This window comes from Scatophagus argus, chromosome 17 (assembly GCF_020382885.2).
Source record: "Scatophagus argus isolate fScaArg1 chromosome 17, fScaArg1.pri, whole genome shotgun sequence".
In the NCBI taxonomy this organism is placed as follows: Eukaryota; Metazoa; Chordata; class Actinopteri; family Scatophagidae; genus Scatophagus; species Scatophagus argus.
Genome location: NC_058509.1, coordinates 17,692,242 through 17,832,078, shown reverse-complemented (window position 1 = coordinate 17,832,078; position 139,837 = coordinate 17,692,242). Strand labels below are relative to the sequence as shown.

The following is a 139,837-nucleotide window of genomic DNA, read 5'->3' as shown; positions in this document are numbered from 1 at the left end:
ACAGTTCAATTAAATCCCTTTCTCCTTTCTCTCAGTATTAAGTGGTAAGTCATGTCCATTCATATATATCTGCAACCTTGATATGTAAATGATGTCAGGAGTGGAGCGTTGAAGGGTGTGTGTGTGTGTGTGTGTGGGGTGGGAATTAGTGTGTGTGCCGAAGAAAGACGAGCGATTTGACATCTGCATTGCTCTTTGGCTCTCACGCCTGTAGCACTGCAGGGAGGCAGCCTGGCAGTGAAACGCACAGGAATCCTGCATGTTTACTGATCCACTGCGACTCTCCAACTCAATTAATGCTGTATCTGCCACGGCACACGGCCGGGTAAGTATGAAAGACACCAAACATGAAGTCTGCAATGTGACTGCGGCTTATGTAAGTGGGTGCATAATCTAATGTGTGTCAGAATATGCACCTTTGTTTCAGGTAATCCCAAACCAAAATGACAAAACTCAGTTTATTTATTTAATGTTTGAAAAAAAAGAAGAAAGATTTCAACACAAAGCTTTTTCTCGTGCTTTCGGCCACATCTCATGGTCTTCACCGACGGTTGTCCGAAGAAGGAATCATACAAAGTGTAAACTTTCATATAAGAAAGGAGTTCATGTCATATTTATGAGTCAGTAAAGTCACTGAATTCTTTATTTATTGATTTATATTACTTGCTGTGAAGCAATCTGTCATAGACACCTTGTTAGTGTTGCTGGTATTGATGTGTGGATGATGTATGATGCTTTGCTACACAACACCACAACACGTCAGACATTCAGGCAGGCCTGTGAGAAAATATATAGGTCTAGGTATTTTGTGTTGTTTTTCAAAGTCTACATTTTCCATGATTTTCCCCCCGAGCGCCCAGGGAGGGAAGAACCGTCCAGCATGTGAGCCCAGAACCTTGCTGTGCCCCCACTGTGAGGCCGTGAAGTATTTCTCTTTTATTATCAGTATTACGACCAGATCATTAAAACTGGTTTAACATAAGAGGCCAGAACACGCCCTGTGATAAGCTCTCAGAGTAAAAACGTGACAGCTGAGATGTTGCCACACACCAAAACAACAAAGCCAAAGGAAAACCAATCGGAGCAAAGCGAGCTTAATACACACTGCACCAACAAGCAGCTTACTATCTCACCTGTACTTGTACAAACAGAAAACCTCATTAAAAAGCAAAAGCAGCACAACCATCTCAGGACCTGAGTGCCCCCTCAGCGACTGTGTCGTGTTGTAGTAACAGTCTCTCCACACTGCCAGTTTGGCAGCCAACCTTTTCTGTTTCTAATTGGCAAAATATCTTGACATTGTTGTTTTGGGTTGTAGCGATTTCCTGCTTTATTTTGAAGGTTTCTTTCATGTGTTATGTTATGTAATGTTTTCCACTTGTTGTCAACAGGCTTGCTCGAGATGAACTGAGCCTCGTCCGTAGACAAAGTCACAGAAACACACATCCTGTCAGATCCAATTGGGATTTATTAAAATGTTCTGTCAGTTCCATAAATCAGTTTGTGCACAATCTCTAATTGTTTTAATTATCAGAGGATAGCCTGCTCTAACACTTTACAGACTATGTGTAAATCCTGTTCACTGGACTTTTAAAATGACAGGAGCTAAAACAGCTGGTGAGCAGTGCAAAGTTACCCTTTCAGAATAAAAGTGTGGAGCTGGAAATAAGCACAAGAGGTCCCTTTTTTAATTGAGCCAACTGAGAATATGATGATGCTGAGTATAAACAAGGATGACGTCATGTTGTTGAATCATCTTCTAGCAGCAAGCGTTTTCCTCCAGTGATTGTGGCCACCTGGCTCTGAAGCTGCGGTCGCCTTGATATCGCGAGATTATCTTCACCAGCGTTTTCATGAGCAAGTCGGGATCAAGGAGGACACGGATCTAAGAGGTATGCATTGTACATCGACCATTGTGGTTTTTATCCGCCTTTGTGATTTCCCTGATTAGTTTCACTTGTTCCTGATGAACCTCCCTTCTTTAGTCCTCTGTTTCCTCACCTGATAGTTTTAATGTTCTGGATTTGTTTTGTTTTTATTGTTAAAGCTCACTTTTTGTGTTTCCAACCTGTCTGTCTGAAGTAAAATCATAACACTTGAAGGAAACTGTCATCCGCAAAGGAAATCCAGGCAACATTTCCCAGTTCTGTGTTGTGTTTCAGCTGCTTGGTGCAAACAGAATGCAGTCTCTGATACTGTAGTGTGAGCTGTTGTTGGTGCGCTGATGGTTGTCAAATGGACTGTCGTTTGGCGTTCATTAATGCTAGTTTGTCAAATCTTCAGTCTGTGCTTTCTTTGAATATCTTTGCTTTGACATGTTGCTTGCGTAACTTAGTTTTTTATTTCACCACAAAGTCAGAATATCTCTTGACTCGGACAGACTCAGTTTGACCTGACCTTACGCTGGAAGGTGCCAAAAAGATGAGTCATGCTTTGTGTCTTCTCATCTGGATTATTGTAGCACAGTTTATTCATAATTAAGAATGAATTAAGAACTAAAATATATAAATAGGCTGCAGCAGCCAGGGTCTTCACAAGAACCAGGAGAAGTGAGCAGCAGTGAACATATTACTCCAGTGTTCATATGATTACACTGGCCGTCTGTGTTGCTGAGCGTTGTCAGGACTCACTTTAATATTCTTTCACTTGTTTATGAGGCTTTTAATGGTTCAGCACCTTCGCACGTTCTGATTGCTAGCTGAATCTGTTCCCCACTGTCCCCTTAGGCCTTGTAGCACTGACTTGCTGATTGTTCCAAAAATGAACTACAAAAGTTGTTATGCACCAAAGGTTTGGAATGCAGTCCCAACACACATTCAGATGAGTCACCTCTGTTGACAAACAGAAAGCACTTATTTTTGTGATCTTGCTATTCATTTTGCTTTTAATTTTAAATTTTTCTCTTTTGATACTATAATACACTCATTTCATATGTTTATCTTAAGATTATTTGTGCGAATCATTAAAATACGCATAAAATAAATTAACTGACTTGTAGTATGCTGTATATACATGTATAGGAATATATGGACAATTTCCTTGTACTTTTGAAACATAAATACAATAATATTAATACTTTAACACTTTTACTCAAATACTATTTGTATGACTGACTTTCACTTTTAAATTTTAGCACAATATCTTTACTTTTGAGTTTTGTTCACAGCACAGACTTTATGTATGAAATGCGCTGTATTAATAAAGTCTATTCATATGTTACAACCCCAATACTACAGTGACAACCCCAGAAAACAAACCATATTCACAACTGTACTCTCATAGAAAAAAATGTTTGATTGGCTGCCTGCAATATACAGTACAAATCTGCAAAAAGCCAAAGATGTACCTCCACACTGTAGTTTGCCAGTTAATCCAGCTGTGCTCTGAAACTCCAGCTTCTCCCACTCAGCACTCGTAGTTGTTCATGTCTGATGTTCCTGCTGTCAGTTCAGATCACGTGTAGAGAAACTTCGCCATCACCCAGCCTTCAGGAGGATTTTTCTGTGTCTGTGCAGGCCTGTGTGGTGAGCAGAGCCGTCATACTGTAAGTTTGGTGTAATTACCATGGAAACAGTTGCCATTATTAAACTTTTCTCTCTGAGCTTCTCCAGAAATGCATTAGGAGTTCTGTAGGTGGGCTGAGCAGGGACTCGAGATGTGAGAAAGGGGAGCTAAATATAGAGTGGCTGCATATCCAGACGCTGTTGATTAGTGGAGCTATTTAGACTCCTAAATGGCTGCATTTATGAAACGCTGTGGTTGATGTGCGGCTACTGCACGCGCCCAGCTTCTTACTGAGGCGTGCCTCTTCCTGTTTGTCTTCATATCTGTGCACACACAAGTGTGTTGTCACGGAAAAGATGGACTATTTGCCGTGTTTCATTTCAAACCTGAAATGAGTCAGGCAGCAAAACGGAATCCCTCAAGCGTTTTGTGGAAAACCTTTAGAAGTGGAAATCGAACAAAACAAAACACACACACAATGAAACATTCGTAATTCGGAAGTTAATAAAATGCTTTTGCATTTTCTTTTCTAATCATTTACTTCGCTCCACATGAAGATGTTGTTTCTTTCCATAAAGTTCTTATGTAAAAAGGCGTTTAAGATAGAATGTGATTATGAAAGAGCAAATTACTCCCAAACAGGAAGACCCAACTCCTAAATAGCCCAATTAAATGAACTTTTATTCAAGTTAATTTTGTCTTCTATCACCAACTCTGTCGCAGTTCCTTAATATCAGACTTGAGGTCTGGAATTTTTAAACATTTCTAAAATAAAAGAAACACGGCTGAGGTTTTGTCCCAGCCTCTATAGCTACCAGTCTGAGCACAGTCGGGAGGTCAGGATATGATTTTATTTATTTATTCTCTAATTAACTCCTGGTAAAAGTGAGACAAGGTAAGAGAACATGATGACTAATCACTGGCATTAAATATGCACAGTATGGGTTTGTTTTAGGTTGATGTTAATGCAAATTTTCGTTGAAACTACTTATCCTTTGAGTATATTTAGATACCTGTATGTAGCTATGTGTGTGTGTGTGTGTGTGTTCGGAGTATACAGAGTGTTTTTTTTCCTTTCTGTCTTTTTTGTTCAAGTTTTGACTGATCGACACAGACTGCAAATCAAATGAATTCGGTGATCAAAACAAACAACATTTTACCAGACGATCCATTCAGTTTTATAGCTTTCAGTCACTTGATCTTCATCACTGTGCTTTACAACTTCACATGATTTGAACAGACACAGAGACATTCTGACGAGGACGAGCAAATACACAGTGCAGAATCAATCTTGATGAAACAAAATTGGATTTATTAAAAAAAAAATAAATAAATAACACAACTAAGCCTGTAACCTTTAAGTTTAGGAGAAAGGAGCACGCCTTTTCAAATCTCTAGAATTCCTGTCATAATCCTGTCCTCTGTTGATGCCAGGAGGTAAAAATTCAGCTGTCAAGATCATGTGTCAGTTACATAACCACAGTCCTGCAGCTGCGGGGACTGAGTGCCTTGCTCAAGAGCACTTAGAGGTTTACAACCGATTGAGGAACATCCTCTTCAGATTTGGTGCAAAGTCCTGTTGTCCACAAAAAAAATAATAATACTACTTCCCCCAACACACACACACACACACACACACACACACACACACACACACACACACACGCACACGCTGCAGGGTGTGACACTGCAGGACCGGCTTCATCTCCTCTGGGGCCCTGAGGCAAAAATGAACTGTGGGCCCCGCTGAACCTGAGTCAGCCTACCATATGAAATCACACTGAGGGGCAGGTCACACATCACTCGGACATTTAATCTCAATAAGTGATTGTGCAACAAAAGCAGGACTGTGGAAAAGCACTGTGTAGATCACAGTAGCACCAATGGAGAAACACAAGCAAAACAAGACTTGTCTATCAGTCTGCTGGCCCAGTGCATGCTGGGAGCTTCAAGGCTATGTTGTGATGCTACAATATAAGCACATACAAACTGTAAGTTCCAGCTTGGCTCCAATATTGATGTTTAATATTTTTCCTCCCCTGTCAATATAATATAGTTCAGTACAAATAGACAACCCCAACAAGGGTAACTAATTGACACATTATTTCTGACTTGAAGCTGCCTTTTTCATTGCAAACTGAAAAAGTAAAGGCCTTAAAATGAAGTTTTCGGGCCCCTACAAGATGAGGCCTCACAATCAGGTCTTGATCATTAGTTTCTCTAAGTCTCATATCACTTCTGTTTGTGATTTGCTACAGTATTATCAAAAGCATTTAACAATTAATCAAATTACCACTGGGCTGCTTGCTCCACTGTGAACCTGGAGCTTTGGGCCTGTTAAGGATCTGTGCTTGCAGTTACCTGATGTGATCTGGCGGTATTTCAGCCTTATTTTTATTCAGGTTGGATTGTCCATAAGGCTCTCTTGGTGTTTACTCCTCCCTGTTGCATGAGATGTGTCCCTATGCGTGTGCAACATCTCGGGTTGCACCCAGCGCGCTCAGCACCGTGGACAGCGCAGCAGCCTGCGCAGCTGAACCCGGATTGGAGCGCTTTTTTCCCCCCACCCGGAATGTAAGGAGCACTGCTGGGTCCATGGCAGTAAACTGTCTCTGTCAATACAATGAGTAGGAGTGGTCACTGTGGGAGGGGTCGCGCAGTGTGGAGACCGGGTTATGCAGTCACTTGCGCCCCAGCAGATTTTGTTTTCTTTACCCAAGAGAAAAGCTTCCAAGAATAAGCGGATATATAATACTCAGGCCACAATTTGTATGATTCGTGACACTTGGAAACAGAGGGGAAAAAAACACGGAGGACAGGAGGAGCAACGCCCACCGATCAGAGTCTGGAGTGTGTGGACACATAAAACGTGGAGTCTTCAAAATACGAGCAGTTCGTGACACGCATCAAACTCAGAAGCCCCCGCACTACGGGACAACGCATGTATCCCCCCACCACCACCTTTTTTCCAAAAGCAGCTTAAACTGCTCAGCAGACAGTACGGCAGAGGGGGGTTGGATGTGCGCAACAGAGCACTGTGGGTGCCACTGCGGGCAGGGAGCGCGCTGTAGCCTTGCGTGAATTTATTCCTGCTCTAAAGTGTCTTCTTTCCCGTGCGCTCCGTCCTCCACACCTGCGAGAACTGATGTAAATTTGAGGAAAGTCCTTCTTGTGATGGTACTTGTTGTCTACGGTGATTTGTGGCGCGCGTGGGATATTTTTGTTGTTGTCGTTGTTGTTGTTGCTCCTGTAAGGAGTTGTGAGTTGATCCTGGAGCAAAGCAGCTGAAACGGGGAATAAGGCTGTGAAACTGTTGGACTGATGGAAATGTCTGGACTGTGCACACTGTGAAAGTAACAGTTCTTAACTTGATGTTCCTCTGCGATGCTCTGTGAGCCTCCCGTCTAATCGACGACTCAGCACATTTCTGATGAGGATGTCCTCTGTTTGTGAGGAACAGTTCACAGAAATGGGATTTTCTTTATGTGAGGAAGTGCTGTTAAAAATAGCCTGACGAGGTTACAATGAGCGGGTTTGTGTTAGCTGAAACTTAGAGACATGCGGACAGATGCTCGTTTACTGGACTTTTTAAATCACGTCACAGACAAAGTGAGAGTGGAGCATCAAAGAAAAGAAAGAAAGAAGGATCGTTTATTTGGCTGGGAGAATTTATTCAGATCAGCATAGTTCACTCGAGAACAGAGAACAACAGGCGGTCTTGGGAGCAGCTTGTTGATGGCACTGCGCACCGGGAGGACTTGGTTTGGGCAGGTCTTGCGCAGGGTCTTTCGGCTGCAGGGCTCCTGGTCCAGGCGATCGAGCAGTCTCTTGTGTCTCTCTGCAAACCAGGAGCAGGATCTTGGCTTCTGTCATCGGGATCACCACAAGGCGGGGGATTTCCACCGCTGCTCAGACTCCGGCGTCCACCGCGGACACAATCACCGGAGCGCACCTTTCTGCGCCTCCGCCTCCAGGCGCTGTCCACGCGGCTTTCCACACGCTTGCTGCGCCTTCCCAGGGAATCCGAGGGGACATGAGCCCCTCGGTCGCCGGTTCCTGTTGGCCATGAAGCGGCAAAACGTGCGGACCCTGTCCCTGATCATTTGCACGTTTACATACCTGCTCGTCGGGGCCGCCGTCTTTGACGCCCTGGAGTCCGACTTCGAGATGCGAGAAAAAGAGCAGCTGGAAGCGGAGGAGAAGCGACTCCAGGGGAAATATAACATCAGCGAGGATGATTACCGAAAACTGGAGACCATCATCATGGAGGCAGAGCCCCACAGAGCAGGGGTGCAGTGGAAATTCGCAGGCTCGTTTTACTTTGCCATCACCGTTATAACCACCATTGGTAAGTCTCAGCCTCTTTTGGTGAGTCCAGTTCTAACTGAGCCTCCTTAATCATAACAGGTGCGTCTCACTGTCCGTGGATTATCACTGCTGCGCAACAGGACATGATATATTATGAGGACAATTACATTTTCAGGGCAATAAAGCGACCTGCACGCAGTAGGCGGAAGCACATGTTCACATTCACAGCAGTCACAAACAATCCGGTCTGATTACAAACATTTAAAATGTACCGCAAGTCTTAAGATAAAAGTTTTTCTAAGCAACATGTTGCAGTACTCACTCTCTGCTCCAAAGGGAGTTGGACTGAGTGGGTACAGCTTTGAGTCGCCACGGTCAAACAACGTGGGGATATTTGGATCACTTTGGAAAAAAAAAACCCAAAACAAACAAATATAGGAGGGATAAGAGTGAAGGATGACGCAGCGCCCGCAGAAGACCTTTCATTACACGTTTCCTCTGCTGCAGCTTGTAGTATGCGATTCAACTTTGGCTGTGCGTCACAGAGATGCAGCTCAAAGCGTGACAGAGTATAAGGCGCTTCGGGGTGTTGGACGTGGACGATTTAGAAAGAAGACATAGAGTTTGTGCAGGGAGGATAACGAGGCTCCGGGAGCGGGACTGATCAGGAGTGTGTGTTGTGTCGTGGTGCTGAATGGACAGCTCCACTGAGTTCAGCTGGCAGACACGACGACAGTTCAGACACTCAAATCTGACGCCACTTCTGCTGATCCTGGTTCACGTTTTACATGAGTGCGGTGTTTTGCTTTGTGTTTTGTTTTTAGTGCTTAGCATTTGCAGTATTTGTTTATATCTTAGATTTACGTGAGGTTTAAGCATCGTCTGAGGGGCTGTGACACAAACAAGCGGTGTGTGTTCAAAGTGCTACGTAACACCGCTTTACTACAAGTGACTACAAATGAGCAAAAGATGAGTGTGTAGTGGTGATCAAGGACAAATGAGTTCAGCTTTCAGAAATGCATTCATTTGATAATGACCCCCCCAACACACACACACACACACACACACACACACAGGAAACATACCGTAGACTACATCAGTTTTACGCTGCTTATCATTGTGCGTTTGCGTCATAAAGATTTATTTCAAGCTGTGAAGGAAGGCTGCACCGACTTTCTCTTTGTTTACGTTTCACAGTCAAACCACATCCCTTCTGCATTTTAATCACCGCCACACTGAGCAAAGCTTAAGTGAATCGAGTTGGGATTAAGTGAAATAATTCAAATGTGCTCGGCACTACGACCAAAAAAACAAGTTCAAAGTCAACCTTTCAGTCAAGAGTTCAGATGATGAGCTCGGCGCAACATTTGGAATGAAACTTCACTTTACGCACAGAGATCACAGAGACGCGCTCCCTCCATTATGGAAGTCAGACGCTGTTGTTCGAGATGAGGACTTTTAGCTGGGGGACACTAATGCACCGGGCCTGTCCTCCAGTTTGCCAGGCAACGCTTAAAAGGGACGAGCGCACAGAGCAGCGAAGGTGGATCCACTGTTGTTTCTAGGCTACAGCAACGAGAGCCATTGTAATATTCATGTTCTGTGAAGTGGTTACATTTGCTGCAGCGGACTGTGTCTTCTCTGTCAGGAAACGGGCCGCATTTCATGCATTATCGTCCTCTAAACAGAAGCAACAGCAACAGTTCAGGGCACAGTCAGACTTTTTCTGCAAAACGTGCAGGATTGGCCCTTGTTCCACTGCCTGTTTTCATACATGCTAACGGAATTAGACATTTGACAGTTGGACAGGCTGGGGATTATTTCATGTGAGCGACTGCATTTATTTGGTTGTTGCAATAAAGAAAAGGTAGCTAAAGCAACTCTGGCAGAACAAGTCAGTTCAGTCAGTTCTCTGCCTGCAGGTCCAAATTATACACCCATTACAAACAGAAACACACTTCAGAGGTGCTGAAGACACAAGGGAAATGAATGTGAGGTCATTTTATTGTTTGTAAGCTTTCATCTGGAGTGTGCCCAGTTAAAACTGCACGATTTTACCATTACAGTGAATAAAGTCAGGCAAATTATGATTAAAAACTCCGGAAGGGTTGTTTTACACATTTGCAGAGTTGTCAATCATGTGAAACAACAGTAGCACACAGTTTATTCCACTGAACATCAGACTATTTAATATGGCATTTTGCATACATTCGACAAACTTTCATCTAATGATGATTGAGAAACCATATCTCATCTTAAAAGATAAGTCTGATGTTACTCTATATTTCTCTTATTGTCAACAAACTCTATGAAAAGACCACAATCCAACAGTTAACTAATCCTGAATTTCTGTATCCAATATGTCTTACTCCTCTGAGCCACAGAGCTGCATTGTTGCCCAAAAAAAAAAAAAAAAAATCCAAAACACATCCCTGATCCATCTTGTTGGAGTGTAACATTCCAGTAATACATTGGACATACATTCTTCTGCTGCTGTAAATAGTAACTGCAAAGTGCCAAATGTGTATCAGTCCACGGCTGAAAATAGTCCCCACCAAATGCACAATTTCCTCCTGTGTAAATAACGCTTGCTAAAAACTACAATGCCCAGCTGCTCTTCTAGTCTAAATTAAACTTGAAGTCTGCCGTGTATTTTATAGACATGCTTACATATTACTGTTTTTTGACTTTTCACTATAGTTGTTGACAGCTAGAAAAATACAAAATCTTACCTGACTTATCCTGGGTGTCTGAATCGAAAAACAAAGTGTAACTTTCTATAAACTCGAGGGCATTTTTTTCCACAAAAAGAGGAGCTACAAATGGACAAAATGGCCATCAGATCATACTTTTGCTGAAACAAGATGTTCAGTACTGAGTCATATCACTTTAGGTTTGGTACAGATGGAATTTTCTGGATTCCCCAGACCATGAACTTAAGACAATCACAGAAAAGTGTCTTAATGTCAGTTTGATATCTTCTCTATGATTTGTTTGACTGTCCAGACTTCGTAAGGTAGACCAGTTTTATCTGGCACTCCAAGAAGGTTAAATTCAAAGCTAAGAATTATTTGCAGTTAGTGTTAGTATGACCCAGCCATCCATATCTTTAGCCAGTGGAGCTTTGATTTGATGAGTTCACTCAATGATTGGAAAAGTGTGCTCAAATATACTGTTCAGCAGACAGTATGAGATTTATCACCTCATCCTTTCACCTGCTGATGCTTTAGAAGGAAATTTTCCTCTCAGAAATAATGAAACTGGATTTATTCTTCTGCAGTGTATCAATAGATTTTTCAAATAATCATTTCCACCGCAAGAAGTGAAAGAAAGTAGCTTTGTGCGAAAATGAAAGTCTGCTGCAAAGATAAGGAAACAATTTGGACTGTGTCAACTATGGGCTGTTTGTGAAAACTAATTAAATGTTGTGGGACACTCAAAATGGTGCAAAGATGTCTATTATGATATGTGCTGCTACACGCTCTCTGCTAGATGTGCGCGTTTACAGCAGGATAAATTGCAAGAAATACCAAATACCCCTGAAGAAATGTATGAATAGAGCAGCCACAGTCCTGTAAGGGCCACCTCAGTGTGTGCTCTGAGCATAGGAACACACACACTGATCATCTGTTTGCTAAATATATGAAGAGCTCTACTTTATTGTCAAGACTCTTTTTGCAGCTGTTGAATTTTCCAGTGTTTTAATTAACTGGACAACCAGTTGTATTAGCAGGATACGATATATGCAGTATTAGACAGGTGACAAAGAAAAGGAAAAGCTCAGTAAACCAGTAGCGAAACAAAACAAACGGAGAGCCTATCAGCACAAACAGTGTTATATACATGACTTCACAGCAGTCTGCCCTTGTGTGAACCACCTTGTGTCGCTGTAGTTATTATTTTAGGTTAAAATAAATAGCAGATCTTATTTTCACAGGACAAAAATGTCTTAGACATCAACACAACAGAATAGCATGTGATGAGAAATGTGAAGCAAAGTAAATAGCTCAGTGTGAAAGAATAAGAAGTAAAAATGTACACAGAAAGTCGAAAGTGATTTAAGGCTTCAAGGATGCTGTTGTTGTTAAGTCAACTAAGTAAAGTTTTTAAGAGCTACAATCGGAATAATGGCAATATTAGTGGCAACAGCAGTAGTACATACAGTTCTTGTATATAGAGGTGGTAGAAATGACAAGTATGGCTGCAGTATTTGTACCCATAATAGTAACAGTAGAAAAAGCAGGAGAAGGTGTAGCTGTTTTAGTAATAGTGGTATTTGCAGTAATAACAGTAGAAACAGCAGAGGTAATAACAATACAAGACATATAAGACATATATACACCCAATTTAAAGCAGTACAAAGTCAACAGATTTAATGCTTTACTTCATCAACATTTTGTAAATACTTGCTTGTTGTAAATGTGGCTGGCACAGGGAAAACACCTATTTGGACTTTCCACAGGTAAACAGGTTCGTTGGTAACAGGTGATAATATCATGGTTGGGTGTGAATGGGACATCCTCAAAAGGCTCAGTTGGACTGAGGTTCACCACTTTGTCAAACACGTGATGCTATAAAGGTTATGACGAACACTTTGTAGAAGCTGCTGTAGGCAAACACAGTTCAAATGAAAAAATCACCTATCACCAACCATGTACTGCATCTTTACAATACTGGAGAAAAATTTAGTTCAAAAGAATAATAATAATCTAATGGTATGTGATCGTATCTGATATTTCATGGTTTTAATGAGCCTTTTTATAGGAAATTGAAACACACTTCTTTTTATTCTTTATTTTTTTAATGTTTATCTTGTATTTGTTCTTGAATCTACCTCAATAGCCGGAAGAACAATTCCAGAGGGAACCCTGTGAAATTAAGGATATTTAACTTATAGAAAGTGAAATATAATAGTTTGGTTTAAATGTGATGTAATTATTGTATTTGTCATTCTGATTTTGACAAGAAAGTTTCAGAATGTTTGAATTTAAAGTAGAATAAAAGCTTACTTATAATACAATTAATATTACAACACAAATGAATTTTTGTAGCTATTAAGCTTATCATCCTCCTTACAGAATGAGGCTCTGGAGTACGGTAGCAACCAAGAACCAAAATTCTTATCTTTGAATGTTAGTCAGGTAGATATTGTGTAATTCCTGTGTGATAAGAAAAATAATATAATAGTAGATGTGATAGCAGCAGTAGTGGTAATGGCAGCTGCAGTGTCAGCAGTAGAAGTTGTGGTAATAACAGTCATTGTTACAGTTAGAAAAAGGCAGAATGTCAGGTGTAGATTTAAACTGAGAATCTGAGGCTTCATACTTACTCATGGTGGATTAAAAAAAAAAGTCTGTAATCTTCAGCTGGAGGCCTCACCTGACTTTGCTTTATTGATAATAGGCTGAACAGAGTAAAATCTCCAGTTTTAGGAAACTTCTGGTGGTAATCCATGCTCAGATGCTCATAATCATTATCATCAAGCCTGCATAAACCCCCAGACCTCCGGCAAAAGACAAAAGGTCTGAAACTGGAGCCCAGCTGTGATACTGTTAGCACATGTCAGACCAGCTGTCTTGAGAGGCCCGTGTCGGTTGTCCAGCTCAGGCTGTAAGCACCCCCCCCCCCCCCCCCCCCCCATCAGCAGCCCTCCATCCAGGTTGACTCTGCAGGTTGACTGTATTTATTCTTGTGACTAATTGCACCGAATGTGACACTTAGTGATGACAGCATGTGGTGAGTGCAAGGTGTTCTCAACTCTGCTCGGAGGGAAAAAAGCAGCCGCAGCATGCAGCAGTGCGTATATATACCTACCTCTCTCACAGCGCTGAGTCGCTCATGTTGCCGGGAGACTAAAGACAGCTTAAAAGGTGAAAGTCATCTCTGCTAAATATCTGGAAACATCAACATGTGTATATACAGTAGATTGGCAGTTTAGCGTACGAGCGATATTGGATGTTTGAAGACTGAGACCAGTGATATTAAATTGTGCCAAACTTTAACTGCAATTTGGCATATTTTTCCTTTTTGGCGTGCACAAGAAAGAAAGCCCCCGAAACAGCAGTAAGACTGTGGCCAAAACATTTGTCAAAACTCCTCCCGAAACTCGGTATTTAATCAAGGTGAGCAGCCCTTCAAGGCCACATTAAATAACAGACAAAACCACAGTTGCTTCTTAATGATGAATATATTTGCTACAAACAATAATTAAATGAAACATCTTTTTAGATTATTAAAATTAAGCCTTTTCACTTGTTTTCTATTTGATTAACAAATTCATATAATGATAACAGATATGGAACAGAATGAGAAGCAAGTAACAGTACGTTATGGTTTAAAAAGTTTAAAGGAATAGAAAATAATGATATAATGAACATATGTTCATATTGTGCTTACATAAAAATGTAATCTAAACATGTACTTGCATGCCTCATTATACTTCAGCAGAACAGGCTGAAAAAAAACACAGACATTTTATAGGCTAATAAAGTATTTTGCAAACATTTGCCTAGTTAGACATCATTTATTTGGATTCATGTTTCAGCCCACCTGACCAGTTCAACATTCATTGTCATCTTTGCTCTGTTTTGGTCTCCACCAATTCAGTATCGTATTATTTTTGCTAAAAAATGGCTGCCTGTTGCTACTGTTGGAAAAGAGGTGGATGAGAGCTTGTTGAAGTTTGTGGGCTGGAGAATCGAAACAATGGGCTAAAACGCATAACACACTGGAGTTGAGGGAACTGCAGAGTGGAATGATAATCATTATGACTGACTCCTTTACACATAATGATCTGATCCAGTTGCTAAAATAAAAAATATTGATGGGACAGCTTTAAGAGTTACTCCTGTCTAGGTCATAAAACACTGTTTTTTTGCTAAATGAATGCCTCTATTGTCAATGAGAACTTACTTTAGGAAATCAAAGATACATTTCCCAAATGTCAAGTGTAACGTCACATGACTGTGTGATTATGCACATAATGGTAGAGTCAAATGCTGCTGTTTTATAGTAGTATATAAGAGTGTACCATCCTCACAGATAAATGAATCACCTGTCCTCTCTAATGAAACCGCTTTGTGAAGATGAGTCAGATGTCTTTGTTGGACCTATCGTGCCAGTCAGAGTTTCCATTCCACTGTGCAGCAACTGCCATTTACAGTACAGCACGTCTTTCTGCAGGGATTCTTGACTCGCGCTCACACATTACATCCAGTTTATGTGCCATCAGGATGATCCACTAAAAGAGAGTGCATTATGAATCAACCCATTCAAAGCAGCCATTATAAAATATAAGGCTTTTTACAAATGGCATAGTGGTAGAAAAAAGAATGTAAACTGTAGCTTCCTGTTGGTAATTACAATTATAGATCATACAATAAATCATAACTTAAAAAAAGCATCATGTTTTTTTGTGTCCTCCCTAAACTCTCTGCATTTATTTATTATATTGTATATAACCTTTTGTTTGTTGTTGTGTTTAAAACAAACACATGTCTGTTTAAAACCACCGATTTAAATGCACCATAAGAAACATATTTGACTCAAGCAAGGAAATAATATGGTGCATACAAGGGTTATCGAAAAGTTTTCAAAGGGTCAATTTGCATAAAATAGACACGCTCTGTGGTGTATCTGATACTCCACACAGGCCAAAGGCTGCTAAAAGCTCCACTTTGCTTCCCGCTCAGCAGTTGTCCTCTGCTCAGTAATACACACTATAATCTTGACAGGGATTGTTTGCTGCAGTCATAAAGATGTGACTGTGATGTAGACTGTGATTGTCGTGTGTATAAGCGTGTGCGCACATGAGGGTGGAGGGTGGACATACAGTTGGGGAAAACACACCTGGTCCATCTATGCTGCATTTTGACACGAACCGATTGGAGAGCTGGATGTACCAGTGTCACTATAGATGAGGTCAGCGTTGCCCTTTGCTCTTCCTGGCAGGCAACAGAGTGAAACTCATTACCAAAGAGAATTCAGTGATGGTTCAACAGCTTGGTGTTTTTTTGTCAATGTTTTCATTCGAACATCAAAAACCAGAGCCATGAGGAGGGTCAATAAGCCTGCTTACCTATTTGAATTTTCTTGATGACATATGACCTGTAATACCTCGGGTTTCCCATTACTTACTATGGATTATGTAAATCTCCAATACATCAAGGACATATGATTTCATGGCTTATTTTCTCAAGCAGCAGTCAATACAGTGATTGAGCATATTTTAAACGCGATTTGTTCATTCATAATGCATGAATTTCGTAACAGGTGTATGATTAATGGCTTATTTCATGGTTTTAACCGTGTTCATGTTGTAATGGTAGGAAGAGATGTTCAGAACAAAGTGACAATTTGTAAATGAAGGTCTTTTTCACCGATTGTATGTTGTTTTTGGTGGTGTTTTGCAGTCATTCAGCAAAACAAATTGAGCATATTTTATAGAAATTGCATTTCTCAATTTCACTGTACCTCACTTAAATCACACAGCAACCGGTTCTGCTGCAGTGCACCATTAAATCTTCAGCCTAGTTTCTGAGTCACGATTAGTCTCTAGGCATTTGTGCCAGAACATATGGTAATTCTGCAGGGATCAGTTGACCAAAATTATAATTCCACAAAAAAATTCTTTTTTTTTTTTTAGTGGTACAAAGCAACACAGGTTTTGTAATATCTCTCTCTGAAATTCAAGCCTCCTTCCAAATAGAGTGGCCCTGAATGGAAATTATTATGTGGTCCTCCTCACAGACGTCTGTCCCCTTCACTCTGGAAAATCCACAGAAGTTGTTATCACCTGTTTTTATTAACAAAAAAAAAACAGTGTGAAGTAAATGCTTAGAGTGAGGTCAGCAGGACGTTGTTTTTTGACGTTGTTCTCAGCAGTTTGAGGCGATGATCACAATTCTGTTCACCTCTATTTTAACAGAGTGGACGCTTCCAGAGGCTGGTGTCTCTAAAGGCCATCACATTAAGCTGATATCATTATGTTTTGTGGCTTGAGTCTGTCTTACAAGACAACAACCACCTCATAGCTTTGTAGCAGCACTAACAGAATGGCTCTTGGGATGGCAGTGCCAGTTTGTTAGTCAGTTCACTGAAACTGGAAAAATCTCAACAAGTATTGTAGACTGAGCAGACATTTTGTACAGATATTCATGGACTCCGGACAATGAATCCAGCTGACTTTAGTGAGGCCCTGACTTTTCTCTAGCAAACACCCCGGGGTTGATTTTTCTTTTCTTTTTTTGGATTTAGTGAAATACTTTGACAGCTATTGGATAGAGTCTGTGGAGTTTGGACTGGAGACAGTTACTGAGTATATATTACATGGAGATTTTTTTTTATTACATAATCCCAGTTTCATGTAATCCATTGCTGCCCAACCCTGACCATATGTCATAGTCCATGTGTAAATGAGCACTAGTCATCCTGCTAGTTCTGGAAAATGAGACATTAAAAACTCTATCGGTCATTTCATTAAGTTTACCTGTGAGATTACATGTCGCTACATATTAAACGGTTTAGTTTTCATAAAGCAGCTGTGCACCAAACTCATTTGATGGACAACCTAAGTACGAATGTTATCTTCTTTTCTTCACTTCATATTCATTTAAGATGCTATTATGTTCCATTTTGATAAATATGAGATGTTTTTGTTCACTTGAGATTTTATTTCCATGTCTGCACCTGGTGAGATCAAGTCTGTGCTGTAAATTAGCATCCTGGCAGCCTGCAGTGATTCCTCATGCTCGATGAACTTGAGCTTTCTTTACTTCTCCAAACAAGAAAGTTGTTAATATCATCTGACTGCTGCTTATTGAAAAATGATTCCAAGCGTTCACCCTAGTTGCACTTTGTTGCCAGTAGATTATTTTCACTTTGCCGGAGTGTCCTAGCGGGAGCTTGATGGAGGTCTCAACACAGATCGATGGGAATGGGTTCCTGTGGTGCTGATGCTCTCTGTGGGAGTCACTGGCTCTGGAGCCGGCTGGTCTATTTTCTCTTCTCAGAGGGTAAACTGTGCTTACGAGGTCCCTTGTTACAGCACAGTTTGCTCCTGTGGCTTCATCTTAAAAAAAAAAAAAACAACAAACAAAAAGAAACAACAACAAAAAACTTCTTATCTTAAAGAAGATCCCTTTTGATTTTACACATCAAGGTCAGTTTACTTATAAGAAATATGACTAAGTTTAATGTTTAATGTCATGTCTAGCCCTGACTGGAGCTTTTTGAAGTCTCAGAAAATGACCCTGGTGATGTCATCAGAGGTTATTTTCTGATTACATCATCAGGAGCAATCCTTAGTTACATACAGTGCCTATGAAAAAGTATTTGCTCCCTTGGCTGTTTTATAAATGAAATCATAGTGAATATAATTAACCTTTTTTTGACAAAAATTTACAGAAAAACCAGATTTCTACAAAGTAAGGACAGTTAATTAAAGATATGTAATATAAAATTAGATTGCATTAATATCCACCCCTTCAAGTTAGTATTTAGTAGGTGAACCTTAGGCTGCAACCACTGAGGCTGTGTGGGCAGGTCTCAGTCAGGCTTGCACATCTGGACTGCTCGAGCTCTGTCAGCTTGCACAGGGATCGGGTGCGAACAGCCTTTTTCAAGTTCAGCCACAAATTCTCTCTTGTTTTTAAACCATTCCCGTGTAGCCTTCGCTATATGCTTCAGTAGTAGTGAAAGCTTTAGAACATGTTGTTTATTTGCACTTCTGTCTTACTTGCGTGTCATTAAAGCAGTCATACACACAGCACTGTCCAGCTTTCATCTGTGGACATGTTACAAATCACGGTCATCCACCTTGGTTTTTCCACTTGTTTTACTGGAATGCTGTCATTCCTAACTCTGACTTCTTTTCATGGTAAATAGAAGGCAGCATCAAGATGCTGTTGCAGTGCATTATGAGAAAGGTAGAATCCAGTGTTTTTGGAACTTGACCTTCACTAGAAACTGAAAGTCAGGATATCTTGGCCTCTGCTGCTTTGACTTTGACCAGTATTTATAGAGAGTTTGGTAGCATTTCCTTTAGTGCCAAACTATCCATTTTAAACGTTCATCGTGGTTTTTACAGATTAACTCCCTGATTCAGCTTTGACCCACCATATTCACCATTGTTACATGCAGTTTTTCTAATGAGTAATAATGTGTATATCATTCATCCACAGCAGCCGAGATAAGCTAAACACCTCACCTGGTGACAGGACCCTTAAAGCTACTGGATTTAAATCACCTTTAGGCTAAACCATGCATTTGTAAATCTTGCCATACTCAAGGTTGGTCTGATTCCTGGCTCTCATTACTTCAGTCATCTCAAAGAGCTATCAGCCTCGACACTAGCCTGAGGTAAGCATCAATCATGGAAATGCAGCCAGAGATGAAGCTACAACTAGAAAACGTAGGTAATCTGAAATAAACAGGCTGAATAAATGCAAATTTGTAGCAATCTAAAGCACATTTAGCTTCACTGCACTGTTCTGTTCTTACTGCTTTCCTCCAGTGTTATTGGTACTACTTCTTTGTCCTGTGCCTGATCCATCACAACAATGTCAGTGGCTCGTGGCCAGCATTTGCTGAGTGACTTCTCATCTGTGTGAAGAGAGAAGCCTCCATCATAGAGAGATAAACATGTTCGAATGCCCACAGGCCAGCGAAAGGCTTTCTCTCACCCTTGGAGTTTCTTAGAACATTCGATTGGTGCTGAACGTTTGTTCCAGGCCAGCTCAGATGAAACAGAGTAGAGCAGAGATCACAGTGGGCTCATCCAGGCTCAAGTGGGCCAGTGTGAATGAGGAGTGGGGTCCGCGAGCTGTTGCTTGATGAACTGTAATGTTTCTTAGTAACTGGGGGCTAGGGGCCAGGTGGCGTCCCAGCCTTGTTGGCTGAACAGCTAGACTGTCACAGGAGAGAAGAGAACAGAAAAGGTAATCCTTAATAAATAAAAGGTTTTTGGGAGCCTGGTTTTACTGTCCTGTTACATATCTAGAAGGGTTCACACAGCTCTAATTGTCTGGCTTTCAAAATCAAAGTCCTTGATGTTGAATATAACATACTTTATTCAGTGTGCCTTCTTCCCCAGCTCTACGCAATATAAATGTCCATTCGTCCATTTTCTAAACTGCTTATCCGTCAGGGTCGCGGGTGGGCTGGAGCCTATCCCAGCTGACTACAGTCAAAAGGCAGGGTACACCTTGGACTGGTCGCCAGTCAGTTGCAGGGCTGACCAATAAAAATGTCATATTTGATAATGGTCTTCATAGAGAAAGGTTTTTAACTGACAAACTACAGTACAGTAATTACTTATCACTAAACTCAACAAATATCACTAAAACTCAAGACTTGATTTGCCAATTTTATCCTGCATCCAACACAAGTCTGAGAACATTTCATGGAAATAAAAATAGCATGAAGGTCATGCACTGCAAAGGGGTGTTCTTATCAATTATACAAAACATATTAATGCAGTTAATTCTTTAAAATATTGATATGAAGTCTTATAACATGCATGCTAAATTCAAATGTTGTTTAATATATGAGGAAAGAAGCTTAGTGGATCATTCTTGTTTATCAGAGCTTGAGATGTAAGAGACGCTAAGTTTTTAGGCCATCATCATTATAAATTATAATGACGCTGTATTTACCAAGTAAATGGCTGGGATCGGTCATAGACATCAAATGGGACATGAAACATGAGCAGCAGGACAAGAGACAAACAAATCCACAGGATGATTTGTAGCCGTCTTTGCAGCACTAAAAGTGAAATTTTTCAGCCTTGTTTGTGGCAACAAAACCAGCTATTTTAAGGCAAAACTAACCCTAACCAAATGTTTTTAGTGACTAGACATAATCCAGGGTTTTTCAGTTTTTGCACAGATGAAACAAACAAGATACAATATGTTAATCACGAGTGTACTTGATAAGACTGAAGTGAGGCTATTTCTCCTGCCTCCAGTCTTTAGGTTAAGATAATCTCTTAATAGACAGATATGACAGTGAGCTTGTTATCCAACTCTTGACAGAAACAGTGAAAAATGTAAACTATTCCTTCACTTAGTATCAACAGATGGGCTTGGCTGAGAAGTATGAAGGCACTGAGAGACAGACTGTGGTGTTGTTGTTTCTGCTCTTTTCTTTGGATTTGCTGACAAAAAGAAAATATATGATGACACCATTTTGTGGTGTGTTCTTTCAGTGTTGGACCAGAAGACCTTTGAACTGTGTCACCTGAATCTAACAGCAGTCAGGGAATCAAGTGGGCACTGCAATGCAAGTTCTGACATTTACCTCACGTCATCCTTTGGCTGCTAGGTGCATTTTGATCCACTCTGGCCGCCCCAGGCTATGAGTCAGCACGAAACAGCACCCAGCTGCCAAACTGCTGGGTGTTCCTCTTTGCAGCTCAGGCAAAACATGGATTAGCATTTCATGTTATTGTTGTGCTCTTACACTGTTCTCCTGGAGTCACACACACTCTGCTCGTTTTCCTCTTTGGCATATTATTCCCCTAAGGAAGCTGTACATTAAACTCTGGAGTGTTTTATGTAATTTGTCAGTGGGTATAGTAAGAGTGCAGATGACCAGTCCTACTCCATCACTACCACCTGCTGTTAATTCTCTGCGGCTGGACCCTGACAATCATCTTCCATCTGCAGCTCTGTGCTGTAATGCACTCCCACACGGTCTTATCACAACCACTTTATTCCATCTGTAGAAAGAGTGGGAGTGTGTGGTCTCCTGTATGAGTTATTGCCACGGAACAGCAGCATGAAATCAGCGTCGGCGGCTTGTGCACAGTGTGTGGTCCGCTAGCGTTTTTGATACATGAGTAGTATCTCTGATACTAAATGTGGTACCCCCAGAGGGAGGAAAACAAATACAGTGTGAAAGCACAGTGACAGTGGAATTACACAGGTTGGAAAAAAAAACAGATACACCAGCAGTATGAGGGCTTTAATTCTAATACAACACCTTCAGTTTCATTCTTGGGAGCATGTTGGTGCGTTTTGTTTCTGATTGTATCATCATTAATTCATGATTGATGAAAGAAATGTGACGTACAGCTGAATTATCATCGTGAAACACGATATGCAACATGTGCTTTTTGAGACTGCTCAGTTGAGTGATTGCTGCAACATTATGCATGCAGGTGTTCAGTTTGTAATCTGGATATACATGGCGATTTCTGCAAATACAAAGCTTAATTAGTTTCAAGTCATTGCATGTGTATACAAATGCTGATTTTCTACAGAATTAATTGCCATTATAACAAGCAATGTGGAGACTATTGACCAAAAATAAAGGGGCAAAAAGGAAAGACAGTTTGCAGTTTGTTCTGTTTGGATGTCCTCAGCCTTCAGAGGGCATGTGACAAACAAACTGTAGCATGCAGCCAAAAGGCGACTAGATGACCATTAGTTAAAGCTGCGCGACTGCTGCGGGTCAACACAATCACAGGTGGGACTAACACTGCATGTCTCCTTCTCACAAAAAAACACCCAAGACATCAGTTTGAGATGACCCTCTGACTACAGCAATACATATCTCTGTTACAAGTCTGTTGGCGACTGGAGAAGCAGCAGGGCACACCAGGCCAAGTGGTGTCAGTTTCTCTGGGGAGGTGATTTTAGTGAGAACAGCGTGAGTGCCTGTTGCTTAGCAGCACTCAATGGCTGTATTTCCCAACACTGGGCAATGAGCTTCATTAGGTGCAGCCTAACAGGGGATATAGAGTGACATGTGGGACAGTTCAGAGTTCTGCCAGGGGCAGGCTGCAGGATGTGAGCGCGACTTGACTTTAAATATGTGAAGACATTGTCAAGATACTTTGGGAGGACAGTGATGACCAGCTGCTGTAAAATGCATCCAGTGTAATGTTCTCTAAAGAGGTTTAATTGGGTTTTTATAGGAAGCACAAAGAGATTATGCTTTGAAGTTAATGACAGTTATCAACAATGAGCAGAGCTGAATGCTGTCACTGTGCTCCAGGTTTCCTGTGATTCTTCATTTGGTAGAACATAAGCATACAATTAATGATGTCTGAAGCAAATTTAGTCAGTTTGTATCTCTATTAACAGAGAGGAGAGGAATACGTTTGATTTTTTTTAAACTTTCATTCTTAGTCATATGATCATTTCTTTGCACTTGTGTAAGCCATATATAAGCATTTAAAGAATGTAAACAAATGTGACACCGGAAGTCAGGAAGGCAGCATAAAGGATAGAGAAGAAGAAGTAGACAAAGTGCTTCTAAACTAAGCAATGTAAACACTGGTCACATACATATAAAAGGAGGAAATACAGCGCCCAGTGTAATAAGAAAAATAATTAACAAAGCAATGGCAAGTTGTTTTTTGTAAAGGTTACAAGTTCTTGGAGTATCTGTGCCACACCTTATCTAGGGGATCTTTTCTAGTTGGCAGAGACAAAACAGAGCTAAAAGAAGGCTGACTGGACTTCATGTATCAGCAGGCCCTAACTCTAAATGACTGTCAATGGTAATCCGTAGCTGCTGGATGTTTTTACTAATTTTGTTACGTCTATGTTACTATCTTTGCAAATATCTGAGAATAACTGTGACTTTAGTGACAGAGAAATATCCTCCAATTGAGTTTCAAGCTGTTAAAGGTACAAACTGTGGTGTAACATGGTACCTTGCTCTTCAGTGATGGAGCAGAAATCCATATGGCTCTCGCTCATAATTGTCAGCTAAGAACAAGTAAGCCTCACCTGTACAGAACTAATTACCGGCCTTTACAATATTGACAGTCCATTGACATTTTCTGCAATCTTGGAAACCAATGGCCCAATGGATCGTCCAACTATTTAGCCTCTGGGGACCATCGTTTCAGGGCTTCTGGTGTAGCCAGCAGTTGAATTGAGCAGTTGTCATTGTTTATAGAGATGCAGTAATGGAGTTGAAGTTGAGAGACCACTAGTCTCTTTAAAGAGATACCTGAATATGAATGTAGATACATTTATAAAAGCTTGACGTAAAAGCAACAAAAAACAGCAAAATCATTGTCAGACAATAGCCAGTGGGTTCCAAGACTGCATTTCGACCAGTGCGTTTGGCCTCCTTTGCTGTCCACATTGAGCGTCTGCATGCAACCACAACCTGCTCAAAAGTGATTTGTCAATACTATTCAGACTACAAACAGAAACCACAACGCTTTTGTTTTCAAAAATCTTGCCCCTTTCTTACTCTTACAGATATCTGTTTATAGAGCTTATGTTTTTCATTACTTGTAATGTAACTTTAAAGGTGTAAGAGCAGCTGTTTCTGTAATAGCTTTTTCTTTGTGCTGCTTCTGAGTAACCTGGCTGCTCTCTCTGCTAAATGTCATTTAAGAATTGACTGAAGACATGTTGACTACATGAAGCCCAGAAACAGTTCAGTCACTGAAGCATATTATCAGCTCTGGTGAAGTGAAATACACTTTAACAGATAATTGGTCTGTGATTATTTCTATACCCAAAAACATTTTTAATGCAGGTGAATTTCAGGGGTGGTGTTTGTGTGTGTGTGTGTGTGTGTGAAGCAGCAGAGAAATGACCCAAAAATAGACTGTATAGGTAAAATTAATGAGTAAATGATCAAAAAAAGAGAAAAAAACAGCTCACAGACAGTTCAAACAGAAGGTGTATTAAGTCCATGGATTTACAAGCATGAGACAGCAACAGGTGCAGATATGGCAGGGGTTCAGGTAACAGGATAAACACTTACAGGTTTGTGGTTGTATGTCTCCAGACACCAGTGCAATTGTAGTTGCAATGCAATGTTTTATTATTATTTTTATTAAAACATTGCGATGTCACAGTGTCACCTTTGAGGTTTGGGAAAATGTCATTTTAACATTTTTTTTCATGAATTGCATGGATTCTAGAGCTAAAAAGACATATTTCTCTTTTTTTCCCCCCCTTTGACCATCAAAATCTAATCAGTCCATCCATTTGTGTCAAATTTCAAAGCGTTCTTGAGATATCGACTTCATGAGAATGAGACAAACGGATGGAATGGAAAACCTGAGAAAATCATCATGCCTTTTGGCCACGGCTGTCGCAGACACGGAGGCATAGAAACAAAAGCTATGACGGCAACAAAGGATCTGGGATCTCATATATATATAAAACAGTGCTTTGGATCCATGCTAAAAGTGCACACAGAAACTGAAAGTGGCATGTGCCAAAAGAGAAGCATATGTGAGCATGTGGATCAACCTTATTTAATGTCCCCTACACGCCCACATTTAACCGTAAATGTTCAATGCACCTCATTAATGTTGATGGACAGGGCTAGAGGTGCTGGCAACAGGTCATAGTGATTTTAAGAGATCAAGACAAAGACACGAGAAGTGAAGTGTTTGTGAATTAGGTAGAGGTGAGAAAGCACATGTGGTTTATTCTCCCATTGACATAGTCCTCTAGCAGTGTGAGGACAGTGTAAACACTGTGCAGCATTACACACACTACAGTGTCAGAATGACTGCTTCACACTTTGCCAAGATGACTACGACACTCAGTAATATAACAAGGTTATTTATTTGTTTAAGTTTTGTTATGGTGGACTTGACCCGCATTACGATAAAGACTCATAATGAGGATAATAGAGTGCACTGACTGTGTGAGAGTTCATTTCCAGATTTTATACAATCCTTTAGTGTAGGTAGTGACGATGTGACTGGAGAAGGTGGAGTGTGTGTGGTAGTCTCCAGTACACGCTGTCCTCCTGACAGCACAGTTGTGCTCACTGCGACAATTTGCACGCAAAAACCTCTTAAATCGTACCTGGTGGCACGCACAGTAAAAGATATCTGCTCTGCCACTCTTTAATGCTGTTTGATGTCATCATGGATTTCTTCAGCTGCTCATGATAAATTCATCAGTTACTTAATGTGGTTGAGGTGAAAAGGACTCACTATGTTAATGTTAATGTATGTTAATATCAGGAAAAGGGAGTTTCCTGAGTCTTTGTGCCTGTCACATCCTGGCATCATCCTAGCATTTCAGCAGCTGCAGGAACTCCGCAGGTACAAGTACAAGTGTCAGCACCATGGCTCAATAGCACAAACAACACAAAAACACTGCTGGTTTCAACGCTGATGCTAAAGTGGATTCATAAATAACATGTGATGTGAACATTTAATATGTGAGAGGCATCATTACATGTATGATTTAATTTCAATATCACCCATCACCACATGCATCACCAGTTTCCCCTGTCTTCAACTTCTTCCTTCCATGTGGGAGTTTATGTACAAGTGCCTGCCATCTCCTGTCAAGTTTGTCTGTAAAGATCACAACTTTTATGTAGGAAGTGGTGCACTCCTCCTTTGGGTATATGAAGCAAGTGGCTGATGAGGGAATGAGGAGCAGATGGGAGTGGTAGAATCTGGGGAGCAAGGAGAAAGGTCTGAGGGCATCTGGTGGACTGGTGAAGAATAGCAAGTATGGGAACTGGGGGGGGGGGGGGGGGGGGGGTGGTAATGCAGCTGGAGAAAGAAACAATGAGCCAGACTGTTACAGCAAACGTTTTTGATGAAATGTGACTTACTGTGCCTTTAATTATTAGGACGACTAATGTGGCACACAAAAGAGCTGTGGCAAAACCAAATGTCAATCTAAAACAGCCCATACTGTGTTCCTTATAGGCGTTCAGCTCCCTGAAGGTTAATAAGAGGTTTTACTCATTAATTCCCACATCAAAACAAACCATACATTTTTGACCCGGGTAATCTCCCAAACCCATTCTTGCGTTTGGTCGCCTGCTGTGAAAGTCACACAATCACTGCAGCGTGCCGCTGACAGCTCAGCATCTCGTAGTAAACTCCTCTAGTCATGTTCATCATTCGAGCTGTGGCTCACTCATGGTCTGAGATCAGTGGCTGACGAACGGCACAAACAGTCTTCAGAGGGAAGACTTCAAAGACAGCTCACAGCATGCATTTAGAAAGGAAAAAATTAGTGAAACATCCTTTCAAATGAAATATGGAATTATGATTTGCCTTGAAGGTTGCACAAGCATGAGTCACCTTTGTTAATACTCATCTCCCCTGTGGTGTTTTATCACTGAAATTGCTCCCAGGCAGTGTTGTGCTAGGAGTTGTGAAAGTGAAAAACAGAAGACTGAAGAGCGACGCTAGAAAGACTATCTGATAAGGTGCTGGGTGACTCATTGTTGATTGGTAGTTTTCAGGCGATAGGTAGGCCTCTAAGTCCCCTTTGTAGTGTGTGTGTGTGTGTGTGTGTGTATGTGACTGAATGCATGTGAGTGTTAGAAAGATAAACAGAGAAAGTAGGAGTGAATCTGAGCAGGCAGAAACCACTATGATTTTTCAATCATTCTGGTTTATCTCAGTTACTCTGTTACTATCACATCTTATCCCGATAGTTAGAATGGTTTAAAATGAAATGAAATGGTAGATGTATCACAACAGAAGTCAAAATGAATTATGTACTTGATGGAGGATGAAAGATTATACATTTTGTCTGGTGATCCTGAATTAATCTCTGGAAGTACTGGTACACCACATACATACTTGTGTGAGACACTTTTCAGCCTCTGTGGCAGACTCATTACGAGCAGTGAGAACGGTGAAACACAACTAAAGAATAAACGCTAAATAATTCAGCCAAAGCTGCACATGATGACTGAAATGCTTTCTGGGCAAAAAATGGATTATATTTTTGCTGTTTCTGCTCTGTGGATACATACTTGATCAGAACCAAAGCTACTCAAAACATGTACTACTGTATTAGCAGTAGCTCAGGCTGCAGTACGAATGCAGCCTGATTCTGTGTTGTTCTGCTGGTCATCAATCTGAGCAGCCACAAGATCACAGGCAAACTGGTTAATCAGACAAGTTCTGGGTGGCCTGGACGAGATGCTGTTGGCTAAAAGAGTTATCGACTGTAATGAGGAAAATGTCATTGACTGCTTGGATACTGAGCACACAAATATGTCATATAGCGAAGCTGTGTGTTCACACAGCGTTGTCAGCAAACCTAATGTGACAACAGCAAAGCAGTGTGTTCTGCATGTTTGCATCATGCTCTTTCTCTTATCCCTGCATGTCGCAGAAGTTCTTCAGTCATCTTGGCTGTGTGTATTTGGAGTCTGCAAGGGCCAGCCACATGTGTTAGATGTGATCAGATCCTGTATTTTTAGAAACATAGGAATCAGTGTAGAAGTACTCCACTACAGGTAAAAATCCTGCTCCACATCATTTTACTCAAAGAAATCCCAAAAAGGTAGCATATTGAGGCTATTGTAGCTGCTTAATATATTGGCTGGCAGTTCAGTATACAGGAAAAGTTTATATTTCATGTGTGTGCCATATTTTTCATGTGTAAAATCTTTATCTGCAAAGGCAGCTGCCATATATACACTGTGTTGAAAAAGTACAATATGTTTACCTCTGAAAGGTGTGCAGAAGCAATAAGTGAAGTAGAAATATCTCAAGTAAATATCATTAAATGTAGGTCTGAATTCAGACCCTTATTTTGTGTCTCCTGTATTTTATTTTTTTTTACTATATACTTTATAACACTACATTACAGTCAGTCTTTTGTTCTACTTGTTTTTGAGAAGTAACAAGGCATAAGAGTCTACAGCCACTGAAAAGGCCTTTCATTCATATTTTTAATGTCAGTGTTATAAGTAATGTAATTAGTCTTGAAATTACTGATGTTTGGATTAATAAGTGCCATAGCCTGGTCAAAATAATCAAACCAAAATGAAATGAAATCCTAAAATGATCTCATTTCAGTATCTCAAATCTGACCAAGACCAACAGCCATGTACTCCTTACCTGCACAACACTGATATGCCAGCAACACTTAATGTGCCCATAAACCTTATTAGCAAAAGTAGACTGGTTCACTAGCCTCTGCTTCGTGACAATGTATTAGCTCCGGCAAGCCAGTGATGGCAGTTGAATGTTACCTGATCAACATCAGCTGAAACACTGATTCAGTCACGCTGCTCACCAGTACATCTTTACGTTGAAATGCAGTCACTGAGGTAGTGTTAAAACTATATTATACTGTATGTTATGTGCCAACCAAGTTTTACGTCATCCACTGACCAGCAGTTGGTCTACTTTCTGCTTGTTACTTCTGCCCACTACACACCTCTGTCTCTGGCTGTATCCACTGATTCTCCCTCTGTGCAGCTCCACAGCTCCTTCCTTTCTACTCCCTCATTACCATACTTGGCGATGGCATCTCTTGCCTTGTGCATTCTGTGTGTCCCATATCTCAGTGATGTGTGTCTGTTGGCTTCTGTTCTTTGTAGCCTTAGGGGGTTGTTTGTTGCACCTCCTGTGGAATCCTGCACTGCTGTTTGAATTCGTCAGGGATCATACAAGAGCCCATTTCACAAAATAAGAATATAACAATTCATGGAATAAATAGATCTACGTCCTCTGATTCAAGTTTCATTGAGAGAATTACAGTGAGGCTAGACATAACAGGACTTACTCGTGAGGTGGATTACATTCCTAGCATACATTGGCTGCACATAAAGATGTAAGGAATCTGGAAACAGCATCCAGCTTCCACAGGCAATACCGAGGATTATCGACTTCTCTGTTCAGGCAGCTCAGCTTCTAGCTCTGACTCCCTTTTGTAAACTGTCTACCTTGTCTCTCCAAGAAAAATGGAGCTCTCCAGAGCAAACAGACAAGTGAGGGAGCACAAATTTAAAACTGGACTGTCCTTATCGTGCGTTGACTCTGCAAGAGTCCAGTCGCATTTCTTAATCCAGCTGATATCGCTTTTTCTGCTTGGCACACGAAAGCTAAGTGACCCTGCACATACAGAATTTATTCTTGTTTATTTAGCCTTAATTGCTGGTGCAGGCAGTCCAGCACTTGCTTATACAGTGACCCTGAGAACTTCTAGCTTCATTCTTTGACAGGAAATGGAAAAATAAGGATGCAGTCAATGTGATTTTTTACTGTCCTGGAAAACAACAGCAGTTCGGCTTGTCAAATCCTGTCCTTGCATACTGTCGTAATATGAATCAGGCCTGTATTTGTCTTTGACTGGTTTGTCAGGTCACCCACCAGCAGATGAAGATGTTTTGAACCTTTGAAGGTGTACAAAATATTGTTACATTTATTTGTAACTAAGGTCAGCGTATCCAAAATTTAAAGTGGATAGCATAGATGAAATTTGAGCTAAAGTCAGCAAATGGAAACATTTACTTCACATTTGTCCTCTTAAGGTACATTAATTGTCCTTCATGAAGATCAAAAATGGAAGCAACATGACAGAGATATCATTGCAGAAATTGTCAGGATGAAGGTTGAAGTGGTTGTGGTGGTTGGGTCAGCAGAGCACTTGACTTTGACCTGGAGACCAGTAGAAATGTTTTTTTATGAGCATGAGCATCATCCACATAAAATGTGTCAATATCCATAGTTGCGATGGAGAAAAGTCCTCATTGTGTGAGTTTATTCATTCAAGTTTATAAAATCAAAAGCACTAATCTGAAGCTTAATTCTGAGGCTGTTCTATCAATTATTTTCTATTAGATAATATACAGCAACTTCTGCTCAACCCATATCAGTTTGAATCTTGAACTAACAACTTCCTGTTAGCCCCAGCAGGTTCTGGTTTAAGCACCATGAGCTTCCTGTTTAAACCGTACCCATTCAGAGCACAGGTACAGAAACAAATAATTTAGTTGGTTGAACAGCTACAGATACAGATATGGGTGTATGCACCAGTTTCATACCAACAGCCAATATTAGGGTCTTCTAACCGTGGCTGTGATGTTTTTCTAACCCCAAAGTTTGAGAGTTGGTGGAGACCAAAGCAGTGTTCAAACTCCAAATTAACTGTAATTTTTGTACATTATTTGGTTATTTAGATATGAATTGGAAATTTGCAGCCCATGATTGTATGTGTGGAAGCACAAACAATAAAGGTGAAAGCTCACTGTTCAGCCCTGCTTTAACCAGCACCAAAACACAGAGACTTCTTAAAACCAGTTTTAAAAAGTTAAGAAATAGTTTTGATGTGAAGAGGGAAATTCTGTGTTTTCAGTCAGTGTTTTCCTGGAGCCAGCAGTCAGTAGCCATTAGGACAGCTTCTTCTGCTGCACAACACTTTTGCTGTTGCTGTGTCCAAAGCTTTAGATTGTGAGAACATCAAAGTGGTGATGAGAACCCTTTTCTTCCAACTTTTTTTCCCTTTGAATTGATTAAGTCTGACTTCCTGTACTTTGTATACTGTACACAACACTTTTTGGTGTACTCAGCCAGCCACAATTCACATTATCTTGCTTTTTTCTCCTGTTTGTTTCAAATAAACTGACCGCACTTAAAAAAAAAAACACTTCTTGAGGTCAGAAGATTGTTCTCTGGATCGTCCTCTTGCTTACTATAGAAAATTTTTGTTCTGATTTTTGAGTTAAATGACTATTGAGAGTAGAAAAGCAAACACTCAGCTGTGAAGCTATGTCTCATGATGACTTTAGGGTGAATCGGGTCTTTGTCTATGTGATCCTGCACTCATTGTACATCTCTGGATAAGAGCAATAGACAAACACTTAAAATGTAAATGTGATCTTTCTAAGCTGCTGGCAGGCATCTCAGACTATCAGTAAAATTGCCTCTTTGTCAGTGTAAAATTTTATGTTTGACATTTAACAATAGAGTTAAGATGACTAGCAGCTGAAAGACTATAACCATTATGGTACCATAACAAAGTGGAATTATGTGCAGACCTACTGTTTCAAAAAGCACTGACTCCCTGTCTGTAGTATGTAACCATGGTGCTCCCGCTTCCCAGACACATTAAGCTCTTGTCGGTGACGTGGTGGAGACTCAGGCAGAAAGCTGAACAAGGTGTTCTCACCTCTGTGCTCCCTGCTCTTCTTGACCTTCATTAAAATGCCATGGCCTATAGCAATTAATGCCACCAGGGCACCTGAAATAATACGAGACAGATTAACCTGCAGATCAAACAAGCAAAAGGTGTTGGTTTAAGCAACTGCTTGACACTTGTAGAGTAGCCATACCGACTGTCTGTGGGTGCTAATGAGGGACTGCCTTGATAGTGTTTTGAATAATAATTGATACACATTATAAAAGCAGTAACGTGGAAAGAAAGACTGAAAACCACACTGGGATATCCGCTACTGTACTGTGCTCTTCGACAAAATGATGTGCTCAAATGTGAACGGGATATAAACTGTTTGCTTTTTAATTTAGTGTGAATATTTTATCATTTTTTTAAAAAATGAATAATTTATGCTCTCAGTCCATTTATTTAAAAAAACAAGATACTCTTACTTCATGTATGATGGAGCAATTTTTGTTTCAAAATGTTTTATTAAAAAATCTGTAGTTTAGCTGTATGATCAAAGTGACATTTCCAGTTTACTTATAATGAATACAAATCACATAAAACTAAGGCTTAAGCTGTGAACCGTTTTAACTCAGCACTGGCCCTTTCTAATGAGAAAATAAACTGCACATAATCAAAATCTATAAAAAAAATTAAGCAAATATGTAACTCGGAAGGCGTCACTCATACCAACAGAGAACAATCGCAAACTTTGTAGCTCATGTCAGCTCTACTGAGCTTCTTAGTGTTTTTCAGCTACTCTGGTTGCATCTGCAGCTTTACTGTCTGAGGTCATCAGCCTTGTTTCCACCCACAGCAGGCAGCTCTGAGAAACCCACTGTATGCTGCCTGCCCAAAATGGATGACAGGCAATGCCAGTGGTGCTTTGTGTCTGCCAGATACATAAATAAGTAACTGTATGTTTGTGAACACATGTGCCATATGAATTTCACAATGAATTTTTTGTTTCAGCTTTCCTGCCACCACAAAATGACTAAAAAGGTTACTATTAATGCACCAAAATATATATAAAAAACAAACAAACAAACAAAAATCAGTCATCTATGAAAATAAAAGCAATATTTCTCACTTTTCTCTTTATTATTAATAATGGGGTACCACACATTATTGACTCCCATGAAACAGAGAGATTTCTGTATTTGTGCTTTCGGTTCACTGTTTTTTATTCTCTCTCTGGTTCGAGTGGGGATGAAGACCCACTGGATGATGTCATGCATTGGGCACCTATTAGGGTTTAGCAACAATCAGTCTTTAAAACAATGACAGTTTTGAGGTTGTTTGCTTTGTGTTAAACTGTGTTGAAATCTTTAGATATAATACTCAAGCATGTTTTCTCAACTGTACATTTGAATTTCTCATTTGAATACTGAATGTTGCAGAAAAACACTTGCTTTAAGGATTAATGTTGAGTCACTAGTTAACTGATAAGACAATCCTGGATCTTAGTGTCTGAACTCTTACTCTCTTAAGGTATAATCTTAGATGAATGTGAAATGTTCTTTTTCCCAATACAGAAAAAAACTGATATAATAACAAAATGATAAAATAATTATATTTAGGAAGCCAGCTGTGTCAATTTAGGGTTGCGGTAACAATGACTCACATTCACTGACACGGAGCTCACATTGTGGGTGTGGGCAGACATTCAAAATAAGTCATAGTAAAGTGGGCTGAAGCCAAACACAGGTTGAGTCATGCAGTTTATGATGAGACCTGTTTTGTTATATTAATAAATATGGAGGTGAGGTATGCTTTATTACTTTATTTTTAGCCTTGCTAGCACGATGGATCTCAACTATTACAACCATTGTACAAGCATTCACAAGCACTCCAGTGATTCCCTTACTTTTCCTCAAGATTTTTATTACGTGGTCCAGATATTTCTAGTTCTCAAAGAATTAATCATTTATTCATTTGACTGGTGGTTTTGTTCAAAGCAACAAACAAATTAGGTACAATCAGTAGTAACAGTAGTCGTATCACAGTGAATTAAAGAAAAGTCTTGGAGAATAAGTGCCTCAACCTTTCACCTGAGACAAGTGCTGAGAAAAACTTTGAGAAGGATTAAGAGAGAGAGAGAGAATAAGAAAGACTTATTAAGTAAAGATATTAGGAAGAGAGGGACTCTTGGAAAAGATAGGTCTGTGAGTGATTTTTGAAGACATTCACAGGGATTCTGCTGCCTGAATTGAGTTTGGTGACTCCAAGGAGGATCGATATTTTCCTGCTTTGCATTGTAGGACTAGTGGTTGTTCATTTGCAGATCATAGCAAATAAGAAGGCCCATAAACCCAAATGAGGAAATTTAGTGGCTGGGGTAGTGAAAAGTGGAGTGACTGGAGCTGTGCTTGGCTGGTTGAAGACCAGATGTGCAGCTGCATTTTAGACCATTTGTAGAGGTTTTACTGTGCATGTGGTGAGCTCTGCCAGAAGGGAGTTATCACCAATACTCATAAGTTTAGTGATCCCCTGAGTTTTTATCTTGTGCCACCACCAGGTTAAAGTTTGTCACTTATCCAGCCTGGTGTCATTCCCGGGTTGTCATATCTGGCCATGTTGTCACATCCCACAACCCAACATGTGGTACTCTGAAAGTAATATTCAAACCAAACGTCATCTTTTCATCTAATCAAGTAGTGTTGTTTCTAAAAAGTGTCGTTTCATGTAAACCACATGTGACAAAGGCTTTGTGGTGGGAAGGCTGTCCCGCACACAGGCACTAAAGACTGCCTTGTGTGTCAAAACATTGTTGGCATCTGACAACAGGGGGATTAAACTGTGTCAGCAATTTCATGATGGCCTAGCATAAAATTTTGCACAAATATTGCAGGTTTCCAGACATGTTTCCCAATAACATTCATGATCCCCTCGCAACTACTGTATTAACTGCCATAATGTTTGGTGTTCATATTTTTGTTCTCCTTTGGCAGTCCCCTGACCTTCCATCGTCAGAGTTTCACTCTGTCCATGCTTGGGTTTATAGTGAAATACCTACAAACTAATGACATTCACATCAGCCTCAGTCTTTGCATTTAGTACAAATTAGCAAATATTTGCAGGCTAACACATTAAACTAAGATAACAAACATGGCCGCTGTATTTGCTAAACATCAGCACTGTCAGGGTGTTAGCATGCTGACACATTAGCATTTAGCTCAAAGCACCACTGTATCTAAGTTCAGCGCCACAGAGCTGCTAGCATGGCTGTAGACGCCTATTTAAAAAAAAAAAAAAGCTCTGACATGGAAGTGCCTTGAGCTGAAGTTTTTAATCTGCCTTTCTACTCCAAATGACACTAAAAATATTTTCATGTTTCACCTTCGTATTATCACACTTCCCACTCTGGTTTATTCAACATTTAAAGAGTGACTCAACAGATTCACTGAGAGAAGCTACTCTGCTATAATGACCTAAATGCTCACATTAAGCTCACATTAATTTAACTCAAGAAACTAAAATCCACTGTATATGTTCTTCTTTACAATACTTTTACTGTATCTGCTGTTTATTTTAGCAAATGGCCAGCAGATTTAGTTCTTTCCCACTCATGAAATCTGAGTTTATGGATCAAATCTCTAAACATTACATAGGAGTTGTTACTGTATGTCATTAAGGCAATCATTTGCAACATTGTTTATTGTGATTAAACCTCCTTAAATATTAAGATGCACAATTTCAGACAATTTCGCAGCAATTTCTTGTGAGTGTCTCTACATCAGATTCTCATTTGGGCAAATTCACAGCATCTCAGCGGACTGTGGAGCTCTTCTCTGTCGCAGACACACTTTTTGCTTCTGGCAATTAAGACTGCAGATTTTGTCTGCTGGAGCTTGCAGGGGAATACAGATTGATAATGTGTCACCCGTTCTTCCTCTTCCCTCCATTTTCAAAATATGCCTTATTTTGTAATATTTGAGCGACTGCACCTTTCTGGTGCTTTTATCATTCATTAAAGAGTGTGATTCTCTTTCCGCTGCACTACACACTGCGCGGGAACACATGCGTTCACCTGTGCACACATAAGCACAAAACACCTGTGCATGGCAGGGCTCCGTGTGGCAGAGCAAATACGTCTGTTCCCAAGACAACAGCAGATAATAGAGTCATTATAACAGGACAAACAGATTACACAGTGCAGCGCTGCCACAGAAAACCACACATCACATCAGCGACATCAAAGAAATATTTTAAGAGACCGGCTCGGAAAAAAAAGAATAACTTAAGTTATAATCTTAATAATCATCTTTAGGGCTAAGAATTTGTCTTTTCTTCATTAAAAAACACCATAGCCGTAAAAGGCATCAGAAATTGAAAAAATAATAAGAGTTTAACAAACCTATCTAATCTTATTATCTTGTTACACTCAGTGATAGACATTAGTGGACATTATTTGATATGAAAGTAGAAAATGTCACAAACGATTACTTTAACTAGTAATCATACAGGCATGCTGTTCAGGTCTGTAGGTCATCTCACTGAGTCCCTGCAGATCCCTGTTAATCATACTGTACTTATTGCCTTGGAAATGTGAGGACAGTAATGAGAGTTGAAACATAAGAGCTTGAACTGATGAGACATCACTGTGGGTATGATTTCATCATCTTTTATCCTTTTAATATACTGATTTTGTGATGTCCAGTGTTAGATTTTACAGATCCAGACATTTCAGTGCCATCAACTATCACTACACTGACACTTAGGTGCTCGTCTGTCCGGTTTTAAGCTTAAAAAGATTATGGCAAATCTCATAGGAAATACAAACAAGTGCGGTGACCCTACCGTTGGCGGCCATTGGATCAATACCTAATACACTCCAGTATGATTGCAGCAGGGAGAGGCTGTTGAAAGCTGCACACAAACCTCAAATGAGTCGTCCGAACAGAAATCAGTTTTTTTCCTTGATATAACATGTTTGAGTGTAAAACATGAAGTTGAATGATCATCCTCAGAGGAAAACAGTGACAGTCTGTCAGTACAGTTGAACTGTAGAGCAAATCAAATGAAAACTGTCATTTCTTCACAGCTGCCACTGTAATTCATTATGTCCTAATTACTCCGCGAGAACAAATTTAAGCAATAAGAATCACTATCAATTAATTTGCTAATTTTGAGGGAATGAGGGAAGAAGACAGATGTCTGGCTGGAATACAAATCTGTCCTGAGATGTAATTAGAACTGACAAACACTTTTGGGATGTATTACTGCATCTTACACATGATGTTTGCTTTGTCCCAGACTGATTTTTTTACAAGCTGTATGTGAAGGTTCTCAAATCTTTTCTCTCCTGCATGAATAAGATTATTGTAGATAATTCTCTGAGACCACCGAAGATTCATTTTCTATAAATTGCTTGTGTCTACTATCATTATGTGCCAGTAGTCACAGACATTAACTTTAAGGACCAACCAGCGTTTGTGTATGTTTTTATACAAACACCTTTACTTGACATTTGTGCTGACCATCATTCATGCCACAGTGGTTTGACAACCCACTACATCCCACTCATTTTACCTCAACATGAAACTTGTATTTTTATTTATTTATTTTTTTTGACACTAAACTTTTTATGGAGCTTATCACATTTTCATTTTTGATTACAGTTGGTCGTTTATGGGAGGGAGATTATTGAGTGAATTTATTCTTTAAAGGTGTAACAGCTCGACATGAATGGCTTCCTCCTACTCCTAAGAAATATCCCAACTTTTTAGATGACTAAATTCACTCAGGTTCAGAGCAAATAGGTTGACCAAGATTCCCAAATTATATCATAACAAGTATTTACTCATTGAGATAATGGTTGGACTCTTTTGAATCGGACAACAACTTTAAAGCGATAATTAGGTTTCTTGAAGTGGTGTTATTCAGGCTGCTTATCCAGAGTCAGCTTTACATTGCTGTTCGACAGTCCTTTTCCGATAGGGGAACTAAAACGGCTGTAGTGCTCCCTTTAAAGCCACCAGAACACAGGCTTTGCTGCCTTGTCAGTTAATTTGTTTGTAATATTGTGTGACGTCAATATTTTCAAAGGTTAGTTCAGAGTCACAGAATTCACTCAATAAAATGAGTGATTTTTGTTCAGGCTGTTTTCTTACTCTGCATTCACCTAAAAGAAAGCTTGGAACTGAATAACTGAGCTGAATAATAACAATTACCTGATGGACACAGAAACACATTCATTAAGAGTCATTATTCTGGCCGTTTTCCAAATGTAACTCCAACATTTACTCTTTTTTTGTTTTGTTTTGCTCCACTATTTTCACCAGTTCTTGTCAAGGCTTAACAGACCTCATTTGGTGAGAATACTGATAGATTAGATGAGAGAACCAAAACCAAAACAATGAGCTAAAAGAAGCTGAAAAAGTCTTTCAATCAGCTTGGAACTAAGGATTGTGTACTGTTATTGTGTCCTGATGAAACATCAGGCCAACAACGCACATTGTATATGAAAGTATACGTTTTCTGGATTGTAGTGCAGATAAGATTTCTGGTGTTCTTTTTTTTAAGTGCATGATAAACACATGCTGGAGTGGGTAGAAAGCCAAATGGGAAAACATAGATTCAGTATTTGAGAAGGCAAAACACAGAACTTGTTCAGGACGTATCTAAAATAAATAAATAAAAAATGCTGTACAGCACACCAAAAATACTGTATCTCAGTTGTTCAAGTGATAGATGTGCCAGCTGATGGTGGGTGTTTCTTGGCAAAGATGTTGGTGTTTAATACACACATTATGAGCTGTGATAGAGGACAGATAATCAATACGTCACTGTGTTTTCAGCCCTGCATATTCAAGAACAGACGGTTTGGTTCATACTGTAACTTCTGGACTAACTGCAAATATCTCGGAAAGCATATAAAATTATTTATGTTGCATTTGAAAATGAAACATACTGTACGGACCCTATTGTTAGAGTTTCAAAAGTCTGTTTGTGCGTGAGTCAGCAGCTTGTGGTCTAAAGATAAAGTTTAATTAAGCTAAAAGCTTCACTGGCTCCCCCATGACTCCTTTCCAATGCCGCCTCCAAACTCTTCTCTTCACCGGAAACTTCTGACTAATTGGACAATCCACTCGCCATAATCTTTGAGCCCAAATAAGATTAATGAGCAGACACATTTTTGTGGCATGCACCTATTCAATACCCCTTTTGGCAGCGCTTAGAGACTCTTAGGCAAATTTCTTGCTTGGTCATGTTTGTAAACAAAAGGTGACCTTTGTGCTGTGGGTAGCGCTCAGGATGCCATTGCCGCTTCTCAAATGCCTGCACTTCGGTGAAATCTTTTTGCATCACTAATTTATACTGTCTGTCTGCTCTCTTTTCAGGCTATGGGCATGCAGCGCCGGGGACCGACGCAGGAAAGGCCTTTTGCATGTTTTATGCTGTCCTGGGAATCCCATTGACTCTTGTTATGTTTCAAAGTCTGGGAGAGAGGATGAACACTTTTGTCAAGTACCTCCTGAAACGTATCAAGAAGTGTTGCGGCATGAGCATCACAGATGTGTCCATGGAGAACATGGTGACCGTAGGATTCTTCTCCTGCGTGGGCACGCTCTGCATCGGAGCCGCTGCCTTCTCCCATTACGAGGACTGGAGTTTCTTCCAGTCATATTATTATTGCTTCATCACATTAACAACTATAGGCTTTGGGGACTTTGTGGCCCTTCAAAAGAACCGGGCCCTTCAGAAGAAACCACTGTATGTGGCCTTTAGCTTCATGTACATCCTGGTGGGCCTGACGGTCATTGGGGCCTTCCTCAACCTGGTGGTGCTCCGCTTCCTGACTATGAACAGCGAGGACGAACGGCGGGATGCCGAAGAACGAGCCTCGCTAGCTGGCAACCGGAATAGCATGATCATCCACATCCAGGACGAATCACTACCGAGGGGCCGGCGGAGACGGGAGCCATACCGGGCAGAAGTGACTGATTTGCAGTCAGTTTGCTCCTGTATGCACTACCAATCGCATGACTTCGGCAGCTCTGGGGGAGGGATGGGAGGCCTGGGCTGTGCCTTCTCCCATCAGAACTCATTCAGCTCTCAGCTGAATCCCAATCAGTACTTTCATTCAGTTTCCTACAGGATTGAGGAGATCTCGCCCAGCACCTTGAAAAACAGCTTCTTCCCTTCACCAATTAGCTCAGTGTCTCCGGGCCTTCACAGCTTCACAGACAATCACCAGCTCATGAGGAGAAGGAAATCCATTTAAACCACAACACAGACAGGACAAATAAGTTTCCATATTTTATACACAAGGTCAAACATTTCCAATGCTGCTCCTTACCAAATCTTATTTCAGCACTCCCCCCCTCCCCCATTTTTAGTTGTGTGTAATATAAAAAGTATTCTTAGGAACAGATGAAGAACACTACGCAGAACAGCAAGTGTGGACACAATGGAATGCAAAGCATGAAGCATGGATGTCTATTTTTTCAAGAGATTCCTCCATTTACACAAACTACAAGAACTTCCTTGTTTCAGATTTACAGTACAAAATTGATATATTAACTTTGGTTACATACCAAATGATGCACACTTGGAGAAAATGCTATTTTTCAAAAGGGAGTACGCTTGTTTCACCTTAACTTGAAGAAACTTTTACCGTTATGTACTATTCCATTGCCTCACTGCAGACAGAGATTTTAAAATGACTTAAAGCATCAGGTATTGTTTTCTATAAGCAATCATATATTTCAATGGTTTCACCACACATCAATCCCAGATATTGTTGCCAATGTTAGCATGTGCATTAGATGTCATTTAATGAGTGTGCCATGGTTTTGTGACATTCTTTGGTCTGTTTATAGAACAGCTGTACGAAGATCATCTGTTTGTCTAGGATTCAAAGGATCGTACTGTTGTTATTGATCTTTCACCATCTAGAATCAGGTCTGGAAGCAAAAGCTTTAATCTCGCCCACAATCCACCCCTCCCATGACACTAGTAAACACATTAGCCAGATTTGGATTGAGTATTTTTCTCCCATTGACACTCACATTGAAGATCCTCATTGCACTCCTTTCTAAATTAACAGTTTTTCTCAAATATTCAGTAATTATACAGGGAAAGAGGCAGAAGACCAGTTTGCATTGATAGACCAGAATGCAGTGCATTCAACAAAGGGGTCCTTTAATGATTTATATTCTGTAACATTGTTTTGAGGAGACATATATTTTAAAAAAAAAATGATCAAGATTGATGCAGCACAAGGTGAAGCTCCAAACAACACTGGATTGGACAAATCCCATGAAGCAGCTCAATGGCATCATTCATTACATCCTTACTTCCTCTCAAATGCCAACGTTTTTGTAACACAGACTGTCAACAAGCCTAAACTGAATAACCCTGTCACTGTAACATTATCAGGGATAATTTTCATACTTTGAAATATTATAGTTTGTAATGAAGACATTGTGGCTGTGATAGCTCCACACACTCACCTTTGACTGAGCACCACAAGTTCTCAAGATCTACTTGAAACATTGCTTGAGTTGGCCAGTACTGAGTGAATTTACAGATTGGATACTTGGAAAAATTATCAAATAACTGAATGAATGAAATGAGCATTATATTGTAATGATTATATCATTACGATATGATGCTCACTTCATTCATTTTTCTTTGGAAGGTAGATTTTTTCTTTTAGTTGTTTTTAAAAGAGACTACGATGATCATACCCCAAGGTCCTGCACAGTATTTGATGCAGGCCTGTGACCCTGAGTATGCTGATGAACCCAGATCTCAGATCTAACCATGCAGCACTGAGAGCAGAACTATTTACCGTGACAGAAAAGCCTGCAGATCTAAACTGACAACTCTTGAGGTTTGGCTGCACTTTGGAGCCATTGGGCAACCTGCTAAATGCATCAGCATGTAAACGAGCAGAAATAGTGAGTATGAGTTAATGTGAGTGGACAGTTTAAGATCACACATGAGAAAAACTTAATAACATCAGTATGATCCTTCTAGTTTCTGTAAAATATCAGAGGAAGAAAAAGAACAGGGATAATTTTTGTGTTTGAAAGATCTGAAAAGTGCATGAACTTTGTATCAAGAGTGGGGAAATAATTTCAAAATAACTTTAAAAGTATCTATTTGGCAAATAGTCTTAAGAATGATTCATAACATGACGTTTCTTTTGCTAAAGTCTTTCTCATTCAAACTGTACACTAATGTTTGTTCTCAGGTTTGAATGAGTCACTTATTTTTGTTTGCTCCTAAACCAAACACAATCCCAGAAGTACAAGTGCATCGGCCAAACGATACGATGCACATATCAAATCTTCATTTGCAAATAGTAGGAATTTTCTGAAAAAAGCAACTGACATGCATCATCTCGCTGAGGCCTGTGCTGCGTCAGATGCAGATGTGTACACCAGGACTCAGTCAGCATTATAGGCATCATCTGTGAGAGCCACTGGGCTGTAAAATATCTGAGCAATTCTGGATGTTAATGTTGATTACAGGCCTGTGACAACATTTTCACTGTCACTGAGTTCCTAAACTAAGCAGGATGAAAGCTATAAACACCATTTCTAAATGCTTTTCAAGCTTTAACTATATTTTGTTTGTAAAGACAAAGAGGAGCTTTTTTAAGTTACACAGGGCTGGGAGCTCTTTCATTTCCTTAGCAAGTTTTCTCCTTCAAAATCAATCAATATTTCTAGATACCAACAATTCTTATACCAAATTTCTGGACCTTGGTTTTCAGGAAACATTACCTTCAGTATTCTTTGCAGCCTAGTGTTTAAAAGGCTTCTGTTAATTTCCTGGCTTGCTGAGCATGCCTAACAAGGTGAATGACACTCTGTTTGGGCAAATGGTGAAATGCCATGGATCCTATTCAGTCGTGACAAACATAACCAGACGTGGAGTCCGAGATAAGCCCTAAAAGCATTGTTTCATTATTGGAACTATACCGGCTTGTCTAAATATCCTGTACAATATGTTTATAACAACCTTTGGAATAAAAAGGCCTTTTCATGGCTGAGATGCATATGTATTTTTACACATTAGCATATGTGCCTTGAAGAAACAGCGGTCAGTGTTTCTGTTGAAGTGGGCACATTTAAATACGGTGGTTGCGGATCTGTTTGTGCTTTAGCAAACTTACAGAAGATTGTGGAAGTCTGGCTTTGGGGCTAATAAGAGAGCAGATGTGGTTACTGTATAGGCAGATCTAAGTCCTTACAAACAAGTTTGCATGAGGAGTTGAAAATCAACATCTGACCTTATACCCACCTTCTATAACCACTTACACGCCCAGCACCAAAGCAGACTGAATCACTCCATGACTTTTAAAAGACATACTCATCATACAGTACATATAAAGATAGTTCTTGTGTAAAGCAACTTGGGTCTGTTTTTTCTCTTCTACTTTCAGCCATTGCTCTTCTCAGCAATGGTAACATTATGTTCATATACGTAGCTGCTGAGATTTGGGAATGATACAACATTGATAAAAAGAAGTTCACAGATCACATGAGGAACAAAGTCATGGAGGCCTGATGAATGTAAACCCAATATTCACTGTCTTTTAGCACTGTTTTGGTCCCTACCAATTCCCCAAAGAAATATCATGTTCCCTAGCTTTCTGAATGCTTTGCTATGCTCATCAGCTATTTGCTGACTTTGTCTGCCTTGTGAGAGTGGGCTAATAGAACAAAACTTTTATCCAAGTGGACTTAAACTGGACTTTAGCAGAGTTGAAGGGAACCACTATGATAATCGTCTGTGGGTCCATCTTGTCACTTTGCATGTCATTGAATCATTAGTTGTCGTAAATTGTTGATAAATGCAGCTTTAAAGATTTACATCTTTACGTCTTTCTGTGCTTTGGACTTAGTGCCACAAACTAGGATATTAGAAAGTATTACGGACCAGAGAATTAAAAATTTACCAACTTTTTGGTTCAGCTTTTATCCACCAGAGTTTGATGTGTACATGGTTTTCCTGTGCAATGGGGGACTACCACTGACTATTTTTGTTGATAGCATTAACTCACAAAAAATGGTTTAGGAAATCTGGCTAAAATATTGACTTACAACTCTTTAATTTAGGCGTGGTTGTTCATTTCCTGCTTCATTAAACTTAGTTGCAGTAATGTTGCCTTGTTCCCAGGTCTCAACTGTTTGTTGCTCAATACAATATCATAATAACCATTATGAATGGTGACCAGAGGTGAAAAAAATGGAGATCCAAGTTGTAACAAACCAGATCATCCTTAATACATTTCTAATATAGATAGGGTTAAGTGGGTATCTACACATAATTTGTGTCACTGGTGGTGACAGTGTCATCTGCCCTTTATTCACTTCACAGTCAAACTTTTCCAAGCAACATTTTGTGGAATGTATCAGCCATAATGGATCTGTTTTTGAAAGGAAGCAGCACACAAATGAACTCATTTGCTTTTCATGAGCTCCAAGTCAGATCATTTTTCATAGCCCTCCCACAAGTACACATATTACTCAGATTTGTCTGCCACCATGCCACATATCACACTGATGGTTCCTGACTGAATGTTACTGCATAACACAGATGGTGCAGAGAAACAGCACACACACACAATCACCCTCAACAGACAAACAGTGCGACATTTTGTTTTCTCTGGTGGTTCCCTGCCACGTGGCATCAAACAGCACGAAGGTGAAGTGATCCCTGATGGTTATTGGCTGTCGTTTGTTTTGCGGTATTTCGTATGTAGCTGTGCTTGGCTTCCAGGCGTCATTTACTGCATGTGGCAGTATGTGCAGGCCATTTCTCTGTCAATAGTGCCATGTTTCCTATGACAGGGACTAAGAGACACAAATTGCACTACTATCTGTGTAATACAATATAATAGAAAGGTTGTGCTCCATAACTTCTATTTGTGAAATATCCTTTGCAATAGGTTCTTCTGTAGGTCTGATGAACAAATAATATCATGTACCATATTCCTCACAGGAGATTATTTCCCATCTTGTTGGCATCCATGTGGTTTGACGGTCATGTTGAGCTGACTGACATCTTCTGTCACAATTTCGAAACTGATGTCGGTACAGCACTCACCAGTATGGGTCCCCTCTCTTTTCAACATACAGAGAAGAGATTGTTGAGAATTGTTCAGAGTTAAATGAACATTTTACATTTGTATGTTTTCTTTCTTTTTCTCTTTTTTTTTCTTTTGGTTCGTGTGTGTGCATGATTTGGTGTGGATGACTCACTGGGTTTACGCAGCCTGGGTGAAGCCATAACACACTTGAATAAAAATGATGAGCCTCCTTCCGAAACCCTCTGTCTTCTTCTTACTGAGTAAAATCTCCAGCTGCTCAAATGAGAAGTTAATTTAATTCACAAATTTACTTCTTCATTGTTAAAAATAGTAACATTCATGCCTTGAGTTTTAGTATTGTTTATTCATTAAAACAATGATTTCTAAATGCACCGCAGGCCTAATTTCCTCAAACTTAACTGATTAAAGATCAAATTTGAATCTCCTCATATTTTAATAATTTATCAAAAGTAACTCTTGGGCATGGGCTGTTTCATTTGAAATGCAAAAACTAATATTTTTCTCGGGATATGTTAGTCAAGGTTTAGAAAAGTGCGGCCTTCTTACATTTCAAGCTCTGGGAGTATCAGCTAATAAATACAAGAAGACTGTGAATTAAATGGAATAATCTCAGTCTTAAAACACCTCCAGGAAAGGGTCAGATCAGGTGGAAAAAATGTTGGCAAGAGCAAAAAGAGATAATATATATTTGTATATTTTATTTATACAAACCGAATCATTACTCTGTTTTCTTCTTTGCTTTTTTTTCATTATTTTCAATGTTAAGGATTAATTTGACATTTTGGAGTTAGATGACCAGATTGATACCACTTTCAGGTCAGTTAGCTTGGTTTAGCATAAAGACTGGGAGCAGGGAAAGATAGCCAGGCTCAGTTCAAAGGAAACAACATTTGCTTAACAGCATCTTCAACAAAAAACAAATGAAATCTAATTTGTTCGACTTGTACACATAAAGTATAAATATAATGTAGGAAATAAAAGGTGTCATTTCGTGAGTTTTAGAGGTTTGCTTTGGATAGAACCAGGCTAGTTGTTTCCCACCATTTCCAGTCTTTTAAACTAATCTAATCTAACCAGCTGCTGGTTGTGACATAGCCTATTGTACAGCATATGAGAGTGCTGTCTTCCTATCAATCTAAACATTTAAAATAAAGATAACAAGTGTTCCCAAAATGTGAACCTGTTCCGTTTAGGAACATGCCATCACAGTTAGATCAACCAGTGAGTAAAAATGTAAAATAAAATCACATGTGGAAAATTCATTTTATTGCAATTTTGGCCTGAAAACAGTTCAGTACCTAAGACATTGCTGGATATGGGCGTATCATTTAAGTATTGGCGAATTAGTCTTCAAAAACCCATTTCAGGGCGGCCTTGTGGCATAAAATGCTACGTATCTAGATTTCTGAGAGAATTTGGCTAATAAAGGATTTCTGCTGTCCAGTCGCCGCCTTCTTCTCTCCAAGTGGCCCGTGTAGTGCAGCTGGATGTTCAGTAGGTGGGAGAATGAGCAGGCAACATCCCTTTTTATCCCTTCCCACACCGCAGTAATTATACTGTCAGCTGTGAACGTCAGGCAACGCAGAGGGCGACACAATAAGAACAGTGGCAAAGAGGCGTTAAGGCCATCTCCTGGCGTTAAGCCTGTAATTTTGCATCTTAAATGATCATGTAAGCACAGCCAAGTTGTTCTGCAGTGGGACCATCTCAACTATGCCAATGATATGATGAAGCTTTGCAATAAGCAGGTGCTGACATGCTGCTCTTTTTTTTTTTTATTTGTGCCCATAGCAAGAAAATGAGACAACAGAGAACAGGAGATTTTCAACGATGATTGAGTCTGCCTGATGAAAAATGGATCCACTGTAGGAAGCACAACTGCCCACTAACACGAGACTCATCCATCGCAGGAAAACTCTGACACAGTCTGTCTCTAAATATAATAAATGAGGCTGACGTGGGAGAGATGGAGCTAAAATTTAAAACAAGCTGCTGTCTGAAAGTGATTAAGATCTGCAGATATTCCTGCAGGCAACACACACCACATCATTGTCTTATCTAGCCTGTCTGAAGATATTTACCCTGAGAACTATTACCAAAGTCAAGGCCTGGAACAAAATTTGATCAAAGTTTAACTCTAGCAAATGTTGACAATACTGAGGACATCTTTCTGATATTGAGTTGAAACACCTTTATCCAGTCACTTTGAAGGTTACAGTCCTTCTTAAGACTGGTTTTGATTTAATAAGCAAATGCTGTAAGATATAAAGGCTTTCACTTGAATTATTCTCACCAGTATACTTAAAAAACATAATACTGTGTATATATAAATCTATAAAACATTGCAAAGGCATTATGCTACCGCTGAAAGTCACATTTTATTCTTGTTTTTGTTTTTTTTTTTCTTTTACAGGGCATTTCAGCACTTGCAAAATTATAGGGAGCAAAACTATCGCTGCACTGCTGTCTATGGGATGAAACCATAAGGTATGTTTCACCTCTAGCCACGTCCCAGTCTGTGATGTCCCAACAGGTGATATTCATTTGCTGCCAGGAAAATACATAACTGGCATTTATAGCATCAATCTGTGATACCTTGCATTTTTGGCTTGTAATGTTAGCTTACAACCCCTAATCACAGGCCATAGCTTGGTGAAGAGTTGTAAGGTACGTTCAGTGATTTTCCTTCTTGAAAATTTTCACTAGAAGGTTTTTCTTAAGCCCACAGTATCCGAAGTAATCAGTAGGGGAAAACATACGGAAAACAGTGATAGCTCTATGTGACTCAAATATGTAAGGACCTCTTACATTTTTCTCTATGTATTGGGGTGATACAGAGTGTGTCTCTGTTTATAAATATGAAACACAGTTGGAGTGAAAGATAAATTGCTTTACAAACCGTACCTCACCAACATTATATCCACATCTGAAGGCAGCGCATGCAGACTGGGCTCGTCTAAAAATAAATTGTGAGGGTTCATCATAAGGGTTTGTTGTCCTGATTTCCACCAGCTCCTTGACAGCTGCCTGTGCTCCACACATAATGACAATGAGGCCACAAAACTTCACTTTTCATGCTAATATGCAATGGAGGTCTCTGGCACCATCTAGTGGTTAGTGAAACACAAAGAGATTTTTGTACCTTTCACTTCATCATCATGCGGCAACTTGCCATTCACTTTATGTCAATATAAAGCACTGTGAATAATGAAAACAAACTGTTGTCAACAAGGCCTTGCCATGAGTGTGCATACTGGCTGCAATTAAGCTGGAGATCATTAGAGATCAGTGGGCTGCACTGTGACCCTAATCTGCTTAAGTACATTATGGCTGCTAAAACCTATTCCAACTGCAGTGTCACTGTCTTTGGCCAGGTGGCACGGACCAAACAAACACAGGGACTACAACAAGAGAGTTCAACGAGAATTCAGCCAGAGATGTTTTCCAAAGCTGTGAGTATACCGTAGGATCTCATCATTAAATGCTTTCTTACAAAAGAAGATTTGAGGTTGAACGTGCTGACATTAAGGGAGCATGCATTGTGTACAGAAATGTTATCAATAGCTTCAAGTGTATGCTCTATATTGTGAGGCATTACAAAAAATATAATTTGGGCTTGATTTTGGTCAATAAAAACTGATATAAGTAATCTTTTACCTCTGTATTTTTCTAGTAGTAAATAGTAATCATCTGTATATCACTTGTTCCTATTATAGTGTTAGAAGGGAACTTGAGAATTTGGTCAGAACTTGAGTAACCATATCAATTAAAAAGTTGTTATGATATCACTTCTTAAGAAGGCATGCTTAATAAATGCTGTATAAGTTGTCACTAACAACTTTAGTAATGGTTAAATGCTTCAATTCACTTCAATGATTTGTGTTGCCCTGTGGAGCCCTGGTTTCACAACTTCTGTTCCTATGATACTTTAATAAGAAGTAATGTATCTTTGTGACCCATCTTCATAGGTTTCATGTCTTTAGTTGATTGATTTTAAACACAGAACTTGAATGTGATAAATCACTTCATGATCATTTGTTGGCCAGAACTTACTGGGGAATTAGAAAGCTACTAACAAACAAAGCAACTAAAGGAAATTTTCACACCTAGGAGCAATGTAGAGTAGCCAGTTAACTTAATGTGCATGTTTTTGGTATTGTGGGAGGAAGCCGGAGTACCCGGAGAAAACCCACGCAGGCACAGGGAGAACATGCAAACTCCACATAGAAGGACCCAGACCGGGATTCAAACCTGGAACCCTCTTGCTATGAGGCAACAGTGCTAACCACTGCACCACCGTGCTGCCCTTCTATGAAGCATGAATAAATTACTTATTTTATTATGCAAATCAGCCCTAACCCTAAACTCTTTATATAAAATTGCTCTTTACAATGTTATACGGAAGTTATTCATCTTCAAGAGTATTAGACCAGTTACATTATTATTTACAGTATAGTGTAAAACATTCTATTGTTCTAAGAAGGGGCCCACATTATCATTTAAGTTATATGATTGACATAAATCATTGATGTCTTCTTTGTTCAGGGGGCTCCCCAGCGAGAAGAAATGTTGACTATCCAAGTTAAAAATACCATGTTGCATCTGAATGGTCAAAACCTCAGACTGGCAGCTAAAAATGGCCGCAATTCAAAAACACCTGGCCTCCATCTGTCAGCAACACTAGGAAAAGAGGCAGTGGGTCGCCTTACGGCCTGCTCACCGACCCAGGAGGGCATGGCACAGTTGGACTTGCTGCTCAAGTCACCCAGGCCTGACGTAGTGAGAGAGGTTGAGAATCAACCAGTCAGACGGCCTCTGACACTGGCCCCCCTGGAGCTGCCAGAGGAAGTGAAGGAAGCTCAGAGGCAAAAACTTAAGTTAATCCATCAAGAAGCAAAATCTGCTTCTTGTAAGCTGAATATGATAGTGAATGAACCCCACACAAGAGGGGCGAAATCCTGTGTGAGACAGAGACTGGTAAAGGCAGCAGTTTGCCCTTCTGCTTCCACTGAGCCACTCAAAGCCCTAAACATATCCTCAAGGCCTCAACTGACACGCTCCAACCCCATAGAGCAAAACGGAGACTGGCATCTGGAGGATGTGGTGTGTCAAGGCACCCCTGCTCCTCTGCGCAACAAACCTGGTCCTCCTTTATCTTCTCCCAAAGTTAAAGTTCAGGCCGCAAATGGTGCAGAGGAAGCTCATCAAAACCGCTGCACCCTCCAGCAGGACACAGGGAGGAGGCGACAGAGGCTGAGGAGAGCACAATGCCTAGAAGAGGATCAGTGCAATTCAAACGTGGCAACAGGGGAATTATCTGCAGAAAAAGCTAAGCTGGCCCAAGGTGTCCACGGCAAAGGGCAACGGGCAGAGAGGACTCAGAGAGGCCAGCTGCTTGCTGGAAAAGGCATCAAAGAGCCTCCTGCAGCCTCCTGGGAGTACGGAAGTGTCAGGAAGAGCTATCAAGAGGACTGCAGTCAGTTGGCTGAAGATGGAAGCAGTGAACATGCTCTTGATGGTGTTAAGGCAAGCTCTTCTAACTGGAGATTAAAGAGGAAAAAACCCTTGATTACAAAACATAACAATGCAGTCCCTCTGGAACATCTCCAACTGTAATTAAATTGGAGTTGTTATGTTTCCATCTCAGGACATTGCAAAATGATGTCCTACTCAGAGATGCATTTGTGTCACGAAGACATAAGACCCACCAGAAACAGGCTTAGTTTGGAAGTTGATTCGTAGTGTGCAAAACAAATGTAGAAATCAAAACATCCATCCATCCATTTTCTATACCGCTTATCCGTCAGGGTCGCGGGGGAGCTGGAGCCTATCCCAGCTGACTACGGGCGAGAGGCGGGGTTCACCCTGGACTGGTCGCCAGTCAATCGCAGGGCCAACACACAAAGACAGACAACCACACACTCTCACACTCACACCTAGGGGCAATTTAGAGTAGCCAATTAACCTAATGTGCATGTTTTTGGTATTGTGGGAGGAAGCCGGAGAACCCGGAGAAAACCCACGCAGGCACAGGGAGAACATGCAAACTCCACATAGAAGGGCCCAGACCGGGATTCGAACCTGGAACCCTCTTGCTATGAGGCGACAGCGCTAACCACTGCACCACCGTGCCGCCCGAAATCAAAACATATTTTCTGAAATTTCTGTGCCATTACAAACTGATTTACAGAACTGGCCCTCAAATCTGCAGAACTCACTTTTCCTAAAAACATGACAACAAGAGCAAATAAAGCTAATTTTAGAAACTTATTCTTATGCATGCTCGGTCTGTAATATCGAGATATAGTATTGCCACTAGAATTTTTTTTCCATGCCTCTATTGAAAAGCCCCATGCTATGTATTGTCATGAAATATCTGAGAAAAACAGCAGTGTAGCAAAGATTGCTGGCACAAAGTCATACCAATCTAAAATTCATTAATGGTCTGGCATACTTTCCCTTGTGCTCCCAAAATAGAAAATAAATCAATAAATGAGCAACCTTTCATAAATGTTTATGCCAGGTCACTCTAAGTTATACATTGTCCCATTTCCAAAAGCTATTCCCCAGATCAGTGAACATACTGGTTCAGTTAGGTGAAGCAGACACAGCACAAAGCAAGGCTTCTGGCACGACACAGGGAGAGTTAAATCACTTAGGATTATCCAAAATAATGAATGAGCATGGAAATTTCTCATTGAAACAAAGATAGTCGACAGTCATCACGTGATTGTCAAATGCAACTTTTATTAGTTTAATCCTGTATCCTATAGTGAATACTGTCATATATGTACGCACTTTAAACATATAGAACCCAACTGCGTTATATGCTGAATTATCGATTACTATTTAACTCTTATTAACTTCTGTAACGAAAGAAATAAAATTATTTACTCTTAAGGAGTCTATGTATGGTGTTTCTGCTTGTCTGAGTCAAGACATGACTTACAGAATATATCAGCACTGGTTATAGAATTTATTACTCTTAAAACAGTCCTGTTGTGATGCTTGATGATCATCCTTCCCCACTCACAACGCTCTGCACTCTGGAAGATTAGGCTGATACGCAAAGTCCTCCTTGAATAATGCTTCATCTGACCTTTGGTCATTAGCCAGACAGGTTACATTAGCAATATAAAAAAAAAGCATAAAAAGTCTTTTTTTTTTACCTCACTGTCCCTCACTGTCTGTGTCATCATATACTGCCTGGCTCTTCAATTTATCTTTGTCAAATGTTTGGTTTTGTTGCAAAGAGCAGTCTACCCTCTCTTCTTTGGTTTACTCTCTATACTATTAAACTTTACTAAAGAAGATGAACATTGTGAACCGAGTTTCCCCTGAGTATTTCTTAGAGCAATCAGACCAGACCACCCGTGAGGTGTCAGCATCACCAGGACCTAGCCTTGCTCTTCACTTATAGCTCAAGGTTTATTTTATTGATCCTTTGTAGAATACTCCATCGAAATCTGGAGTATCAAATATCACCCTGTGTGGACTTGAAAATAGCTTTGAAAGGATTTCTTTGCTCATTCACAGAAGATGGCAGTCAGATTGAATTCACGATGGACTCCAGTGGTGATCCAAGGTCAAGGGAAGAATAAAAGCATGGACACCTCTATAGAATCTTCTCAAACCATCCATTACATCAAAATCTGCTTTGTGGCTATGATAGGAGGTAGTCACACATCAGAAGATGCTGACTGAGCTCCTGAATGATAACAAAGCATTTATTGTTGAAATGTTAAAACACTGAAGTGCTATATTTAAAGCACTTTGACCTTATAAGTTTGGTGTTGCAGATTGTTAGCAAACAATTTTTAACAGATCCAGCAGACAGCACTATGTGTAATCATTTAGACAAGTACACAGTTATGGTCTCATCAGAAAAATAGCTTTTATTTGCTGCTAAACCAGCTAGTTGTAGACTTTGTTAGTCTGCTGTTTAGTGCTAGGCAAGTAGCTTAGGACTGATTTATAACTTTCATATTTTTCACAGAAAACAGCTGCCTGCTGCAGCTGGAGAAAGATTGATGATTTTATGCTTGTAACAGCTAATGTAGTCCCTAGCTGCTCGCATCAAACAGAGACGAGGAACACAGTACAGTACAGAGGTCTGGTTTCTAACTCCACAGTCACAGATTTTTTCACATTTTTTCAGAGACTTGTAGTCTTTATGCAGATGTTGACTCAAGAGATATCACTTTTCATATATGCAGTACTTTTCCACAATACCTATGAACAGACTGTGATGAGTATCTTCCTCTTTAAGCATAGCCACTTGACCCATTGTTAAAATTAAAACAATGATTAATGCAGCTTTAAAATGGTCCAACTCACAGAGGGAAAATCAAAACTCACAGAGAGACCACGTGCCTGTTTTGGCAGCTAACTTGCTGCTACACTGAATCGGACATGACAAAAAGCTTGTGTTCTGGTGTTGGAAGAACAGCGCCCTCTTGCTGTTAAGCAGTGAAGCAGTTTTCCCACCAAGCTGAACAGGAGACATCTGATGGCATACATTAAAAACTAAAATGTAAAAATGAATGTGGTTATTACCATCATATGGTCAAAATGCTACCTTGGTTGAACTCAGGCTCTAGCTTTAAAACAAAATGCATGCTCTTTCCTGCTTCAACACTGAAGAACACACAAATATTTTGTACATATTTTGGAAGAACAGCCTCTTTCTGTTGTGGGAGGTTGAAAGCTGGCTGTCAAACAGATGACAGATGGCATTCTCTAACACTACATGGTGCCCACAGCCTCACGGTCACCTCTTTAGTCCTCTCACATAAGGCGACAGACGGTTCCTCAGACTGACACCAATGCTCATGACATGCATCTGCCCCAAATCGTCAGACTGCTTCCCTTCTACTTTGCTCTGAGCCTATAGATAGCCTGGTCTGCGCTCACTTTCCTTGGCTACAAAGGCACTGTAAATAGACCTGGATGCAATAGCTAACTTGTTTGTTGTCCATGACATTCAAATATTGATGCTTTAGACAGTGTTGGTGCCTCTACAACTCCACAGCCGATTGAAATGTATTTTCTAATGCAGAAGAAGCATGTGGTGACAACTGTAGGAACACTTAAAAGAGTAAAGGTTCAACCAAGAGCTGCCAACATGAGACCTGTGATGCAGAAGACTTTAGAGGAGAAACATAGAACATCTGCCAGGCAGGATGTCTGACAGAGACAGAGACATGGGAATGGTGTGTTACAGTGCAGCTCCTGCCAGGGAGCATGACCACACACAATAAGGACATCAGTGTACAGTGAGATGTGAATTACAGCCATCCTCTAAATGTGGATATCAAATCAAAATACAGAGATTTATGGGTTGACAAACAACACTGACTTTTCCACTGAGGCAGACAGGTTAGAATTAGAAATAGCAGGATAAAAAAAATGCCACGAGTTGTTTCCACTGTATATATAAATAATCACTTTGACAAAGTGGGTATTATAACATAAAACTTTCATCATCTCAGAAGAAAATGGGATACTGCAAAAAAGAATTTTTTAGGCAAACAGATTAGACTTAGAAAAATGGGGAACAGTCAAATAAAAAAAGTCTAATTATAATTAAGAGCAAGAAAAACTACTCAATAATTAAAGATAAATATTTTATATGTTATATATAAAAATTAAAACACAAAGAAACTGACATGAGTTTAAACATGTCAAAGCTGCGTTTGAGTAATATAGATCATAGAGCGTTACTGTAAGCCGGCACAAGGACAGACACAGAGCTGCAAGCATGAGTGTTCTGTAATCATTTCACCAACTTAAATACAGCCCTTCTCCATAAGTGTGTGGCTGTCTGAAGCCAACGCAGCCCGGCCCATTACCAGTCCCAGGGCGGCTCCGCTGTGGCTATCACAGTGGCAAAGGCCGGACAGTTGAGGTGGTTGCCAAGAAGCCGTGCCTTTTCTTTGAGGGCAACACTTCAGATGGGTGCAGCCATAAAGAAGAGGGAAAAAAAAGGGACAAAAATACCCAGAAAGTTGGGTCTATAATTGGCTGCGCCTCTCAGCCGTTTTTTTATGTGTGAGCTCAGCCCAGTCAAGAACAGCAGAAGGAACTTCATCCCCCAGTGAAACTCTACACTTTCCCCCCTTGTAGTTCCCTCCCACTCTGTCCACCCATCCACAAGGTTTCTGAAACTCACCTCAACTTACTTCTTAACAACACTGTACACTGGATTGTCACCCCGGATTATATAATAATCACATCTTGATTCCTGGCACCTTCGGGGGAGACATTTTGGATTATTATCTCCTGATAATGATGCTGCCCAGGTGCTGATTCAGGCTGTGAGTGCTGGAGGCAGAGAGAGACCGACACCTCAGATACGCTGACAGAGTGACAGGCCAGGTAGGAAATGAAAAACTGCATCATAAAATCATCCCTTTGTCACTTTTAAAAAATTCATTCTGAAATTCTTATCTATCCTTTAACAGCTACAAATAGTTGGCACAAGGTGTTTTTTTGTATCCACATCCTGTTCAGATGCTCTACCAGAGAGCTTCTTTTCACTTCCCCTTTGGGTTGCAAAAAAAAAAGAAAAAAAAAAAGAAAAACGCCTCTGCTTTTTACATTTTGGGAATGATAAACGCGGTGCTTCTGTTATAGACATCTACATTGCAGTCCCAGGTCTGCCACTGAGAGAGGAAGTGGAAACAGGTTGGATGATACAGACCCACAGTTTGTGAGGAATCTGGCCTCAGGTTCAGATGTTGACAGAGGAAAACCAGCTTGTTTTTAGTGTTCCCTCGGATACTGTTTCTGCTTGTAAAACAGTGCATTAATTCAACGCAGCACTGAGAGACCCATGTAGTGTATTTAAATGTAATCAGAGATGAAAGGAAGACAAATGAGAATATGTTGTACTAATTTGGATAAAGAGAATTAGAAGTAAGAATCCAGATCTTGTTCAGCTAGGGTTGCTGATTTATTTATTTAATTTTTTCATTGAAGTCATGCTGGGCTGAATTTCTCAGATTTTAAGTGCACAATAATTGGGGCAATTAGAGTGTTTCAGCTGGCTTGCCTCATTAATAGCACAAGTGAAATCAAGTAGCAGGAATAGCCTAATGGAGGATCAGATAAGAAAAATTATATCTGGAGGCCAAAGTAATTTCCCTTACCCTCAGTAAATAAGGCACTCTCTATTTCACTGGCAGTATAGGTCAAATAACGCAGTCATCAGATTGCTGTTTTTAAATTTGTGTCTTTCCACAACATTTCCTGGAACCACTTTCTGCTCACAACACTTTCTATTTCAAAATCATACAAACATATACTCATGATAATTACATTTATTGTTCTGTCACCCTACTTCATATTTAGGCTCCAAAACTCCCTTGACTTTTGTAAAAATTCTAAAATATGCTACAAAGCCACATATGCAACATGTTGTTGTTTTTTTTTTGGAAAAAAAAAAAATTGAAACAGAAGAAATACTGTAACTGTCAATGGTACATAAAAAAAATCCTAAAATAATATACAAAGATTCGGCAGGGAGATGCTAAGCTTAGATTAGGAACTAAGTTCATTTATGTAACATAAATAAATTTTTTCATTAATGTACACATCCATCCATCCATCCATTTTCTATAAAACTTATCCGTCAGGGTCGCGGGGGAGCTGGAGCCTATCCCAGCTGACTACGGGCGAGAGGCGGGGTACATCCTGGACTGGTCGCCAATCAATTGCAGGGCTGCACACATGTAGTATTAAATCCTAAACCTAACTAAAAAAGGTGTATTCACTGTTGTACAGCTGCTCCTCTCCTAATGATTGTCTTCGGGAAAAAAAATGCTTTTACTTTTGTATGGCGTGATGAATGTAGCAGTTGCAATACCTGTTGCGGTCACTATGTGAGACTACAAAGCCCAACCCTGCTCTTGAAGACTTGTAGTCACTGCTCTCTTCCAACAAACAGATAAATAAACAAATAAGATAAAATGTCTTAATGACTTGACGTATATTTATTTAACCCAGATTCTGCTAGCGCAATCCCTCCCATCATATTTTAAAAATGTAGCAGGGCACTGCAAAGGACAGCCACTCTAGGAGGTGTGGCCTTGTGGCTACATAGTGTGTGATGTAGGAGGTAAGACAACACTGACCAGAGTGACCGACAGACTGACCGCTGCTCAGTGTAGCAGGAAGAGCCAGATGGTAGTGAGAGCTAACCAGCCGTCAGAAGCTGCTGTCTGAATATCCGTAACCACGCGGGAAACAAAGAAAGCGCGCTGGAGCTTTGACAGTCAGAAGCACATTCGTATCTCTTGATAAAAATTTCTCTGTGGTACCCGTGTTGCAGCTGAGCTAGTGGCTCAGAGAGGCTGAGAGAGGTTGCCTTTGCTGTGTGCTGATGATGATCCCATTATAACAGCCCTGCTGTTTATCTTGGGATCATCATCAAGGAAAATTATGCAGTCAGGTAGTCCTTTAACAGCCATCAAAAACACAACAACCACTGCGCCACACTGAAAATTACTAAGTAGAAGGTTAACAAAAAATGGAATAAACGTATGTGAAAAATGACTTTCAATCAGCATATTTTTGAGAATGAGTGTGGTTTCACAGACTCACAGTCAAAGATGGAGGCTGAGGGAGATGGGCCACCCACTGCTGATTAGAGGGTGCTTTTATTTATATATTTTTTTAATAGATAAATGTCATGATTTACTTCCAGACAGTTGATGTCAGCACTGGCTTGAAATGTTCAAGATCATTCAAAACAGTACATGGCGTGCTGAGCCATTTTTTTAACCCATGAAATGCTTTTTAGAATTTATTACTTCTTTAAAGAGATACTTCTTCATACATTTACATGGTAACGTGATGAAGAATGATGACTTTACAGAACACAGTGGACTCTTTATTATTGCTCATTATTGCTTCTGAGTTATTGCTTTATAACTCAGACTTTCCACAACCTCCCCCAGTGACCCCCTGCAATGAGACACTGTCCCAGTCAGGATGAGTCCCTGTTATGACTACAGCCAGTCACACATCAGCCCTAATGGCAGGCATCACAGCCACTAGTGTACAACAAGAGCAAAAATAGTTTTGTGTTTATATGACAGGTTTCTGTCAGTGCCATCCAGGCACAACACCCTCATAAATGACAAAGACAAAAGAAAAAATCAGGCTGCACAAGTTTTATACTAAAATCTATTCACACCTGCATGAATTTCAAACTTTAAAACATCACTGTGAAGAAACCATGCAGTGCAACGTCACTAAACTGCACACTCTTAACATTGCTCTTTTACTGTCTTGTGGGTGTGGACTGTAAAAAACTAAAGCTTCGCAGCAAGTGCCGACAGCCTTTGGTAGGTTTTCTCTGGAAGAAGCGTTCAATTGCTGCTGTAGAGAGATGACTATTTTATCTTAGGTTTCAATTATCACATCTTCAGAATAGAAAACATTTCCTGCCAACTTCCATAGCAGAAAGAAATTCAAAAAGGGGCAATAAAAATACTGGGCAACAGGGAGGGTGACACTGAAATTTTTTTCTTGTCAGAGCTCTTTCTACAGCCCTCTCTACATACAAAGTGCCTAATACAATCTTAAATTAGCTTTCAACCGGCCCCTTGTCAATACAGATGTGGCACTGTAGGTGGCCTGCTTTTTTACAGCAATCTCCCTGCACTGCAGGAAGTGATTCGCCCACTTTAGTCTCACTGTTGGAGAGAAATTGTTGCAAAAATCCTTTTTGCCCAGGGACAACTCTAAAATGTCTTATCGTGAATTATTGATGTTTCCACTGACCTTTCCACAGACTGGACAGCTTGATGGTGGTAATAAGCTAAACAAAACAAACCCAAACCAAGGCCGAGATGGAATTACGACTGGGATTTAGGATCAACCTGGTCTTGGTCATCCTGGCCTTGACTCTTTCAGGAGAGAGAGTTATAGCACAGAGGGCAGGTATGATCATTAATTTGATATAATCTGATATAACTCCGGTGGTGCTTATATTAATTACTAAATTGCCCTGTATTTACCTATCACAGGATGCAAAAATGTCCACTATGACCTGGCGTTTATCCTGGATACCTCATCCAGCGTTGGAAAAGAGAATTTTGAGAAGATCAGGCAATGGGTAGCCAACCTTGTCGAGTCTTTCGATGTGGCACCTGACAAGACAAGAGTCGCTGTGGTACGCTACAGTGACAGACCCACCACTGAGTTCAGCCTAGGTCGGCACAGGACCTTGGAGGATGTGAAGCGAGCTGCCCGTAACATACGCTATCTGGGGGGAAATACAATGACTGGGGATGCTATCAGCTACACCACCAGCAACATCTTCACCGAGCTGAATGGAGCGAGGCCTATAGCCAGAGGCATTCAGAGGGTGGCCATCCTTCTCACAGATGGCCGAAGCCAGGATTATGTTCTGGAGCCCTCCAAGGCAGCTGCTAAAGCTGGCATCAGGATGTTTGCTGTGGGCATCGGGGAGGCGCTGAGGGTGGAGCTGGAGGAGATTGCAGCTGAGCCAAAGAATGCCCACGTCTTCCATGTGACGGACTTTAATGCTATTGACAAGATCAGGGGCCGGCTGAGGAGGAGGCTATGTGAAAGTAAGTCAGCCATCAGGCTCAGTGCCAGCACATCACTCACACTGCATGCTTTCTGTTTGAAGCCTCACTTTGAAGAGACAGCCTCACCCTGAACGTGCACTTAATCAAATCAGATTCTTATTTTAACCTTTAAACACCATACAGAAGAAAGACCCTAACCACAAAACCCCACCCCGACCACAAAGAGCTGCTGCACATGCATATGCTATCGTGGCCTCTTTTTGACTCAATGTGAAACGTGTGAGGGGGCTGTTGCAAAAATTGGCTTGTAAATGACAGTTCTCAAACCAAGACATTTCTGTGGTGTAGCTGCGTTTGTGACTGCTGCTTCAGTGCAGAGGTGTTTAGCACTGGAAAGCCTGTCTTAAGCTAACCTCAATGGTTTTTCCACTAGTGTGTTGAGAAAATCTTTCAACACGGGCACCCAGACTTAGGAAGGAGCTTACATAGCCAAATGAATTAGCTAAAATAAGCTTAAAAATAAAGTAATAGCTCTATGTTGTTCAGTAGCTGTCTGGAGAATTGTCTGCCTGTGAGTGTTTTCATGGAGAAGATGGTTGCTTTGCACTCCAACGTTTGAAATTCCTGCCTAAAATTAGCTAGACAGGAAAGAAAAGGATGCCTTAAGTCTTTGCCGCAAACAGTAAATGCAAAAACGGATATGACATAATTACATGGTTGAGCACACGGATGAGCAATGATAAACTTTCAGCTCTGGCTTGATCTGGCTCTAAATCATCAAGTTTGACCAGGCAAAACTCCTCTGTAGAAAGTGTTGATTCAGGCTTTTCTTTATTCTTTTTTAAGTGCATATCATCTTGCAGATACTGGTACAAGAGCAACAAGGAGAGTTCTTTTAAAGCCTCTGACCTTTGACCTTGCTCCTTGACTCCATAGATTTCAATCTGTCAACCAGTAATGTTGGGTATATATATTATAAAACATGCTGTACATGCAAGTTCAGGGCAGAATGCTCTGTGGAACAAACCGAAGGCTAAATTTACACAGAAAGACAGTTCCAGTGTTTTCTTTTTGTAATCTCTAAAATGACTCTCTAAGTATATCAGTGGTCAGCTCAACTGGCTCACTGAGCAATCTAAGTTATTTTCACCCAGAAAATTATAGCTCTAATGTTTCAAGTGGGTCCAGTGCAGCCACTCCAGTGTCCATGTTTAATGTTTTCACCTTTTAATCTATAGGTTTAAAAATGGACACTACTTATTATGTGCACTGATTGAATAGATCATGTGTGGTCTCACTTGAGAATACCCTCTTATAGGATTACACACTTGACCCTACGTGACCAGAGTGACAGACGACTCTAATATCAAAGCTCTTGTCTAATGCTGACTGTGTGTTTAAAAAATTCAGCAGCTTTAAGGATGACAAGTAACATGGGTAATACTATGAATTAAAAATTTATCAGTCTCTGAGAAATGGTAGTTGTTAGGTGTGTACTCTGGACCTGTATGAGACATTTGTTTCCAAAGGCAGGTTTACATTGCTTCCATTTTAACTCACAGCCATATCCCTAAATTATAGCTTGAGGGCCACAAGTGCAGGGAGTAGCTCTGCTATCTAGCATGCTAAGTCTAAGTGCTGCGCAACAGCACGTCTTATAAAAAGACTGACATACTTCAATTCATTCACAGAACGGTAATTTTTGGTGGACACGCTGGCTTTATAAACAATAAAAAGCAAGCATCTTTTCTGAGATCTTCAGTTATCACTTTAAAAAAACAATCCTTTCATTTCACCATTAAACTGATGACACATGCAAACAAAGACAAACCATACAGCTGAAATTAGAAATATAGGAACTGGAGATAACACCTCTTGTAGAATTACTGAAAAGGATGCAAATACTGATAGTTAGATTTGCTGCTTGAATTTTACCATTAGGCATGCTCTAGGCTTTGCATAGCACGGAAAAATAAGCTATGTCAACTGAGCTGTCCTCATAATGAACATCACAAAGGTTAAAAGCCATTCTAACATGATGGCTTTTTTATGGTGGTGATATAAGAAAATTGCAGGGATCGATAATAGATGTGTGGCAGATACGTGATATATTAGGGAAGCTGGAGTGTCTTGCTCTGACATTTTCGGCCACAGATAATATTGGAGACTGACAAGTAGGATGCAGAGAAATTGTTGGGCTAATATTAGGTTTAATGAGCAGTTCCTCTGAATAGATTGATTACAACCTGATGAAAAGACGCTGCATTTGCTGTCATACCTCATCAACAACATGAACAGATTTGTGAGAAGGTTTTATTCATGTTCAACTTAGCTGTAAAATGAATGCAGTGAATCAGATCGTAGACCATCACCAGCAAACATTGACATTTCCAGATTTATCTTTATACAACTCAGATTTCATTTGTGCAACTAGGCCTGCATCAAACTGCAGCATTAGTTAGCTGGGATCGGACTGTCAAAAGCCATCTACACAAAAGCTTTGGCATCAAAAGCCCAATGCGGTGGAGTCAACTAGAATTTTAATTGTTATCACAACATGAAAAAGTTACATTTAGACACAGTTAGAGTCTATAGCCATGTTGACAGGTCTGGAAGGCACAGCCGTGCATTAAGCTGAATGCTAACACCAGCAAGTAAAATGTTCACCATGCTTAATATCTTAGTTTAGCATGTTAGCATGAATATATATATTATTATAGCAATATAACAAAGTACATTGGCGGATGATAGGAATATTTTTCAATTTTTAATCAGATTTCACAACACAATCATGGCAGAATTTACAACAATATTATTGTGATATCTGTAAATGTATGAAAAACATATAATCAAAAACAAATAGTTCAGCCTGGACCAAAATGGTGAACCCACCAGCTGACACTGCCTTTCATAACCTTTCTCTTTTTGACAGTCACTTATAACTGTAAGACCTTCTTTCTCTCTGTCAGAAAACAATCCCAATAAAAACTATTTAGAAATATCACATTCATCTCTGCATAAGTGTTTACACCTATTAAACTAAAAACGATCCATGTCTTTGTTTTAAGTACTGAGGCTGGCACACTGACACAAATAGAAAATACCCCACCTCCCGATAAAAACCTGACAGTGTTGCCTTTCTCACTGTCACCACCATCACTGAAATATGTGTGTTGAAATATAAAACTGTTATAGCTTCACTGGGCTGTGGATGTGCCTCGTGCTCTTGTAGAGCCACCCTCCACCCACACACTTCACTCCCCAGACGTGAGGCAGGGGAGATGGAGGGCAGGCTGGCTGCATTCTTCAGATCACGTATCAGTTGAAAGGCTGCTTTCATTGAGATCACCATTTCCTAAAACAATCCAACACTTTGCACCGTAATCATCTGACCCCTCATAACATTTCAGACTGCCTCTTGAAAGGAAACAATAACACTTGATTAGATTTCCAACGATTCAAAGCTGAAAGTGTTTGAACAATTTGCTCTGCCTTTGTTGTGCTCCCAAAAGAGCATCATATCTCGATATACAGCGTGTCTAACTGAGCTATTGTCCTTTCTTCTCAGATGTCCTGTGTCCAAACATGAAGGTTCAACCTGATCGGTTTAAGCCCAACAGCACCAGTTATGGTCTTGAAAAGGTTCCAGGTATGTGCAAAGTGCTGCTTTTCTAACGGCAACACACAACGCTGGCAATACTCGTCAACCACAAAGTCGGCACTTTACTTTTTAAAGCATTTCCTACACTCCCTCATTTAGATTTTCTACATCAAGAAAAAACTAAGAGACACTTTTGATATTCAAACATTCATACAGTTTTTGCTCAGAGTTTCTGTTTCTGTCTGATTGGAAGCTGAATTGGTTTTATTCATGACTTGGAAAGTGCTACTTTTCTGGTACATTCATTTTGTTTTTTGCTGCCATTATAAAAACTCAATATACTTGCAAAAACTAAATGCTATCAGACTTGAATTTTCCCTCATTTTCCCACTTTGAATCCCAGCTTACCATTTAGAAAACTGAGTTTCTGTCTTTAAGAAATTGTCTTTTATCTCCAAGCGACTCGTGGCTCCCACCTGTTCCCATATGATATGAAAATCAGTCAACAGACCCTTCAAACTTACATGTGTAATTAATCACACTGAATATCAAGTTGCACTAATTCTGTTAGCGTTGTAGCAACATGCTTTCACAGATAGCTAGCAAAATATAAACTGCACATTATTTATAGTGACAGAAAATGTTCGACAGTTTGGGACTGAGTTTTGGGGAAATGGGCCTTTCCGCTTTCTCACTGAAAAGTTCACTAATTAACATGTAAATATGTTGTTAATTTAACCCCCAAAAATCAAAGTGTAAAACCAACAATTTACGATTGCATTATCTTTTTTTCTTTTCCTAACCTTTTGACCAGGCTAAGCCAGCTTCTCTTTGCTTCTTATCTTCATGCTACGCTAAGCTAACAGGCTGTTGATGGTAGCTTCATATTTACTGGTGATGAGCGAGTACACCATTATCTGTGAATCTTCAAGCAAATAAGTTATTTGCATCCTTATCTGTACTTGGAATGGGCAGGCTTAAACAAAAATGGGTTGTGCTTAATTGAGCAGTGTGTCGGAACAACCCCAAAGTTGCTAATTTCAGAATTGAGAATGAGGATTTTACTTCATCACAAGTACAGATACTCACACATTTTGCTCTGATGGCACTCGTACTCATAGAAAATACATTATTTGTTCCGGATACTTGTTTCCGCTGATACTCGCTCAACCCTAATATTTACTACACATGTCCCACTGTACTATGCATGTCCCTCTAACTCTCAGCAAGAAAGCAAACAAGCACATTTCCCAAATGTGTAATTATTTTTTTAAAACTCGTAAACACTCCAATGTGATAGTATAATTAAGCTGTGATTTTCAAGTTGAGCTGTTAAACTAGTCACCTACCCAGTGAAACACATGACTAGTCCTCCATTGTTTGATGTTTTTATTTCATGCATTCCAAGCTGCTGTGAAGGTTTCTCAGGACTCAGAATAGCGTTTATCCAGAGAGGTCAGATGTTGTTATGGGAGCGTCTTTTGGGGAATCTGAGTTCCTGTCTATGCTCTGCTCCTGTCTCCCACCCACATCCATCACACTAAGAGAAAAAACAGATGCCCGCCCATGACTGTATGGACTCCTGTTATGTGGGACTTTATGGAAAGAAAGATATCAGAGCAGTGAAAGTTACATTTTAGAAAGTTTGACTGCTAACACATTTGACTCGCACAATGACAGTAACCTGACTTGGGTTTTTGGTCATTTTCTTGAAGGCCTTTTTTTTTTTGCCAGTATCTGCTTCTTTCCCAAATGTATTCATTCAGTCACAAAAAGTCATGAATCCCAGACCAATTAAATTCTTAGAGCAACATTATTTAATGATGGAAGAGGACACTCCAATAAGCAATTCATTCAAAATATAAGAAAGGATCATTTGTCCACAAATGACCCATCCATTTTGTTTAATGAATGGATGAGAGGCAGGGTTCACACAGTCAATTTAGTGTTTTCAACTTATCTAACCTGTACTTTTTGGGGCTAGAGAAGAAAATTCATGTGCAATTTTGACAAAGACAATAGTAATCAGGACAGACAATTGGTCTGTGAAGCTAACTATAAGGATGCTGTGCCAACTGCTGAGAACAAAAATAGATAAATGAAAGCAATAAAATAAAATTTGATGAGTGAATGAAATGACTTTGCAAATTTCAAACTACCAGACATGGATTACATGGATTATCTATTACATTCTTGACCCTTGTCTCAAATCCAGTAATGATACTTTGTTCCAAGAGGTCCCTAAATTACCTAGCTATTAACTGGAAGAACAACAACAAATTTAGATCTCTTACTCAAGTAAAAGTAGCACAAACACAATGCACAAATACTAACTGCAAAAAGAGTCCTCAACAGAGGTACCAACAACAACATGTGCTTAAATATTAAAAGTAAAAATACTCATTATGCAGTATGGTTGCCACCATTAATGTTTTATATTGCTATAATTCTGTTATGGTGTATTATTAGATATTGGAGGCAGTTTGGAGTAAAAGGCACAGTATTCCCTTCTCAAATGTAGCAGAGTGCTCTTTAGTGATAAGGAGCATATAATTGAAACGCACCAGTAAAGCACAAGCTCAGTAATACACAACACTGTATCAGCAATTTGTGAATTAGTTACTTTTAATCAATAGGCTTTGTGTGCATTTAAGATAATATGCACGGGTTAAAAATCCAACATTTGTGTCCATGCACATGAACCCTAAAGATTAAGTGTGGTCAGTATTTCACAAATGAATTTTTAATTAACATTTAATCAAAATCACAGTCTTCCCCTGATCTTAATTTATAGATTCCTGGAGTTTGTGTGTAAAGTTTATAAATGTAGCATAGGCATGAAAAATGGTCATGCTGAGAGTCACAGAAATGAACACGTTCTCTACATTATATTTTGTGAAAATGTGAGAAACTGCCATGATACCACGTTTGACTGAATATCTGAAATACACTGTTTGGTGGAGAAAACTTTACTTATGGTATGACAGCTCGATACACTCATAAGTTAAAGTGACTTTATGGTCACAGTTACAGAACAGCCAAACATGGGTGATTTGGCAATACAGAGTGCATCCGAGCTGACAGCAGCACCACACTGTCAAGACGTGTTATTAGATCCTCTCCATTGGGCTGCTAATTATGTTGGTATGTCTTTCCTCTAAACTGCAAAGGAATTAGAACAAACTTTAGATAAATCACTGAAACCACTGATGTTTTTATAAGCAAATGTACCACTTTGTCATATGGTGCTGTAGGCAGTCTAACTGTAACTCTATTTAGGCTGTGCTTTGTCTGTTTTGTTTGTTTGTTTTTCTAAATCAGTTCCAAAAAGTTCCAAAGGCCAAAAAAAGTCTCCCACTGGAAAATTATATGAGAAAAAACTTTTCTTGTAACCATAAGCACACTTATCATGGAATCATCCTTAATATACTGTACAGTACATTGACTTAATTTCTTTTACATTTAGCTACCAGCACCACAAATGAAATGGTGCTCCTTAACAGATACTAGCCACAATAATCATTTTAAATCTTTACTCACCGTCAGTGTAAGGTTGCTGATGTAGAAGTTGATTTCTATATCATAATGAATACACTGACCACCAGGAGAACGTGAAGAGGCCATAGCCAGCTCCCAGAAAGTGTTGTTGTCATTTTACGCAGAGTGAGAGAAAGTAGAAACAGTTGGTTTTGTCTCCCTACAGTACAGACAGTTACGTCATGATCACATCTAAGATTCCAGACCTGCACTGGGCCCCTCTTGATGCAAAATATTATCAAACAGCGGTCTGAGGTCTGAAGCTCCCTGACATGACAAAGATGTCTGGGGTTTTCCAAAAATGCAGTAAGTTTGTAGCTGTGGTCTAGCTTTAAGACATACATTGTCAAACTCACTTATGTTTTCAGATGGTGGCTGAGCACCTAGAGATTTTCTGTGCATACAGAGAAGTACTAGACAAACAGTACTTATCGACACTACACCAGCAGCCCTGTATGCTCCCACTGATAGTTACACAACAAATGTTCTCTATGCTGGTGCAGAGACAGTGTAATTCTCCATGAGCAACGTCAAGACTATTTGCCACTGATTATGATTTGACAGCCAAGAGACCTGTGGTTTGAGTCAGACTTGTATTTATTATGGGCTGTGTAGTCTGACCCCTCGGGGTACTGAGCGCGCACAGGAGGCTGCGGATTGTCTTTGCGGCTCTGTGCTCAATATCTGCTGCACAAATGTTACCATCTGCTCTGATCAAAAGGATACTGTGTGTATGTGTTTGCTTTTCCCAGTCAGTGAACTCATCTGGCCTTTCCCGCAGATCAACCCATTGCTCGTTTTTGGCTGTCCAAAATAACTTTTCGGGTTGATTATACGCTATCTGCTGCCAGTCCAAATTACAGCTCTGTGCTGAGATGGCCCGCAAACAGCCAAAGAAATGGCGTGGTGAGCGAGTGTGCACGGTGCAAGCGTGGGGGACAGAGGGGATCAAGGCCAGAAAAACTCACAGCTGCTCGGCTTCCTCGAGCAACCATTCAATGACACTGATAGGCAGCAAAACATCCCTTTTGTAAGGCATCACCAGTGCTCAAAAGATGGAGCTGAGCATTAGAAAACATCACTTACTTGATCATTTTACTTGCTGAAATGCTAGACTTGGGTACTGATTCAAAAGTAACCCAAGACCTTTTACATCAGAAATCAGTAAGATTTTTTTTTTTCAATTAGCTGCATGTGTTCTACTTGAGATGTTTTGGCAAGTATGAGTTTGATTTTGATTTAATTTGATTTTAAACACACAAAAACGAAGACTATGCAGCTACCAGGAGAGAACACAGCTATATGCTAGTTTTCCTGAGTGAGAAGGCAGTCTCTATAGCATATGTCAAACTCACGGCCGCGAGCCACATCCGGCCCGGAGTATAATTATATCCGGCCCGCGAGCTCATTTCATATAGATCTATTATTATTGTTACCAATGGCACACCAATATGAAGCGCTGATAACATAAACTACAGATCCCATAATGCAGCGCAACTGCCGCCTTGCCGTACTATTGGCTACCTGGGAACATTCCCGCGTCAATCAAGTCGAGCTCTGTTGCCGTATACAACCGAGGCTGTTGGTTTTGTTGGCCTAGCTTGCTCTTTTATGATTATTTCCAGCACAACAACAACGTCTCTACTTGCGCAATTAGCGCACTGCTCCCTCCTGTCGGAAAGCGGTCACGACACGCTCATCTGTGCCGCCCCGGGCTCGAAAGGGTGATGTAACGGAGTGGGGAAACCGCAATGCATTGTGGGCTTTTCGGGCAACTGAAAGGTGTGTTTACGCCGGCTGCGTGCATGACGCTATTCATGTGTTCAGTTGTTTTGTTTCAACAAGTTAAAACATGGTGCTAACGTGCCGTGTCGTTAACTGACACAATCGTTCACCGGATCGCTTCGGTAAAACAAACGATCGGGTGAGTTTTTTTTCCTCATTTCCTACGTGCAAGCAAACCCAAGGACCTCGGATCTGTGAGCTAACGAGGAGACGCCGAATGGCCTGGCTAGCAGCAGTGTGACGACCAAACATCACTTTCAGCACAATCACCCGACACATGTTGGTGTGTTCACGGCATTTTCACACTGGTGTTGGTGGTGTTTTTCTGAAAATAAAATGAATGGCTGCTAATCTTCCTCTGCATATTTCTGTTTATCCTTAACATGTCATTGATATATCAGGCACAGGAAAAAAAAGAAAGGCTAATGCTTTTATTTATAAGGTGGCAAGATAGAAAAATTAAAAGGACAAAGTTAAGGGTTAATCTTTAATCTTTACCCAAGTTAGACAAGGTTCTACAAGGCCAACTGGTTTATGTGGGGTTGTTTTTTTTAGTTATAGATGGCGCTGTCTACTGACCAGAAGAGGTAACTGTTAAAGATACACGTGAATAAATGACATTCAAAGTGAATGTATGAGAGATATCCACCCTAAAAGAGTCTTTTTCATAGAAACCAGCACAGAGAAAACCTCTGCTCCACTCTGCGCTGAGGGTCAAGAGTGAACTGAGTACGTAATCAGTCATCACTAACGGTGCATCTGAGACACTTAGTGGCCTCTACTGACAGACAAAGAAGCTGTGGCGGACGGCTGATCCCTTCAGAGTTATGCTATGGTGGCTCTTGTTTTTACTGTTATTTTTTACTCTGTTGCTAATGGCACAGGGGCAGTCTGTGTTTCTTACCACCTGTTTCCAGGCTATTTCTAATGACATCCACTGAGCTTTACCAGACTCTCCCATTACCACCTTAATGCTTCAGTTTCCTCTTTGGAAGATTAGTGCACTGGTATTAATTTTCCCACTGGAAACCTTGAATTTCAGAGATTTTGTTGAATTACTGAAGCCATGCATATTGGCACATTAATGGCACAGTCTGCTGTCAGAAGAGCCCAGTCCACACAACCACCGGCTTTCAGATCTGCCGGACAAACTGGCAGCATTAGTGCTGTTCGAGCTTTCTCTGTGCTGGCATTGCCATAGCTACAGCACTTGTTTGTTGTACAAGGGAGTGTCTTCTGTAAACCAGCTAAATATGGTCTGTCGGCATACCACTTCAAATCACACAAACAGCAGGGAAACATACACACACGTGAACACAGACTCACACATGGACCTCACCAGCGATGGCAACTAGTTTTTTCCTATAACAGTAAATCAAACAAATGGCTCTTTTTTTCCAGTTATTTAGTAATACTGGGATGTTAATTTTCCTCCAAAAAGCCATAAACACAGTGGCTGCAGGGTGTGGTGAGACTGACCCAAATAAATCCCAGCATACCCCAAGAAATCTGACAAAACTATAACTCAACCTCAAGACTCAAGAGCCTGTGTGCTTATTTATGTGTGTGAGAGACTGTCCAACTGGGTTATTTTACTATGTTGCTGCAGGCTTCGACCTAATGGAGTACTTCAATGTGAGAGATATTCTGGGAACCAGAGAGGACGATGGACAAAGTTCTTATGTTCGCCTTGGCACTATGCCTATTGTACAGCAAACAGAGTAAGTGGCCAGCGTGATGTACTGCAAACAACACACCGCACATCCTCTTCAAAACCTGTTAAGATGTGACTTAGTGTCATGAACAAAGTAACCTGTTCATGAAACCCAGAGGAAAAGTTTGCTTTTGGGCTCCTGATTAAAGCCTTGACCTTCACTTCTACAGGTTGCATATGTACCCTGCTTGATGCAAATACTGATATTAAGTGCTCCAGTGTTTTTAGCGTGACAGATAGTTTTCAGTTATTTGACACAAAATGACTGAATATGCATGGCAGGAATATGGATCAAAGACACACATTATTGCCTGATATAATAATGAAATAAACTGGCAGGGACAACTTAAGTTGATATTGTACATAAGTGCTCAAATTATCAAAAATAAACTGACGTGGAGTAAATTTGGGATTTTGGGGGTCTGGGAGCTTAACTGTTTATAAGCTAACTAACTGCTGGCTGTAGTTTTGTATTTACAGTACAGCTGGGAGAATGACCACAAAACAAAATGTTTATTTGTGGAAGATGTGATTTGAAATTTAATTTGAGCGGCAGAGATAGATACCCACATATCAACAGAAGTTGATCCATTTATTATATATGTAAAAACGATGCAAAAATATTGTTTTATCATTTCATCAACATAATAGGCTGAGTTTATTGTATACAAATATTTTGATCAGCATCAGATACTGAAACATCTCTCTCTGCTTAGGAGGCAGGAGTAGTATATACAGACAGGTGAAACACAACCACTGTGTTTGAATTGGGGTTTGCACAATGATGGGGTCTCTGCAGCCGTGTGTTTATCACACATGTAGTGTAATATAAAGCACAGTTTATGTTAACAACAGCAATGTGTTTTCATTCTGCAGAGACGTGTTTCCTCAAGGGCTGCCCGATGAATATGCCTTTGTGACAACGTTCAAATTCAGGAAAACCTCAAGGCGTGAAGATTGGTACCTTTGGCAGATTTTTGACAAATATGGAATCCCACAGGTGGGTCATCCAAATGTAAATAATATTAAATGTGACTGTTATGTTTCTGAATTTAGCCAATTACAAGGTCAGCTTAGTCAAAGTAGGCTCAGCAGATTATTCATATCTTGTTATAAGTTACTGAGCATCAAATATGGAAATTTTGTATTTACCTCTGCCAAGCAAAAGAAAATCTAATTCAGTCACCTGATAATAATTTAAATTTAATTTAACACTTTTTTTAACACTATATGTATTGCTATAATTCTACATGTTAAAACAGGTTTAACTGGGGCAAATCTTATTTTAAAATCATCTAAGGCAAAATTTCAAACTGACTTTATTATTTACTTTCGAACTGTGCCTCAGAGTGCAAGGTTTTCCTGGTATTTCTTCACATCTTGACTCGAACTTGTCTGGCCATATTTTTCAGTTCCTATTGTTAACATTATCTTGCCTCTGACTTGACAGGTGTCCATCCGTCTGGACGGTGAGAACAAGGCGGTGGAGTACAACGCTGTCGGGCTGACAAAGGATGCCGTCAGAGCTGTGTTTAAGAACCCTGAAGTTGACAACCTGTTTGACCGCAACTGGCACAAAATTGCCCTTAGCGTGGAGGCCAAGTCTGTGTCTCTGTACTTGGACTGCAAACACGTCCAGACTCTGCCCATTGAGGACAGGGAGGACATTGACATCCAGGGGAAGACAGTGATTGGGAAGAGGCTGTATGACAGTGTGCCAATCGATGTAGGTTTTTACCTGTATGTATTGTAGTTTAATATACTCATGTAGTGGAATGCAGAGTTATGAGAGCTAGTAGTGGTACACTGTCAATGTCCCAGGAGATATTGTAATGTGTGTAAACCAAGGTTATTTTCTTGAAGCTGATCTGTTCATTAATTGTCTGTGTCCAGTTTGACCTCCAGAGGATGATGATTTACTGTGATTCCAAGCATGCAGAGCTGGAAACCTGCTGTGATCTACCCAATGGACCTGTGAGTATTTTAGGGAGTGTCAAAAATTATGAAGATTTGGTTGTCTACAAATACACAAGTCTACTGCATAATAAATATGCAAATAGAGAGAGAGAGGGGAGTGCATGAAAAAGGCTGGATCTGCTTGAATAAAAAGTAACAGGTAAGTAGATTTGTATGCAGTAAGCACACAGTAAACTGCTAGTAAGCTGGCCTCTAATTTAAAAGACTCAGACTTTTAACTTAAAATCACAAAGCTAAGTTAACATGAATCCAAATCAGTATTTGGATTTGTTACTAAACAGGCTACTTAGGTAAAGCTGCCAGCTAAACTCAAAGACAAAACTATTTGGCTGCATCGGTGATGAACTCACAAGAGCACATACCAGTAAATCAACAACTTTTCGAATGCTAGAAGTGTCATATGCGAAAGTATAGTTTTTAATATTTTGAGAGTATTGTGCCTGGAGTCTCTGCTGCTTGGCTAACAACCTTGTGGTGAAGAAAATATTCAATTAAGTTACAACACCTGATTAGTTAGCTAAGACAGTGATTTTCAAAGTAGGGTCTGGGGATGCCCATGGGTGCTTGACAAGGCTCCAGGGGCTGCCAGCAAAAAGGAGAATCATTTATTTTCACTATAATTCCATCCATAAGCAATATAATGGCAGAACATTTGACTAGTTTGGTAGAGCTTTCATACATTTTCTGTAATAAAACATCTAAAAGCAAAAGTTTTATTTTTTCTCTGTTTTAAAAAAATAATAGGGATCTTTTTCATTTTAACATCAGTGATGCAGTCAGACAGACAGTAGAACCCATGCCTGTGCATGAGATAGGTAATGAACTTACTGGAAAGAGAGCCAAATGTGCATAGAGTCAGAGTTGTTTAATGCTGAGCAGATCCTCTCAACATGCTTTTCTTTTTTTGATTTGGTCACTTTTGGCTTAAATATTCTCTTTTCAGTGCCCTAAGAAAGTTGTTACAGAGGCTCCCCCTGTGCAGATTGTCACTCCAACACCTACTGTTGTGGAGCAGAAAAGAGGCCCTCAGGTGAACTGCTCCTGCCCTGCAGGAGACAAGGTAAAGCCCAGACTTAACTAGACTTTATCCCTGTCTATTATTTTCATGGATGAGTGGGAATCCTTTCTTTAATGGCTTTCGAAAGACATCTTTATTTTCATTTCTCACAGGGAGATATCGGCGCACCCGGTGTTGCAGGTCCTAAGGGTGAAAAGGTTATCTACCATTGCTTTAAGTACTAGCTTGTGTGTGACAAAAGACTGCAGTTTCCTTATGTTGCAGACTCGTTGGTTCTACATTTTTCTCATGTGAACATATGTTTATAGGGTGACACTGGCTCTAAGGGTGCCATCGGACCGCCTGGAATCAAAGGAGAAAAAGGAGAAACTGTATGAAAACTTATAGTGTGCATATTTGTGTGCGTGTCGAGGAGATATAATGGCTAATTGACTGAGTTTGTTCAGCGCATTGCGAGTCTGAAAGCTTTGTTGGTACTGCAGATAATTCAGACTTAAATCATTACACGTTTCACTTATTTCAGGTTGCATGCTTTCCAGCTATTATTTCATCTGCTTCTCTTCCTGCCTCGATAATAATTGATCCTTATTGATTAATTATTTGCAGGGCAGAGTAATCTCTGTCAGGGGTGACAGAGGTGAGAAGGTAAGTAAACCTGCTTTTGTTCTGATGCTGCATGAGCATCACACTAACCCAAATACACGTTTTTGTGCATATTTTATATGCATGGAAATCATTTTTCTTTCTTTAAAAAAATATATATATTTCATGTTCCTCTTTTCTCCCCTTTCTTATGTTTTTCTTTTGGCTTCTTTGTTCTGTCAGGGAGTGGCTAGGAAAATACTCATGGCTGCTATTGTCAGAATTACAGGATAGGTTACCACAGAGGATATGTAGCAGAGAGAGCAGGCCTATACACACGCCCACCCAGTTCAAATCACAACCTCTGTGCTGCCGGGCAGTGCCAGCTCTGAGTCTCGCAGTATAATTTATTCCTTGAGACAAAGTCCTCGGCATGCATGATTCAATTTGTCCAGAGAGAGAGAGAGAGACTTAAAATGGCCACAAGGGGTCAGGAAGATGAGACTTCTCACTTCTCCGTGTTATCTACTCTGGTTGTGATAGTTTTGACAATTTATTCTGAGAATGTTTTCGATAATGCATAATAGAGCATATAAGTCTCTTCTCTCTGTTTTAAAAAATAATAGGGAACTTTTTCGTATTAACATCAGTAATGCAGTCAGACAGACAGCAGAACTCATTTCATGATAAATTTATTTTCATTTTGTAGTTCTTGCTGCTGGAAACCTCGCTGGTTTGATAAAACTGCATTAAATCAATCTTTAATGCAGAGTATCCCTGTTGCTTTTCTATTTCTTACTGTCTGCATGAGCATCTGTCTTCACTTTCTGGAAGAGAAGGCTGTAATTTGTTGCTGTAAACTTTTCTATAGCTGGTGCAAAAACATGACGTAAGTTGGCTTCAAGCTGCGCTGAAAAATGGTTATGTCGGTCATCGAGTCACGTGGGGCGAGAGTGAAATCATGCGGCTTTGATTGCTCCTAATTGCATCTTTAATAGACAAGAACAGGCAATTCCCCATGTAGCTGTGTTGTTGAAGCGTTTTTCGTTATAGGGCAGAGCAGAGCGGGGGCCTTTCTGCTAATCTCTGCGCTGAAAGAACTGAGGGACTTTAAAATGATACAAGCTCCTGAAATAATTAAAGGCAACCTTGTGTGACTTGTAAAGTGGTTTATAAAGCCGAGGGAAGTCTTGCGGTAGGCTAGACCTCGTGGTACTGTGTAATTTAGCAGCCATTACTTTTCACTCAGTCCAGCTTTTGAATTCCTAGGGATTCCTTGGCATATAGCATACATGACATCAGTGTACAACCAAAAATGCAACACTGTGAAGACAATAGAGAGCTATTGTTCCTTGAGTCTTTGGTTGGATGTGCGACCAGACCATAGTGGGTCTTGGTAAAGCTGTTGACAGCTGTTAGCCTAGTTTGGCTCCTAAACATTTACTGCAAAGTTTGTTTTTGTGTGTCTTGACCTTTGTAACTCTTTGTGTTCTGTTTGCAATGTTAACTCCCTTCTTTCACCCAGTGTTACTGTGTGTTTGTACTGTATCAATTCATCCCTAACATTTGTACTGTTAATCCTCCAAGCACCATGTACTAAACCATGTTCTGCGATGGTACCAGGCTGACCAGCTATCCTGCATGCTTCTGTTTAATAGAACAAAGTAAATACATGGCTTTTATTTACAGGGTGATACAGGAAGCATAGGGTTGACAGGTGCTCCTGGACAAAAAGGAGAGAAGGTGTGGCACTCACCAACCTGGACTTGTGGGAGACTTCATTAATATGTTGAATCTTAAAGTTCACGTACTGATGTTAATTATGTGTTTCCCATCATCCAACAGGGTGTTGGTGGTGTGCCGGGTATTGATGGCTTACCTGGAGACAAAGGAGAGCAAGTAAGAAACAGACTTTCTTTTTTTTTTAAATGTCAGTGTCAGAGTTTGTGAAACTTTTGCAAATGTCTGTTTACATCTGTTTGTTTTTTTCTAAATAGGGTGAAGGAGGAGTGGCCGGTCCTCCGGGGCTGCCAGGTCCAGCTGGACTAAAGGTGCGAGACTGTGGTCTTCCTATTTTTAATCCAGTGCACAAGGATTTGGCTCATTGTTGAAAAGACTGTCAAATAGTGTTGATGTGGATAAAAATGAGGACAAAGGATATATTTAGTCATTCTGGTTTTGACACCGATCTAGGAGACACACTTGTGCTGTTAAGTAGGCGTACATACGTTTTTCTGGGCGATTACCTCTCAGCTTGTTATCGATTTCCTGTGAAAAAGGGGGCAGTTTGGTTGACTTTCTTTTGGATGAAACAGTAGAGAAAGAAGGTGAGGAGGGAGGGGAGCAGGCTGAGGTTTGGCCAATGGAGTGTGACAGGCTGTTCGGCCCAGGACTGGAGAGAATGATTGCTCCCTTTTGATACAACACAGGGAATTCTACATCACTACTAAAAGCTTTTCTTATAGGACTGTTTATGAATGTACCAAGACCAAAGTCTAAGAAAACAGCTCTAACTGGAGATATGACCTGGTACATACTATCAGCATGAAGATGTGATGAAAAAAATCTCTGATGATCCCCACACATTCACTATCTGGCACAAAAAAGGAGACAGACAAAATTATTGACTAAAACGAGCAAGTTTAAAGGGAGAGCAGTGGCTGGCACAGGCTGTCTGAGGGGCAGGGGCGAGAAAAATGGACAGGGCACCAGCTGTATGCACTGAAGCACTAGCAGGCAGAAATTCATGTTCAAAAAATGAAAGTTAGAGTTATTTTGTTATGTGATTCAGATGTTACAACTACAACACCTCTGTAATGAAGAGACACAAGGAATTGATTGACTACTTAATCAGTTCCAGGCCATTGAATTTTATCCATTTTAAGTGCTCTTCAAATGCCACTTATTTCATGTTTTTTCACTGGAGGGGCACCCCATGGAGAATTTTCCTCAACAGGACACTTCTGTGGTGTTTATTTGAAGGCATCAGCAGGGACAATCACCTCATTTGAGTCCACCAGTGACAGACAGACATCTAGTTTGGGGCTTAAGTCAGATATTTTTCCACAAAGTTAGTCATGACCAAACAAAATCTAAACCAGAAAAACAAAGAGTGAATACTGAAGGCTGCATCAAGCCTTGCATCAGCCAGCTGGGGGGGGGGACAGGCCTAGTTAAAGGATTATTCTTTACAGTACATTAGTGGATTACCTGAGTAACTCATAAGCAGTTACTGGTACACAAAACAAAGTGATATTTTATTCTAGAGCACCAAATAAAGGGCTAAGCATATTTTTTTTTTCCAGAAGTCACAAAAAAGGCTTTCAAAATCAAGCTGGCAGTGCTGATTAAATTATCATTTTTCTGCACGTTAATTGTGATAAAACCTGATGAAGGGCAAAGAGGAAACAAACGTTTTTAGTTCCACTGCCTTAATGGCTGCAAATGGGTTTCGCTGCGTAAACAATTAAATTTGATATCAGATATGGCTAGCATCAGTCAACACAACAGCTGTTCTGAGAAACAACTGCCTTTAAAGAGAACAGGCACACTGTAGTATGTGGAAAACTTTCTGCAATTAGTGATAAAAGTAAAGACACCTTACAAATGACTGTGAGAACACACATTTCTGTTGTTCTTTTGCAAGAGAAAAGAGTAAAAGTGAAGTCAGAGGTCAAAGGTTAGGGTATTTGGGAGTGTCACAGACAACTGCTGTTTCCTTTTTGGGGGTTTCGGGTTTCTGAATCAGTCAGTTACATTTCACACATTGATTCAGCTCTGACTCAGCGGTATCCCAGTTGCCCTGCCGTTTGTTGCTTAGTCAGTAACCGTGACTCTTTTGGAGAGTCCCAAACCATAACATCCACTAATATTATGTTGTTCAATTCATATTATGTAGGGAATGCAAGGGGAGGCAGGAATTCCTGGCATCCCAGGACCAAGAGGTGTCTCAGTGAGTATAATCTTAATGGGCTTCACTCAAGATCTGACGTCATAAGTGATGAGATTCACTTTTTAATTATGCTCTGATCTTTTATTGTAGGGTGAAGTGGGTATAAAAGGTGAAAAAGGAGCACTAGGTGGCAGGGTAAGTAATGTCGCACCAATTCCTTGATAAAAGAAAAATGAAACAAATTTGAATTGTCGCTTGCAAACAGATCAACATGTGTCACATTTACACAGATCCACATATTCTTACATAGGAGCTCCTTGCTACAGCTGCTGGTGTTGGCCATGTAACTCTTCTGTAACAGACTGGTATTCAAGCATCTTTCTCAAGAGCACTTGATCAAAATAAATGTTGCTGAGGGGACAGGAGGGTGTTAATCATCTGCTTTGCATGTTTTCTCAGCATGTTCTGGGATTTGAACCTTGATGTTAGACTGAACCTGCACAGAATAAAGTTCGTACTGCAAATCCTGACTTCTGAGAGAGGCCATTCTTCTCAGAGGAGTTGAGAAGTGAGGGGCGTAATTGTGCAAACAGATGTGGCTTCCTTGATTCACTCGCCACACTTCCTGTCTAGGATTCTGTGGGGGCGTTTGGCTATAATACACCTCATTCAGACCCACTAAAGCTTTGTTGATGCCTGAAGTTTCCATCACACCTTCCTTTTTTTTTGGCCTCACAATGATGTTAGATTGTAATTCAGGCTGCTAATAAATTAGTGAAAGCTTTCACCAAGCATCACAGTGGTTTCCAGCTAAAGTCTGATTATCGAATTGTCAAAATATTTATGAGAATTCAGCAATTCTACAAAAGATTGAGTAACCACTGCAATATTCAGTTGCAATTACTTGTATCATGCCGCGATGTCAACTTGAATTTAAATGGCTTTAACAAGGGTTCTGTATAAAGCAGTAAACATGGAATCAGTACACTGATTATTTTGCCATATGGCATGAGGATGTGCAACAGGTTCACATATACTGAAGCTCCATTCAAACATGCTGATGCCGTGTTTAAAACTGTCTGTCAGCCAGTCAGTCAATCAGTAAGCAATTTCCTGTCAGTAAAAACTGGAAAAATACTTTGGATGTGGGGTTGTAGACAAGACAGTGTTTTGCTGACTGACATTTCAGAGATATGTTTTGCGTCGGCCATATTAGCAGCATAGCTCTAAGGATGGTAGCGTGAGCCAGTCGGTCCACCATTTTATCCAGACAGAATTATCTCAATATGTATGGATCAATTGTCATGAAATTTGTTACATATATAAATTCTGGCCAGAGAGTGAATCCTTCTGACTTTGGAGATCTGCTGGTTTTATAATCTAGCACCACTAGGAGGCCAAAGTTTTCACATGTCCATTGGTATCACTCACTGTACCAAATAGACTGGCAAACATGTTAGTACAGGTATGCATTTCCAAATTTCCAATTTCCATGTGTCATAATGACTTTTGTGAGCTCTTTGCTTTTACTTTACATTTTTTTAGTGTCACCACTAGGTCAAAACATACCTGCTGCTAACACTGAGTGACATTTTGTCATATTAGAGAGCTCAGAGCTACTAGCTTGCCTGTTGACCCTTTAGTCTTGTTTTTTGAAATGTTTTTGTTCAGTACTGAAATGACTTTTTCCTTGGATTCACTGTTGGTAGCAATGGTAGCTACCACTGAACTGCACCTGTTAATTACGAAACATATAATGTAACATACATCCTGTGAACAGGCAGTAGGGGTTTAGACTAATAATTCTAAGTGTTTTCCTGATCTTGTAGATCATTTTTATCTAAACATGCTTTCTTGGACACATGCTTCCATTTCAGGGTGAGGCAGGTTTGGATGGATTACCTGGCAAACCTGGTGTCCCTGGAAAAGATGTAAGTCGTGATCCTCTGTTTAAGTTCCTGCAGTCACAAACAGACCACAGATATTAATCTGTGATGTATTTGGTGAGTCACCGCTGCACTAATGAAACTTTTGTCTAAAACTGATTAGGGTTTAAGAGGACTGGCTGGTGCACCTGGGGCCAGTGGAATTAAAGGCAACAAGGTATGATTCCCCACCGTACTATACACAAAACACTCTGTTCACTTGATGAGAAACAATTTAAAGAGGATATTGATTGCAGACTGTAAGCATAATGTCATTGAGCCGATATAAATCATTTCACAGAGGTATCATTAGTTTTCCGAGCTGCTGTCTGCACTCTCCAGACATTCCTCAGTCTCCTCTGTGTACCATCAAAGTCAGCCCACTCATTTGTCTGAGAAAATAAAATGAGTTCATTTGTCTGCCTGTAATTACTCACTTTGATGATTCTTCCAGTGGTGCACACATGCTTATGCCACACCCATATGCATGCACACGGATGCACGCATACACAGAATATGGATAAGAATTTCCTTGCTTCTTCACAAACAGTATTCACTTTCCTTTATGCCTGCAATAAGTACACTCTTTGACATGTGCCATCTCATAAATTATGCTTGTTGACATATCATTTCCACATTGCCTGAGGTGCTTTACCCTGAAAGTCTCTTGACTCTAATGATGGGCTTTTCATGCCTGTGTGTCACAGGGGGAGAGGGGCCTTCCCGGATTGCCTGGGGACATGGTGAGTATCAAAAATAAACTGAAAGGTTACAAGAACTCTGTTCTCAAGGAATCCAGGATTGTTTGGAAATGAAGAACATAAAGGAGAGACATCATTTTTAATAGAGCAGACAAAAACAAAAAACAAATAATTTGAATTCTTATTGTACATTTTATCTGTGACCAGTTATGTATTTTATGATTATTATTTCCAGCACACCAGGTAGTCATGTGCAAGACTCACCCACTGACCTACTTGTTCTTTAAATGAAAGCACATAACTAGATAAAAGAAGCAGTAGAAGTAATTAATTGAATGACTGATTAACCAGACATTAATCAGCAGCCATTTTGATAATCGTTAATCATTTCAGTCGTTTCCCAGCAAAAAAAATCACATGTTGATGCTTTTCTTGGTCATATTTGATAGTTTCTTTGTGTTTTTGACTTTTGGTCAGATAAAATTAAGAATTGGGGTATTTCTTGTTGTGCTGGAAATGTAACAGGCTTTATTAATATCCATGAAAAAATAATGAGCAGATTAATTGAAAATATCACTTGTTGCTGCCCTACAAAGGACTGAATATATTCTTCCAATATATTAATTTATCTCAGCAACAAAAATGGACTGTGTTATGACAGAAGAAATAACATTATCTTTTCCACATGAAACTATGAAGGGGATTTTGATGTCAAATGTGCTATGAAACAAACACAAACAATGTGTGCGAGACAATATTTAAAAGCTTTTAAATTTTTCTTTTTCTCAGGTTCAAATAGAAGGTTTACTGGGTGAAAAGGTGAGTAATTGTTCGATAAGCAAACAGTTTATCATTCTTGCCTTGGTAACAGGTTAAGTATTTAAAGTTAAGTATTTAAAGATTATCTCGTGGTGTTGATTATAATGGTACAGTATGGTGAACTACGGTATATTAGAAAAGGAACTGCAGAGCAGATTTGAATGCAGTTATAATCTCAACATTAACACAAAAATGACACTACACAATGTATGTTTCAAAGGATTTCTTAGCGGAACAGTCTGGACAGAACAGTGTGAACTGTGGATGTAACTGAAACTGATATCACTTACTCATGTCATTGTCCTGTTTTAGGGAGAGGCTGGACTTGCTGGGCCTCCAGGAGCAGATGGCCCCCCAGGGCCTCCTGTAAGGATCACGACTCACTACTTCCTTTCTATATATTTCCTCTTCGTCGCTGTTTTGCTTTTGACATTTTGTTGTTGTGGTAGAAAACATTTGATCATGAAATCATAGCTGAACTGTTTATTTCTCAGGGTCCTCCGGGTCTACAGGGTCTACCAGGGGAACCTGGAGAGTTTGGCCAGAGGGTAAGCATCTCAATTTGATTATAGACTATCTGAGGATTTCTCTTCTGTATTTATTCATCACTTCAGCACTGAGGCCCTATGCTGCACCAGACGCTCAAAGTACCCAGCTGTTAAATACCTCCACACATGCTGTTATTTCTGACTCTGAGTGCTCTATTTGTATCTTTGTCTGAGTTTAGAGCACATATAGGGCAGACAGGGAAGACTGGAGTCGTGTAGACATTTCCCAAAAGTAAAACTCCTCGGGCGGTTGAATGAACATAGTATGTAGGATTTGTAGGTTGCTGTTTTAAACACACTATTCAAAGTAAGTGACTCTGACATGATGCCAGCAAAATTGTTGGTACTTGACGAATAAGGCTCGATGATCAAGTATGTTTCTCCAGAATCTCTGACGCCCACAAAGCTATTTTCTTTGAAAGTCTAAGTCAACACTGTGTGTATGTCATTCAAAAATAATCCTTCTCACTCATCACTTATGACCCATGGTTTCTGTGTCTGCACAGACCCTGCCATCTGTCTGTATTTTCTTATTTCTGCTTATTAGTTGACGTTTTTGGGTGTCAACCTTTGGCCGCTGGATGTGTGGCTCCCATCCAAAAACGATGCGAGAATGATTGTGAGAGGGCAAGCACGTATCCAAGAGGAAGCTAGGAGCCAGGGAGGAGGGGCCCACTTTGAATGTTGTGTTTACATACTGCAACTAACAAAACCTGCTCATTCTGCTTTAAATGGTGAAATTATATAATTATATCACGGGGGAAAAGGAGTGTTAGTTTGCTAACTAGCCTCTTGGTTGGCAAAAAGAGAATCTTAAATAACAATCCATCTAAAATGGCAAATCTGAACTTTGACAGAACAATTAACTTCTAACTTTGTATGGCGAGATTGCATCAGACAGTCTGCATATAAATCACATCATTTTGGATGGCAGACCTTCACACCAGCCATATTTCTATCCCATCTTACCTCATATAACCTTAAATTAAACATACTATAATCTAGGCTATGTACTGAGCTATGTTGAGGTTGGGTATTTAGCATTTTGCTTATCCTAGTAAACCAGACAGAATCTGTAGAACATTTGGTAGGGTGGTCTGCCTCGGAGACCCAGTTCAGGGCAAGAAAGACATCGTTTTGTTTGTTTCATTTTTTCATGATCATAATGTTTAAGGCTCACAAACCTTTTCACCTTGCAAATCACAAGAGCAAATAGTTTTTTTGAAAAAACACGATGCATCTGGATTCTCACACCCCCCCCCCCCCCCAACAACATAAGGAACCGTTACTAATAATGTGTCTTTGTGTAACACAGAAATACTCAACAATGACTTCAAGCTAAAAATTAGAAACCAGTTCCTTGTAGCCACAAACTCAACAGAGTAACAGATCAAAATAAACCAAACCTTGTTATGCTTAAATCAAAAAACACTAATTACGTGTTAATAGACAAAAAAAAAACACATGATATATTTACATTCATGGTGTCATGGAGTTCTGTTCTTTTTACTGCTTTAGTCTGACTTTACACATGCAGAAAAATCTAATGAGCTTTGACTAAAATGAGATTATTATGCCTTCAGAGAGACTCTGGAGACATAACTCTAATAAGCAGTAACTGGAAGTTTATACTGTAGTCCCATAACTATATTTATCATATTCCACTGGGATTGTCTAGAGTTAGGAAAACTGATATTTATTCCTTGTGCTAATGACACTAACTTTATACTGTAGATGTTATCAGTATTTGTGAATTATCAGCGAAAACTGTCCTTTGTCTCTCATGTTCTTTTTCCTCTGTCTCACTCCACATCAGTGTGTAATTAACACTGACACAGTGTTTCTTCATAAGTTGTTCTTCCAAAAGCATTAACAAAGGTAGTGACCTCCATTCCCCGTCTCTACGGGGAGCAATTAACTTGTCATCAGCAATATGTTGGAATCAACACTTGCAGCTGCTCAACTGGGCAGCAGAGGCAAGACAAACCTCCTCTGGCCACGAATCAAAGACTTTTCTACTGCCACAATGCTTTGTCCTCAGCCAGACAAGCTTCTGAGACTGAGCAAATTTTATTAACCCAAATAAAGTGATCACATTGAGTTCAGATTCCACAATATCTAGAAAATCTCCCTTTGTTCAGCCTTGCTTTTATTTTTTAATGTCACTGGAGGTCCTGCTGGAACATTTTACAGCCCCATAGGATGCTTTCCAAGTGGATCCTTAAAAAAAAAAAAAAAAAAAAGACAGATGGTGAGAAGCTTGACCTATTTTCCCCAGCTTTAGGGTTCTTATACCTGAGCTGAAGATGCACAGGGAAAGTGCAGGGGGTGAAGGTAGGCTGAGGCCTGTGATAATAGGGTGGTCTCCACTGCTGCCACTGCTGATAGAGTGGGCTTTATGGTCGAGTTGCTATATATCGAGCCACTCTAACCTCCCTGCAGCAAAGCTCTCATCAGTTGTGTGTGTGTGTGTGTGTGTCACGGCTGCTGAGGCCTGTCTGTTCACCTCTGTAATGATATGACAGCTGAGGGAGAGTAAACAGGCTGCAGAGGACAGCATCAACAAACATATGCAGAAAAATAAGACACAAAATGCATTAAAGCTCAAGGGTTTTCATGTTGACAACTGTATGGAAATGTGACAGTATCCTGGGAAGTATCCACAAACAGAATGTATTCTTTTAGTAGAATGTATTCTACTAAAGTTGAAAGCTGGCATTAACATTGCCGCTACATGCTTAAGCTATGTTAGCCTCCATTGTGGCTGAACTGAGCTGCTGCCTCACTTAGTCATGTGGAAACTAAATTACCAAGATGCTGTTACATCAAAATTGATATTTTACAATCATAAAAAATAGTCAAGGGAAAAAATAAATTTAGTTTTAGCTTTAGCTAAGGTTAGCCATGGCAATCTCACCACTTGATATACTGTAGTTCTTTGTTTTTTGCTGCTCCGTTGTGTGTTTCTTGTGACCTTAGAGACCAAAGGAATTTAGATGGAAACTGAAGAATTTTATGGTACAATAATTTTTCACGTGTGAAAGACAGTCAACTCTAGAAGTGAGACAATTTCAACCAAACATGAAGTTACATGCTTTGCAATTGGAGAGCAGCTTAAAGCTCAACACAACTGATTAAACTTTTTGCCAAAAATAATCCTCTTAGAATGTGATGGTTAAATTATGACCCCATGAGATTATGAGTTATGTTTTTATTTTCTAGCTTTGTTTGCTAAATCTTATTTCCTTTCTACAATGCCAAATTATGGTGTTGAAATACTGAATCTTAGTAGGATAACACTGGCTATAAAATATTGTAGCGGGAAGGAAATTCAACTATGGCAAAGTATAAAAATAGGTTTTGGAACTCTCCCAAAATTGATGGGGGGAAAAAAATGTAGAGGACATCCACGTCCTCCGAAGCTATGACCCTGGAAACAGCTCACCTTATCTATGGAGTGTTTTTTAATTTTGTTTCAGATTTGATTTGACTGCTTTCTTTCAGGGAAAAAAAGGTGAAAGTGGATTGCCTGGAGTTGATGGGCTTCCTGGACCTCCTGTAAGAACAATTTCAATTTCATAGCAAGCAAAATGCACACACAAGATGGTAATACACTTCTTTAAAATGACCTACTGTTTATGTACAGCTCCTCTCAGCACTTACACCTCAATGACCTCTCTAGGCGAACTGAGGTGAATAAATTTGATATTTTAATTGTGAGGGTTGTGTGTTATGGATTTATGTGACCCACAAAGCACAAAATTACTGCTCTCTCAGTGGTGCCTTCACTGTGTGTTTTAATAGAGGGAAAATAAACAGGCTAGATTAAAACCAACAGGTTATGTCAATTAATTTTGTAAATTGCTCCCTGGAGCAACATAGAAATACACCTGTCTTCAAGTGCTATCCAAGGTTGAATGAACTGTAAACAGTGCTATAATACCACCCTCTAGTGGCTTCTTGCTGGTACTAATGTACACTGTTTGTAAGAGGTTTGTCTGAACTAAATTCTTGGGGAAATTTGGAGAATAGAGAATATTCTAAAGATATTGATTTTTGACACAATGCTTCTATTATTTTCATCCAAAACATAAAGATACCTAAAAGAAAACACATACACATGTGACTATAATTGTGAAATGAAGTGATATACATTTTTATTAATGCTGTTTTTCATTTTGCAGGGTCCCCAGGGTCCACCTGGGCCACCAGGAAACCAAGGACATCCTGGACCTCCTGTAAGTCACTAGACATACAAATCCACACACTAGAAGGACATACACTCTTAAATGTAATAATTAGTTTTGGCAACACATAAAATCTGTTATAGAATAAATAACATGCTCACATACATGTTGTTTCTCTGAAGGGTCTACCTGGTGAAATTGGATTTTCAGGCAAACCTGGAGAGGCTGGAAAACCTGTGAGTTAGACTTTTCATACCCAAATAAAACACATGGTTTGTCATTAATCTCTGTTGTTGTTTTTTCCTTTGCGTCTCTAAATGTCAACCTTTTGTCACTGCTCTTTAAAGGGTCTTCCTGGTAAAGACGGTCTGGACGGTCTTCCTGGAAACGATGGTGCAATGGTCAGTGTGACCTTTAGAATGACTTTTCGCCTATTCTTGAACAACAGCAGACAAAGTTAGAGACTAGCTGGTAAAGAAAGGTTAACATGTAGCAGCCTCAGACCGAGATATATTGATTTTTGGTGGTACAGTACCCGGTAAATGTTTCTGGGAGATACATGCTTTTGAAAGTGTGACATCTAAATTGAAATCTTGTGACTCTGAAGGGGCCCAGGGGAGAGCGTGGAGCAGATGGCTTTCCTGGCAAGCCTGGACCTAAGGTACTGTGACTTAATCATACCCAAAAACAGAATGGACACAACTGTGTGTATTTTCCATATGTAAACATGACATTTTAGTGACCATGTGTCTTCTCCTCAGGGCGATGATGGGCCTCCCGGGCCAAGAGGACCTCCGGGGGAGAGAGTGAGTTCAGAGCAGTTGATTTTTTTTTGGTTTGGGATATTTTGTAAGATAATAAAACATAGTTTTTTGTGTCATTTTTCATGTGCATTTTTTTTCTTTGCAGGGAGAAGCTGGTTCCCCTGGACAGCCAGGTGCTGATGGAGGAAGAGGAGACAGGGGTGTTCCGGTAGGTGTGACAGTGCTTTTTTTATCAAGCATCATCAGGAGTGTGTTTATTCACAGCTGCAGACCTGCATTTTAGTCAGTTCATGATATTGATTCAGTTTTGAATTACATTATATTTACAACTGCAAATGGGAGATGTCCTCTAGAGGCTCTGTTAGCATTAATATGCAACAGAAATAATTTCTGGTAAAATAAACTCTAGTGAAATGAACTGTTCCTAATTTGGCTGCCTAACCTCCTGGGACAATCTCAAGTGCTGCTGGGTGTCCCCGAATGCCACTTTGGGACACACTGCTCTTGACTGATTCCAATTAAAAAGTCTCCATTGCAGGGTGTGTGGTGTGCAGAGGGCTTTTAGATTTTGATTTTGCTGTGTCTTTCATAGGGGGAAAGAGGACAGGATGGACCAGCTGGGCCAAAAGGTGAAAAGGGGGACAAGGTAAATAAGAAATAAAGAACCTGTTGAGTCATCACTGTGTATCCTACGGTGTTACAGTAGTCTTCCTTCTCAGTAATGGCCCTCCTGCAGTAGTAGCTGTAATAAGGTCATTAGTATGCAGAAAATGTGAACATATTGTCTCGTGCTAGGGTGAAGAGGGAGCTCGGGGACCACCTGGTGCTCCGGGAAATGTAAGTACACTGCAAAACATCAGGTCTCAATAACAAGTTGAAAAAGAAATAAAATTGGGGAAATATGAATTAAAATAAGCAAAATTATTCACCAACAGAACAGGAAAATTTCACTTGCAAAGAATCCTGTCGAGGTCATGATGATGATGATCTCTTTTCCTTGCCAAGAAGGCAGCATAAAAAGGTTACAGACAACACAATAATAAACAACAAGTAAACATAGAAAATATATATTAAAATATAGTTTCAAGTAAAATGTCCACATAGACAAGTGCCAACTGATTCATTCACTAGTGTACTTACAACATCTTTAAAATCAGGCAGAACCAGCCTTACAGTTTCAAGTCTTCTGGAAGACTCTTCCAAGTGAGGGGAGTAGAGCACTTAAAAGCTTTCTTTCCCAGTTCAGTCTGAGCACATGGAATAGACAGTAAAGCATGTGGCTTTACTGTCAGACAGTAAAGCCACATCTTGTGATCTCAGATTGTAACTACATATGTAAGAGGGGAGTTTACTTGGGATGGCTGTATAAACAAGTACCATTGACTGAACCTACAAACACTCAAAGATGGCCGCCCAGTGTTGTTCTAAAGAGTCCAATGATGAATGAAGGCTTAACAGTTTGTAAGAAATCTCAGAGCTGTGTGATATACAGTGTGTGACGCGTGCTAGCAGTGTGCAGATATATTCACACAGGGAAGATGAAGAGATGCTAAAACAGTAGCAGAGGCGGCTCTCCTTCTGCCCTTTAAAGAGAAGCAGGGCTTCATTCTGAAATAAAACTTCAGTCTCAGCTCTTTAGGGAGATTGTCAACATGAGGTTGAGAGGCAGAAAGAGGCAGTCATGAAGACAAAAGGCCTGTAAGTGCATTTGTCGGGATTAAAAAAAAATAAATAAGAATTGTTTTCTCAGCATGTGGGGAAATGTGCTTAAATTTAACAAGTGCTGGTTCCAGATGTCTTGAAATAAGGCTTCATATCTCGGAAGTACATCTTAAAACAGTACAGATACAAGTTCAAGCAAGTTCATTTATGTACTCATCCATGCATTGTCTATAACAGCACCCTCGGCAGATTGCCATGCAAAATCCACACAGACTGGTCATAGCTAGCAAAATAAGACTATATACACTAGTATATAGGTATTTTAAGCATGGTGCTGTTATAAAATTACCTATTGTGATTAAAATAAGATAGTCCTTTATTAGCCCCGCTGTGGAGATATTCCCAGTAGAAATTCAAAGTAATTCTGACTAAGAAAATGTACTACAGGTACTAATACTGGTTTGATAAAAGGAACAAATTAATCTAATCTAATCTAATCTGTAATATTGTGTGTATGTTAACATACTGTGCAGTCACAGGTAGACAATGTATGATATCACTATGATGGAGGAAATGTCATACTGTTTGACTTGATTCAGTGCTGATGTGGTAAATCATTACCTGCTTTCTGTTCACTCTTCACAGGTAGCGAATGTCATCCCTGAGCCTGGGGAACCTGTGAGTAGACTTTTCTTTTATTACGCAGAACAAATTCTGTTATAAGGTTGTTTGAATTTTAGAGATGGATATCTTTTAAATGATATCCCACAGATAGATGTTTTGATTTTGCATGTGATCGTGTACGGTCAGAGTTTAAAAGCTGAATGTTCTCTCCTCTTGCCTCTTGTTCTTCATTGGAACTTATATAGTTGCATTGTTTTGTTCTTGTTTCTAGGGGAAACCTGGAGAGAAGGGAGAGAAGGGGGATCAAGGAAAACCAGGAGAGATGGCAAGTTTTTTCTCTCTACTTCTGGTCATCTTCTTTCATTTAACGTAACCAAAATACATCTGGCAATTTGCAGAGGGGTCCACTAGGTGTCAGTAGAGACTCAGTATGGAAATAGCAAAGCAGTCCAGTTACAACATGTGAGCTCAGGGATGTCATTTAATTGGCTGAGTAAATTAAACTGTAAGAGATAATAGTGCACTGGCCTGATTCTCTATCCATTCCACTTCATACGTTTATTATTTTATTTAGTATATTAGGTGGACCAGAGTAGAAGTCATCATATATATTTCGCTTATCCTACAATAATTAACACACACACTTCAAAATGTTAGTGTGCATTCTCAAGAACCCTATGAACATGATTGTTGTCATTTTTGTTACTGTTTGTCATCTACAACCTTCAAGCACAACCGTCATTAACTGCATATCTTATATCATAACAGTCCTTAGAGCTTTATGAAAAACATGACATGATCATTTTGACAACAATATGTTAATGTACCCATATAATCACTACAACAATGAAATTCGTATTAATTCATGTGCCTTCTCTGAAGGGTCAAAGAGGGTTACCTGGTGAGCAAGGATTTAAGGGACCGCCCGGACCAATGGTAAGACTAGTGATCCCATATCTCTCAGTTAATGTGGTGTAAAGTGATGTGAAGGGGAATACATCTAACATTTTTATTCCAGGGTCAAAAAGGGGACACTGGACTTACAGGAGAGACAGGGCGTGTTGGAGACCCGGTAAGGTGTCTGCTTACATTTTAACACCAAATAGGAAGATGTACTGTATTTTCATCAATTCTAATAACCGATATGTTTTTCCCAGGGTCCACCTGGCATAGCTGGACCCCCAGGTCCTCGTGGATTACCAGGGAATGTGGTGGGTGTTTTCAAGTGTTTGAAATTCACTTAAAGTGCAAATCATTGAAACCTGCTTGCATTTTCTGTGACTACCCAAGAACATTATTTATTTAATCAAATCACTTCAGCGTGTGACTAGCAGTTGTCTATCTTCCAGGGTATACCAGGAGTCACTGGGCCTCCAGGTCCAGTTGGACAGAAAGGAGACAAGGTTGGTCACCTATTTTCAAAAGCTATGGGTTTATTGGTTGGATTTTAATTTGAAAGGTGAAAAGTTTTGAAATAGTTTGGGCAATACAGAGTGAAAATGAAACTGCGGAGGAGAATGAGTGACCTTGCACGTCCTCCATCAGTCTTTAAATTCATTTCAGTCCTACGTGTAGCTGTGAAGTTTCACAATGGAAATTCAGAAATTCACTTTCTGCAGTGTCTCATGGCTTTCTCTTTTGCTTTTTTCTCTCTCTTTGTTTTCTTTATCCACAAGTTACTGCAGTGATGTTTTTTTTGAAATGCATGACTTGTTCCCACAATGTTCACCAAAACTGGGACAACAGAGGGTGATAGTTGATCAATTCAGCATGTCCTTTTACTGAGGGCGTGATGGTGTGGCTGTAAAGAAGGCATCTCCAATAACAATGCAAGCGGTACACATAGATTTTAATTAGCCTAAAACTGACAGTGAAATGTAGAATCTGCACACAATGCAGCATTCTGACCAATATAGACATTATGAGAAACATATCTGCTCGTGTACCTGTTGTAGTCTTGAGAGTCAATAAAATTCTTTCTTTAACTGAACATTTATTTTAGGGCGATTCAGGTAAACCAGGACAGGCAGGTCCTACGGGCCCATCTGGAGAGCCCGGTGTGATCGGACCACCTGGACCACCAGGGAAGGGTAAAGACGGGCAACATGTAAGACATATTTTTATTTATTTTTTTTTTAGTCACATTATATTTATGACATAACATAACTTTTAGAGACAGAGAGAGTTTCTGAATGTATATGTTTCTATATGGTCATAGGACATTTAAAGATGAAGTGAATTTGATTAATTAAAAATGAGCTACATTTTCAGTCACATTACTGATTATTTGCTTTGTGATGTTTTTATGTTCACTGCTACCGTGGGATTTAAAGGGTAGGCTCATCTGTTTGCTATTATTCATAATGATAAATAACACTTAATTTCTTTGTAGCATAATATATGAGGTGAGGACAGCTGTGCTTCTTTTAGTCCTATAAAGTTCATTTTACTGCCTTCTTTCCCCTTGAGCAGCTTTAAGGTTGGAATGCTTCACTCAGAATGAATATATGATTTGTGAAATATCCAAACTCTTTAGAGCTACAAGGATTCAGTCAAATGCAGATATTCTAAACATCCTGTGCACCATTTTGTGCAAATTTTCCTCTATATATTGGGTATTTCTGGAAACTGTTTCATCTCCACTAGAAGCTCTATGTAAAGAAAAAAAACACTGTCAACCAGTAGATGTGTGCAAACATGTGAGTGGTAAACTGATTAAATAATATTTTGACAACTGAAATACACAGATCAATCATTACTTTTTAATAGTAGTTAGACACCTCATTTACGCGCAGCCTTTTGTTATTCACATGTGTTCTGTGCGTAAACATTTCCTCGCCTGTGTAACATGTTGAACCACAACACAATATGAGCGGTTGTATGGGAAGAAAACAATCCTGAGTATGCACATTTTGCGCTGCAGCTCAACATGTTCCTTCATCATTTTTCACCCCAGACATGTGGCCGTCCTGCTGACGAGGCAGGAGCAAACAGGAAAAACATTGTTAAGACATATTCTGTTAAAGCGACACCGGAGCACAACAGATTTGGCTCACAGCAGCTCTGGTTTTTACAGCTGCCAGGTGTGGCCCTGAGGCCTGTGAAGAACCCCGACACATGCAGCCTTTCAACTCTAAAAGATTTATTCAGAAGAGGCTTAATTTCAGTGTTTGAGTAGCAAGAAATATGATTGATGTCATGTGTGATATTACAGGGAGAACCAGGACCACAGGGAATTCAAGGACCCCCGGGGCCAAAGGTAATGTAATTTTAGAAGTTGTAAGAAAGTGCACGTGTGTGTGTGAGAGAGAGAGTGAGAGAAAGCTTTGTAGGTTGCCTCAGGTGTTCTTTTTTTTTTTGTAATCATGCACAGGTGCACTTTTGTTGGTGTGAAAAACTTTTTATTCCTGACATGGATGAGAACAACAATTCATTTTTGTTGAAAGCAGCAAAAGCAATTTCTATGTCCACTGCACTGTGACCATTGCTCTGATTATGAGCGTCTCTTTGCTGTGAAGAACTTGATGTTGAGGGCACAGAACGAGAGAGGCTGGACGGGGGCATTTGTCGGATTTATGGTGTCAGATCGCTCACCCTCATCACCGACACTTTCTGTCTTCTCTGTACCAAAATGTCAACTGCAGATTGCGGTTGTTTTTTCATCACAGATTAAAAACAGAGTGGTATTTCTGGGATCAGCAGACGTTGCTGAATGTGACAGTTTTTGAATCAAGCGAGACTCTTAGCCAAACATTACGGGTGAACTGACATTATCTAAGCAGCAGTATGGTAAACTTTGTGTTTTTGTTTTTGCCAGGGCCAACAGGGGTCAAGAGGAGAACCAGGGTTACCAGGGGACAGGGGTCCTGCAGGAGAGGGCAAAGTGGGACCACCGGTATGAGCAACAGCGCCTGCCAATGTTATGTCATTTTCCTTCAGTGCATTTATTTACACATTTTGAAATTTTCCTGTTTTTCCAGGGACCTTCAGGAAATAATGGGGAGCCTGGGCCAGCGGTAAATATTTTCTAAACATTAATATTGAATTATATTCTTTTCTATAAAAATGTCTTCCTCTGATATCCATTTATCCGGGTTCCAGGGCTTGAGGGGTCCACCAGGAATCGCTGGTCCTCAAGGCCCAGCAGGACATAATGTGAGTGAAAAATGAATGAATAAATGAGTAAAGAAATAATTAGATGTTCGTGTCTTACTGCTTTGATGTCCAAAGTGACCACTGACTCAGACTGAAGCAACAGCCAGTCACGTAACTGGCTCCCATCTGCTCTGCTTTGACTGCAGGAGAAAAACTATGAGAAGTGACATCACAAAATTTTGAAAGTTTTAATGAAACGGGGATGGAGTTAGCAGGGATGGAACCTTTTTCTTTGTTTATTTTTGGAATTTCATGATTACTTCATTATCACAGCAAATATTTGGACTGTATTCATTCAGTCTTTTTTTTTAAAATTTATTTTATGTATGTCTATTTGTTTGATTTATTGGTTAATTTGTAAAATGTAACTCTTTGCCTTTGCCCCACATGCAGGGTTTACCAGGAAGGCCAGGAGAGAAGGGATCACCAGGAGAGCCTGTAAGTACTGGCAAGGCAGGGAACAACCAGTACAATCTGTGCTACTGGTTTTAATGTATGATAATATAGACAGTGTTCATTTAACTACTGTACTTCACTTTAAAATCAATATGTCCTCTGAGGACTGTTAGTAAGTAGCAAGGCATAAAGAAATGGTTTGAACCCATCCAGTGCCTTTGGGCTAAACTGGAACACTAACTGTGAGCTAGATGATCATCACTTTTCATCAGTGTTGGAGCTACTGCTCTTCTGGCTGAATGGGAGCAAATCCACAGTGGATGCTGACGTAGCAGTAGAGTTATGCCCATGTTGCAATTGTCACAATGAGATGAGTTGCAGGAAGGTGTACACTTTTCAGCATGTAGTGAATACTAAATGCATAAGGTCATTTTTGCAACAGAAATGAATTGACAAACCACTAATTTCATGTTTGCTGGTTGATTAATGTTCTTTTTCACTGTCTCTCAGGGAAAGCCAGCAGATCTCTCTGATCTAAATCTGAAGGTACGCAGCGTTTCTACCCCTCATCAATGAGAAAAGACTTCATGCTCACTGGGATTACTTTTTCACAAACGTTTCTCTATGACCCTTTTAGGATGTTTGCTCAGACTGCCCTGCAGGCCCACCTGGACCACCTGGTCTCCCAGGAGTCCCAGGGGACAAAGGACACCAGGGACCCCCAGGGAAAGCTGGTCAAGATGGTTTTCAAGTGGGACATGGTCATTAATATTGAACCATCACTGCTCATAAGACTATCACTAACTCTGCTCATCTTTAAATTAGCATTATAAAGCATGTGTCTCTGCTGTATAAACCCTAAGTGAGGCATGAGGTCCCAGCACCACATTTATCATCATCAATCGCACTTGGTGTGATGGATGGAGAGGCTCTGTCTGCATCATTAGCTCGGCCTCCTCTGGGGGCAGCAGTGAACGATAAGGACCCTGTGACGGTGCTCGGCATCGTCTGCCTGGACAGAGACTGATGTTCTGCTGGTGTCATTACAGGGCCCGCCGGGACTAGCAGGACCTCAAGGGCCCCCTGGAGCTGACGGTGGAAAGGCAAGTTTGAACACTAACTGCAACCTTATGGCTCCCAAAGGGCCTGACGCTAATCAATTGCTTTTTGTCAACTTTTTTTTTTTTTTAACCTCACAAGGTTCAGGTAAATTGGTGTAAAGATTAGAATGAACACGCTATTCAAAAGCGATCAATCAAGCAATATAGCTATGCTACACTCTCCTCTTTTTGAACAATGTTGGGTGTTGACGAATAGTTTCTCAGATGGATGCTTTCCTCTTCAGTGACATGATCTTTTCACCACAGGGTATCAAAGGTGATCGAGGACCTCCTGGAAGCCCTGGAGACAAAGGAGATAAGGTATTTTTGTGACTGATGAGTCTTATCTATTGCTACACCTGTCTCTCTGTGTTTAACATTCATTAGAATGTTATCTGGTATGAGTTACATCATTATATTTTAATCAATTTCGTCTCTATTAATAGGGTCACCCAGGACCCCCTGGTCATCCGGGTAGTCCTGGCTTGATGGGTACACCTGTAAGTTACTGTTTTAGGCATTATTTTCTCTTGTTTTTCATTTTACAAACTTAAAATGGCCTGACTACTGAAGCTTTGTCTAAACAAGGCTTGTGTGGATTTTACTTCAGAGTCAGAATTTCTATTTCTGTTGACCTCCACTGACCCTGTCTCTTTACTCTTCAGGGTAACGACGGACAGCCTGGCACTGTTGGCCCCCCAGGGCCCCCTGGAGAAAAGGTCAGGCTGCGCTCCATGTACTTCCCCTCAGAAAACTTATTACCCATGTGTCATTATTGTACAAACCTCTTCCCTCTAATATGTAGGTCAGCCAGCCTGGCTGATAATAGTGGCCATTAATCATTTCTTTTTCTTTGGTGACAGTGACCTCTTTGTTTGTTTTCACCAGGGCAAAGAGGGTCTCAAAGGTATCCAGGGACCACCGGGTCTTCCAGGCTTGATTGTAAGGAAAATGATTGAATGTAAAGCATTGTAAATATACATACAGTTACTGCCATGTGGTGTAAACATTCTTGTTGTAAATGCAGTTGTAGGTGTTTACAGATGCAGATGCTAAATGATCAATTTCATTGATCTGTAGGGTCAGCCTGGAAAAATGGGAAAAGATGGCAGACCTGGGGAACAAGGAGAAACTGTGAGTAGAAGGAGATGTTTAGTTTTGTCACCCCAACACAAACCATGAAATTCTGTCTGGTTTTTTTAAATTATATTATAATGACACTGTAACAATCTCTGTTTTCATTTAAGGGCAAGCAAGGTGAACCTGGCCCACCAGGAAACCCTGGGCTCAGGGGACTCCCGGTAGGTAACCACTAATAAACAGATCTGATGACAGTAGCCGGTGATGCAAATTGCTACGACTGATTCACTGCTGTTTCTCTTTCAAAACAGGGCTTTAAGGGCCACAGAGGGGAACCTGGACTGCCAGGATCTAAGGTAAGTGTGTTTGTTTTTGGTTTTTTTATATGCTTCTTCCCTGGCGATAGCTGTGGCCAGGTTGCCTGTCCATCCTTTTTGTCCATCTGTCTGTCTGTCCCGTTCTTTATGTCTCATGAACACCTTGAGGGAGTTTCTTTGAATTTGGAACAAACAACCGCTTGGACTCAAGGATGAATTTATTTCATTTTGGTGGTCAAGGGTCACTTTGACCATACAAAATGCATTTTTAGCCACATCTCAAAAATTCTGAAATTTAGCACAAAATTTCACACAAATGTCTGATAGTATGAAACGATATCATATCGGAACACATAACTGAAGCAGCGACATGTCTCCTTTTACTTTAAAAAGGCAAGGCAGTTTATCTTTTTTTGCCAGCAATGTTGCTGGCAAAAAAAGACCTATGTGGCCTAAACTGGTTTAAGGGAATCTGACACTGTATAGATAAGCAGAAAATCTACCCTGTTGCTGTTTGACTTATGTTAATTAAGAATGCCTATACTGTATTTTGATGAGATATGCTGTTTTCCTGACACCAGTAAAATTCAGCTGCATGCTGGAACAGCACTAAAGCAGCAAAGTGGTCATGTGTTTTCTGTGACAGTATGACATAACATATGTCACCAAATAATTTGTCCCACTGTTGGAATTATTCCTGTTTTCTCCATTTAACTTCATTAACTCACGGTATGAAAACTGTTGTCCTAGTTGATCACATGACAATCAGACAGTTGACCAGACTGTAGTAATGACAAATTTGGAAGAATATTCTCTGCTAAATATCAGCATTCTTTGATTTGAAAATAATGGCATCTTTACCTTTAACTGCAGTTAAAAAACAAACCAACAGAGGCTGGTGAAGAACATTATGATCATTAGATTATGCGTTTTTAAAACTAAGCCGCTCTTCTAGCCATAGTTGGAATCATTGCACCTGCTGCTATGTCTCTCACACAGCACACACCCACAGGAAAGGTTTCTGCCACAGTGCCATGACCAATAGCACGGCTCATTACAGACAGTTCTGATGAGACAGGCAGCCTTTCAGCTCTGCAGCCTGTGCTGTCACACCAATAGCAGGCAACTTGTAAGAGGAACTGTGAAGTATTTCCATAGACACACTGAGAATTATCCTCCATTGCTTATAATTATCGTCACCAAATGTCAGTCATAAAGAAATAATACATAGTATGCTTAGGCAAGTAACTTAAATGGAGCCAGAAAATATAACCTTTATATATCGATTATTATATAATAATGACAAATGAGATGGGTGTGTTCATGCATATACAGGAAATGTGTGGCTAGCTAGAAAGCACAAAAAAACTGTAGGGTAAACACATTGAGCACCTTATCAATAAGCTAACCAGCTTCAGTTAACTCTATTGTGCAGATGATGTCAGTTACCCACTGTGGCGGACCGTGCATTTGGTATTTGGGCCTTCAGTGGGGACATACCTGAACACATCAATACTATCCAAAAACGCAATATGATAAGGCATGGCATTAGAGAGAGGAATTTCTTGTGTTGAGGATGATTACCATTATTAATACAACAAGAAATACTCAAGACAACTCCAAACCTCTACACTACAACCGCAACTGTGCCATGTACATCATCCGGAGCACTTCAGAACTGCTAGTCGCCCTTGGCTGTGACTTTTGCTCTGACTGACCAATCAGAGGACGGAAGAAGATGCTGACTGGCCCTGGGAAGCGTCTCAGTGAGGATTCTGAAATCTGATTGGTTAAAGAAACAGTCAATGGCTAATATAGTCTAAATTGCGTGGGCCAGCACTACTGATTCTGAAGGCCCTGGGCAGATTGGACTGACATGGCAACACATAGAGGCTGAAATCTGATTGGACTGAGGTCGAACATCCACATACACGTACTGGAAGCGGTGCAGCCGAGAGACGTGCTACGAAATGAAGAGAATAAACTTTTGGAAATAAATTAATAAAATTTCATGCAACAAATATTAGAATTTAGGTTGTAAATGTATTTCAGTGCTTCTGATAGTGTTTAGGTCAGCAGAGAAGGCCTTGCTAGCCCTGATGGCCCGCCCCTGGTCACCCATATACTATATAAACTCTTGTAACAGCAGCTAAAACATTTTAGCCAACAAGATGCCAAAAAAGTTAGCTTACCAACACTAATTAGCCATTCATAGACACACAATACTCCTGTATTAATAACAGTTTCTTCTGTTAGCTCTGATAGGGACAGGAATACTGCAATTAACATGACATAACATTTATTTATTTAATTGTTGATTTCCAGTTTTGGCTCCCCGTTTTACAGATACAGCAAAAACAGCAAGAACATAGCTTTTATATTAAGTATGTTACCAAAATTAACATACCTTTGAAGATTAGACATATAAAGACAAAAAATTGGACAGAGTTGAAAGCAGAGTTACAACCTCCACTCTGGTGGGAAGGCTTTCCACAAGATTTTGGAGTATTTCTGTGGGAATTGTCGCCCATTCATGAAGCAGAGCATTTTTGAGGTCAGACACTGATGTTGGACCAAAAGGCCTGGCTCACAATCTCTGTTCCAGTGCATCCCAAAGATATTGGATGGGGTTGAGGTCAGGACTCTGTGAGGGCCAGTCAAGTTCTTCCACACCAAACTCATCCAACCATGTCTTTATGGACTTTGCTTTGTGCACTGGGACACAGTCATGTTGAAATCAAAAAGGGCCTTACCCAAACTGTTACCACAAAGCTGGAAGCATAGCATTGTCCAAAATGTCTTGGTATGCTGAAGCATTAAGATTAACTTCACTTGATTTACTTTTACAGCCCTTAACTTAATAAAGCAGTTGTCAAAGTGGATTGAAATGTTTTTCTTTTAAAATGAAAAACTGAGTGACCCTGATCTTAAGGTAGTTTCTTTTTTTAATATTTTTTTTTTTCATGTGCTGAACAGGGAGAAGATGGAAAGCCTGGATCATCTGGGCGTGATGGCAAACCTGGGAAGGAGGTACGTAACTAGACATGTTAGAAGATGTAATGTTATTTTTGTGACATACAATTTTTATTTCATGTGTAAAACAATGAGTATGTGGATACATAGTTTCCCTTTGCAGCTCCCTCAGTTCCCACACATAAAAAGAAGGGACAATGCAATAAAGTAATATGAGAAAAATAAATTCAGGAACAAAGAATGGAATACAAAGGAGTAACTCTTTTGTTCATGTATTCTCGACGTTCTTTCATATGCAGTAAGCCCTCTCGGTTCAGTCATCCAGTTCTCAAAAGGAGTCACTCCTGAGGCACCTCACAGTCACTGAGAAAAATCATTATTGCTGTCTGGGACCATCCTACAATGACTAATAGAATGCAGATAATATCCCTAAGATTAAAAAAGCTTTGGACATATCTCATATCTTTATAATACAATAGTTCCAGTGCTGGCAGTGTAAAATTTTAAACCATAGGAACTTTATATCTGTATATTGTCATATCTGATAGTGTATGAGTTTCATCCTACTCATATTAATCAAGTGACAAACTGAAACCAATGTCACATACGCATTTAAAGCACCTTGTCTAGTAGCAGGATGTAACACTTCTCAGCCTTCTTTTACCCATGTCACTCTGTCTATGGGACCTGGAGACAGAGTGTTCTCCTAAAGTACAGATATTTTTCCACCTTCCACTTCTACTGTATTCTGACAAAGATTAAAATAATCAAGCCTTTTCTCAGCATGCCCTAAAGATAAATGATGTGGGATACAATATGATAAAACAGGTGAAAGACTGTCTGGTTTTTGTTTTCACAGGGCTCTATGGGACCTCCAGGCCGAGAAGGACTTATTGGACCAAGAGGAGAGCCGGTGAGTCATTTTCAATCATTGCAGGGCTGTCTGACGCAAACAGAAGACAGACTCAGCACAGTGTCAAGCAGACAGATAGATACAGACACAAAGTGGCACTCAAGTCATTTCTCTTGCTGCCCTTTCCCATCAGTTTTCTCATTCTGTCTTTTTGCATCCCAGGGCAAACCAGGTGAACCCGGACCTTCAGGAAAAGCAGGTCTCCCCGGACCTCCAGTGAGTAATCTCTTTCAATTGTACATAATCTTTAAATTCAATTTGCAACAGGCTCTTGGATGACTAACAGTGCAAACAAACAACAGAAACATTATTTGTGTTTTAATGGAGAAGTTTTATTAGAAGGAAGGAAAACTTAAGAAAAAGTAGCAGCTTATGAGCTAATAGAACAAGCAGTGACTGGATGTTGGAACTGAAGGTGAGAAGAAGATATGAAGTATGTCTAGAACAGATGAGGTGTCAGATTATGATGGAAGATTGGAGTGAATGTTGTCCTGGCCGAGGCGGAAACATCGCTTTCCCCTGGGTGAGATAGGATTGAAAGGAGCTGAACAGTCGCTGCCGGTAGAAGAAAAGTGATTGCCAAGTAATATCAGAGCACAGGGTATGGGTTGGAGTGGACCATCTCCTAGAGGCATCTCCAAGGCCTATAATTGCCCCAGCAGGTTTGTGTGGCATTTTATGAATTTCAAACCTGCATCCACTCACAGATAAACACCCACACAGAGTCCCTGGTGACAAAGTGTTTTAATCATGATGATGCAGAATGCAAACAACGTCATGTGGGGGCGCATCGGGGGAAAAGCTCAGGCTCGTCAAGGCTGTCCTTGAGTTATATTGCAAGCCAAGGTGTGCCTGTGTATGCAAGGATTTGTAGAAAAGTTTTAGATATATTTATGAGGCACAGCTGGCATTAACATAACTAGATTTAACTGAATAGATGGAAAAATGCATCAAATCCAAGGTTAAATATTACCAAATAACAATAAAGATCTAAAATCTGAAAATTATATTAAGCAAAAAACGACTTGGAAACAGAACAAAATTCATCTTTCATGTTCCACTGTAGCACTGTGTGTGCCCAAGCCCACAATGAAACAATTCAAAGGAAATTTAAGGGAAATACATATTTGTCAAAATGTTTAATTGTGCATAAGGTGGTTAATTAAGTCACATGCAAAATGTTGTTTCATATCTTCAACTGTTTTGCCAGACTGCTAAGTACATTTTTGACAAGTGCTTGACAAATGGGATTCTACTGGGGCTCCTGGTACAGACAACATAGTGGTTAAAATGCATCTTTTGCACTCTTTATGTATCACATCAGGTGTTACAGAGAAACTCTGTCAGTTTTACGTATCAACGGTATCAAAGGGAGCAGTATATGAGGCCTGACAAATGTCCTCACTTACGTCAGCATCATTTGGATCTGAAGACTACAAGTTTCAAAATGAAAATCTGGAGTGCACCTGCCAGAGATCCCATTAGCTGCTGCTAGTATAACATATGGACCTCTAACCAAACTGTCAGTGTTGCATGTAGGTACCAGGTTTTGCCAAGGAACAAGAATGCAGAGAATAAAAAAAATGATATTTCTGCTTTTTTCTGCTTCGGCTTTGATGCCGAATCTGCTAAGTACTCTTTTAAGAAAAAGGAGGTGTGAGGTGGGGTTTTGTGCATTACAGCCAAAAACAGTACAGGTGAGGCCCATCAGATGCAATAGGTCCTACTGTCCCAGATTCTGATGGTGTGAGGCAGACACAAAAGACTCAAAAGATTAGAACAGGGTTGAAGGGTTGAACTTGTTTAACATAAAAATTAAACTCAGCAGCAAGCAGATGACAGGGTTGGGCATTCTAAGGGAAGGAAAACCAATGAGTGAATATATGAATAAAATAAGAATGTACATGACTGCACATACAGAATGGTCCTGATAAGTCCACAGCAGGTTAAGATTGTGTTTTAAGAGACTCTTGTGGACATTTGGGCCCTCGTGCACAATTCATATCTATGATGCTGATTTTACCTATGGTAACTTGTCTCATTCATAAAATACAAATGTTAGAAAAGGGGATCAAATCCCAGAGAAATGTGCAGAAAGTTTACATTTATCAGCAAGCACTCACAAAGTCATCATCATGTTGATTGTTTTAAAGCTACCTCAGATATATGAGCTATGCACTTCACTGCACAGGTATCATGTCATTTCAAAGCGCCCAGTGTCCCAGTTCTCATAAAGTTTGTAGAGGCCTTGTACTCTATGTTCTCTCACAATATCACTGAGCACACAGATGAGGTTAATTAAAGTGTGAGAGTTCAGTGATTATAGACCTTATAGGGTGGTAGACTGAGTCTTTTTGAGGGGCAGGGGTAAAAAAAAAAAAAAATAGGAATGACATCAGCTGGATGTGGTGGCCAGTGGTGGAATGTAACCAACTTTAACATTTACCCATGTATCTCAGAAGCAAATACTGCACTTTGAACATTTCATCTGACAGCTGTAGTTACTGGTTACATTTCAGCTTACAATTTTTCATACCATTTCTGTTTAGTGAAAACTATATATCTGCAAATAATGGTTTTGAATGTGATATTTTCTGATAAACTGTAGGATGAAGTGTTCATTTATGTGTTTAGAAAATTATCCCACTTTTTAAACTTAATAAACGCTTTAAAAACCCACTTGGATTAGCTGCGAAATGCATCATCACAAAGTTGAAAACAGGCTGTTTCTCTGAGCTCGTGAAAAATTGACTCTTTAGAAATACGTGCTTCATACAGGACAGCCTCACTGTGAAACATATGATGATCTTAAAGAAAATGATGCAATACTGCAGATAAAATTACTGAACCGTCAAAATGAACTCAACCTAAACATTTACAGCAGTGAAATGCAACATACACATTAAAGCAGCAGTAATACTAATCCTAAAACATCAGATATAATAGTAAAACACTGACATTTTACTGCACTATGAGTACTTTTAATTCTTAAAGTACATTGTGGTCATAATTCTTTCATATTTCTCAGTACTGTACATAATTGTACAATAAAGATTCTTGATTCAATACAGTTCCATTATTGGTTATAAGCATGCAGTTTATTAGGTGTTTTATTTGTAACAACTTCTACAGCTCTGTGATAAAAGCACAATAGTCCCCATTTTCTGTTTAACCATTTAGAGGATCATGAAGGCCAACTAGTTTTTAGCATGTAGAGCAGCACTTTTCTGGCACATTGGGGCACCATAGAGGGCACTTCATTGTGTATATCTACCATGGGGGCATCCGAAGGGGCCCAGAGGCTGGCCTAAAGAGGGAGGGAGGGCAGGCAGGCAGGCAGGCGAGATCTTGTGAGACCTGTGAGTGAGGAGAAAAAATCTGCCTGGAAAAGAAATAAATGGAGCTGCACATTGGTCCGTGGGCTGAAGGATGGTTTCTTGGGAAGAGGAGTAACTGTTGCTAACTTGAGGGCAGACGATATGCAGCCAGCTATCATAAAGGAGTCGATGATATCAGTCAGCAGAGGGAGCGGATCATCAGAAATAGCCTGGAGGAGGGTGGAGGGCAGGAACCAGATGCAGGAAGGTTAGAATAGGAGACAGAAAGCGGAGGGTGAAGATATTAAAAGGTAGGATCAGATATTACCAAAAATGTTATCAGATGGCTAAATTTACCACAGAAAGAACGGAGGGTGTAGTTAGCGTATCCATTCAAGAATATAAAGGAGATCATTTTTGAAAAAGTGAAAAAGAAAAAGAGTGGAACATCACCTTTCTTCAAGCATTAACAAATTCACTTGGTGGCTGCCATGATCAGCTTGTCTTCAGGCCCACATGTCCCCTGTAAATATGAATTTTAATCTCTTCAAGCTGGCTTGTCCTACCACAAGATTGGTTTATGAGATTTTTATCCACAGCACTGCTGCACGCTGATGAGAGCTGCAGATAAATGTTAATCTTGCTGTATCCTCAGTAACGATGCAAGGCTTTTAGAATACAAGTAGAGTGGTGCCACGTGTGTGCCATGTGATGGATGGCCTTGTCTCTGCTGTCATACAGGGTCTCAGGGGAGACAAGGGAGAGGCCGGCAACCCAGGATTACCGGGTTTTAGTGGACCTAAAGGCCCAGCGGTGAGTGTTAGATTTGACATGTATTGATTAAAGAATTACTTGCGGCTCATAAATACAGCCAGCTGTGGATAGAGTTAACTTTTACCTTGATTTCCAGGGTCCACCTGGTCCAGTTGGCCCTGAGGGAAAACAGGTAAGAACTTTGTAAGACCTTTGATGACTAATATGATATGAGATTTACAGACCTTTTGCTGATATCCACTGTTTTTGGTGTTTTGTAGGGAATGCCTGGCCGAGTTGGTGATCGTGGCCTCAAAGGAGATAAGGTCAGAACTGACATGTAACCAGATAGATTCATTTAGATAGTGAGAGATAATGTGCTGATAAGTGATGAGCAATGCAGTGAGTCAGAACATCAAACTATATTCTCTCCATCAAGGAGATATGTCCTCCGTGGATTCTGAGAAAAGATAAAAAAATGTGCATATTCTAATTTTTGATCGTGCCATTTCTTTTGAAATATTTTCTTTGTGGCATTTTATCACAGTGGCATTGAGACTTCAGCACGTGGAAAGATGCATGAAATTTGAAAAAAAAAAACACAAGCAAATGAAGAAAACACCTTGACTAAAAATTGTGCAAAGTGAAAACACAAGCATACAAGCATGCTTCCAAAACATAACTAAATACAGAAAAGGGCCACTGTAAATGCCTTTATTGGAGAGCCATAAAGGAGAGATGACACAAAATGCAGCTCATGGTCAGCATCATAAACCCCAAGCCACAGGGGTGTCCTAGGATGCTGACTTTTTCTTCACTATCAGAGTAATCCTGATGATTGTTGTCTGTATGGTGTGTGCAGGACCTGTTAGAAGCCAAAGCAGCAGCACTTAGATGGTTTGCACTCCAAAATCCTTTTTCTCATTTTTCTGTGGACAGTGAAGCAAAAAGAGACTTCAGGGCAAATTTACTTTACTCTGTATTCCTCCTTCTGTTGTATGCAAAAATCACGCAGTGTGTATTGTTCCACTGCTGAAAACCTTGTTCTGTTTCCACTATTCATTTCCCACTTAAAAATTAGACAGCTTAAATTAACTTTCCTGATTACTTTATTCACTGGCCAGTAATCCATCAGCTGTTTTGACAGTGCGACAATTTCTGCCATCTAATCTAGGGAGACCCAGGTGTGAAGGGAGATAAAGGACATTCAGGAGAATCAGGTATGCCTGGAAACCCTGGACCCCCAGGCAGAAAGGGCCACACAGGGATGATGGGCATGACAGGGCCACCAGGAGAAATAGGACCTCCTGGGCCACAAGGACCTGCAGGAAACCCTGGTGTCCCAGGCCAGAGAGTGAGTCCAATCCTGAAAAGCTTTTAACTTTTGGATTTTGAAACAGTCTCTGTGGCGTGTTAAATATGCACAGATGGTGGTTTATACTTTGTCATTAATAATTGAGTCAATCGTTAACATCTTTGTTGTCTCAGGGGGAGTCAGTATCACTGGAGCAGATGAGGCGGCTCATCCAGGAGGAGCTGGCAAAACAATTAGATGGTGAGGAGGCAATTTCTTTTTGGGTTTCACCTTGCCTGTAGATCTCAGTAGGATATTTGTTTCATTTGGGAAGTTGTAGGATAAATTCAATGAGATTTAAATAACTTTTCTGTCCAGCCAAAATGGCTTACCTCATGGCTCAGATGCAGCCAGCCCACGTGAAGAGTACAGTAGGCCGTCCAGGACCTCCTGGCCCTCCAGGTAAGGACGGCATTCCTGGACGATCTGGCCCCCCTGGAGAGCCCGGCATGCCTGGACAGAATGGAGCAGAAGGACCCAGGGGACCCATGGGCCCTAAAGGTAAGACTCATAGCAGTGTTATTGTATGTGTCCTTCTTTTGGTTTCTTCTCTATTTCTGCTGTATTTCCTACTGTCTTCAGTTTGAAACATGTACTTGACTTGAGACTTGCTGAGTCATTTTGGATTTCAGCTAAAAACACTACCGGTAATTTGTCCAACTTGATATCTTCAACAGAACTGGATCATCTCAGCGCTATTGAAATTTCTGTATTACCAGTGAATGGCTTGGCAGAACTTAAATTGATCTGTGTCAAACAGTAGAGAAGAGAAAGAACATTTGATTTCATTTGACGTAGTGTGCAATGCTATTTCTTGGCCAGGCACATTGATCTCCTGAAAGCCTTTCCTAAATGTGAGGTTGCCAGGCCACCAGCAGAGACTCAAAGATGTGACAGTGCTGTGCCAAGAAACAGGGATATAACCTCCCTGTGAAGCCACAATGTGCCCATTTATATGTTTTAGCACAAATTAAACATACAAAACCTTGTAAAATGTATGATATCCAAAACCTCAGTTTTCCTCTATATATAGTTCCTCACTGACTGTCCAACTGCAACCCTCTTACACATTCTTCCCTTCAAACTCATTTTCACCAAACATTCAATCTTATACTATAAAAGACTGGAGAACTATACATCAGTCAGCCACAACATTAAAACCACTGACAGATGAAGTTAATAAAATTGATCATATCTTCACAATGCAATGTTCTGCTCGGAAGTGCTGAAATGTTGAAACAATTTCAATATTCAGACAAGCTCATACTTGATCAGAACTGCTTCGATATAAACACTGTTAATGGATTTTCCTGACCCTTCCAGGTGAAAAAGGAGCACAGGGACTAAAGGGAGAGTCTGGTATTGGTGAAAGAGGAGAACCTGGACCTGTTGGCCCAATAGGTAACAGCCAGTCTCTTACTTAGTGAATACAACTTTAATATGTTGGTTTAAACCAGTTAAGAGCTCCTAATTGTTCATCTTCCCACTATAGGTCCAGCTGGTCTGCCTGGTTATGGTAAAGACGGAAGCCCAGGACAAGCTGGAGCCCAGGGAGAGCCAGGGAACCCCGGCCCCCATGGCCAGCCTGGACCTCCAGGTCCCCCTGGTCAATGTGACCCCAGCCAGTGTGCCTACTATGCCAGCCTGGCACACAGACCCCACACCAAAAATGTCAAAGGGACTTAAAAAAACAGAAGAGACGCAACAAGCTTGAAGTCCAGCTGTATTTATGAACTGTCAGTCGTGTCAGTTTGAATCAAGAACTTTTCTATTTCAAGATAACCTCAGTATGGAGGGCATGTGCTGCCGGTCAGATTTTTTGTTTTGTTTGTTTTTGGTATGAAGCTTGGGATGGATGGGGATTAAAGGGACTATTTTAGATTTAATATGGGTGAAGAGGGCAGCTAAAGAGTTTTTTTTCCTTTGCATGCTTCCTGTAAATATATAGGGAGATAACAAGGACGATACCGTTCCCTCCTCTTGAACTACCCCATTAGGAGCTAAGATTTGGGCATCTGATATTGTATTATTTCATCAGTAATTATCTCAAAAGTTCAGTTATACATTTTCTTGCAGGAGTATGTCTGCACCAAAGTCTTTTTTTTTTTTTTATCCTGCCTTAAACCATTTTGCACCAATTACCATTCACAGCCCACACTGTGCTATGTCAAGCAATAGATGTCAGTTACTGCCCACATAATTGATTTCTCGCTAGGGATCTTCTACTAGTCCACTGGTAATTACTCAGTCAAGGGAATTGTCTGTTTTATTGTCACTGATGGGAAGGGGTGAGCACAGACAGTGTGAGGCACAATCTCAAATACCAATAGTGATTTTGTGTAGGAGGGGTGTTAATGAGTTAGTGTGGAGGGTGATGAATGGCCACATTTGTGCCTCTGAGTTGGTAGCATTGTAGCATTGTTCTTATGTAACCTTCTTTCAGATAGTATCTGCACCCTGCAGTGAGCAGAAATATAAAGTAGCTGTTAATACAATTTGTGAAAGTGATCATATCTGATTTATTTATTTAGACAAAAAAACAACAAGATTTTATTCTGGTGATAAACTAGAGGCAGTAGATATTACTCATCATTTAGAGCCTTGGCATTGTTTTCTCATGCTTTGGGAGAGATTTGAAACATTTCATTCCAAAATTCAGTTTGTTTGCCTAAGAATTGCAACACAGTATGACTCCATATAATTTAAAGGTGAATATCAAATTCTGAAACGAATCGAAGTTTGCATTAAATTTTGAACATCATAGTAATAACATGACATGCGTGCATAATTCATAAATGTTAGGTAATGTCCCAAGCTCACCCACATAATGACTATTAGACCTGAGTCTGAAAAGACATTGATACAGGAAGAATAGAGAATGTTAAATATGTACTTTTATGTTTAATGAAGTAGTTCTGGTCATTCTCACTTTGAGGTATGCATAGACTTGAACAGTAAACAGCTTTCAGAAGGTGGTATAATTGCAGCCTTTGTTCACCTTTTTTGAAAAGCTGCTTGTTTCACACTGCTTTCTTTAAATGTGCCACTTCCTTTGTGTTTGGTGAGGCTTATTAAGTGCCTACACTGTGGCAGTGCCTGGGCAGCTCAGCCCTGTTCTGAAAAGACATTGCTTTTCTTATTTGTCCCCTGGACCCTTAAATTAGAGAGTTGCTTCCCTGCATCCTGATGACCAAAGCACTGTGGTAACCGTTTGAAAGATGTTTTGCCTTACGTCCCTCATGGACCAATTACACTTCTTTCCAACCTCAGATGTGCTGATTATCTAGAACCTTTTAAATAGCCTCCACAAAAGGTATCACATTTGTCTTCCTTTCGAAAATATGAAGAAGCACATCAATACACACAGGAGCAAAAGGGAAGTGGGGAAGCAATTTTTAAAACCATATAGGAACCTGCCTTGCCAGGACAGATATGCAGTTTGACCTACTGGTTGTCTTCTTGTGCCATCTTTTGCTCAGGTTACCCAATGGAATGCCACAATGGCTGTGACGCAACTTTATGTTCTTGAAGATGTTCGTGAAGTAGACTAGAAGTTTTAGTTTGACGAATATTTCTTGACTGCTCTGGAGGTAAGACAAGGCTTTGTATTTTCCAAAGATGAAATATCACATTCTTCATCTTAGTAATGAAAAGTTGAAGTCATAAACAATTGAATGCAGTTTTTGTCCCAAATTCATCCCACTTGGATTTATGCTGCTACAGCGTCTCTTGGTCTGGTTGACCTATAGCTTATGGTGGCTTTATAGTAGATGATGTTAGTGATAAGATGACTTTAACATGTCCTGCAGTTTTTAAAAACATGAAAGTCTTTCTATAGAGCCAGTGTTTGGTTTACTCTAGAAACATGGCTTTACAACATGGCGGACTCTGTGGAAGAGGACCCCTTTACTCTGTAGATATAAAGGCTTATTTTAAGATAACTAAAACACATAATTTCTTTAATGCCAGTAAATTAGACATCAAGCCGGCTACATCATCAATTAAACTTTAGATGTTACCATCCTGACATCATCAAATGGCCTATGCCATTTTGCATGTTATCACAAGGCATTTTTTGTCTGTAAGTTATGTAAAATGTAAGTTATATCATGTACATAAGTCCTTATTTTAATCAAAACCATGACCTTTCCCTAAACCTAACCAAATGATTTTGCTGCCTAAAGCCAATCAAATGTTAACCATTTGTTCATTATTGCTACCATGATGACTAAGACCTGAAACTTTGTTCTGCACGTTTCAAATTCATAACATGTGGAACTGAAAGCTTAAAATATGTAGACATAACATACAAAATATCCTAAAAGGTGTTGTGCTATTTATACACCATACCATGATATCACTTAGATGTTACAGTAGCTTTAACGCAACCAATGAGACTTTTTTTGCCTTCAGAGCAGCTCTGCCTTTGAGAAATGTCTGTATCATTAACACCACATTAGGTTCAGAGTCAGGTTTTGGCCATAAATGTGTGACTGGAATAAATGACCTGCTCCGTCAATACTGTACCATCTACTATATTTTTATTGGCTTCTTGTCAGTGATTTAATTTCAAACAAACAAACCACATCAGTATTGCCCTTTCCTGGTTTTATGTTACAATTTCCAAATTAGTATGTTACAGGGTGGGATGGTGCACAGCTTAAAAATGTTTAATGCATATAATCCAGACATCTTTCCTCATTCAAATTAGTTATTTTTTATAACTGAAAGATTTTTTTAAATTATACTGCAAAATTATTCATGATTTGAACTAATAGAAATATGTTTTACTGCAGTAACAAAAATTTATTAACCAGTTTTTCCTAGATTTCCTGATGAATTGGTGCTAAAATATTTTAAATAAGTAGCATGTTGTAAGTATTGGAAAGACACATGTACTGTACTGTATAATAAAGACAGGAACAGATTCATTTTATAATACATGCTTTGCTTTGTTTTTGAAGAGGCAAGGTTCATCTTATGTTGCTCAATTCTATTGCGTTTAAAATAAGGTCACTTTGAATTATACTCCTCTTCTGCTCTCCATTATATGAAAAACTGTTTCCATAAGCTTATTGTCACCACCAATCACCAGTCTTTTGCTGATTCAGATTTATGAATCATGTGTATCCTTTATGCACACAACTGAAACCCACTAGCTCTAAGCCATGATAAGATCTATTAAATCAAAGGGATGTCCTTGGATGGCAGCTACGCTCACTCTTGCTAAAGGTCATATTTGATCTGTGAAAGTATTTGTGCTGTGCAGACAGTGGTAGGGATGATGTTGACTCTACTTTGTAATGTGGCAGCAGTGTAACCCTGTCATGTCCACATTTTATCCATAACAACCTGAAGAGGATCATTGCTACCTTGCCTTAGAGGAGCTGTTAAATTTCAGCTTAAGTCTTTTAATTGTTCTGTGTAACCATGCAACTTGTTGTCACTTGCATATGTTTGACTTTTAATATGAATGGGACACAGCTGCAGCAGATAGATCTTCTGCTGAATTAATCTTAATTCAGTACTATTCACACACTTCCAAAACATGTCACTTTATTACACTGTTTGAAAAAGAACATTAATATGAAAAAAAATTCAGGCAAAACAAAATGTGTCATCTCAAACGAGAAAGCACGTTTCTGTCAGCTCAGGCCTGCATTTGTAGTTACATTGTACCAATGTTAATGTGAACATTTTTGTAGTTTTGTTTTGGACAAAAAGGCACAAAACATAGCTCAACTTCACCAAATTCTGTTCCTAAATGGCTCATGACTGCAGTGGAGAATCAGTTGGTCAAAATGGTACCATAAGAAGGTAAGATGTAGGCTTTACAAAACAGTAGGGGCAATGTTTTCAGGGAGTTTAAAGTACATGCAAGGCATCAGAAGGTATGTACCTTTGCTGATCTTTAAAACGTGCACAGATTTGTTATCTTGAAGGTAGGGGGGTCAGCAGTTGTAACTGCATACATTTGTAAGTGACAGCTCATGAGCCCGTGTGCCTGTCGTCAGCTGGAAGAAGTTGCATTGGCATCAGTAGCAGCTATCTTTGAACATAGATAAGCTCTCACTAAAATTACATACAAGTTAAAATGTCTATACAGTATTCTACAGTTGTGCCTTGTCTCTGTTTCCCTTTGCGTCTCTTGATGCGTGGTTCAGATGGAGACATTTGAAGACTCCCAAAGAGCACCACACCTGGACTTCAGAGAAGCCCTTAAACGTGGCCACCGCAGGATGAAATGTGGAGTGTTTCAATGAGCCGTGATGTCTCATGGATTTTTGTAGCCAGCAGACTTCTTTCCGCTGACCATATAGAGAGGTGGAAGTCTGGCTATACAGGTTGATGGATCACAAAGCCCAGGTGGCCCTGAAGGTCCCTTAGGACCAGTTGCCCCTGGGGCACCAGGACTTCCTGTCTCACCGCGTTCTCCATTTTTGCCATCCTTGCCAATGCCAGGAGCACCTGCTGCACCTGAGGTGGGCATAGGAAAGGTGAAATGTTAAAGTCAGACTGAAATTAAAATGAACTTTTCCAATTAATTTGCATGGACATATTTATCCACATGAATTTTGACATTGTGTACTTATTTAGTCAAAACTGTAATGTCCAAAAAGAAGGCTGAGTAGTTCTGTAATTTGATTGGTGCAAAGCCTGCGTGGATAGACACGCAGTAAAAATATGTGATGACTACAAAAGAGTGAAAAGACCTGCTGTTTCTGGAGGTACACAGCCAGTTAGCCTAGCTTGCAAGCCTCGTTTTACTTTTTGAATGTGAAAGTCAGCAGTGCACTGGCTAAAATAAAAGTAACAAGTGTTTAACCACCAACAGGTGGTAGTGGAGCTTTTTTCTTGTTTCATGCACACAAATTAGAATCGTGTGCAAACAGCAAAGGCAACTGCTCGAAGGCGGACATCAATGCAGCATTTAACAGTTTTATCAAGAAAGAGCATTGCAAATGATTTATGAGGATGGAAATGCATTGAGTATGTTTGTTAGACACAGTGTGTTATAATAAAAACATTCTGTGTAAACAGAAATTCCACAGGGTATCTTTAAAAGCAAATCAACTAACAAAGTCAGCCTTAAAAATTCAGTCAATGACTCTCAGGGGAAACACCACCCAGAGGCTTACAGCTTCAACAAATATCTCCTCTTTTGAAAAATGGATAGTAAGCACAATAACAGCAGTAGCATTTCATTACACTTTTTTATACAGCTGAATTCTATTCTAATAAATTCTAATTAAAAATAATGAATGTAGAGATGTGCTCTAATTATGACAAAATGCAGACTTACCTGGTGCACCTGGTGGACCTGGGCTTCCTTTGATTCCTACACCATCCTCTCCCTTGTCCCCTTTATCTCCCTTTTCCCCAGCATCACCTGCAGAACAGAAGGCACATAGAGGGCACATAAATTAATGCTAAAATGAAATGGAGAGGCACACTGTGTTCGCAGTTATGGGGCTGTAATTAGGAAACTTAATGATTCCACTCTGATTCAGCCTTGTTTAGTGAATCACTGATTATATAATATTATGCACGGGTGAATCCCTTCCATCTGCGGAGTACTCTACAAACTCTTCAAGTCTGCTGTGACAGTGTGAAGACAAAGGTTTACTGACAGAACCCACAAGCTTGCTATCAGTAAAGGCTTCATTTAATTTCTTGCCACAACATCTACCTTATTAGTTGTGAATGTTCTCCAGGAAAACAAAGAAGAAGCAAAAAGCTATCACAAGTGCTCACCTAATCTGACAGTACAGGTAAAAAACATTCAGTATCTGCAAGTCATTTAAAGCTTTTCTGAGGAAAGTGGATTTAAAAAGGCTTTCTGACCTTTCTTCCCTGGTGCACCTGGAAGTCCAAAGAAACCTAGATGGCCTTTTGGACCCATTGGTCCAGGTGCTCCTACTGCTCCTGCCACTCCAGGTGGTCCTTGGAGGCCGGGAGGTCCTGCTGGTCCAGGAATACCTGGAGCACCAATGGCTGCCGGCTTCTTCAGAAACTCTTTCATAAACTCTGCCAGTTGTTCTAGACAGAGAACAAATCAGCTTAAGACAGGAAGTTATTTTACAAGAAGTGATCTTGATTAGTTTGATCAAGGGTTAGGCATTATGAGTGAAAATATATTGGATGAGATAATGTTAAATTAAACTGAACCTTCAACAACGGCTGAGCACATCTCATGAATCTTCTCATCACTCACTTTTGGGCCCTGTGAATTAATGAATAAACAGCCATATGAAGTTACTAAAGCTTAACTGTCAATAAAGAAATTATTCTTAAGGCATCCATCTTGCAATAGCAAAATACATAAACTGAGTCATGATGGCTTAAGAGATAGTTTACCCCAAAATGAAAAATACATATTTTTCCTCTTACCTGCTGTGCTCTTTATCCATCTAGACCTGGTTACTCAAGATAACTTACAAAGTAGTTTCACGTAGGACCTATTTACCTTCCATATCACAGTGGAGAAATAAACATGCATCTACTCATCAACATGACATTACTGTTCAGTTTTTCAAATCCTTTTTTTGTTTGAGCACCATATATGGGTAAATGACAGGTATATGAAGAAAGCGGACTTCAACCGGAAACCAGTTTTATCAGCTAATATACGAACACATAACTGCTATTATGATACTTCTCTGCCGGCTACCCGCACTCGCTATTCATGCATGCATCCTGAGTTCAGGGCAAGTCATCCAAAAAGTTTTGTGAGGAAGAGAAAAGGGTGACTTTGTTATTAAAATATTCCCCAAAAAATTGTTGACATATACATACACTGCCAGCATGCCTGAAAAGGATAAAAGATTCTATACATCCCATAGTGAACAAGTCAATCAGTTTTTAGTGAATTAATTACATCATACAAACTATGTTCTCTTTAAAGGTGCTCATCTGTTCATTTTCACTTTAAGCCAAACTGTCTTGTTTTTAACTCCTGATAGCTACTGCTACTACAAAGTGCACTTCCCCCGTGGATAGTTCATACATCCTGTATTAGCAATGTTAACACTTACAGGCAGGCCCCTGGGACCTGGTGATCCAGGAAGGCCTGGCTCTCCCTCCAGTCCCCGAGGTCCCATTGGTCCAGCCAAACCCTCATGTCCAGGCTGGCCTGGTCTGCCAATTTCTCCTGTAGCTCCTCTTTGGCCTTTCTCTCCAGACTTAAGGTTGGAAAAGTAAATAATTACCACTCTATTCTAACATTAGCAAGACTACAACTGTTACTAATATATCTTTTATATGTAAGGAGATTTAATAAAACTATGCGGGGTAGTTTAATATACATCATATATAATGCAAGTCCTAGTGACTTGCATTTGCGTTAAAGTAGTGCAGTTACCGCCTTCAATGTGAAAAGGTAATAGTTTAGAGACTGAAGGATTTGTGATACCTCTCCTTTGTTTCCAGTAACACCAGGAGGGCCCTGACAACACACAAAGATGAACTTATTTCAAACCAACACACAGAAATGTTGTGGCAGACATGAATTCTAAAAACCAAACTTAACTCCTTATACCTGGTCTCCCTTGACCCCGATATCTCCTGGTAGACCTGAGTCTCCCTGTTCAGAGTGACATGGTGAGTGTGTAACTACTGAACTAGTGAAAACTCTTTCACAGATACATTTGAAACAAAGATTATAATAGTTCTTACCTGACTCCCTTTTGGCCCCACTGGTCCCATAGGCCCCTAAGACAACACATGAAAAGACATGTATCTCACTCCTCCTCATAATTTTGGATGTTTAGAAGTAACAGTAGTAAAATGGACTTTCTCTACCTGATCCCCTTTGTGCCCAGTATGACCCTTCATTCCTTTGGCACCAGTGTCACCTTTATCTCCTTTCTCACCCTGGAAATACAATACATTTCATATACACCCATTCTATACATTTTCTACATTGTACCAATGTATGACAGTGGTTGAAGTATTCAGATCCTTAACAAAAGTACCACAAGGTGGAATTACTCCACTACGAGTAGTACTACAAGTCCTGCATTCAAAGTTTCTCTTCAGTAAAAGTATGAGAGCATTACAGTAAAGTGTTCTCAAAGTACCAACCGTTAAAGTAGTCATTGTGCAGTAATATGTTCCCTGTCAATGTTTTTCTTTTATAGCTGATGTTTCTGAATTAATATTACTGATGTGTTTATACTTATGTTGCATTTTACTGCTGTTCATGTTTAAGGCTATGCTCATTCTAACTACTTTATATGCAGTTGGGTATTTAACACATTCTATAAGATTATCTTGTGTTTTTAGTGTAATCCTCCTTTGAGAACCCTTAAAGGAATATTCAATAATTCAGTTTATCAGTTTATAAATCTGTTTTTTTTTAATCTGGAGATGCATAGTGTTTACTATATATAAGGGTATGAAAAATGTAATCTAAAAGTAAATTGTGACTGAAGCTTTCAGACAAATGTGGTGGAGATAAAAAGTAAATACAAGTAAACTTTCACCAATAATATAGCTTTCTGTTATTAATGTCTCACCTGGATGCCTGGTGGACCTGCAGGTCCCACTGGTCCTTGTTTTCCCGTTTCACCCTGAAAAATTGATTATAGATACACTTAGCAGATCAACTATAGTTTACACACTTAGCATATGAAGACAGACATACCAGAAGCCTCTATGAAAATGCAATTAAACACCAAAATCAATAGAAAAGCAGAAAGGCAAACATTAACATCTACACCTAACTGAAAAGTAAACGTCAACTCACAGTTGCTCCTTTATCTCCTGGTTTCCCATCTTCTCCTGGTTTTCCAGGCTCACCCTATATGAAAACAAATAAGCATGGATGGAATATGACTTACATTAGACTAACAGATAAACAGATGAATATATTTTGTGTTTGATATTAGGCATGATGGGATGCTCACCGTCTTTCCAGGAAGCCCAACTGGCCCGCTGTCTCCAGCAGCACCAGTATCACCCTAAATCCACAGCAGGAATCAAGGATTCAAAGTAGTTTTATTTTAAGATCAGTCTACTTGTGATGAGTCAGTTTTGTTGTATTTTTATAGTGCAGCAACATAATATTGCATGTAGATTGTGGACATGTGTCATTAAATGTGAGATACTTCCAATTACCTTTGCACCAGGGGGTCCAGCTACTCCCTGCTTTCCCGGCAGCCCCTAGGAACAATGACACATCACATAGGAATCCTTACATAATTTCTACAATATTGACAGGAAAAAGGTCAGTATGGTTGCATCAAAAATGAATATGGTACAAATACTTAAGACCAAAGACAAAGGGTGTATAGCCTCTCTGAGGCAGTGCATATATATAATCAAGAGTAAATAACAATTTACATCAAAATTCAAGATTTAGACTTTCAAATTTTTTCTGAAAGCTCCAACATATCCAACTTAGTGCTTACCATTAATGAAATGCCTGAAAACAAAACTAAAATGGATGCCTCACATCAACCACAGGCTGATGTTTAATGTAATTAAAATCCGATCTAATGGTGGTATTATATTATTGATCATCACACAACCAAATCTGTAATCATACAACTGTCTTGATGACACAGATGTTAGCTAGTCATTATCCTGTCAATATTTCCTATGTCTACCATTGATGGTATGATGTGAATATGACATTAGGTACAGTGATGCTTTGAGCTAAATGCTAAGAGCCTGCTAACATATTAATTTTAATGAGGTGTTATGTTGATCAAGTTCACCATCTGAGAAATTTTTCACTAAAAGCCTGATTAGAATTAACTGTCCGTATATAAATGAACGATAATTCTTTAGCTTGTTGTTGAGATAGTTGGTCGATGAGCTAACAGACACACACTGCCACAACTTAAGCTATGCTGCTAGGATGGCTAAAAGGGTATTATACAATTGTTCTCTTGCTTATTATGTTTGATGGTAAATGTCCAATGGCAACAAACATGTACCACATAGATGTAAATAATGACCTAACATTGTATTACCTTACAATGATTTGCAAATTACTTACAAAAAAAAGTATTAAAGTATTCTATAAGCCTACAAAATCCCAGTGCAGGAAATAAATTATTTCAGGAAACTGTAATGTAAGGTAGAAAAGATACTGCTCTTGTTCTGTTGTGCTGTTAGTAGCAGCAGTTTGACCATTCACGTCATATCTCTAGCCTCTCATCTCACACACTTACAGGCAAAGGTCAATGTGCTCTTGGCATTAGATTTTCCTTCCTGCTGGTTGTTTGACTTTAATGTTTTATATATCTGACCTGCTTTGTGGCTTCAGAGAGCTTTGGCCTCCATTATTTTTTCTTGCTTTGAGTCACTTTGCAATACACATATATAGTCAAAGTCAAACTTAGCAATATCACATAGAAAAACAATGAATTAAAATGAAGATGAACTTACTGGAATACCCACAATCCCTCTGACACCAACAGATCCAGGAGTACCAGGCTCTCCCTGTTGAGAAGGGATTAGCGCATACAAGCTTAATAATGGAGCTATTTGATAGTTAGATACTTATTTTCACTTTCACTGCATTTTCTATTCATCAATGTGACACACACACACAAAAAAAATCATAGAAGAAATAACAAACCACTTCAATTCAGTACACACAAATTTTGCTGATACAACACCATTCAGTATGACCACAAGCTCATAGTAGATAATGTTAGCATCTTATGTTAAACATTAGGCTGAAATGAAGTGAGTTTTATGACATTAACATTGTATCACAGCCTTTATCACATTCTGAACAATTCCTGGGGAATACTCAGGCTGTGAATGTTTTTGGTGAAAATACATGAACATATTAAATACTGGATCACAAAAATATTTGCTGCCCAAAATCAGAATTTACCTTGGCTCCATCAGTTCCTGGAAGCCCATCCAAGCCATCTGTACCAGGCTCTCCCTGTAGGCCACACCGCAAAGTTATTACTCTGTCATACTCGAAACAGAATTATGCTAAAGAATGAACGAGCCAAAGGAAAGTTCATGCTTACAGTGTCTCCTTTTTCCCCTGCAGGACCCCGCTCTCCTTGAGGTCCGACAGCTCCCTAATCAAAATCAATATTTTTAACCCAAACATTCTTTGAGATAATATTCTGCAATATAATTCAGAATCAAAGCTGAAGTTTGTGGAACTCACTTCATCGCCCTTAGGTCCTTCCAAACCCGGACGTCCACGGATTCCCTCCACACCCTGAGAGAAGAGATTCAGACAGTTTTCAATTACATCCTGCCATATTGCTCTAGAGCAAATGCCAAAACGCCAAAGAGCCGAGGATATGGAAGTGAACAAACTCAGACTGCTTACAGGGGCTCCAGGTGGGCCAGTAGGTCCTGGGACGCCATTGAAACCAGGGGAACCCTGTGAACAGAGGTGTTTTTATCTGCAAATGTAATGCTACAAATATTTATCTCAAGTAAACATTATTTTCATATCTTAAAAACTGTGGTTTCACTTACTCTGTCTCCCTTTTCTCCCAGAGATCCAGGGAATCCAATGGGCCCTCTTTGACCCTAAAATGACAAAAGAGTGTGACTTCCTCTCATAGAGACACATGCAGGCCTGTGATGAGACACTGAGTCTGTGTAATTAGCATCCTTACATCATCTCCCATGCGACCTGGTGGCCCCTGAGGACCTGGTTCTCCAGCTTCGCCCTTCGGAAAAAAACAAACAGGAACAAATTAATTCAATTCCAAGAACAGACATAATCACATTAAGGCTGCAATGAAATCATTTACATGCAAGTTGGGATATTAGGAAATATCTCAAATACCTTCTCCCCAGGTGTTCCATCTTTTCCAGGCTCACCAGGCAAACCTTTGTGTCCCTGAAGGCAACAATCAATTGCTTTATTATTAGATTATATGTTATTATCATCAGAGCTTATTATTCCTGTATATTAATTTTGAATTGAAATGTCTAAATGTATCCCAGAGTTTCCCCTCTTGTTTAAATGGATCTTTTTTCCTGTCTTCTGAGCTGCTGTTGTTTACCATTCTTCTTATATAACTAGACTAATACAGCCACTGTGGTGCCTCTGTGAGGCTGTACTTAGGGACAACGATGTTTTCAACTAAATGCTAATGTCCTGATGTTAACATGGCTGTTTGGTGTTTATCTCTAATTTTTTCATTCATTTTACAGCCATTAGATCACGAACTAAAGTACTGGGTAATATGAGATTTTGACCTGATGTGCTCAATGACATCAGTTAAAAAATTACTAGAATTATAATAATTCACCCTGTGGGAATATCTGTGCAAGGTTTATTTATGTATTTATTTTTTTGCAATCCATCTGTCTCCAGAGTGATGGACTAGCTGACCAACAATCTCATCTCTGTAGTAGCATACCTAAAAGTCAATTTGCAGCGAATAGCTAATTTGCTTCATACAAGCAATCACTGTAGTATAAAAGTATATTGGCATTATTTTATATACAACCTCCTCTTTCTCATCATCTGTGCACTACGCACAATGTAGTAATTTTTCATTTGTTGGATGCTGTCATGTTTTGTTTTACACATATATATATATATATATATATATATATATATATGTTGATTAAGTCACCATTAACAAAGTGGCAACATGAGAGGAGTGACAGTAGAACATATTTGGTAAATTAATATTTATGAAAAAAAGTCAAGTATTCATTTATAATGTAACTGTTACACAAATATGACTAATCCAAGCTAAATCTTAAGTATAATGTAGTCCAAACAATATTTGATTTTGTATTGACATTGACATCCCTCACCTTCATCCCCGGGAGCCCAGCCAATCCCTGTGGTCCAGCGGGACAGGCAGCAGGACACTACAAATATGCACCACCAGACAGATGGGAATGAAATGAGAGAGGGGACAGAGAAAACAGACAGTCAAATACCCAGTGAGTGCGGCTGCTGTGGAGCCTCTTAACTTCAATGACTCCACTGATCAAAAATTCACTATCCCCACTCCAATCACCATGCACCCAGGAAACATTTGGCAGTGTGTAAGACAGTAAAACACTCACAGCTTCCCCACTTCCCTCACTGCTGGCACCAGGCGGTCCCTAAAACACAGCAGAGTGACATCTAAAACAGCCGCAGGCGTTTAGATGTCCACATAAATCCACCATAGCAGAAACTCCCAGAGAGCGCAGCATGCAAGCATCATCATACGCTCATAATGTCACATGAAAATCTGAACTCCAGAAGAAATGTATCAAGTGTACAAAAAGAGATGACAAATTAGTATGACGGCTATTGGGGTTATATCCAGAGCAGACAGTCAATATTCAGCCTGTGATTGATGCTGAGCTTTAATTTAAAGTCATGCAGATACTGATTATGTATTTTTTTTCAATTATGGCATCATGTAATCAGTTATATACTGTAGCACTTTTGGATTTCACCAGGCCTCTGGACAACAGGAAGACTAGTGACCACTTTGTGAAAGCTAGGAATTTAGCACGCCATTGCTTACACTCTCTTTCAAATTCCTTTTCATGATAATAAATATCTGATTACACTGTACTGATCACTTTTGGAATAAAAAACATTTGATGCAAGCACAGTAATATCAGGCAATATTGACAACCAGCTGTAATCCTAACTATTAGTATCTTCATAAAGGCTCAAAAGTATGGAAACAGGAAAAAACAAATTTAATAAAAGAAATACAACACACAATGTGATATATGTATTGTACAAAATGTATGAAAAAATAATGACAGATTAGTAAATGTCAACAGAACATGGGTTTGTCCTTGTTCTTACCACAGGCCCTGGTGGACCAGGAGGGCCAGGAGGCCCTGCAATTCCGGGTGTCCCTCTCGGTCCAGGTGCACCCTGCAATAAAAGACATATTATCAATATATTTGATATCAAACAAGTAAAAGCAAATATTAGATGAATATTTGATTGACCTAGAAAAAAACATCAGGTTTATTATCCTTTAAAAGTCATATATAGAGGTTATTTGAAAAATATTTTTTTTAAAAATTGATGCCAGTCTCTTAATTTGTCACTATGTTTAATACTATTTTCATGGGTGGAAGAAGCACTGAGGTCCATCGACGTGAAAATACCCCATTATAAGTAAGCACTAGCATAGAAGTATCAATAAAATTTACCTAACACATCAAAAGTAGTCTTTTATATGCTATTACAAGATTGTTACTGATGCAACAATGTATATGAACCATTTTACTAGAAGTACAATATTTGATCAGATGTACTTAATTATTTTCCCCCACTGACTGTTTTCTTATTGGTGCATGTTCAAATTAAAAACTTTAAATGCATTAGGTCACCTAACAATTAAAATCTTAACGTTTTAAAGTCTGACCTCAGGCCCGATATTTCCTTCATCTCCTGGGATTCCTGGTTTCCCTGGTGGTCCCTGTTAGTCACAGATACAGTGGTTAATACAGCAGCACATTCATTAGTGAGCCTTATATCATCATTTCAGCAACATTTCAGAATAAAATGCAGTAAACACATACAGCGGGTCCTTCACTTGCTGGGCCCTGTGAAACAAATGACACATCCGATTTAGATTAACTAAATAGGTGGGAATTTCTTTACTTACAGTGCTAATTTCAATTTATGTTGCTTTAAAGAGAGATTTTTCTACTTACAGGTGGGCCTGGAGGTCCAGGAAAGCCAGGAAGTCCCTGCAGACAGGATGTAGGATCAGTAATATTGTCATAATTCTTATAATTAAATGATTTCAAAGTGATCTAAATGGTTACTTACTCTCTCCCCTACAGGCCCTCTGGGGCCCATTGGGCCAGGAGAACCCTGCAGACAACAATATCACACAATCACACACAGACAGTACTGGCAGGTATTATAAAGACAGTGTGTCAGTGGATGAAGTGATGTTTCCTACTGCAGCGCCTGGAAGACCGGGCAGGCCTCTCTGTCCAGGAAGACCAATCTCCCCCTGCTCTCCTTTGCTGCCCTAGGAAACACACACAACAGGAATAAAACAGCCTTATCTTCCTCCTGCATCTCTCTGCACTGTTGCTAAGATACACAGTGGCAATGAAAGTCAACAATTAATCAATGAAAGGTGGGCTGCTCTTGTTCCTTGGAGCACAGACAACCTAAGCTTGTGTATGGTTAAGCTAAGATAATAAATGGGTTGGACATGAAAAGAGCAACGATAAATGACGGAGGCACAAGTAAACATGCTGCCTCTCTTAACCTTCAGGCTCAATCAGTAACAACTGTTAATAAGCATCAGATGTGCTATGCATCAGCGCTAATACCTGCAGTGGTGTTATTTGTGTTACCAGATTTCCTCAAATAACGACTGGCACTCAATTAAAAGCCGGGTGGGGATAATGGCTGGGGGATGGTCAACACAAACAAATGAAGGGAGAGAAAGCTATGGGGCACTTTGACCTGAGTAGAGTTAGGTAGCATTACAGGAGAATGAGTAGAATAAAGTCCAGCTGGCTGGAAGCGGGAAGAGCAAAGTTAGCTTGGAGCTAGAGACAGGACTTTCAGAGTATAAAGTACTTATACATATTTTATGGCTAACAAATTGCTACAAATATTTTGACAGTGCATCACGTGATGTCGCACTACCATGGCCCAGAAAGACTCAGGGTTACTGTAACCAGGCAAGACCGATAGCTCTAAAATAGTTTTGGATAAGGATATGATTGGAAAGTCTTTGAGTGTTTGAACAAATACAACCTCATCATCACCATCATTTATTAAGGTTGGCTGCAATAATTTCAATACACAGAAAACATTCTCTGTTTTGAGCTTGCCAATTTGTTTTTAAATTCTGTGAACACTCGAGCACGTAGGTAAAGTGAACGGCTTGCCTGACATATCTCACGGCGAGCAAACGGTACACAAAAAGAGTGAGAATAAATCAGTAGGCTCAGTGTTTTGTCAGTATGCTCATCAATTTCATACTTACAGGAGCACCTGGACTGCCAGTTGAACCTGGAAGACCCTGGAGAAATAAAGCAAAGACACAAAGCAATGAATAGTTGCTGTGTGTTTATAGAAATGAACAAAGAACGGCTGTTATTGAGGATGAAATACTTACATCTCTTCCATCTCGGCCATTTTCTCCTGGGGGACCTCTGGGACCCTCTGGACCAGTGGGTCCAGGGGGGCCTTGGACTGATTTGTCAGGCTGAGAATGGATACAACCAGTCAGCAAATGGCAGTGAAATGACTATATATAAAGCATAACTATAGCTTTTAAAGAAAGTAAAATATGAGACCTATACTCACCAAATCATTTATTCAAAACCGTTATGTTTCATTTTTCTACATTTTATGAGAAGTTATTTGACAGGTTGTTCCTTTCAAACCATCAAACAGAAAACTGGACAAACACTTGGACTAAAAGGTCAAATTAATGAAATGCTACTGATTAGCTTATTACATTAGTAATAAGTAACCGTGTCTTTTTACAACCTGCAACATGCTTCCAACTTGGGACATTTCAGGTATAATTCTATTTATCTCTGTGACAGCAATTTACAGTCTTTGACATGTGAATTGGTTTAAGAAAGTACGAATGGCCTAATGGACAAAAACAAAAAAACAAAAAACAAATAAAACCACTACCATAAATTAGATTTAGAACAAAGCAATGAGGCAATTAGGCAATCAAAGCACTGAAGTAGATTATTGGCTTAATATCACAAAGCAAAAAGGAAGAAGATAAATAAATACCTCAGCATTGGCATACATCTGAAGAAGCAAGAGAAATCAGATAATGGGAGAGTTAGTGAAAGTAGTAACACCACCCTCACCAAGTGTCAGCAGAAGCGCACCTGTTCGTAATCATGGTGGTGAGTATATCATGCTGCCATTTGAATATACAGCCCATAGTACCAACACTCCCCATGTACAGAACCACCTCACAGCTGGATGCAGAAATGTTAGCCTGAAATCTAATAGAGAGCACCAGGCCAGGAAGTATTTCTGTCTATAGTGCATAGGAATATTTACATTTTGATAGCATTTGGATTTTTCACTTTCACTCAAGACCCCCAACTGAATAAAATAAGAGACAGCAGAGACACATAGGCTCTACCAGTATATTTTTAAGACAGAAAAAACATTGTTTAACATAAAATTATGTAAAAACAATTGTGCTAAAGCCGCACTGAAAGATAATATTTAGTCAAAAATATGAGTTCATCTGATGGCAAGATGGTTGTATGAATGCTGAATTGGTAGTGTGTAACTGAAAAACACTACACTTGGTTGGAAAATAGCACTATATCAAGTCAATTTGGGTGTCATTACTTTCCTTTGGCTGCCATATCTGTTTTTCAGCCTGTTCCACACTACTAAGTGTAAGTTTCAGGACTTCAATCATAAAGTCCAAAAACCTTATCCTACATACATGTTCCCTTCCCTGGGACTTGATCTTATCCTAATCTTGTGTGTGGCACATGTTAAATTTTGTGCTGAATTGAAATTAGACTAAATTAGACCACAAAAATCTGGGATTATGCACACTATGCAGGTTGGGTTTCTGATCTCACACTTTGAGATGAAATTTCCTCCTTGTTATTAAAGTTTGCCAGTTAGCTAACAAGCATTTGGGTTTTGGCTCCATGCATTGAGGTTTAACACTGCCAATGAGATCACGTCTGCCTGGTCCTTAGCAGTTCTGCCTCCAAGAAATGTTTGTGGAAATACAACACTAATCTGCTGTTTGATAATAAAAAAAATAAATACATTTTCTGCACGAAGCAACCTCTGGATGTACCAGAGGAAATTGCTTCGCAGAGAATTTTTACACTTCTGCAACTTTATCTCAGCATTTCTGCTCTGTTTTCCTTTTTTCTTTCAGCCCCATCATCCTGAATAAAACCACAAACCACAGCAGATGCTGAGCAGATCCGAGTCCTTGTAACTGTACCTCAGTGGCAGGAAGCTCATTGCAGCTCTCTCTCTGGGCTCTCTTTGGGTCACAGTGAATCAACATCCACTGGAGTTCGAACTGAAAAGAGATGTTAATGTTACTACAAATATAGTCCTAGGCTTTAATTTCCAGATGTGGCATTGCAATGCCTTGTCATTGCACACTTATTTCTTTGTAGTTTTGAATCAGTCAATTTTCTCTGGGCGGTTAAGCTTGATTTTGCATCAATGCTATTTTCTGCAGGGATTAAGTTTTCCTTTTTTCCACTGGAACCCTGCTGAGTAGCTTTGCTGTCACAGCAGCACTTTAGAATTAAAGCCAAGCTCAGCACACACACAAACTCAAGTGTGTTTGTTTGCAAAAAAAAGCACCATTTCACTGATGCAGCTTGTAAGCACAGTCAATGAACATGTTTAAATGCAGCAGGAAATTCATCATCCTCGCTTACCACTACGGAAGCATCGGGATCGGCATCCAGTCTACCAATGAGAGTGTCTCCCTCTGTGTTGATAGGGCCTTTCCCCTTGATGGGTTTCTTATCCACAGGCTGGCAATCCACGTACAGAGTGACCTGGTCACGCTCCACGCCAATCATCACCTTGTGCCACTTGGTGTTGAAGAGCACAGAAAGGCCAGGGAAGGTGACTGTCTGCAGGTTACCATCGGCGCCCATCAGGAAGTACTCCAGAGCCTGCTGGTCGCCATTCAGCCTCAGCCCGGCTTGTTTGCTTCCGTCTTCGTCCACTATTTGCCAGACATTCCACACCTTGTTCACTGTGTTCTTGATCATGCGAAAGGTAGCCATGAAGGAGTATTCGTCAGGAAAACCACGGGGGAAGTTCAGCCTGAGATGGACATTAAAAGAACAGTTCAACCATAAAAGAAAATGTGTCTATTATCTACTCATCCCCATATAGATGGAAGGTTGGGTGAGGCTGCTTAATCCACGAAGCATTTACTGCAGTTCAGGGGTTTGTTCAAGTTGTACTGGAATATGCTTTTAATATGCGTTAATTCATGATACTAACATAAACATCACTCAATAAATCATCAAATTTCTCAAGAGAGAAAAAAACATTAATTTAAGTCCTATTTTTCAAAGAAACAAATGAAAGAGGCTTCTTCTGTGCATAAATTGCTGCCTCAGTTACAACATGCAGTACTGTTTAGCAGCCACAGTCTGGCGCTTTCTGAGTTTTTAACAAGCCAAATTCTCAGTAGGTGGGGCTTAATAGATGGGCGCTGTAGCCGAACTTTTACCATCTTGTAAACGATCAAGGTGAGGCAATAAAAAAAGTGTTTCCTGTAAGCCAGTAAAACAAATGAAGACCACGCTCTAGCTTTGCCTGAGGTGAAAAAGTCTGAAGTATGTGCTGCTTTTGCCCTGCAGAATAAAAGGAGGGAGTGCGGCTTTAAGTTTGCTGGCAGGGACAAACTTCAAAGCACAGTCTGTGCCACTGGACCTGCGAAGGAAATCAACATGTATTTACATTCAGTGTGACAGGCCCGAGTGGTGTAGATGCAGGGTGCCAGCGAGTTACATAACAGCTCCTAAGGAAAGCTGGCCTGCAGGAGCAGATTAACCAAAACAGACTGGAACGGGCTCACAAGGAAACACCAGGAGGCATATTTGGTTATGTAAAGTGGTACAGCCATTAACGTGCACACTCTGCTTTCTGAAATTCTGTCTGAATAGCATGCCTTTCACTTGTGTTAGATAAAGTGATGATACTGCAGTTGCTTAGGAGGGCTGTATTACTGAGCAAGCAATGTGTGAGGCTGCCCCAGGACTTCAGCTTTACTATATGTGTCATCTGGTTTGCGGTAATTTGATTCAATGAAAATGTAGGAGAACACCACCAACTTTACACAGGAAATTCAGTTGACTCATCTGCTGAGTTTGTCTCTAGGGGGAGCTGTCCAAAGTTTGGAAAAACAGCTGTGATGATGTTGTCATTCAACACAGGTGTTTAGCTGACAGCCGGTCTTACAAACTGCACGTGTGGGATTTGAAATGTATTCACAAAGCAGTGAGGCTCTAATGAAAGATTCCACTGAGATGCATTATGGGAGGTGCAGGATCAAGCGTTTTAAAAGCTTAACTTATACTACTGACCACAAGTCAGCCTCTACTGCTGATGCCATTCTTCATAAAAGTGCAACAAACAAACAAACAGCTGCGGCACATAAGGGCCCTTAAGTTAGCAATCTTCAGGGATGCAATACTAAGGCTACAGCATACAATGGTTTTCACTATCAATTAATATGTATATATGTAAAAATGAATTGATTCATTGTTTAGTCGTTAATAACAAGTCAAGAAATATTCCCATGGAATTTAAAAGATGTATGCATTTTTCAGGTGGGAACAAAAGGTTGTGATTAGTTGTGTTATAGGAAAGGCAGGATTCTCTGTTTTTAATGCTTCAGTCATTCTCTGGATACAAAGTCTCTGCCTTCTTAAAAAAATGTGATACTTGCAAGTCACTTGACTTTGTGAATCGATATACTAAAATCCTGAATTTCCTGTTGAGTTGAATAACCTTTAAAAAAAGGAATAAACGATTATCAGAATTGTCAGTTTTCTGTTTAACTGTTGCCTCAAAACAACACTTTTGCCAGATGAGTGGGATGTCTCTACAGAGTCTTTGTATTAAGCCAGCACTGTTTATTATCAGTCTAAACCTTTAAAGAAGTATTACAACAAAAGATAAACCATAAACAAAACAGGTATGGTGAATAGATCTACTGTAGGTCCAATAGCATCAAGTATGGTCCAAAATGTGCTCTTCTGATCTCACAGTCACTCACAAACACGCACGAAATGCCTCCACTCTGCCTTTGAGTCTAAGAAATGCCAAATAGGTTCAGACATGTTTTTCTTTACCAATTATATGCTGCTTGCCATGCAGTAACATCTGTGCTGGACCTGTAATAATGCAACACCTGCATCAGGAGACCACTACTGCCTCTCAACATTTGTGCGTGTTTTTATCTGCTTTCTTCTACACCCTCTTTACTGTACCTACATGGTTGGAATTTGGAAGTTGGCCTCCCTGTCGAGGCGGTAGGCCACCTGGAGGGGAGTGGAGCCGTCCACTTTCCTCACACCTTTCAGAGGGATCACATCCAGCTGGAACTGCGTTATCAGATCAAAACCTACACAGGATAATGCATGATGTAAATAATGATGATGACATGATGTAACAATGATCATTATCATGTGTAGTGTGTAGCAGGAGTGATAATTTTACAATAGAGCAGAGGTGTCAAACTCAGTTGCACAAAACTCAAAGCACCCTTTAGATCACGGGCCGATCTGAAGTGAACAGAAACACTTCGAACACATTTCTAAACATACAGAATAAGAACAGACAGGAATATCATTCCAAAATAAATAAAATAAATTAATATATATATATGTATATATGCATGTATGTATACATATATATATATGTATGTATATATAATAAAATCTCCTGTCAAAACAAGTTAGAAATACTAACATGCTGCAAAAAAAAAACCTTGAAAAAAAGGGCTTTTCTCACAAGAACGTTTATAATAAACTGAAAAGACTTGCAAGACATTATTGCTTGAGTTAATGGCATGGTCTCACAGAGGACTTCTTATGGCTCAATTAAAGTAGTTGGAATATAGTTTCATATATTGCCAGTGAACTACAATATTTATTATCAGCATCAGACATAGTTTTATTAACTTTCTTTGTAAAGTGCAGGTCTGGTGTTTGTCACCATATGAGCAAGTAGCAGGTGAGGAGATTTTCCTGTGCCTGACATATCATAAGGATAAACAGAAATATGCAGAGGAAGATTAGCAGCCATTCATTTTATTTTCAGAAAAACACCACCAACACCAGTGTGAAAATGCCGTGAACACACCAACATGTGTCGGGTGATTGTGCTGAAAGTGATGTTTGGTCGTCTCACGGCTGCTAGCCAGGCCATTCGGCGTCTCCTCGTTAGCTCACAGATCCGAGGTCCTTGGGTTAAAAACTGAGCCGATCGTTTGTTTTACCGAAGCGATCACGTGAACGATTGTGTCAGTTAACGACACGGCACGTTAGCACCATGTTTTAACTTGTTGAAACAAAACAACTGAACACATGAATAGCGTCAGGTATGCAGCCGGCGTAAACACACTTTTCAGTTGCCCGAAAAGCCCACAATGCATTGCGGTTTCCCCACTCCGTTACATCACCCTTTCGAGCGCGGCCGGTACAGATGAGCGTGTCGTGACCGCTTTCCGACAGGAGGGAGCAGTGCGCTAATTGCGCAAGTAGAGACGTTGTTGTTGTGCTGGAAATAATCATAAAAGAGCAAGCTAGGCCAACAAAACCAACAGCCTCGGTTGTGTACGGCAACAGAGCTCGACTTGATTGACGCGGGAATGTTCCCAGGTAGCCAATAGTACGGCAAGGCGGCAGTTGCGCTGCATTATGGGATCTGTAGTTTATGTTATCAGCGCTTCATATTGGTGTGCTATTGGTAACAATAATAATAGATCTATATGAAATGAGCTCGCGGGCCGGATATAATTATACTGCATTTTCAGGACAAAAGTCAAAATGCTAACAAGCTCACAAGGACAATGCTAACATGCTGATATTTAGCAGTAATAATGTTTATGTTCACCATCTCAATTTATCATTTGTGAATTTGCAAGAAACAAAGAACAGCTGGAGGTGTCGGGAACGTCACTGATTTTATTTAATTTATCCTTTATTATAGGAGTCCTGAATGTTTGTAGCAAATTTCATAGTAATCTACCCAACACCATGGGTGTCTGCAGATGTGTCAAAGTAGAGCAGTGGAAAGCAATTATAATCTTGCTGAGTTTGAAATGTTCCAAGTAAAATTCTGTATAGCTCAAGTGGAACATTTTATTTGGCTCATTTGAAATCCAAAGCTGTCTTGAGGCAACAGGCAGCCCACCCTGTTCAACTAATTAAACTTCCCACCTTCCTTTGGATAGTCCATTCTCTTTTAGGGATTTTGGAAACGTGGTTTTACGAGAGCGTAAACTGCTGCTTTTACTTTTGTCTGAATGCAATCTAAGTGTAGGTCATTACCTGGAAGGTCATCTTGTCCGCTTCTCATTGGCGGACAGACAGTGTCGCCATCCAATCGGTTGAGATCTAGTTCTGAGAGGACAAAGAAAAAAAAATAACAAGTTGTTAAGTTTTTACATCTCCTCTTTGCTGAATTCGACAAAATCTAAATATTACCAGTCAGTTTATTGCAGTTAGTGGATTCCATCAACATAGTCTTTGTGATTTATATTACACATTGCTCAGACACCCCTTGCGATCCAAATATGTCATCAGAGATGGAAGTATAATGTTGATAGATATGGCAGCTACTGTTGCATGACTGTTTCCAAAGTCATATGTCATCAGAAACATTTTACTGTAGAAGGTCAATATGGAAGGTGAGCTGCTTTCCTTTTTATTTTTGTGTATGATTTATGAAGATGGAAGTCGCCTTTGGTGGAAACTGTAATCTGCAATAAATCACACTGCTGCTGGATTTCAGCTTCCACCATTACTGTGTCTTTTGAAAAATCTATACTTTCATGTTGGCAAAGTTTTTGTTTTGTTAATCTGCAAAATGAAAACCTGCCCTGGTTTTCTACTGCCATTAATAAACTGATGCTAATACGAATGATGTGAGTTCACAAACACTTAGACTCATTCAGTTTCAGTGCAATAGTATTTAGTATTTGGTGCACATGTTTGAAAATCACTGCAAAGAATTCTCTGTCACTGGGGTATTTCATACAGTGGAAAATCAATTCCTGGGATGAGTCAGAAGAGGGCACTATCCCTGAGCCGCTACACTGCTGTTGTGAGGGTGAAAAGCCTCTCGAAAACTCAATGAAAGAAGGATGGTGATGGCCAGAGGGCCTCCCCAGTCAATAACCTGAGTCAGCTCATTTACAGTGCACAACCTGAACACAACACATCTGGAAGCCGTTCCCACATCCCACATAACTGCTGAGAAATGAGATAAAGTGGTGAGACGGTATTTATAATCCCGTATTTACTACCACTAAACACTTATCTGACTGCGCATGTGGGCCTCAAGTAGTTAAAGTAACTGCCTGCAGTGGCATTACGCTCAGAGAGCCAGTCATTATGCAATGAGCGGGAGATGAACCACAATTAAGGTGTTCTGTGCAGTTTCATGTGTGCTGCGACAATGAGGCAAATTTCAAAAAGCAGTACACCTAATGTATCTGGCACTTGTTGTGCGTTCATGTTACTGTGCCCCCAAACAACAGCAGAGGATGGGCTTGTTGTGATTATCAGGGTGGACATTTAATCTGATTTAATCCTACAACACAAACCAGCACAGTGCGTCTGCTATTTCTGGCCTTTGCTTTGTGACTTCTGATAAAGACAATGACCTGGCAACAGTCAACAAGCAGGCGCTATCATTAACCTGGGTCCTCTTTGTCTGTGTTTACAAGACAGTTTCACAGTAATGGTGATGCCATACGGCATGCAGATTTTGTGACGTGTCAGTGATCACACATGGCACAGTGGATGACTTACGTCCAGTAGCTGGAGTGAGGAGAAGGAACAGCAGAGCCATGCAGACAGGGGAGTGCGCCACCATCAAGAGACGCCACGGTTGCTTTCTGTTCAGGAATGATAGAGAAAGTCATTATTCAGTCATGTATCTAATTCTTCTCGACAGTTCCTTTGAGTCTGAATCAATAAAACAGCATGGGAATGACATAAAGCACTTTGCTACTGTGTTCTTTGCTCATCTTAAACACATAATTGTGTTATGGTCCACGATTTCTGGTTCCTTCTCATCAGTTTTGTTTCTAGCCAAACAGGCAGCTGCTTTCAGAAAGGTATCTCTAATAAACCCAGTGTACAGAACCTGTTTACCACCAAACAGCTGGTGAACATAACAGAGCATTTAGCAGTTAAAGAACTAGATATTTCTCTCAGGAGTTAAGATCAACACCTGAGCTATAAGGACAATAAATATTAGATTTACATTCATCATGTGGACCCAATTCCAAAAGAATGCTTATGTTGCTCTGTAGCTATCTGGTTGTAAACAAACACAAATATGTCACTGAGAAACAACACACATTTGCAAACATTTACCATGTAAGTATAAGGTGATTGTATGTCAATGTTATCTACAGCCTGTTTCTGCTGCCCCCATAAGCTTACATCAGTGAATGGAGGTTAAGTAAATCATAAAAGTTTCAAGTCTATCAGCAGCAATTTGCTCAGTAGCTAAGCCCCAGAAAAGTGAAATTTTCCTGAAGTTATGACAGAATTTTCAAAAAGTCGCTAAGTCATAATGAATTTTCTTTTTCGTTCTTACATCCCTATACTGTTTATTATACTTAATGTTTAGCAGGCTATCTAAAAATAGTTTGTCTGATCTGAGGCCAGGTCATCTAGATTTGTCATCTTCTTGGCCACTTGCCTCAAGTGTTACTCAGCAGGACAGAATGGTGTTCTTGGGCTCCGCCCATTCAGGTCTAATTTGACCAATCAGATCATTTCTGCCCTCAGAACAGTCAGGTCAAAGAGATTTTTTTTTCCAAAATTTTAGTCTTTGGGATATATTTCTTGTAGAGGATTGAATTTACTAAAAGCTTTCCCAGTCAGTTAGATTAACATTTACTGGATAATATTTACTGTTGCCAGCATCACTAAGTGAATGTTTCTGCTCCCAATAGCCTACCGTATGTGTACGTTTAAATACTGGAGAAGGTGGATGATAAACAGCAATGGCCATGCAGCTTTTCCAAGGTGATCTTGCACAGCACTACAGTTTCTAAGCAGTTATACATTTTGGCCATACTTTCACAAGCTTGTGGACACTCTCTTCCCTGAGCTTCTTTTAATTGTGTCCTGACTTGTGATGGCTTTCCACCACAATTCCAAAATCCGTCATCAGTGATGGAATAGTGAGGACTCTTTCCTTGTAGCTCATCAATCAAAGAAAAGAATGACATAGACAAGCTCATACTGAGGGCGTAACTCACCTTCAGTGTGTGAACTCTAGCAAAGGTATGTTTGCTTGATGATTATGTGCATGTCTGGGTGTGTGAGCGTGAGTGTGCTGTCGCTGAAATGACTAATGGCTAAGTCAGCAAGGTCTCTTCACAGAAAGCTTTGCGATCTAACAGTATGCCCTTCACGTTTAAGAAGCATCTTCAGAGCCCCAGTGGGACTGGCTGTCTGCCTGCCATACAGATTTATCTGCAGTGTAGACTTGGTGCAACAACACATCACTGATGAATTGTGACAAGACGGAAACTTTTACTGAGCCCTTCAAATTAAGAACCCATAGGTATTTAGCAATGAGTTAATATTTTGGGAGATACTCTTAATGAGAGTTATATGATCGAGAGCAGTCTCATATCTGTTGGTTAAATTTGAAGTTAAATCCAGGAAATGGTTAGCTTAGCTCAGTGCGGGTGAAAATATTTACAATTTAAACCATAGATTTTCTGCTTTTCAGAACCTAAATCATCCTGCTGCCTTACACTTTGCAAAGCTAACAGTTTAACTGAGACCTTTAGACAAGGTCATCAGTGTGAGGCCAATCTTAATTTTGCTCTTAAATTAATTAATTATTATTATTAAGTCTTAAAAGTTATTACCACCCAACCCCTAGGCTAACTCTGAACAGTAACAATAGGAGACACCTGCGGACCAAGGTACCAAATGGCACAAGAGAAGAAAACATGATAAGACATAAAAAATATATAAAATATTGTGGAACAAGCAACAAAAATTAAAATAGTGTTTTTAAGACCCACTGGAAATTCAGCAGTGAAGTTTTTCAGTGAAAATCTATAATGAGCATGACTGCCCCAGTACAGATCTGCACTGTGTTGAGAGTTTACGCTAATGGATGTTTCTGTACGGCAACACCCTTCTTCTGTGAATTTGTAAAATGTCCTTGCAGTTGCTGAATTTCTCCAGAACCCATCATTCTCTGTCAGAGCGAATGATGCTGAGTCAGCCATGTTTTTATTTTGAAAATAATAATAATTAAAAATAATTTGCCCACAGTAAATGGTAAACTGGTGCTATTTCAAATAATAACTAGAGCTAGAATGCTCCAAGACATGGTTAGATTAGGAAATTTGACTATTAATTTGTGCAGCCATAGTCAGAGTCTGTCTTTGTGAAACCAAATATTTAACAGCTAGACATGAAAGGGGTATTAATAGTCTGCTAAACAGTGATTGTGTGTGTGTGTCTCCTTAAAAGATCTCCTCGTATGTCTAAAATGACTTCTCACTTTACTTAATCGCATAAAAATAAAAGCTGAAAAGTAAAATGTGGAAATACACAGATGGAATCAAATCAGTATTTACCTTTCCTTTGGACAGGAAAGTCACCTGAAAATGGGTGGATTTAGAGATATGAAAACTGTCTTACAGGCTTTGAGTTGCATGTACTGCTTCTTAAATTTGTACTTGCAATAATACTAACATGAAATGCTGTCAAACATGCCCTCAGATCCCATTTACTGTAAGTGTAAATGTGTGTAATGTTCATCGTGAAAGATTAAAGGTCCTGGTTTACAGTTGTGGTTTCACACTGACTGCCACAGTTCAAAGATAAGAAAATAGTCACAAAGACAAAGAAAGTCCCTGGATGTATTCCAGTAAATACGCCTTCATGAAATCAATCAGTAAAGTCAATTAGCTAATGACATGTCATCTACTTCAATTCCTGCCATTCATCAACCTTTGATGGGACTTTCCTCTCGCTGCCACCCATGTTGTGATGTCTCTTTAGGTTCAGAGTGCTGAGAATGAGCCAACACATCCTGGCATCATTTCTGCTCTCTGATTCGTCCTAATTAACCCCCAAAATGGATCGCTATTGAGCATGAAGCCATCAGATGTACGATTCAGTCATGTTAAACGTGATTGCTGCAAAAAAAATTGAGACGTGTGAAGGTGTTTTAACAGGTGATGATGCCGTAGGCACTTAAGTATGAATTTGTTCTTTCAGGCTTTCACAGTCACGGGAAATGGAATTGAAACGCTGAGAGGCTAAAGACCAGTAGCTTGGTGTTAATCACTTAGGAGATCCCCCCCTCCCCCACTTTTACTTAGATAAAATGTCAGGCAGTAGAGGTTTATAGGTTGCATGTATGCGTGTGTGGGCCAGATTAAAAGGCAAATGGCCAGCTTCTTTAATCTATGCTAAGCTACAGATCTTATTGCTCCCATGAAGTTAGGGAGTGATCAGAGTGCTGTGCAGAGCAACATGTAAATCCTTCTTCTACATGAAGATTGGGAGTAGATTTGTGAACACCCAGTCTGAAATGGGTCATCATTGTTATTATTACTATTAAGAAAATTACACAAAAGGCTCAAATACAAAAGCTGAAGAACCCCAACAGAAATTCAACGTGAGATATTTACCTGGTCAAACCAGAGCTGTGGAAGGCCATGTTTCGCTCCCCTCTGTGACAGGAGACAGACGAGCTCAGCTAAGAGGCACAGCTGTGAGATGCAGCAGCAGAAGGAGCCACAGATATGAAATTCCCCCCTGAAGTCAGTCCTACCTGCGCATGTTGAGGACTGGCAGAGAGATGTGGTGCAGGGGATGCTCAAGCATTTTCTGAGAACACATAAAAGTTTGTTCAATGTGTTCCCATTGGCCAGGAGTTCTTCAGGAGGTGGTGACTATTTTTTATTACCAACACTTAAAAAGATGCAGAAACCCATGGGCCTCTTTGTGTAAAGCCCTCCTCTGCTCCTTTTCTTTATGGTGCCTCCTAATGACACGTATGGCTGTATGTAATTCTCCTAATAATTATGGTCAGGATAGGGAAGAAGCATCCAGTTGAGTGATGAAATGTGGATTTCATAATCAAGTGTGCTCATCAGTGTAGCTGAAGAATACATGTTAGTCTGTAGTGCTGACATGAAGAAAACCTTGTTATTACCTTGAGCGCCTCAGGTAGACAAGCTGTTTATGTATCCTGCATGTTATGTAATTGATTCTATGGTCCGGAACGAGCTGGAATGGACCAATTTATTGCAAGAAAATCACATTAAACCAAATGAGAAAATACATTCTTTATTGCTTTGAATTTACTTAGCTTGCACAGACATTTTGACATTTTTCCATGCATGACTTTTCATTACAAAAATATTTTTCAGCTCATATGCCGCGCAACCATTTAGAAGTGTCGGGAGCCACTTTGCTGAGGCAAATGTCATTTTTGTTTTAAAAGCACAAATGTCCTGCAAATTTGTGCAACCTGTGACCTGTAAAAAGTGATAACTGTTATAGTCCAGGTTTAAAATGATCTCATTGACTTGGACATATTCTCATGAGGGTGCATGCGTAGAACTTATCCTCCGATATTTTCATTCCCTTAATTGTTGGCGTGTGTATCTTGGATTACTGGTTTATTGACCCTGGCATTTGCTGTCCCTGCTATATGATATGTTGCAATTTACTATAATCAACAATATGAAAGTAAAGGATTAAGTATTTGTTACTGTATCATATTGCATGAATTGATTGTTTTCGTAGCTGCACCACAAAGCTGGTCTGAGAGAGCTGTAAGGGAAACATGATACAGTGACTGGGCCTCCTCACACATCCTGCAGAGAGATCTTGTGTCCAGCCTGGATAATTGAGAGCTCATGCTCTCAATGAGAGAGTAGGCACACACAGTGCGGGCAGAGGGAAAGAGAGAACAGTTTGTGATTATCCATCCATGCGGCAGGCCCCATGACCAACACACTTGTGACACGGAGTCACACACTCAAGGCCTTCCAGTCAGAGTAAAGTTTGATACTCTTTTGAAAATGTTACAACAGGAAGGTTATGTTCACCAACCTAAACAAATTGAGGTCTGGCAAAATCTAGGTTAGGTCAAAGTGACACCTTTACACCCTGGTAGGTGTGAAGTGTAAAGTGGTGGATGTGGATTTATGTAGCCGTAACTTTGAGGAATCAGCTTAGTTGACCTGCACAAACACCTGGCCTTGAAAGCCCACAGCTAACCAGCTAGACAGTGAGGTATTTGGTCAGTATTAACGTTAGTAGCCACAAGCTGTCGGAAGTATGTATAAGAGGGTATTTTGTATTTGGGTTTACTCTCACTACAGTAATTATTGTTGAAAATATTAATTTGACCTGGAGCCTGTGATTGAACTTTGGACTCTCTTTAACGTTAGCTTGTTTGAAATGTATCCACCAGTGGACAATACGTGATAATGTGGGATATTTTACATTTGATAATGTGAAACAGTCATAGAGTTAGCAAACAACTCCACTGTTGTGCAGCACAGTAATATGAACATTGATCGCTAACTCTAGCATACTTCAGTTATATGACCATTACAGCAACAGAGACTTTAATGACATTGCATTCTAAATACATAGACAGCTTTACAGTTAAAACAGCTTCCACCATTCAGGCAGATGGTCAAACCAGACCAGAGGGTATTGAACTGAAGGGGATTTATACATTTCAAATTTAAACTTAGCATGGCATAAAAACTTTGCAGATGGAAATAGTTAACTTGACAAACAAAGTGAAACGATACACCAGACACTCTGGTGGTCTCTGTTTGTTACAGATGCTCGCACTGAAGATGCAAGCAGACAGTAGCAAGACAGAATTGGTCAGGCTTCAACGTAACATACTTCTCACACAAAATGTAGCAACGCGTTAATGAATGAGCAGATGGCTGTACTCAGTTCTAACAGATTTAGCTTCAGTCAGCTGTTTAGCATCGCTTGAGAGCCGTGGCCGCCAATATTCCTAAGGTCAACACTACGTGATTTTAAGTCAAAAGTTAGGTTGGCAAAAGTTGAATTAGTCAGATATAGACAGGTGACAAATTAAAATGAAAACCAAAGTTGCAGGGGTGGTTAAGATAGTATTGGATGCAGTGAAACCACAGCAGAAGATGATGCAGCACTGACTTAACTGGAAGAGCACCCATCAAACCTCATGTGACCTAAAATAATATGGGAAGGCATGAAGGAAATGTCACAAGATATATATCTATATATAATATTTCATATTTGCCTCATGTATTATTAGAGCATGGTTACAGTCTCATGTTGCTAGTTTTCTTCTCTAGTAGAGGCAAAGCTTCAGCTTCAGTGTTTAAGTATCCATGACTCTTCATCACATCGTGCCTGCAATTTTTCCAACTCGTGGCAACTTAAAAGCAGTTTTTTCTTGTAACTTTTTGTTTTAATCTTGTTTATTTCAGTTTTTTATGTACAAATTGTAAGTGAACATAAAAACAGTTGGAAGGAAACGCACTAATGGATAGTGTGGACTGTGTGCAACTCTTCAAGAGGGATGATACTCATTGCTCTCATTGCTTGGTGAATCTTGAAGATATTCCATCATCTGATGTTTTGTTGATAGTGATGGAGGGCACTGTGAAGACTGTAGCATATAATTCTCATTAGCAATGTGAACTGAGCATAAGATGGGTGTGTCTGTGATCATCTCCTCTTTAGACTATACCAGAGAGCACTTTTCTGCCAAATGACATTTAAAGCAAAATGCGGCAAATAGAAAACAAGCACAGCAACCGCTGATATCAACTGTGCTTCTGTAGACCAGAAATCACAGTCTAGGTCTGATACTGAACTGTGTGAAAATGGGTGTCCTTGCTATGTAACCTCTCAGAAATTTCTGCCAGTTTTTCTTTTTTTTTTGTTCCAGACTATATGGTCATCTGGACTCTGGCAACCATCCGAAAAAGAAAAAAAAAAAAAATCAATAGCGCTTCTCTCTTAATCAAGAGCTCCCGGAGCTTATGGCAGAACGCCATGAGAGAAAAGCAGCAATTGACTTTGGGTTTCTGAAGGGGAAGGTGAAGCCGGGAACCGAGGAGGAAAACAGTCATTCTGCTGCTGCAAGGTTTCACTTTGTGCATCACACACACAAAACACCTAAAGAGACCAACCGAGAAAACTAATTTCCTGTTGTTGACAGCTGTTAAACACACAGTTACCAATGCCAACAGGTTATGGGTCATGGACATTTTTATTCACTAGCAGTTACATAATCCCCAGGACAGATGGCATTTTCATTGCAGCACCTGACTGTCCGAACACAGTGCCGGTTGGTGGCTGTCTATCCGTTGTTACTTTGCCGATAAGCAGTTTCTGAAAGGATGAAACGACTGATCAGTTTCTCTCATTAGATCCTTCAAATGGTGGAGCAAAATGAAAGATTTATTCTTTGATTCAAGCTTATTTCAAGCTTATTTACCAAAATACATGTTAAGGTGGTAATAAAATGAATTAATTAATGCAGGTTTAGTGTCCCAAACCAGCTGACAGACAGAGGTCCCCCAGGAGTATTGGGACTTCCCACTTTACTTTGGCAGCCCAACCTTGACCTTGCATCATGGTACTCAAGGCCATTTCGTTTTAATTTTGTCTTTAGTTACACTTAGTGTCATTTGCAACATCAGCCTTATCAGATGTGGTTCCCAGTCACACAGTGCAGAGAAGAAGCTGCTGTTACAATTTCTCACTGGGAGGTTAAACAGTGGGACAAGTGACTTCTATTGGGTAGCTTTCAACCAGTGAGACTGAGGTTAAAAGCAAATCAACCACCGTGTTTGGTCCAATTCTATCGGTTTCTTCTCTTAATGTTTAACTTGACCTTTTTTTTAGCGACCACACAAAGATGATACCACCAAAAAAAAAAAGTTTATTTTTGCTCCTACCACTCTGCCAGTCAAGTGATACCCACATTCTTTTGTTTGGCCTCCATTTATATTGTGTTTGCACAACACACACACCCTTTGTTTAATAACATGGTAATGTCCGACTGCACGGTTCACTTCAGCTTTTAGGGAGGCAGGCTCTGACGTCAGTGCGCCCGCTGGACGTACACTCTATAGTG

The 139,837-nt window shown here is 39.9% G+C and overlaps 3 protein-coding genes across 8 annotated transcripts; 2 read left to right on the top strand and 1 right to left on the bottom strand.

Annotated features, from left to right (window-relative positions):
• Positions 1–6,834: 6,834 nt before the first annotated feature.
• kcnk9 (potassium channel, subfamily K, member 9) lies at positions 6,835–40,840 on the top strand. The gene is made up of 2 exons (XM_046418316.1): positions 6,835–7,852; positions 39,020–40,840. Exons 1-2 carry the CDS (start codon positions 7,240–7,242, stop codon positions 39,901–39,903), a joined length of 1,497 nt encoding a protein of 498 aa, XP_046274272.1. The 5' UTR covers positions 6,835–7,239; the 3' UTR covers positions 39,904–40,840.
• Positions 40,841–54,841: 14,001 nt separating this feature from the next.
• col22a1 (collagen, type XXII, alpha 1) lies at positions 54,842–109,942 on the top strand. 5 transcript variants are annotated; one of them, XM_046417683.1, is made up of 62 exons: positions 54,842–55,125; positions 58,547–58,695; positions 58,782–59,348; positions 62,878–62,958; positions 69,842–69,953; positions 70,823–70,946; positions 71,397–71,672; positions 71,840–71,920; positions 72,867–72,983; positions 75,213–75,266; positions 75,369–75,422; positions 75,521–75,574; positions 77,422–77,475; positions 77,566–77,610; positions 79,293–79,346; positions 79,465–79,518; positions 80,048–80,083; positions 80,831–80,860; positions 81,173–81,226; positions 81,355–81,408; positions 84,913–84,966; positions 85,593–85,646; positions 85,778–85,831; positions 85,943–85,996; positions 86,203–86,256; positions 86,357–86,401; positions 86,505–86,567; positions 86,952–87,005; positions 87,155–87,196; positions 88,667–88,699; positions 88,917–88,970; positions 89,528–89,581; positions 89,664–89,717; positions 89,803–89,856; positions 89,995–90,048; positions 90,648–90,752; positions 91,860–91,904; positions 92,463–92,540; positions 92,626–92,661; positions 92,747–92,800; positions 93,194–93,238; positions 93,707–93,742; positions 93,834–93,947; positions 94,246–94,299; positions 94,564–94,617; positions 94,743–94,796; positions 94,962–95,015; positions 95,185–95,238; positions 95,377–95,430; positions 95,544–95,597; positions 95,688–95,732; positions 98,670–98,723; positions 99,526–99,579; positions 99,742–99,795; positions 103,638–103,709; positions 103,807–103,842; positions 103,931–103,975; positions 104,824–105,003; positions 105,138–105,204; positions 105,322–105,504; positions 106,327–106,404; positions 106,496–109,942. In XM_046417683.1, exons 2-62 carry the CDS (start codon positions 58,605–58,607, stop codon positions 106,687–106,689), a joined length of 4,722 nt encoding a protein of 1,573 aa, XP_046273639.1. In that variant the 5' UTR covers positions 54,842–55,125; positions 58,547–58,604; the 3' UTR covers positions 106,690–109,942. The 5 variants fall into 5 exon arrangements, with proteins under 5 accessions (XP_046273639.1, XP_046273640.1, XP_046273644.1 ...); XM_046417684.1 differs by lacking the exon at positions 75,213–75,266; XM_046417688.1 differs by lacking the exons at positions 54,842–55,125; positions 58,547–58,695; positions 58,782–59,348; positions 62,878–62,958 and adding an exon at positions 68,333–68,511.
• Positions 109,943–110,826: 884 nt separating this feature from the next.
• On the bottom strand, positions 110,827–129,211 carry LOC124074601 (collagen alpha-3(IX) chain-like). 2 transcript variants are annotated; one of them, XM_046417689.1, is made up of 36 exons: positions 129,071–129,208; positions 127,940–128,069; positions 125,359–125,755; positions 124,908–124,988; positions 123,707–123,724; positions 123,069–123,158; positions 122,937–122,972; positions 121,890–121,961; positions 121,754–121,798; positions 121,636–121,671; positions 121,501–121,524; positions 121,344–121,397; positions 120,773–120,844; positions 120,028–120,066; positions 119,770–119,826; positions 118,784–118,837; positions 118,611–118,664; positions 118,468–118,521; positions 118,316–118,369; positions 118,148–118,201; positions 118,002–118,055; positions 117,857–117,910; positions 117,400–117,453; positions 116,122–116,166; positions 115,911–115,964; positions 115,751–115,804; positions 115,521–115,574; positions 114,805–114,876; positions 114,679–114,714; positions 114,542–114,586; positions 114,416–114,448; positions 114,039–114,185; positions 113,173–113,227; positions 112,849–113,043; positions 112,307–112,393; positions 110,827–111,480 (listed from the first exon to the last, which is right to left on the bottom strand). In XM_046417689.1, exons 1-36 carry the CDS (start codon positions 129,099–129,101, stop codon positions 111,278–111,280), a joined length of 2,694 nt encoding a protein of 897 aa, XP_046273645.1. In that variant the 5' UTR covers positions 129,102–129,208; the 3' UTR covers positions 110,827–111,277. The 2 variants fall into 2 exon arrangements, 1 of the variants encoding a protein (XP_046273645.1); XR_006845878.1 differs by lacking the exons at positions 110,827–111,480; positions 112,307–112,393 and adding an exon at positions 113,395–113,470 and having other exon boundaries at positions 112,967–113,043; positions 129,071–129,211.
• Positions 129,212–139,837: the final 10,626 nt, after the last annotated feature.

Coding starts and splice junctions, on each gene's coding strand:
- kcnk9 (XM_046418316.1), top strand. CDS start 7,240: ATGGCACTGCGCACCGGGAGGACTTGGTTTGGGCAGGTCTTGCGCAGG. Junction 7,853..39,019: donor CACCGTTATAACCACCATTG/GTAAGTCTCAGC, acceptor CTCTCTTTTCAG/GCTATGGGCATGCAGCGCCG.
- LOC124074601 (XM_046417689.1), bottom strand. CDS start 129,101: ATGCATTGTGGGCTTTTCGGGCAACTGAAAA. Junction 125,756..127,939: donor AACTTCCAAATTCCAACCAT/GTAGGTACAGTA, acceptor TGTCCATCTCAG/GCTGAACTTCCCCCGTGGTT. Junction 114,186..114,415: donor TTACTGGAAACAAAGGAGAG/GTATCACAAATC, acceptor TCCAACCTTAAG/TCTGGAGAGAAAGGCCAAAG.
- col22a1 (XM_046417683.1), top strand. CDS start 58,605: ATGGAATTACGACTGGGATTTAGGATCAACCTGGTCTTGGTCATCCTG. Junction 88,971..89,527: donor AAGGAAAACCAGGAGAGATG/GCAAGTTTTTTC, acceptor CCTTCTCTGAAG/GGTCAAAGAGGGTTACCTGG. Junction 98,724..99,525: donor ATGGCAAACCTGGGAAGGAG/GTACGTAACTAG, acceptor TTGTTTTCACAG/GGCTCTATGGGACCTCCAGG.